Source organism: Amphiura filiformis, chromosome 3 (genome assembly GCF_039555335.1).
Source record: "Amphiura filiformis chromosome 3, Afil_fr2py, whole genome shotgun sequence".
NCBI classification, from domain to species: domain Eukaryota; kingdom Metazoa; phylum Echinodermata; class Ophiuroidea; order Amphilepidida; family Amphiuridae; genus Amphiura; species Amphiura filiformis.
Window position 1 is genome coordinate 35,878,699 of NC_092630.1, and position 124,057 is coordinate 36,002,755.

General features: G+C 35.1%; 1 protein-coding gene across 1 annotated transcript; it reads right to left on the bottom strand.

The window, feature by feature from the left end:
- Nucleotides 1-4,195: 4,195 nt before the first annotated feature.
- On the bottom strand, nucleotides 4,196-111,460 carry LOC140148431 (calcium-dependent secretion activator 1-like). The gene is given in 28 exon segments (XM_072170368.1): nucleotides 4,196-4,882; nucleotides 12,450-12,554; nucleotides 13,199-13,306; nucleotides 15,995-16,171; nucleotides 22,523-22,576; nucleotides 23,155-23,305; nucleotides 23,919-24,074; nucleotides 24,880-25,018; nucleotides 26,190-26,346; nucleotides 32,817-32,861; nucleotides 38,373-38,482; nucleotides 40,372-40,398; nucleotides 41,874-41,997; nucleotides 45,857-45,920; nucleotides 47,127-47,228; nucleotides 47,984-48,171; nucleotides 54,764-54,900; nucleotides 56,254-56,457; nucleotides 57,482-57,590; nucleotides 59,063-59,129; nucleotides 60,198-60,334; nucleotides 62,024-62,050; nucleotides 62,053-62,137; nucleotides 68,057-68,178; nucleotides 69,363-69,456; nucleotides 72,076-72,230; nucleotides 75,109-75,189; nucleotides 110,478-111,460. Coding segments are annotated over 28 exon segments (3,930 nt in total). The 5' UTR covers nucleotides 111,312-111,460; the 3' UTR covers nucleotides 4,196-4,711.
- Nucleotides 111,461-124,057: the final 12,597 nt, after the last annotated feature.

Consider the following 124,057-nt stretch of genomic DNA (forward strand, 5'->3'; position numbering starts at 1 on the left):
ATCAAATCCACTCAGACCAAAGTTGAAATCTGTAAGTCCATATCATACTTGGTTGCAAAGCTATGACCATTTTACATAACCATTTAGTCTTGTACTTATTGTTGTTTTTTCTCCCTGTTTTTCCTCTCAATTTCATTATTGCTGACTTTGATCTGATTGAATCGGAACATGTCACATATCATACTTTTCCGATGGCATTAAATTATACAAGTCCTTTATACTTAAAAACAATGTTTTAAGTATGTTTATAACAAGTTCTTTTAAAAGAAAACAAAACTGACAATCATTATCTACAATTTGTCTTTAAAACAACAGCAACAAATCCCATTTACATTGACAATTGATACATTGCTTGGAATGACTTCTCCATGTCGGACCCAACATGAATATTCATTAATACTGGTATGATACCCAAAAGTGCCAAAAGTGTATACCATACAGCTCATAAGCATGGGATGCATATGAAGCTAGGAATTGCACATGAGAACAGAAATTGTAATAATATATTACATTAAGTTTATCTTTATTGTTTTGTTTTATGATATGTCAAACACACAGCATGCAGGTATAAAAACATGCACAGTACCACCGTCCTCTAAATTTGGCATGCACTGAATTGAAGCAATAAGTCAACACATATGTCATATACAAGAGGTCATTAGTCTAAGTCAAGTACTATATAAATCACACAGCCACTGATACGTACTGCCAAATATTAGTAACATAATGATGAGTAGAACAGGTTACCAGCACTGAATTAAATGATTCAAATGTTCTAATTAATAAACACTACATAAATGAGAATTTTGGCACAGAATCCTAGCATTTACCCTTAACATGATATCACAACAATATATGAACTCTGTTTTTGGTATGCCCCTGCTTAAACAGTACCATTAGCATTACATTACAAATGGTAGTTCTTTGCTGTCCTACTATTGACAAAATGGGCTATTCCTGTTGAAATCCATACACTCTTATGGAAAACATGACCTTAATCTCTCACATAGGGGTTGTAGAATTCAAATGAAGTCAATGATTAAAGTAACCCCATTTGAAATTCACACTCCCTGTGTAGTAGATTATGGCCATGTCTACAATAGGGGGTGTGTGAATTGGAATAGTACTGTGCTTGGTGGGGCTGGCTTCACCCTGGACTTGCATGAATTAACATGATTTCATGCTATAAAAGGTCCATTCCAAGGTTTTCTGGACCAAGATAAGTAACACAAGTAACCAACACCTATGTCCACTCTTGTATATGAAGTAAGATACATTATTTAATATCAAGGTCTATACTTTGGGTCTTGTCCTTGATGTATTAAGAATTGTGATGACTTGCTTCTTGTACGAGAGAGAGAGAGGAACAAGTGTTGATTACTTAAAAGTGGTATAGCCATAAGGAGATACCAAAACTGGTTACCAGATGACTATACCACCTCCTTAGAGAAGAATTTCTTTTTATACAACTGGTAATATTATCACAATGAAGTAATCATTGTATTAACCTATTTACTAACAGGGGTTAAATGCTGTTCATTGCCTACTGCAATATATCACCTCACTGTTGCCCCTGAGCTTTCTTCTAGATCTAGCATCATCCACAGTACAGCCAAGCTGTAACCCTGCAGCTAGATATTGATAAGAGCAGACCCAAGTATAGCCAGCCCCACTATAGTACAACAAATTGTGTGCATTTTATAAGACCTCATATGCAGAGAGAATTTCAGTAACATTTTGTACTGATTCTCCGCTGACATAATGAGACCATGCATTTTCTCAAAATATCAGTCAATCATCATCTTCTGAGCCCCTTGAAGTCGATAGTTTAAACACCTTGAACTGGTTTTTTAAATATTTGTATTGCAACACTTGGCTACTTGAACTGTTTTCTTATTTGTATTGCAACACTTGGCTACATGGATTGTATTTCGCTTATACAAGGAAATATACAAAGTTGTTTTCACAAAACAAATTAAACTAAAAATAAGTTAAATGGCAGCTATTGGCAAACTAAAAATGGTGTAAAACACATTGAGTTGTTCGAAATCAAGACACAAAAAGATGCTATTGGGTGTGCATGAAACTGCACAATTTTGCTAGAATTGCATCTCTTTGCAAAGTTGAAGTAATACCTACAACCTTGGAATTATCCAAACCTTTGCAAAATTGCCATTGTAAATTAGACATGATCATCCTGGCCAATGCCACTGTAAATTCGACATGATCATCCTGGCCAATAACAATACTTTCTTAGAATATAACAACATTTTATACTACCTTCCATTCAATTCTTCCATTTAACTTTTGTTTTTTGAATGCCATTTATATCATATAATTATTTTCTTTACCCTGTAAACTCAACATACACTTTTAAGAAATCTACTTTTCAGTGCAGGATTTGTGTGTCCAAGTATGCAGCTGCAATGAACATAATTTTGTATGCATGTACTATAGGTGCCAACGCTAGGTTATATGGCACTATTATACTACTTACTAATACATGTACACTGAGCATAGCTTTTTCTCTAGTTGAAAATCCTGATCCAAATTCACCTATTTCATATCTCTGTAGATAATGATATGGTCAAAATATACACACCTATCATAATTCTTATGACACACGCAATAGCCTGGTAACACAAAGACCAAGCAATAAATGATTATTCAAACCCATAAATACACATGGCAATGGGCAATCTTTGTGATTTGGGTATGGAATTCACATCAATCACAGATCATAATATACTTAATATCTTAATAATGTAACAAACCATCAAAGATTGGTCATGGTTGGATATTATATTTGTCTGTAAACTGCAATTCAATCTCAACAGACCTATTATAGGTCAGTAGTTGTTAAAACTGCCTATAACTATCAACCTGTGTATACTGTATATTGGAACTAGGTGCCACATGTATTTTCTGAAAAATAAACTACTTTTAACTTTACAAAATGAAAGAACTGTTCTATTTGCTAGCCAATCAGCTATTCATTGCCATACAGAGAATTCATGTTAATTCCGAGTTGTTTTTGATTTACTTGTTCTAGAATTCTAGCATACACCATACAAATAAATTACCTCAATTGCTAATACTATTCTTGAGTTGTTTTAAAATTATGAGCAATGGCCTACATATTCTAATAGATAATTCAGTAGCCTACCAATGTAGCATTTCTAAGCTGAGTTCATTTCACATATCTTGGGTGCTAACATTTTCTTTTATTTATTGACAGAAACGTTACTGCATTACATATATTGTAGCAGTTCAACAACTGAGGTTTAAAGATAGTATTAACACAAGTGTAGCTCTGATAACTTATATTGTTTTTTGTGATTTCTAAATTCACAAGTCACATACATCTTGATTATCAAAAAGCGCCCTCAAACCACGAAAGAACAATTTTAATATAAGATGGCAATATAACATAGGTGGATTGCCCAGCATGACGCCATGAATCGGCCGACCCAACACGGATCAATTGTCTGACCAACTACTGCACCCCAAACAGCTTTCCAGAGGGGTGGGCCTGTGGCAAGGGCCTCGCTCAAGAGCTCAAGACACTGCAAACAAATTGCAATATGTTAGTACATGACTTATGAATTCTTATATCACCTACTAGATAAACTGTTTCACTTCACTTTATTCCCTGCATCCCATGACTGTACAAATAAGACCACTTGAGAGGGCCCACCCCAATGGAAAGCCAAAAAAGAACCTGATCAGATACTTGATTGAGGTTGGGTAGGCCGATTCGTGAAGCGGCGTACGTGCTGGGCGATCCACCTCCTATAGTGATCGTCCTGTGTGGAACTCTTTGGTCTTTATATCATAGTCATGGGAAGTAAGGAAATGTGTGAAGTGAACAAAGAAATCTTTCTAAGTCTTTGCTAGTCATAATCATTCATTTGTATCAAAATGTAGATTTCAATGTATGAAGTAAAAACCTCTAAAGGTTTACCCATTCAGGGGTCTATATTTCACTAAACTTTTAACTCTTTGTAACTTAAATAACTGTTCGTAAGTTTATGAATACCCTTTTACTAGATATAACTTTACGAAGGATCACTGTAGTAAATCCCTATTACTTACGAAGGGTTCCGATCTTTTTCTTTGTAACTCAAATAAGCGTTCATAAGTTACGAATACCCTTTTACTAGATATAACTTTACGAAGTATCCCTGATTCCCTGTAGTAAATCCCTATTACTTACGAAGGGTACCGATCGTAAGTCATTTTAGTGAAATGGACCCCTGATATCTTATCATACTATGAATATATGCATGTACATGTGGTCAGGTATTATTGTACGGGGGAACACTAGAGCAACTATTATAACACATTTCCATTCTCTACAAAAATATTTTGAAATGTTAATATGACTCACTTTATATTGATTAAGTATGTTAATTATATAATAACCATGCTACAATGATATTCATCTACAACTGTTATAAAATAAAGTTGAAAATTCTGACGACTAGTACCATAGAACAGCCTGGAATGTTTATCTGATTATTTACGAAGATTGAATGAAGATGGAGCTAGAATAGGTCATACTGGCAGGTAGGCAGGTACATATATATATCGTAAGTAGAATAGGAATCCAATTTTTTGGTTGTGATGCATGCATGCATGCATTAGTCCGTCTTGTCTTCTGTCCGTTTTCGTCCAGATTACTTTGAGACAGCTTGGGATACCGATAACTTCAATCTTCATCAGAATCATCCAGACTGTTGCTATGGACGACCGCCTCGGAGCCGTGGGTAATGGAGGCTGATGCTTCCTCTACTTGAAGTCGCTGCTTGACTGTGTCGTAGGTCTTGCTGTTCAAGCTGCTGGGAGGGACTCCATGAAGCTCAAAGTAACGGTAGATTTTCTGAAGTAGAATGACAACAAGGACAGTGATGTTAATAATGATTCTGGCTCTTTTCACTTGTTTTGATCCATACCTAATATTAATATAAAATACTGGTATCTAAACCTTACAGAATCCTTGTTTTTCCCTGGCTAAACATTATATATAGTACAGGAGCAGCAACCTCAAAAAAATGACTTCGTTCATCCCCCACTACATACAAGGTTTGACACCATAGGTAGTTAGTATGGACCCTCTAGATCACTGCTAGGTAGGTAGTGGAATCAAATTGTGGTATCACTTTTTTTTTTACAGGTCATTTTATGTGTGGACGATAATCGCATAAAATCACCAAAAATAGGACAAAATTAAGGGGTAGGGGAGATATAAATTCTCATAACTCAACTTTTACTCATAATAATGAATTTATTTTGGTATGAATATGTAGCTAATTGATTGTTCTAACTGCCTAGTATTATTTGAAAGCAAACCTAGGTTTCATTTGATCATGATTGGAAGTGGCCAGTCCATACACTAGTGAAAAATCAGATTTTTCACAACAATGCGCAGGGTGGGTGTTTTTGTGACATTGGCTTCAAATTTTACTATTGTGCCAATTTCTATTTTCAAAATTAATTAAATTTCCTTTTTTAATTTTGTTTTTAATATCAAGCATATCTAGGCAAACTTTGATGTTCTGGTTCAAATATTTATGTATGTGCATGTTTGCTTGCATGTTGGTTTGTGTTGTGTGGGTTTGGGGTAGGTGTGTGTGGGTATGTGGGGGTGGGTGCGGGGTGTGTATAGGGTTCAGGGTTGGGGTGTTTTACATGTTTTAATATGTCACTCGGCTGAACTATATAAGTTCTATTAACAAAATTTGTTTGTTAAGTTGCCATTCACGTAATATTTTGAATATTTATATGTATGGGGTGAGATCAACCGCTGTTTGTCAGGAAAATAGACTGAAAATGTAAAAAAAATAGTTACTTTTCCACATGTAGCAGCGTGTGTAACAATATTAAGGGGTAGGGGAAATATAAACCAACATAACTCAACTTCAACTCATGATAATGAATTCATTTTGGAATTAATATGTAGCTAATTGATTGTTCAAACGTGTTAGTATTATTTTAAAGCAAAGCAAACATTAATTGTCAGGTAGATAGCCGTAAAAAGTGAGAAAAGGTTACTTTTCTTTGTATAACCATGTCAAATATGGCATTATTAAGGGGTAGGGGAAATAAAAACCACCATAACTCAACCTTTACTCATAATAATGAATTCATTTTGGTATCAACATGTAGCTAATTGATTGTTCTAACTTTCCAGTATTATTTTTAACAGAAAAACCATAAGATAGACATAAAATATGATAAAAATGTTAATTTTCCAATGTGTAACAGCGTAAAATTTGACAATATTAAAGGTTAGGGGACGTACAAACCAACGTAATTTCGACATTTATTCATTATAATTCATTCATTTTGGCATTAATATATAGCTATTTGGTTGTTGTAATCTTTTAAAGCAAAATAACCATTAATTGTTAGCTGGAAAGACATAAAATGTTTAAAAAATGTCAATTTTTCATGTGTAGTAGGCCTACCGTAAAATATGACAATATTAAGGTGTAGGGGACATTCAAATCACCAAAACTCAAGTTTTACTGATGAAAATGAATTCATTTTGGTAACAATATGTAGTTAATTGTTAGTTCTAACTTTCTAGTATTATTTAAAAGCAATTAAACCATTAGTTGTGAGGTAGATAGACATAAAATGTACGAACATGTTAATATTCAATGTCTAAACAGCGTAAAATATGACAATATTAAGGGGTAGGGGGACATACAAATCACCAAAACACAGGTTTCACTGACGAAAATGAATTCCATTTTGGTATCAATATGTAGCTATTTGATTGTTCTCATTTTCTGGCATTATTTTAAAAACAATTAAACCATTAGTTATCAGGTAGTTAAACATACAATATGAGAAAAATGTTAATATTCAATGTCTAACAGCATAAAATATGACAATATTAAGGGGTAGGGGACATACAAATCACCAAAACTCAAGTTTTACTGATGAAAATGAATTCATTTTGGTATCAATATGTAGCTATTTGATAGTTCTAACCTTCTAGTATTATTTTAAAAGCAATTAAGCCATTAGTTGTCCGGTAGATAGACATAAAATGTATGAAAATGTTAATATTCAATGTCTAACAGCGTAAAATATGACAATATTAAGGGTAAGGGGACATACAAATCACCCAAACTCAAGTTTTACTGATGAAAATAAATTCATTTTGGTATCAATATGTAGCTATTTGATAGTTCTAACCTTCTAGTATTATTTTAAAAGCAATTAAGCCATTAGTTGTCCGGTAGATAGACATAAAATGTATGAAAATGTTAATATTCAATGTCTAACAGCGTAAAATATGACAATATTAAGGGGTAAGGGGACATACAAATCACCCAAACTCAAGTTTTACTGATGCAAATGAATTCATTTTGGTATCAATATGTAGCTATTTGATAGTTCTAACCTTCTAGTATTATTTTAAAAGCAATTAAGCCATTAGTTGTCCGGTAGATAGACATAAAATGTATGAAAATGTTAATATTCAATGTCTAACAGCGTAAAATATGACAATATTAAGGGATAAGGGGACATACAAATCACCCAAACTCAAGTTTTACTGATGAAAATGAATTAATTTTGGTATCAATATGTAGCTATTTGATAGTTCTAACCTTCTAGTATTATTTTAAAAGCAATTAAGCCATTAGTTGTCCGGTAGATAGACATAAAATGTATGAAAATGTTAATATTCAATGTCTAACAGCGTAAAATATGACAATATTAAGGGATAAGGGGACATACAAATCACCCAAACTCAAGTTTTACTGATGAAAATTAATTAATTTTGGTATCAATATGTAGCTATTTGATAGTTCTAACCTTCTAGTATATTTTAAAAGCAATTAAGCCATTAGTTGTCCGGTAGATAGACATAAAATGTATGAAAATGTTAATATTCAATGTCTAACAGCATAAAATATGACAATATTAAGGGGTAAGGGGACATACAAATCACCCAAACTCAAGTTTTACTGATGGAAATGAATTCATTTTGGTATCAATATGTAGCTATTTGATAGTTCTAACCTTCTAGTATTATTTTAAAAGCAATTAAGCCATTAGTTGTCCGGTAGATAGACATAAAATGTATGAAAATGTTAATATTCAATGTCTAACAGCGTAAAATATGACAATATTAAGGGTAAGGGGACATACAAATCACCCAAACACAAGTTTCACTGACGAAAATGAATTCCATTTTGGCATCAATATGTAGCTATTTGATTGTTCTCATTTTCTGGCATTATTTTAAAAGCAATTAAGTTTCCCACGAGGGTTGAAGGTCATAATGGGGCCAATACTAAAAATTATCCTATCATGTTGTAATGTTGTAATCTCAAATTGTTCCTCTCATCGCTAAGAATTTTAAAAAAGACAATTGTCATAGTTCTCCGAAGCTTAGATGTGGGGTTATAACGTCGAATATATCCATAGCATAAATAAAGGTCAAATTTTTAAAATGGTCCAATTGCACCAATTAACGAAGAAACCTCAATCGATACTACATTCAAATTTTGGTGCAACGATTTGTATTCCTGTGTTCCCTTCACAGTTAATGCAGCCAAAGTTGAGTTATGGTAATATTTCCCCTACCCTTAATATTATCATATTTGACACTGTTACACATGGAAGTTTTTTCTCACATTTCCTTTGTATCTACATAACAACTAATGATACCAGAACGTTCGATGAATTCATTATCAAGAGTAAAAGTTGAGTTATTGGAGTTTGTATTTCCCCTACCTTGATATTGTCATATTTAGGGACCGTTCACAAACACTTGTAAGGGGGACCTGATGCAAAAAGGGGGTCTGACATTTTTTGACCCTCCTAAGGGGGGGGGGCCTGAAAAAAATGATCAAAAATTTTCCTGGAAAAATTGAGTTTATATGATTTTCTACGGGGTTGACCCATAATTTTCATGTCAAAAAGGGGGCCCTACAATTGTTGAGGTCTGTAAAGGGGGGGGGGGGGCTCGAAAGAATATTTTGCGATGACATTTTTTTGCATCAGGCCCCTCCCCCTTACAAGTGTTTGTGAACGGTCCATTACGCTGCTAGATATAGAAAATGACTTCTTCTGACAGTTTCTGTGTATCTACCTGACAACTAATGATCGCTTTGTTTATAGAAAGTTAGAACAGCCAATCAGATACATTTTGATACCAAGATGAATTCATTTTCACATATGAGTAAAAGTTGAGTTATGGCAGTTATATATTTCCCCTACCCCTTAATATTGTCATTTTACGCTGTTAGACATAGAAAAATTACCTTTTCCTCACAGTTTCTGTATATACTGCCTGACAAATAATGGTCGCTTTGCTTTAAAATAATACTAGAAAGCTAGACCAATCACTTGGATATATTTTGATACCAAGATGAATTCATTTTCATGAGTAAAAGTTGAGTTATGGCAGTTTACATTTCCCTACCCCATAATATTGTCATATTTACGCTGTTAGACATAGAATATTTACCCTTTCCTCACAGTTACTGTGTATCTACCTGACAACTAATGATCGCTTTGCTTTGAAATAATACTAGAAAGTTAGAACAATCACTTAATACATTTTGATACCAAGATGAATTCATTTTCATGAGTAAAAGTTGAGTTGTGGCAGTTTATATTTCCCTACCCCTTAATATTGTCATATTTATTTATGCTGTTAGACATAGAATAGTTACCTTTTCCTCACAAATACTGTGTATCTACCTGACAAATAATGGTCGCTTTGCTTTAAAATAATACTAGAAAGTTAGAACAATCACTTAGATACATTTTGATACCAAGATGAATTCATTTTCATGAGTAAAAGTTGAGTTATGGCAGTTATAAATTTCCCCTACCCCCTTAATATTGTCATTTTACGCTGTTAGACATAGAAAATTTACCTTTTCCTCACAGTTTCTGTATATCTGCCTGACAAATAATGGTCGCTTTGCTTTAAGATAATACTAGAAAGCTAGACCAATAACTTGGATATATTTTGATACCAAGATGAATTCATTTTCATGAGTAAAAGTTGAGTTATGACAGTTTACATTTCCCCTACCCCGTAATATTGTCATCTTCACGCTGTTAGACATAGAAAGGTTACCTTTTCCTCACAGTTTCTGTATATCTGTCTGGCAACTAATGGTTGCTTTGCTTTAAAATGATACTAGAAAGTTAGAACAATCACTTAGATACATTTTGATACCAAGATGAATTCATTTTCATGAGTAAAAGTTGAGTTATGGCAGTTAATATTTCCCCTCCCCTTAATATTGTCATATTTACGCTGTTAGACATAGAAAACGTACCCTTTTCTCACAGTTTCTGTGTATCTACCTGACAACTAATGGTCGCTTTGCTTTAAAATAATACAAAAAGTTAGAACAATCAATTAGATATACATATTAAATTGAATTGAATAGAATTAATACCAAGATGAAGTCAATATCATGAGTAAAATATTGAGTTCTGATGATTTATTTTCCCTACCCTTAATATTTTTCTATGTTATGCTGATATACGAGGGAAATCAACATCAGTTTTTGTTGGGTTTTTTGGTTTCTTTTAAATTTTTTGTCTTTTTCTTATTGGTTACTCACGTCCTACACCTAAATATTCACATCAATGGAAACTTAACGGATTTTGTAAATGGAAGTTGGTGCAGTGAAGTGACATATTAAGACATTTACACACACATGCATCCCCTCACCCCTACACATACCCTATGTACACCCCCCCCCCCCACACACACACACCTCGTCGCACAGACACCCCAACGAACTCATACATATTATAATGATTGGAACTGTTACAATAATGTTTCCCTTGATATGCTTAACATTAAAAACAAAATAAAACATTAAAATTTAAATTAAAAAATTAAAAATGGAAACTGAATCAATTTTGAAAATATAAAGTGGTATAGTTGTGCGATTTGAGGCCAATGTCAAACTTTACACATATGGTTTAAAAAATCAAATTACCACTCATTTATGGACTATATACTTCCAAATATGCTCAAATGAAACCTGTTTTTGTTTAAAAATAATACTAGAAAGTTAGGAAAATCATTTAGCTACATATTGATACCAAAATGAATTCAAAATCACGAGTAAAAGTTGAGTTCTTGGAATTTATATCTCCCCTACCCCTTAATTTTGTCCTATTTTTGGTGATTTTATGCGATTATACGTCCATACATAAAATGACCTGTAAAAAAAAAGTGATACCACAATTTGAGTCCACTACCTACCTAGCAGTGATCTAGAGGGTCCATACTAACTACCTATGGTGTCAAACCTTGTATGTAGTGGGGGATGAACCAAGTCCTTATTTAGGCCTCCTGTGAGATCTTGCTCCTGGACTAATAATTCAACATTGTACTTCCGGTGAATGTAAAATGCATAACACATTCTACTGGAATGAGGAATGTAGGATGCATTTGTGTCTTTTGCCTATCCAATTGTGTCATAATAGATGGGCTGGCCAATATTTTGATTATCCACTACAATAAAAATTGGACAACCTATCCATTATGACACAATATTGGATAGGCAAAAGAAATATTATTGAAAATGCGTAAATGATATTACTTTGAACTTACCACCTTCTTACATTTGACAGACAGAATCATAGGAAGAGGAAACCTCATACTACTTACATATTTTGTTTCTTATTCAGTTACGTATAATTTTTTAAAGTAAAACTGCCTTTTTTGTTCGCGCATGTATATTATGCCAACACATTATTGAGGATCAACAAACATGCGGCCATTGCGTGGCATCGAGCGCGCGCTGTCGTATATCAGTATCCACAATTATCTGATAATGGTAACCTAAATCCAATCAAATTGTGTAGATTCTTGATAAGACACATCAACTGAATAAGAATCTCTATTTGTAGTGGACACACACATCCATTTCTGCATGATTTCACACTGCCAAATAGTATTATATGATTGTGCATCCTTAATTTTAATTTTCAGAAAAAAATCATTGAATAAATTAAGCATTAAAATGAGCAGAAATTTGCATAATTTTGGCTAAATTTGAATCGGTCATGATTAGCAATGTTAAATCCTGCAAGTGTACCACAGATGGGAGAGATTGAGTAATTTTTAATGATTTTAAGCAGCCGTTTTCTTCTGTTTTTTGTACAGAAACACTGGCATGATTTTGCATGTAAATCACAAATTTTAATTAAGGGCCAGTCGTAAAAAATAATGATTTTTTCCCAACCAGAGGAATCAGACATGGGCTGATTTCAACCATCCTAGCTGTCACTAAGAACTCAGTCGTTCCTGTGAAGAAAAAGTGATGTTTTCTTAAGGCAAATTTAGTACATATCTCTATGGGATGTTATTTGGTGGCGTTAGAAGAGTCTCAACCTCTCCCTCTCCTACAGAGTGACACAGCTACTTTGGGACTATCAATACTTACTCCGACAACTCTGATGAGCGTGTTGAGCTGATGAAGATGAAGCTGTGCTTCCATTCTGTCTGATAACCAATCACATAATATATTCATGTTGGCTTGGAACCACATCTAAAACAAAATTAACAAAAGAGTAACCGATCAGGTCATCTGGTAATATGTTCTTTTTCCGTCATTTTTCACTTTCATGAAGATACAATATTTGCATTCATTTGTCTTTAATGTTATTAAAAAGCTGGGTGCAGCCCGTCACTCAAAAGACCCAGTAGTTACAAGACCCACTATTCAGAAACCCCATTATTCAGAAGGCCCACTAGTCAGAATTTTCTGAGTAGCGAGCCTTTTGAATAATGGACTTTCTGCATTTCTGCTTTTTGTTGAATTTGATGTAAAAACACAGAATTTTTTTCTGACTAGCGGGCTGTATCCAACCCTAACCCTAAACCCTAACTCTAACCCTGCAAAGCTAGGCCTGTTAATCAGAAGGCCCGCTACTCAGAAAATACCCACTACTCAGAAAATATTTTCTGAGTAGCGGGCCTTCCGATTAACAGGATTTCTGATTAGTGGCTCTTCTGGTTAGTGGGTCATTTTAAATGAAAACAAGCCCGCTTTTCAGAATTTGATGGATTTTCTGAATAGCGGGCCTTCTGAGTAACAGATCTTCTGAGTGACGGATGCCCCCCAAAAAGCCTACTTCCATCTGAGATTTTAGCATATTAGATATCATTGAATATACTTTATTTGTCACTTACATCATACAAGTTGAAAATGAATTCTTCATCATTCACCCTTTCTCGGATCTCTTCCAGATTGTCACTGATGAAGCAGTTGAAGTCGTCAGCAAGCTCCAAGCCAGGGTTCTGAAAAATATAAAAAGTTTCCACCACAAAGATGGAAATAGACCACAATAACATACAAAGCCAATTTGGTAAGTTCTTTGTTCATCATAATTGTGTTTGTTAAAAAAAATTAGTAAAAAGAAGGGTATATGTGGTTGTCGGGAATGACAGAAGGGTTGTCTACAAAGTTATGAAGTACTGTTAAAGATAAAAAAGAAATATCAAAAGTACCATATAATATTATCTACAAGCATAATGCCTCTAAATGTTTTTTTTTTTTTTTTTAAAGAGACGAAAGACAGACACTCTACACCAAAAACACTTGGGAGTTTGAGCAACTATATTACTGATACAGGTGTCTGTACAAACATGTATTATTGTCAGACCAATCTATTGTAATGCTTTTGTGGAGGGTGTTTGCCTTTGATTTCTTTCATCATTTAGAGGCATACATGCCTCTAAATGTATATGATTGACTAATCATATTTCATAATCAGTAATATATTGTGTATTCATGTCCAAAGAATGGTTAATAAAAGTGATTTAATCTTTAGAATAAAATCACTGACTCCATTAAAGTACAAGTAATCAGTGATATCAATACCGTGCACAATTGGCCTACTTGGTGATCACTTTACTTTACTTTACTTTTGACTTACTTGCCATTCATTAGACAAATTCTGTAGGTTTTACAACTCTGAAGCTCCAAATTGCAAAAACAATGTGTTTTGTGACCATTTATTGATCGGTCAGTAGCTTTCCACTAAGTACCGGAAGTTTTTAAGTCAAGTGCCACTACAAAATCCAACATGCCGTTACTCTGAACTTGAGATGAGACAGACTATAGAACAATAAAATTTTACTTTTGTGTATATGTGACCCCACGCCACAACTGAGCCCGGATGTCGCCCCTAGACCATTTTGAGGTTTTGGCATACTTGCAAAGGCCATACCATAAGCTTTAAAAAAACACTTCAACCAGCTTCATAGCATATCTAGAAGTAAAGTTATGGTCGTTCAAAGGTGTCACGGTTTCAAAACGCGAAACCGAGAAAACACAGTTTAAAGTCAGGGGTTTCAAAATTTGCCAATTTTTAAATGATTTACAACTTTTGACCATGGCAACCATTACCTTCCATACATGCTATTACCACCAAACTTTGCACAGACACTTATTATATCCTATCCTAATTATTAAAAGAGAAAGAAACCACACTTCATCTTACTTTTGCATATTTCAGGCATGAGACTGCACTTTCCTAAAAAACTGAAAAACTGAAAATGCGCGTGAAATTGGGCAAAAAGTACCAAAAACAGGCTGAAATTAAATAAAGTTGCGGAAATTTTGACTATAAAAATATAAACACTAATTAATACTAATTAACATGTTACACCATCACCATAGCAACAGAACAAATAACTAAACTTATGAATTTAGATGCCATTTCGAGTTTGTACCATTTTTGCATTGCGATTTTTAAGTGTTTGATTTTTTCTGTGAATTCTACAATCATCAAATACATGAAAGACAGGATTATAGTATCAATTGGAACACTTAATTATCACCACAAATAACTGTGTCATTAGCATGATGACCCTCGACAGCACTTATTGAACTGCCCGCTCTGAAAAGAGCGCTAGGCTGGGTATAATGCTTTTGTAATGTTAACAGCAAGTTACCATAATTTAAACATTTTTAGTATGTAACTTCTGTGCTAAAATATAAAGATAAACACTAATTAATACTAATTAACATCCGTACTGTGCAGAATCATCGGGTCAGCTGACGTAATTCGACCAATCAAACAGTCCATTCGCACGATCTTGGCAACAGATGAACCAGATGTTTATACTAAAATAGGCTAATAACAATGTTTACATGAAAATATCCGCTAGAAAATGAATCTGGAAATCCCCAGCTTTCCGGCAATACCAAACATGGCGGCACTCGAACGAGAGAATCTTTCGTAGCAGTGGACAAATTTCACGATTATTTCGACGCTCTAAAACACTTTTTACTCAATTTTAGGAACATTTTAGAACGACAAGCTTCAGAAAATGAGGTTTGTTACTTGTTTCTACTCTATATTTTGCAATGAAACTTGGACTAGTGTAAGACAACATATTAATCATTTCAAATCTTTAAAAATCTCATTTTTCATCGGAATGACCTTTCAAGCCAATTTTCACTGTAGCGCAAAATCAAGTTTAGCGACATCCGGGCTCAGTTGTGGCGAAGGGTCACATATTATGTTTGTCCTTATTGATATTACTGCTATAAAGCATGAATGTATTACAAACTCACAATCAGCCATCCATGTTGTGACAAAATGTGGTAAAAGCATCTTGCAATAATCTTGCATCTTGTTGTTATACAACAGTCCATTGCATTAAGATTGTCACAATATAAAAAGACAATTGTGAGTTGTAAAATGTATGCAAAATTTTATTGAACTGGTTTGATGAAAGTTTCAACAATAAGTAAGCCTCAATCTTCTTTCATTAATTACAGCCTTGTGCCTAATGAGCTACAGAAAGGTATGAATTAAAATATAATCACCTATCTAATACAAAAGCTTGGAAGTCATAGAAAACATACAAAAGTCAAGTAAGATTATACACTAATTACTACTACTACCTTGAAAATGCAGACGGGAGGATAGTACAGGCGAGGTCTTTAGAATAAGGGCCAGAAAATTCCTGATTTACCAATTTGATATTACTTGCCGTGAACGATAGAAACGAAGCGAAGAGTGTGCCTTCGTCGTATCGTGCAAGTTTGCCGCATAAGCCTTGGAGGACCGCCTCCATCTTTGTGATGAGCACCTGAGCCATCCGTCTGCTTTCTGCTGATATCATTTCTCCAATCTTTGTGTGATAAGAGTACTGTGAAATAGGATATGAAGATTTGAACAAAAAAGGTTAAGTGGTGCTTCACGACAAGAACAAACCTTAACAATTATACTTTGGTAAGCTGAAATTATTACAGAGTAAAGAGCCTAATCTTACATCTTACCAATCAAATTTTGGGGCTAGTTAATAATAACATTCAGCAGAATTATGATAAAACATGTAGAATCATTTAGTAATACAACCATATCACCTTAATGCCATACCTATAGTAATAGTTGAAAAACTCATTGTTGGAATCTACTTAGCACAGTAAGCAATGTAAGAAAGTAAATCCAAAATACTGTTCGTCGTCTGCATCACATACTGTCATATCTCAAAAGGCTGCACTGTGTGATTTTTATTATCATTGCTGCATTTATATTTCAGCACGCTTCTTTCTTTTATTAATGGACATGAGATTGTAATATTGTGATAATACCTCAAAATTAATATATAAAGTTAATTTTACAGTGTATTTCATCACATATTAGATGACACTAATAAAAAATCACACAAGACAGCCTTTTAAGATACAAAAAAAAATCACTTCTTATCTTGGAATTTTGATACACTTGGTATCCCCGGCCTTCTATTCTCCATTTGACTGTACTTGTCCTCCTAGCCAACATATATCCTCAATATTATTGAAAATCTTAAATGCAAAAAGGTTGCAAGTGCCTTGATATTACTTTGAACTTACCACCTTCTTACATTTGACTGACAGAATCATGGGAAGAGGAAACCTCATACTACTTACATATTTTGTTTCTTATCGCTCACATTTAAACAAAAATAAAATAAAATAACTATGCTACGTACGCTAACTTTCAAATAAAACTTATCATCTACTTTTTAAATACATACATCCTTATAAATAAATCTCAGCAGGACAAGTTGGATTTGCAGAAATATTGTTAAGAAAAAGTAATAAATCAATAGGGGAAAGGGCACAATACTAACTAGACACAGTCAAAACCCACTACATCTATGCTACAATATCATACATAAGGGTCTGTGTTACCTGCAACTTTCTGCTGAGTTGGTTAAAGAAAAGATTTTGGAAACTCAGTGTTCTTAATGCCTTTTTATGCCAATTCAAAGCAACTTAAATATGACTTGTCTTATATATGTATTAAGAGTTTTGAGAGCTACATTTGTTTGATAGTGCAGAAAATATTTTAGGAAAAAAAATGGGTATCACATTTGGACTCAGACAGGCATATTTTAGTCTCAGGATTGTTACTTGTGATGTAGTTTGTTGGGCTTAAGTATAAATCCTTTTTTTTAATATTTAAAGCAGAAAATATCATCCATATGCAAGTTGCAGGAAACACTCTTTTTTAGATAAACACCACCACAAGGAAAAGAAAAAAATTCAAATCATGATGCACCCAGTCGACTTAAAAAAAGAAGTACATTTGAAGAACATAAAGCTGGTCCAAAGGTTTCTTTTGACCAACATAAGTTGCTCTATTTGCTTGTGTTTCTAAAAAACCACATTTATGTTAACACATAAATATAGAACCACAGGTACTGAAAGGAGTGCAACTAAAATGAGTTAAATGGTTAGTAGAAATATCATGCAAACTTAATTTACTACGCATTTTGTGTTATTGTCCGTTTCTTAATACTCTGCGTGCTAGCCTTATGCTGGTTTCATACTACCCTGCCGCTTGCCGCTGAGCGGCGTGGCGCACACGTATTGCAGACAAACGGACACAATCAAGGCTTGTCATTGGTTGAAACGCCCTGCCGCTTGCCGCAGCGGCAGGAAAGTATGCTGGAGGCTTTAGGCTTCAAAAAAAAAGTTTTGAGATATTTTATCAATATATTAAGAGCTATCTTAAGAGCCATTGAACCAATACTAGGCTTGTTTGTACTTATTTTAATCCATTTTTCATGCTGATTCCAAATATGATCATGACAATTTACAATTCTGAAAGTTTTGAATGTTTTCATTTGTATACTGCTTGCACCTTCTGTTTTAGACCATACTTAATGGGCTTCAGTTGAAATCCACACACTCCTTATGGAAGACATGACCTTAATTTCCTATGCAGGGGGGTACCTATTCAGGTAATTCAATTTGTAATTCCCACTCCCTGTATAGGAGATTAAGCTGATGCCTTCTATAGGGGATGTGTGGATTTCAATTGTAATAGCCCAATGTGTTTATTCCTGCATTTTGTGCGCTAACATAACAATGTGTTTAAGTTAACTTAAGCTTTACTCACATTTCAAGTTAACCCCGCCCCTCCATTTAGTCATTGTAATTGTCATAGGTGTGACCTTTTAGTGCAGACTATTTGAATTCAAAAAAAGTTGAAATCATGCAACGCCCATTATATAACATAATTTCGCGGGAAAATTTCAGTTTAACTCCCTTTTCCACGGTCATAACCAAATATGGCAATAAGATTAATGTCAGATTAGTTTGAAAGCGCACACTTTTTCCGAAAAGTTTCAGAAATTGACAATAACACTAAAAACATAAGTGACTTCAAGAACCTGTAACCACAATACAAAAACCTGCCAAATAACACAGCATTGGTTATTGGCAAACTGTGATGAAATGAAAAGATGAACAAAAGTATTACCACCACAATTTCTCATTGACCAAACAGACAGGAGCTAAGTATGCTTCAGAGGACCATTAACCACCACAACAACCAAACAGGAATGACTGATGAACTGATTCCTGGTCAGATCATCTATGTTCATGAATAGAATCGGTTGCAGTCATATTTGGCCTAATTAAATTCGTGGTATACACCATCATTTGTTTTATAATACATGTAAGACTTAATAGTTGCGTTTGAACTTTGTCCACTCAAGTCGCAACAATGGTCTTGTAAAATCTTGTTTAAGAATTTCCAATCATAGTATCAGTGAAGCTTTACTTTTAGGAAGCTTGCATGCAATAAAAATACCTCAGGCTTTTAATTAACCCTTTATATACTTTATCCGAGTGGATCAGGTCACAATTATTACCAACATTGCAACAGTTTGTTTTACATCCTCTGAATTATACTAACCCTGTCTGTAAAGTCACAAATAAACTTGATACAATTATAAACACAATATAATTGCAATACTCTGCTTGGTTAAACGGTACAATTGTCTACATTGTCTATGTAATGGCTTGATTGATTAACTGATTGATTAACATGGTTGGTTAGTTGGTTGGCTGGTCCACATGTGAGGGTGCACTGATGACGAAAAACGTAGACAATCAAATACAAATTTTATCACAGGTTGGAAAGATTCAAGAAAGAGAGAGAATAAGAATAATCAGAAACTAACAGTATGCCAATCAAAGAATGAACCTACCATCAGCATAGTATTTAATCAAATCGTTGATCAGCAGTATTGGTGGTAAAATGAAGCAAGACACGGAATGTGAAAAATTAAGATTACATTAGCAAAAATATGGTGTCTATGATTAGGCAAAAAATGTGGTATAAGTGAATTAATTTTGGTTATCATGGTGTCGCATCTTTTATCCATACTGAAGCATGCATCTTTGTTTGTCCAGTCAATAGTTGTATCTTATATTGGTGTAAGGGTCAACCTTGGCTTGTTTTCTATGCAATTGGTTGATTGGGTAAGTCTAATTAGAAATCCTATCTCTCATATGAAAGATTACATTTCCAATCAAATTCAAATCTGTCAATTTGAACCATCCAAGATGCAAATGTTTTTTCATTTCAAAAATAGGGAGGAAAATGTGACAAATTGTGGAATGCCCCGCACAATTTTTGGTTTCAACTGGATTAAGATCTTTATTCACCTGAAATTCTGCATAAAATAGTCCAATTATTTCAGGCTGAATTGAACAACTGCAATTGAGACAACATTATGAATTTCAATGGAAAGACTCATTCCACAATAAATGTCACTGTTCCTTATGATAAATTTCCCATTATATTTGAATGTTTCTATGTTCAAGTGTATGGTGCGTGACGGTCTGTCGTTGCTTCATAAATAGAGACTAAGTTCATTGGCAAATTTCACTTCATTTGGCATGAAAACCAAAGCTTGAAAATATGTGGTGGCCTGACCCTGAGCTCTAAATATCAACCATTTCCAAATCTTAATCTGTAAATTGAAGAGCTCTATTCCAATATCAGGTCTGCTTTGCTTGAAGTTTTCGAAATGTTTGCACTAACTTGCATGAAAAAAATTGGTTTATTTTTCAATATCACCAAAAGATTTTTTTTCACAGTATGAAAGAATATATTTCACCTCAATTGAACAAACATTTACTCAAACTGAAAAGAACAATTTTTGAACGTAGGCAAAATATGCATAAAAATATGCATATTCTGTATAAATGTGACATATTTGACAGAAATGTCAAGTATCATAGTGACCCACATACCAATCATTATAATTCCAATATGATTTTCAGCGTGCCACAGTAAGAAATAGTAATATGACCGACACCAGTAAAGGAAAATCTGGTCAGTAGGGGGCAAACATTAAGATATCAATAATGCATCCATGTGAATCAAGGAGCACTTGTCCTCATTCATCAGCCTTATTTACATAAGTCACATATTTTAAGCTCAAAAGATCACCTTATAGAACCAGTTAGTCACACTCGGCAGTCCACGCTTTATAATGCGTGCGGTTCGAAATTCTGAAAATTGGTGAAAGCGTGGGGGTTTAAACTTTTTGGGTAAAAAGCGTGGACTGATATAAAGCGTGGGATTAAAATAAAAAGCGTGGGGCTTCTTCCAACTTACAGTATATTTTTATTGAATGATAAAATAATCATAGTTCCAAGAAAATCACCAAAACTTGCACACTATGTCGCAAGATAAAATTCCATTTGATGCAGGCTCGCGCTTGTTTACGTGAATCCAGTGCAATGTACACAATATCCTCCCCCCGGAAGCGCTGCCAAAACACCTACGTCATATGCAAATGTCCGATTTTCCATGACGTGTTATTTTTCTTTACATTGATCGTGATATGAGTGACGTCATTAACATGCATAATTGATTGAGCGAAGCAGCACGGAAGAAGTAGGATATAGTCGCTGAACACAGCGCACGTCAAGTTTCATGACAAGAACAACATTTGAACACCATAAAAGTACAGTTATTCATTAAAATGCTTATTTTACAGTGCAGTAGTAGTTTTTCACATATAATTTGCATTGTTCACGTAATGTATCAATTAACTTATTGGAGAGAAAAACATCGGACTCGCATATGTGAAATAGGTGCAGAATTCGGCGTACTTGATACTTGAACCAAATTGCATGCGACTTTGTCAGTTTACAAATAGCGGAAAAAGCAAAAAGTGGTGGGGGTCAAGAATTTTCAGTATAAAGGGTGCCTCAGTAAAAAGCGTGGGGGTCAAGAATTTTCAGTATAAAGGGTGCCTCAGTAAAAAGCGTGGGGGTCAGGAATTTTCAGTATAAAGGGTGCCTCAATAAAAAGGGTGGGGGTAAAATAAAAAGGGTGGGAGTCAAACCCCACTGCCGAGTATGTTAGTTGTCAACCTATTATAGCATCCTATATTAAGTGCCACATACCTTTAGAGAGGTGAAAATGCATCCTCAAAACAGAAATATGATTAAGTATTAAACCAGTAATCTGGAATTATGTATTATTATGTTCAACCGAATGGTCTGATTGCATGCATGTGTAAAGATGATATTTGCTGAAAATGTGTCATAAAAGAAAATGTGTCTCCTCGTAAAAGTACTTTAATATCACCCATAAATGAGAGAACCCAATTCCATGTCTTCCATCTTAAGAGTCATGCTTTCATTCTGTTTGTTTCCAAAAGTTAAGTTTTATAATGCTAAGAAGCTATTAGAAATGACCACTTGCTTTCAATATTACAGAATAATTTTCTCTTTTGTTTAACAATACCAAATGGCAGTTGCTTTCAACAAAATGACAATTTTGCTTTCAATAATAACGTTTTAAAAGCCGCTTGTTGTCAACGTTAAAATGGCCTCAAGCTTTCAGGGTGAAAATTGTTTCTTTCTTTACAAATTTTGCTAGTGTTACAGATATGAATTCTAACAATTGTAGTTGTGTATTAAATAGTTGATTCGTGATAATCTTCCCTCTAATCAACTAATAAGTTGAATAACATTGCTACTAAATCCAAAATGGCTGCCTTTTAAAATAGCGGGACTTTTTATTTATCCCTTGTGAATTGTTGATGAAGAAATTTTGTGATTAAAAGAATAATGTGAATTCATGTCAAGCATTGTGATTAAGAAAATGAAACCAAACCCATGCCAATTTGTAATAAATCATGACTCGGATTAAAAGATGTAGAATAATCACTCATGCTCATCCCAGACATGTCAAAACTTACGTCAAAGTCATCGTCAAATTCCTGTTCATGTTCAGAGTCTGATTTTTCTGATTTCTGTATCATCATGTATTATTTTGAAAATAAATAAATCAGGTTTATTGCAAGATGTGGTTTTTATAAAGAGAGAAAGCAAGGAAATGTTATGCTAAATATAGGTTTTTAGCAGGTGAGTTTCTCTGCTAAAAGATAGAGCATTTGAAACATTTTGTAACCATAGTCTGCAATGCAATAGGTAATGTTATATTCACCAATTATCAAAGTCGTTATGTGATTGCAAGAAAATCGTATGCGCAATGACTTTGAAATTGCGTTTGCAGAGGAATCCAAAAAGTTGACAAACTGTTACTCTCATGAGGCATTGGGTTTTGAGATTGTTCATCAGGTGATTAAACTTGCTCATGGAAGCATTTCAACTCCCACTAGCCTCAGACTTGACACCTTAACAAGTGCTGCAAATTTACAAATTTACAAAAGGCAGCTTTGCACACACGGCTTTCTTGCACTCGCACGCTGATGTCTGATCATTAAAAACTGTATGATAACAACAAGAAGAACAAAATAAAGAAATTATACAAATTCCAGTTTTTTGTATGCTTGTAACTTAAACCACATTTTCTTTTACACTTGCTTACGTTATCTGAATCTCTTGCTGGTGGGCAGAGTTTCATTGACTTGGAGCGTGCATCATTCAGGACATTTATCATGACGCAGATTTCGTTAGACACTCTGTAATCGCAGTTGATACGGCCCTTCTTGATCTGAACCTCAAAGGCTTGCATGGTCCTGAAATAAAGAATAAAGAATATTTACCATTGAAAAAAATAACAGGTGACAATAAGAGTCAAGTGCAAGTGGCCATCTTCGATGACAAGAAATGTAATTTTAACAAAATTATTTATGTTAAATGCTTGGGGTATTCCCACTTTGGAGGTGACACATATGTAGGGCTGTTAAGATCCCTCTTTCAGCATTGGTGTCACAGAAAGACACCATTTTTTCCCGAACACATGCTCCATCACCCAAAGACCCCCAATTTTTTCATTCAATCTGTCAGTCAAAGGTCCTTATTTTTCAATTGAACAGGAACTTTCCTAGGCTTCTTTTGGCTCTCACCCAAAGACCCCGTTTTAAGAAAAGGTCATATTCTCACCCAATGCTCCATAATTTAGGTAAAAACAGACAGCCTCTCATCCAAATTATGACCCCATATTTTTGTACATTTTGCTCTCACCAAATGCCAAAATTCATGCTCTTACCCAATGACCCCATATTTTATAGATTTACTTGAGTTACGAAGGGTTAAAAGATTAGTGAACTGGACCCCTGATAACACAAGACTCAATTTGCTGCCATCAGTTTAAGTCGGTGGTCTAAGTGGATGGCAAACTCAACTCACCTTACAACACAAGACTCAATCATATCTGCTGCCATCAGTTTAAGTCGGTGGTCTAAGTGGATGGCAAATTCTTCCTGTGGCCAATGCAGATCACGTATGAATGTCTGAAGAGCATCCAGCTTCCAGAATAAGTCCTCTGATGTCTCTGTTCCATTCCTGACATATCATAAAAGTTACATAGACTGAAATCATTAGGTTGTTTGGGAACTACATAATCCATATTTCATTAAAAGTACTATACATGCACATACACTAGTCTTGTAAATACATCTATCACAGAGGTTGTGATTTAGCATACTAGCCATGAAGGTGTGGTTATTTCTTTACACACATACAACATACCATGTAGATTTGGGAATCACACACACACATATATGCCTGGCTGACCGCACCACCACATGCAAAAGCATACACACGCTCTAACTACGCCTGCAACCACTGACATTGTGTATTGCTATCAAATGTCTGAAGCAACATTGAATCAACAAACCGAGGACTAATATGGCCGATTTTCAGTACACAGTACGAAATATGCATACCAAATGAGGTTGATATATTTACTGCATATCTGCAACCTGCATTTGGCATTCAATTGTGACCTATAGTCTGTATACCTTCATCGAGTCAGTAATTTTGATATTGTGTTTGTTGTATCTCTAAATGCAATGATGAGAAGTATATAAAAAGTTATATTTTTAGAAAGGAAATGTTGCAAGGAATCCAACCAGCATAACAGACTCCTGCAAACATGAGCAGTTTTTGACAAAATCTCAAAATTTGTTTTTACTTTACCGACTCCAGAAAGGTATACGGACTTTACTGCCGACCTATGCAAACCCAGGATGGTGCTCGTTTTCATTATTGAGTGTCCTTGGTTGCAGACAAACATTCACACACTTGAGCTCATACACTAAAACAAAAGAGACAGACAGATTGACAGTGACAAACAAAATCATCTTACCCTTTGGCTTCCCATTTCTCTTTTTCAAAGCCCTTGTGTATTGATTGGGCAATAGAAGATTCCATTAGATCCACATAGCGGATAACTTGGGGTGCAAAGATCTCCTGTATGTGCATGTGGAATCTACCTCCATTCAAGGCTGATGGAACAAAAACACAGGTTTAACAAGTGAGAAAGTGAGTAACAACTTGTGAAACTGCCCGGCCGTATGGCATTTTCAATATACTCTGTTAGTTTTGTGGGGTTCATTATCGAACCCCAACGGTTTTAGCTTATATTTATATTATTTATTAACATAGGCCTATTTGTTTGTGATATTTCAAGCGTTTTAAAATTTCAAAATAATCCCATTCAATTACACGGTTGACAATGAAAATTTACTGAATTTAGAGGATGCACGGCGACCACCACCTGACTTTATTCTTATCTTAATGGCTATGAAACCTGTAAATGAAAAGGATTTGTGAATTCACTAGTATTGCCTCTCTTAATCTTAATTTAAGAAAAACTAATTCCATTACAAAGTGCATGAAGATGAAAATTTTAACTTCAAATTGTGAGATGCCGGCCATCCAGTTACTAGATTAATACTAATGTACTACTGATTTAGGAATGAATTCGCTGCCGTAGTGCACGTTAGTAACCATTGGTTACTGGTTCAAACCTGGGCTCATAACCTGTTCCGAATTATGATATACCATACAGTCTGTCCACCTCGAAGTACAAACCAAATCTGTGGCATTGGGGGTCGATGCTTTGCATCACATGCACTGTGTGTTAAAAAAAAAAGTGACGCGTAAAGAGTGTGGTGCGCTCGGCAAGTACAAATCGCGCAGCAGTTGTCGCGCGAAAGAAGCATTTATACACGCATTGCACTCTCGTACCTCCAGTTTTCGAGGTCCATTTACTTTGTACTTCGAGGTGGACAGACTGTAGGCTTTGTGCTGTGATCATTTCGATCAGTGGTTCATAACAAAGAAAGTGTGAGCCAGTTGACCTAGCGACGGTCATATTCTTACATGCACTACGCCAGCGAAAACCTAAGCTTTGGTACAGAACACGTACGTTTATGTCATTCTACGTCAATCCACAATGTTAAGATGTCTCGCCTATCATATTAGTACGATTTTAGTTACAAATTTAGCCTCTGGTTTATCAGATCTGAACATAATTTGAACTTGATTTAGATCAACATTCACAGGATTCAATACTTACTTACTTTGTATAACAAGTTCCTACTTATATGAACGATTATCTTGCCATCCTGTTTATACTATTTATTCACATGTTTACTACTGAGTACAACTTACTATCACTGCGCATGTAGTCATTGAGAAGCTGGAAGAGTGGGAAGCTATCCCATGTGTCGGGTGGTTGGACCTCCAATGCAGCATCCATATCCACAGCAAACAACGACCAAAATATCTCGGCATGCTCTACCAGCAGGTCACTGAACCATGCAAATGCCTAATTGGAACACAATGCATCATGGGATATTGAACAGTGTTATATTTTCATTAAATTCATGTAAATTGAAAGTTTGAAATCGTAAATGCATATACCATGATGCACTGTGCTAACACATCACATCATGGTATAACAAGCAAGGATACATGAGTGGGCTCGGTCAAAAGTTTGTATGAAACATGGCCTGTTTTTAGTGCGAAAAAATCTGTATGTGATATTGACAATGAGTATGTGAACAAAGGTATAAAAGCTATGGTATTATAATGAGTTGATTCCTGAAGAAAGAGAATTAACACACAATGAACTATATACAATGTTGGGTGATACAACACAACTCTAAGTAGGGGTTCAATATCAAATTCTGTCTTTGGGGTACAAAAATGAATGCTATTTATTACAACCTAAAATATGTGAAAACGCTGAAGAAATTAGTTGAGAAGTGTCGTGGCAGATTAAAAACGGGTGTTATATAAAAGAGAGTGCTCAGAAATATTGATTAAGGATTGTGCACAAGCTCTATTAAAAATACATGTACTTATGTTTGTTATAGCAATTAAAGCCATATTGTAACATTTGCTGAGAAGGACACCCTCAATATTTTTCAAAATTCTGTTTTTACACGTTAATGTATTTCATTGAACTAACATAACGAGATCGTTTAATTATTACAATGGAAATATTAGATTACACAGTATGTACATGATGTACGGGACATACACACATCAAAGGACCGTGGCCGTAGTACAACTCACGGAGTGATACACATTGGCTATTAGTAAATTCCAATATTCTTTGCTCAATATTAAAAAGAGACATATCTGACAGTAAAAGCCAACATGTTATGGAAAAGAAATACTCATCTATTTTTATGGATATGTTACAATATGGCTTTAATTATAAGATTAGTCATAAACTTGTGTTAGGATTAATAATAAATAAGAACTAATATGATACACACTAATTCTTTAATGAGCAGTACATGTAGTTGTCTTTCCATTTGATTTGACCCTAGTTTTCAGTTAAAGCAGCAATTTGCCCTAATCAAAATCTTTGAAATATAATAAAATAATAATCTGCAACCCATGAAATGTGTGGTTAAAAAATCAGCGGTGAGGTCTGCTTGTTTTCTGTTGACAAGGGGCAGTTTGGGCAGTCTTCAATGAACGGCTCTTTTCAGAGCTACCAATCTGTTTACATTAGCAGATAGGCGAGGTCTGCATGTTCCCTGTTGACAAGGGGCATCTTCAGTTAACAGCTCTTTTCAGAGCCACCAGTAGGCAAGGGGTGGCCTACATGTCTCATTCTGAGGTACTTTGTCCTAAAGAAGTTGTCCGATGGCGAAACCTGCTAAAAACTTACTAATTTTTGAAAATGATGTAAACTCTTGGAGACAAAGTTGTACTGTTTTAGCTATAGATTTACTGTTTTGTGTGCATCAATTAAACACAGGATATTACATAACGTCATTGGAGAGGAAAAACCTCTAATGTACTTGTGGCCCTTGAACATGTTTAAAACAAAACTGCCGAGAGGTTACATGGGAGGTTTAGCTTTTAACATGTTCGGGAACAATGACACATAGGAGATTTTTCCTGCACATTGACGATAAGACAGTTTTCCTCTGATGATATATACAACACATTTACAGCTCTGTACATGTACACCATGGGGGTTAATCTTAGTATATATATACGTTAGATAATGCAATATTAGTACTAGTCGTCATATTATAAGCATACTTTCAAATGATACCTAATGGTATTTTATCCGTTCATACCCTACAATCCCCCAAAGGAATTTAGACTAGCATTTTATAGCCTCATGCTGGTCCAATGTCATAACTGTCAACTTATATCCCAAAATTGTGTATAATTGTATGTAAAACTGTAGAATGTAAACCATTAAAAACTGTAATACAGCATTTTACATATCGTCACTGGGCGGGAAAAACCTCATATGTACTTTTGGCCCTTGAACATGAATAAAGCTTTGTAGGTGTAGACTTTATATTGAAGAGTTTGCTTCATCCATGTTCAAGGGCCAAAGTATATGCTGGAAAAAAACTCATATTTACTTTTGACCCTTGAACATGGATAAGCCTTTGTAGGTGTAGACTTTATATTGAAGGGTTTGCTTCATCCATATTCAAGGGCCAAATGTACAGATGAGGTTTTTCTCGCCCAGTAACGATATGTGAGACGATCTAGTCCATGGAGGCCAAAGGAGTTAATATTGAGTTGATATAATTACCTTAAACAGCGCATTATGCTATCATATACTGAAAACATGAAAGGCCTAGCATACTTGGTTCTACAGTTATGAAGTTTTGTGATGTCTATTTCATTATGTAATTTTTTACTTCATATTTGTGCCTAATATCAATTCAAATTTGCATTCTTTGGCCTCCATGGACCAGATCACAGACCCTAGGGCTAGCCACATATGTCACATATTGTTGAATACCAAAAACACAATTATACAAAAAATTAATTCATTTTAATTGTTGTTCAAGAATCAAAAACAAACAAAAAAATCTCTCAACATAAAGTATATACATAAAAAAGTGGAATTAGTTTTAAGTTAAATTATGCAGCAAAAGTGTGTAAGGTAAAGTACATAGAAAGAGAGAGAGAGCTTCTTGAAAGCAAAGAAATATAAATAGCACAACGTCTGTCTGTTGAAAGCATATTAGTTAAATAACACTAAGTGTAGACTAAAACTTTGGGGTTATATCACCATGGTTTGCTCATACTGATGAAATTCCAGGTAATTATAAACCATACTGCTGTACTGGGCTATTCAGTTGAAATCCATATACCCCTGTGGAAGACACACCTTAATCTTCCACACAGGGAGTGTAGATTTCAAATGGAGTCACCCATTCAGGTAACCCCATTTGAAATTCACACTCCCTGTGTGGAAGATTAAGGTAATGTTTTCCATAGGGGGTGTATGGATTGTAATTGAAATTGCCCATTGTCCTGACTGTAGAGGGCGGTGTGATTGATGTAGCAGTATGTGCGTGCAAAGACACTTTCGTCTTTACCCACGCATTACCAAAAGTCGCGATTTACGATATAACGCACAAGGGGATGCTCTTGCCAGTCTAATTTTAGACCTCCAGGATTGACATTGCCATTCTAGCCATCATTGGATTTTCACACGAGTGTTATAATTATAATCTTGAAAAGAGTTCCACAAAGTATTCTGTGTTATATCGAAAATGGATCTACTATACTTTTAAATTGCTGCTTTAGTGTGTATTAGCATGTAAGATCATTTCATTGACATTTAAACACACCATGACATATATGTTCCTATGTTGTATTCATATTACGCAGGCTTTGGATGTTGACTTTTTCAAATGATGCAATGGGTATCTAGGCCTCTCGATCCGCAACTGCTGGAGGCGCATCATATTGAGAATCAACCAAATAATATTTGTACAATTTACAGTAACCTGGTATACATTAGTATGAAGAAATCATGACAATACAATACCTACTACACAAAAGAAACAATAGCATGATTAACCTACCTCATAGTAGTAATAATATCATATATTTATTTACATGGTCTAATTTACAGTGACAAGACATTGTTCAATGGTTAGCATACAGCATGGCATGCATTGGTCAAAGTGGAAAGTCGGCTCACTGTTATATTTTTTATAAATTCACAGGTTGATTTTAGGAGAAAACTAATTCTCTGTGGCTGTCGGCAGTGTCTCCACAAGAAATTAAGTTTTTAAATTAAAATTTTAGAACAGTAACTAGGCTTTGTGGGGATTCAGTGAGAGAAAATTTGTTGTACAATGATCCGATTTATAATTTGACATACGTTGGAGTTCACAGAACATTGTACAGGGGTGTGCGAAGTGAGCATGTGCACTCTGGGGATATGCAGCAAAAACATATGAATCAGACCGCACCGAAAATTGGTCAAATATGGTGTTAAAAATGTATAAAAGGCTGAACCCCTGTAGATGGGTCATGATCGTATCCAGTCTTCAGCACTCCAGGGGCCATTTCAAGACATCAGTTGTGTCCGTCCTTATTGACACAAATAGGTAATGGATGGACATGTCACTATCTAATACATTGGATACCAACATTGTAACCAAAGATGGATTCATTCGCACTATCAACATCTGGGGATGCAGAGTTCACAGGTCATCTTGGTATCAATGCATGCCATCACTGAAGTACATAATGTCACTGATGATAAGACAACTGATTGGATATCAAGGTATGTTACTTCTGAATCCAGTTGCTAGCAATAACCAATTGATAACTGCAGGTATCATGAACAGACTAACTATCTTCTTGGGTTACACGGGCTCATAAACGGCAAGTCATTAATTGTTTACTACTAGTAACTGCATTCACAGGATAGCGTTAAGTATATTACATGGAAAGTATACTTTGATCAGCTCATAATTGGCGGGCCTTATAACATCGCGGATTAATATCTTTATTTTCTACATTGCCTTGTGATATCTTGCCGAAGCATCACAAATTATTAATTCAAATCATATTCTTTATCTGCTTTCTTTAACACACAAAATATAGACCAGACAGGTCAACTAATAAGCACTCTTAACATGGGTCTACTTTTCAGCGTAGTGGTAAAAGCCTAACATTTCCCACCTATTACGAGCTAATCAAACTATATGGTGATGCTGATGTTTTTTTAAATATTAACAGAAGCAGCAAAGAAAATTTTGACTGAAATAAGTTCAAACTGATAACCTCTGGAATGAGTCCAGTACTCTACAGCTATCAACTCTTATGACTCCTACTTAAAAATTGTTCGCTTAGTTTTGTCAACATCATCACAGCAAAATTTACTCCTCACTCTATTTAGAAAAAAACCTATTCCCAGAAGTCCTCATATTAGTAATATCCGGTCCATGTAGGTAATGTAACTCCTAGCTGGCTATACACCCTGTCTTGCGATGGAGAACAGCTTACTTATGGGTAACATCTAACGCATACACATTACGGGTGGAACAACTTACTCTCAATCAATATTAACGAGGGAATTTATATAATTGTGTGTGTTTCAATCCAAGCTAACACTCATTCATCATCTCTTGCAATCAAATAATGCCCAAAATGCAGGTAGTAATACCAGAGCTAGAGCACCTACGTTACAGTTGTCCACCTTACAAACAGATACTTGTTAACACAACTTGTTATACATATATATATATCTATATATATACAGGATTTCATTTTGGTTTGGTTCATCATGTTAGGAGTAACACTAGGTCATATTATGTCCTTTGTTTTTTTGTATCAACTTATAAACAAAACAGATCGACGTAATCATAAATAACAGCAAGAATAAAGGAAAGAAAAAGACAAAGCACAGCAGCTAAGGCAGGTTAGGCAAAGCACAGCAATTTACCATGCAGTCTGCAATTCATAATAAGAGTATTAGTTGTTAAATGCATGAGTAAACGGTTTGTCAAAAGTAAGTTTTGGTGAGGTCAAAAGGCAAAGGCAATGAAGGTACATCTTAGGTTACAGTCTGAATAAGATCAATTCCAATGAGAAAATGTCTAATTGCCAAATACATCATATGATAGTATTTTACAATTCACTTTAACATTTCAGAGTAATTCTCATTTTCTTTCCTGTTCTAATCAGAAAGGGAAATTGACTTTCAAATAACATGCAAAATCTGTGTCGAAAGATGTACGCAGAATTCACCATGATTATACATTGGTTCATGTAACATTGGCAGTGACCATAAAATCATCGTATCAGCTTATCATATTTTGAATTTGATTGATTGATCTGACCTTACGAGCCGAGGCTGACCTTTGGTTCAGCAAACACCATCAATATGAGCTATACTGGACACAGCCTGGTATATGTATGATACAATAGCTCATGGAACTTAATAGGTTGCTGCATGCAATCACTTATTCCCAGGGAACGACATAACCTTCAAGCAGATCGTTAACATTATTTCGGGTACTGACAGTACTTAAAATTATGTTAACAATATGATATATATGAGCATTAAGCCAAATACACTTTGCTTTCAAGAATGGTGCATGGTTTTGTGAATTTACACCAGCATAACTTGGGATTTTATTTATGCTTTCATTTAGAATAATTTGCCCCAAAACAGTTACGGTCACAAGCTATTCTTCAACATGTACAATGCTTATCCAGAATTTAATTAAACATCCTTGTACTAACTGCACCACATGTTAGCACAATGTCAAAGGTCAGGTCAAAGGTAATCCCAAAAAATGTGACAATGCTGAAATAATGAAAATGAAAGACTGTGTAATTTGCATCACAACAGTTTGTCTTGTACTTCCAAATAATATGTACCAATAATATCAACAACCAATGCAATAATCACAAAAAGAGTTTTGGAGTAAAAAAGGGGGTTGGATATAATAGTAGTAGCAATGCAAAAATAACAACACCAAAATAACAAGAAAATACCTTTTTCTTAGACTCAGAATCATTTGGTTTGCCACTCCGCATAGGCTATAATGATGTGTGATGAAACCATAGGAAACATGGAGCAATGAAAAGAGATCTGATCGGTCCGGGATTCATATGTGACAATGAGAACACAGCCAAGGTATATGTAGGGGAAGGGGTGGACGGACATGGGAGGGGGACAATCTATTGGAAGGGTTAAGGGCAGGGCAGTGGGCCTTTAAATATGAAAGATGTGCTTAATTCTATGCTCAAAAAATTGGAAATTAGGAGGAACATGCTGGACGAATCAATCAATGAATGATTGATGTTATACTCCTAACTAACTGGTCATCACCTAATCGTTAAGACTACCAAATCATTTTTGATTGTGCATGTTTGGAAGGGGGTGTCTGTGGGTGTGTGTGTGTGTATTGATGAAGGGGTGGGGATGTATGTATTGATGTAGGGGTGGGGATGTATATGTCTGGAATGTATGTGTGGGATGGTAATATAGGGGGAATCTCCTTGATGTGGGTGTGTGTGTTTTTGCGTGAATGGTATTCAAATTTTAAACCAGTTCTGTTATTCAATTGCCATATATTTTTGCAAAATATTTGTTCTATCTATCAATGCATTATGATAGAAAAGTAACAATAAATTGATACATTAAGCACACCTGGTTTTGAGAGGGGTGGGGAGTGGAAGGGAGGGGAGTGGGGGAAAATGTGGATATTCCCAAGGAACTGGGTGGCAAAACAGACATGGTGAGTGTCATCCTCCTTTTGTTTGTAACTTGCATGCAAATACACCAGCATGCAAAGGTGCTTAATTTGCTGTGCAGCCTATTTATGGCAACAAAACAAAGTGCAAATCAAACTGAACATAAAACACTGTTTGTGCGCAAAACAACAAAAAACTGCCTAAAAACAAGAAATGAATTCTGTCCCTCATCATTTTAGTTCTCTTTTGGAAACTTTCGTCTTTACTTTATAACATTGTGTTTTGCTGCACGAAAAGGTTTGTAAATTTGTTCTAAAGGTTGTATGGAAAAGAAGGATGTATAGGAAATCAGTATGGATGTATGAACGAATGAATGGATGGATGAATGGATGAATGAATGAATGAATGGAGATGATGGGTACTACTGCTTGAGGAAGGCTTGGTTGGCAGAAGAATGAAGAACATTTCATCATAATATATGTTACTTCAATATTTGACTCTTGTTTTGGTATAAAATTCATTTATTTGAATAATTTTTATTTCAACTGAGTTAAATAACTTTCTAGCCCAATTTTCAAATTTAAAAACATTTTTTGTTTAAATATTGCATCAAGTGATATTCTCTGCTTCAAAAGATTGATTTCACCCCTGAATTTATTTTGTCATGAAGCGCTTCTAAGTTCTAATGCAGCAATTCAGTTCCCACAGCCAGAAAAACTGTTGTATAATTTGAAGCAGAAATTTATTTTGTGACAAAAGTAAAATATTATTGACTTGTAAGTATCCCCTCAAAGTTAATGAAAACATGTCAGGCTTTCAGCATCATTTTTTGAATCACTAAGTAAACAAGACTTTGTAAACACACCCCTATATTGAATATTCATATACTCTATATATAGCAGCCAATCAGAAAAGTGTTTAGAAATATACACAGAGTGTTATGATAGTGTCGCTTGCACTCTCGTTCACCACGCATAACACACTCGCACACTACGAGTGGCGCTTTCAAACATGTTTGCGTCAAATACGATAGATTCATGTTCCTTCAAGGTGGATGCATATATTCAGATTTTCTGACCTATTTGTGAAAACTTGTAAAAAAAAATAATCAAATAATGTGGAATTTTCTCTCTTGTATGAAAAAGGTTAAGCTGTGTATTACTTGTTACTCAAGGAATTTAGACAAAATAATGCACTTGCACTGAGATGTTGATGCGTCTAATGCACTCCCACTGCGAAGTTTGTGCATTAGACTCATTAATATATTAACACTAGTGCATGATTCTGTTTAACTTATTGAGCAACAAGTAATACACAGTTATTATAACAACTGGTTACTTTGATTCAAAAACCATGTTTTATGGGAAATATACCAACTCAATTGTATGATTTCATCATGTGGATGATTGGCAAACTAATTCAAAATGGCAAAATTAATGAAAAGAAATATGTAGCATGATGCTGTGTGTTAAAAAAATAATGAAGAAAACTTTCATTCCTGATAGAAAAGAAATGATTGCATCTCATGATAAGCCAACAAAATCATAAACTCAAAAGTCATGTTAAATGTGTGCTGAGGCCCTATGGGGTTGGTAGTGCTCAGTTAATCATTACCACTTCCTTGCATAATTAAGAGATTGATATTATATTGGTAGTAAACATCAGAAGAGAATGTTATGTAGCCCATGCACGTTCAATTTTATTGGGCAATATCAAAGACTTAGGATACAAAATCTACCCTTGTGCACTATTACTGATCAGGTGGTGGTCGCCGTGCATTCTCTAAATTCAGTAAATTTTCATCGTCAACCGTGTAATTGAATGGGATTATTTTGAAATTTTAAAACGCTTGAAATATCACAAACTTAATAGGCCTATGTTAATAAATAATATAAATACAAGCTAAAACCGTTGGGGTTTGATAATGAACCCCACAAAACTAACCGAGTATATGGAAAATGCCATACGGCCGGGCGGTTTCACAAGTTGCCGGCTCGATCATGCCGCTCACCGCCTGATTACGTGTACAGTACACAATGGTAGATTTTATATCTAGGGTATTTGATCACCCAATAAAACGTGTATGGGCTGCATTACAGTGGTTTACAACACTAGCATTTTTATCCAAATCATTTCAGAGAAACAATTCCCTTATTATCAGTAATGTAATGCTGTGAATTTAGATTAAGTGTTTCATATGAATCAGTGGCACAGCCTCAGGTCATAGGGGCAGAGGATTTGTCAGTAGTTTAGATCTGTCCAGCATCCTCCTTAAAGCTCCATCATCATGTGACAGATACAGAAGAAATCACACATTTTCGGGGACGCTGTAAAGATCCAGGTTATTGCAAGGACTCGTCCTACACCTCTTTTGCAGGGTTGCTAAAAAATTCAGCCTGTCAAATAATCAAAAAGTCACCCAATTTTTTTTCTTTTAACCATTAGTTTCTATGGGACAGGAAACAACAAGACATTGCCAGAGCCATGTTGAAAGGTCACACAATTTTTTTTAACCATTGATTTCTATGGGACAGGAAACTGTCAGATGTCACAGTGAAAATCTTCAAAAGTCGCCCAATTGGGCTACCAAATTGCAGGTTTGGCAACTTTTGATGATCCTCTACTTCCTCTTAACATTGACAATGTCTTTGCTCTCTGTGTAGTATTTCTAGTAGAAAATTACTTCATAAGTTCATGAAAAAAGAAGCCCCAGCAATGACAGTATTACAAGTTGATGACAGGAAGAAATTTCTCTGAAGTTTTCTGATCAAAATTTTTTTATTAGTGTTGATCAATTTCAAGTTTTCTGTTAATGAACATTGCATTTATTAGTTCACTGCAAAAATATGTATGTTGAATCAGCCTTGGAAGTTTAGATCTAATTTGCTAATAGCCCATTAGGTCAATTGTAATTCTTAATCAAATGCCAAATAAATTGTTAGATTCAAAGCATGTTCTGTACTCAACAAACACTGGTAAACAGTTGCATCTTGCACACACTAACATTTCAGCATCTTCAAAGTTCACATTTGATTTAGTTGATGAAAATGATTCAGTTTTGATGCTTCAACTGGAAAGCCTCTGCCTACTTATCCTACAGGGAGGATTTTGTTGGTCTATTTGTAAAAGATTCATTTCAAATATACCCAATATCAATCTCTAATATGATTAATTCACCCATTGCATTGTACCGCCATATGCGAGAAGAGCCTCAATCTGGCAGCATGCATGAATGAGTTTTGAACCAGTCATTGTGTACTTCCTTTCATGTCATGCCAGTTCGAGGCTCTCCTTGCATCATGGCGGAACCATACAACAGGTGAATAATATAAAAACCAGCTGACAGAGTTTCAGAATAAGCCTTGAAAGGTTTCTAATGTAACATGTTTTATGCACACTTTTCAACCGGAATTGAGCAATTTATTGGGGCCAGATCCCGTCAGAATCCAAGCATAACTAATTAGACAAACAATGATTTTGTTGGCTTCAACATGAGACAGCATTTTTGCTATGTATATCCATGCCTGCATACATGCATGCCCAGCAATATAACTTTTAGTATGGCTTTACATCAGGCCCAGTGGACAGTTTGATAAAACCAAAATATAACAAAATAAAATGAGTGTGAAAGTAAAATCATAGTAAAAAACCCAAATGTGTTATATGACCTGTTTGTTAAATGATGGTGATCTGAAAATTAAAGTATAGATAGTCTTACGCATTTCTGTGTGGTAAGAGAGTGCATATTAAGAAACAGAATTTTGATGGTTATTTTTTTTACTAAATGAGTGCTTGATTAAGAGTGCATAATGGTCATGTGTTATGGAATAGTTTGGGATATCTTGACTATTCACAGATATTTCAGGGCATGAGGATAATCTGTAACTCAGAGGGCCGGCTCATAGGTCTCACTATTAGGCAAATGTCTTCTTTGATTTTATATTTGGAATGCATACCTTACATATGAAATTTACACATGTGCTCTTTTGCTTATTCATAATATCTTGGAAGTAATAATGCACATTAATTATGTCAAAACATCACATTAATAGTTATTACATCCCATAGTATTCATCTCATTTGTTATAAAAAATATCATCACACCACCAATGAGATAACTAGTTCAGAATATATCCAATGTATGTCAAAGGAATGACATGTGCCTTTGGGATTGGTGCTGTCATCAGATATATAAGTAACCGTTCATATGCATGACTATAATGACACATATCGGATTGGACCTGACCTGGCACAGCTAAATTGGAAACCAGAACACACATGTGAGTTGGGACGAAAAACAGGCTTTGGTGCCAGAATTAAATTCCTAGTACATTGGCCTTCATGATATTGTGAATGGATAAGATGAGATCGTTTTAATTTAAATCACCAATCTAGTTATGTCACTGATCTCATTTTTGAGATGATCTGAAAATTATTTTCTCATCGTCAGGTACTTCCAATTGTTAATAAGATAGTTAAAATTTGCTACAAATAAAGTGATATAATTTTTTTAAGTGGTCATTCAAATTAATCTTTCTTTTTCCCTATCTTTGATTTCCACTTTCAAATTATTATAAAATACCACAAATTTATTCTGCATTATCCTAAAATCTAAAATTTGATTCTTAAGAACCAGATCACCATATGCGTAAATTAAAGCACAGCGTCAAAATTGCAGCACACTCTTCCACTGCCATGGCAAATTAAATCATCATAAATGTTGATGTAACTTGGTTAGTAATACTATAAATGATTTTGGGCATATAATGTATTATGCATATGCTTATATTCTTATTTTTGTCCTGAGCACAAAGGAGCCATGTGAGGCGATTCCTTCTCACATGAGATTCTCACCTCAGCATGATGTTCTTCATTCTGTTGTAACACATCAATACAAAGCTCAGCTAAGTGGATCACATCTTCCAACCTCTTCTCAGGGGGCAAGTCCTCGCTGTTCAATGATTCTATTTGATGGGAAATAAATCATTCATGCATCAGTTAATACCAATGATTAGGAATAGGTAAATATGAATATGTTAAAATGATAGAATAGAATTGTCACATATACTTTTATACTATAGTTTGTTTGGTTTACATCTGGCAAAAATTATCTGGTTTTGTTACTACTCGCATCAATAAAGTCCCAACTTAAAATCATGTAAATTCACATAAGCTTGCTTCAGTCACACATTATGCAATAAGCAACTAACGTAAGTACTGCACTCAACTCAATGCACACCATTCTATATTAATACACAATCATTTTTTTGCCAATTATAAACCAAACAAACTATAGGATAGGTTTCACAAGAACCTGCTAAACTTATGAAGTTCACCAAAATGATCATTTTATAAACATTATCAATCTGATAAACTATTATGCATCATTCACCTGACCAAAACACCTATAACTAATTTCCAAGCACCAAGTTGACTACTAATTTCCAAGCAGTAAGCAGTAACCTAGCACTTACAGTGGCCATACTGGCTCCAACCTAGTAACTGTTCTGTAAGTATTACATATTTAACATTGAGCAGTTTTAGAAAAGCAAGCTGGACAGAGATGCTTATCAATACATAACACAGAGCTGTTTATATCACACAAAGGCGGCAGAATTATTATGTTTCATCACTTTTCAATGTAAGGGCGATGTCAGTCATAAAAAGTTCAAACAATATTATATCAACAATATAGTGCAACTTTGACTCAAACTATTGTATTTGATACTACAAGTTCCTATTGCAGCAAAACATAAACTGACAACACCCTCGACTGAGAAGGAAGAACATGCATGTATTAAAGTCAAGAAGAAACGTTATTGCATAAAGAGTTACGGTAGCATTTTAGTCTTTGAGGTAACATTAAGCTTCACAAGACTGAAATATCACTGTTTACACATATATCTACAGGGTGTTCAAACCATTTGGAACACCCTTTATGTTTAAGCAGAGGACAAGGTAATAAGCAAGCACTGGTACATGTATATGACACATGGATAGCAATTTCACAACAGAAAGCACTATGCAAAGCATAGTAAAGCATGTACAGCAAAGCATGTACAGCCCAATTGACGCATAATAGACATTTAAGTTATTGCATGGGTCATTGAGGGTTGAGCATTACAATATGTCAAATAGAAACAATATATATCACAACAATAGGAAGATTTTGATATTTCTTTTAGTATACCACCATATACTGTGGTTGCAAACTGCAACCATCTAATTTGAGACTGTTGGATTAAGGCAAAGAGGTTCAATGCACTGCTCTAGGCATGTCGACAATATATTTTGGTCAAAATAATATTTTTCTGATTTTATTTAACAAGCCATGGATGGATTTAGATCAATCTGGATATAAGTAGACTCTGCTATACATGTTCTATCACTTAAACTGTGCCAATCAACAGAAGCAAAGACAATCTAGATAGCTAGACTATATTACGCACTATGAATAGCAGTAGTGCATGGCTGTTATTGTTTTTCCTTTATTTTTTGCATCACTCTTCAAATTTTAAATTGGATGCAACAATTTTAAAACAATGTTTCACATAATTTTTGGGCCAAAGAAAAAAAAATGTTGCGATGATTCTGTCAAGTACAGAAACCATAATTGTACACTCAGCTACTTGGATTCCACATTCATTGTGACCTACATTAGATTTGTTTTTGTAGCCTGAATCTTGCTAATTCTGATTAATCTAAATCTCATTTACAAATCATTATTGCATCAAGCAATAGTAATACAAATGCATTCATCATTCCAACCAACATTAAGAGGTAAGGTCGCAATAAGACATCAAGATATATAATACAAGCAAAGAAGTGCACAATGAGAATGCTGGGTCATCACCTGTCCGGATTTCGCCGCCTTCCCCTCCTGTTGGATCAGTGGGTTGAATAGTGCCGAGAAAAATCACAAGCAAATGTTTAACTATCACAAAGCATGCAAATTAGCTTATTAGCATACCAGTTACCAGTGTTTGATGTAAGCAAAAAATGTTCATTTGACACCCATGTCTTACATTTAGATTGTACAAATTCCAGAATAAATGCTCATACATCAGTATCCAGCTACCATACGTTTGTTAAGCTTCATCAAATGTGACTAATGCTCACAAAGTTAGGTTTAATACTTTTCTTTGACTGATTGTAATTAAACGTGATCCTAAATGTTTAATTTGTCAATTCAATTATTATTTATACCTCTACGACATATGTGATTATCCGTAGGACAATGGATAAAGTAATTGAAAAGGTTACAGGTTTTCAGAGGTTACATGATGTACCACCAGTTACCATGACAACAAATAGTCATTTTTATCTGTTTACCAGTGATTCATGTTACATGATGTCATTGGGCAGGAAAACCCTCCTATGTACTTGTGGCCCTTGAATATGTTTCAAAAACTGCCAAGAGGTTACATCAGGAAGTTTTGATTAAACATGTTCAGGGGCCAATGACATAGGAGGTTTTTTCCTGCCAACAACGATAAGTAACAATTTATAAAATCAATGTGCAAAATATTATGTTTATAACCAACAAGTGAGGAGAGAACAATAACTGTGCTTTTATATATGGATGTGTGTATGATCAAGAATATGATGGAAAAAATATGTAAAAATGTCATCAAATTTAAATAAAATAAATATAATAAAGTGAATCTTGTGCATAGTGGATATGATACCAATGATACCCAGGATGGGTGGCTAAAAGATGATTTCAGGAAAAACAGTCTTTCCGATATTAAAAATAACATAATTGGACTGTGATAAATATTTCACTCTGCCGGTATCTACATAACATTTACATCGTATATTCAAATTGGGACCAACCAATATATTTGAAGGCTAACACCTGTTGTTTAGCTCATGTACTTCATGCTCACATCAATCATATACTTGAAGCTTACATTTTTCATGATACACATGTACTTGAAGGTTACCATCCTTCATGTCGTTCATATACTTGAAGGCTAACACCCTTAATGTAGCTCAAACACTTGAAGTCTAACACCCTTCATGTAGCTCATACACTTCATATACTTGAAGGCTAACACTCTTCATATACACTTGAAGGCTAACATCCTTCATGTAGCTCATATACTTGAAGGCTAATACCCTTCATGTAGTTCATATACTTGAAGGCTAACACCCTTCATGTAGCTAATATACTTGAAGGCTAACACCCTTTATGTAGCTCATACACTTGAAGGCTAACACCCTTCATTTAGCTCATACACTTGTGAAGGCTAACACCTTCATGCAGCTCATACACTTGAAGGCTAACACCCTTCATATAGCTTGAATAGTTGAAGGCTAACACCCTTTATATAGACCGAGTCCTAAGTTTACCTTCTATCCTTGCATAAGCCGACACTCTCTCATAGTTGACCAATGCAGCCTTCTCTAAGCAATCTTTGATAGTGTTACGAACTTCCTCCTGGGGCACAGGTGTCACTATGTCTTTCATTAAAACCTGGCAATTGACAACAGAAAGATGTATAAGAATAAAACAAAGAGTTACAATTAATTAAATATCTGACCAATTTAAGGAGTATTATGAATTATGAATTCAAAATGCTAGGAAATAAAATGCTAGAGAGGAAAAATGGAGGCTTAAATAATGGGAATTAACAAATTTCATAAGACTTCAGCAGTTTATAGCTGCAGTAACATATTTTCAAAGGAGGGAACAGGCAATGATAAACCCAGGACCCCAGGTTTGTGATACCTGCATGACCAGTGGTCAAAGTGCAGGTTAGAAAAACCTCGGGTCCTGGGTCTGATTCCTTGGTGGGATCACTTTCCTTTTTCTTGTTTTAAAGACACTACCAATGATTTGCTAAATCAGACATCTGAAAAATCATCAAAAATCAGATTTTTATAAAGAAAATGTGTGTGCTACATACCCTGCTAGTGATAAGAATGAAAACCACCTAATAAGTGTTAAAAAATGGAATGTTCCATTCAACGAAGCAAAGCCGAGTTGAATGGAACATTTCATTTTTCAACAAATGAAGATATTCTTTCCATTGCAAGAATGAAAAAAACGTTCATTATTTGTTTTATATATTATTTAAGTAGATCTGTTATTTGATTGGTTGATTGTAATGGGTTTGTAATCGTAGACAAGTAGACTTTTTTTAGCAATACATTTTTGCCGCTATGTATTACTCAAAAATAAGCCACTCAAAAGTATTATTATACGGGCCTATTATAATTCAAACCAGGCTTTTGCTACGCGGTAAAATATAGTTTAAACTTACCTAGTCAACGGGCCTCACCAATGTGTATTGTAAGCTTACCTTTTCACTTTCTTGTTTTCTACTTTTTCTATCCCCAAAGAAAAAAAATCAGAATATTTGAAGATGATTGATTGATTATATTTCTTGAAAATGTTAACAGTCATCATCCAGAATTGCCGCAAATTAAGTTTGTTGTTTTAAATCTTCCGTAACCCGGTTGGGCCTATGTTATACTATTGGCCGATCGGACAGCAAACATATGCAATCTAGCTGTGCAATATAACGTACGGAATATAACAAAAATGCATGGTGCATATAACCAAATTCCACGGTAGTGACATAGGCCGTAAAATAGTTTATTTATTGAATGACATGTGACCAACAATCAACCAATCAAATGACAAGGATCTGTTTAGGTGTTATATAATACATTAATAATACATTATGCCTTTATATAAAAAAACACTAATCACTACAAAAATTTCCTTTTGAATAGAAATAATGTGGGCGGAAGAAAATAATTATGAACACATAAAATGAGTTGCCATGAGTAACAAATGATTCTTAATTTAACTTTGATGACATCATACATTGAACATGCAGTGGATAACGTACCAACATGTGTCAAGCACTATGCACTGAAGAGATGAATATTGAGAACAATCTGTCTCAACTTATTATTAAAATCAGACTAGACATTCTCACCAGTGTTGCCAACGCGATGCTTTAAGTGCACAATTGGGCTACTTGGTGATCACTAACCACTACTCAAAAAAACTCAAAAAAAATGTGCCTATAATTGGGCTACATTTGCAAGTGTCCGGCCACGGCAGTAATTTTTGTTTCAATTTAGCCGAATTATAAAGGTTTTGAGTGTCTCAAGTTCCAAATTGCAATAACAATGGGTTATGTGACCATTTATTGATGGGTCAGTAACTTCTCATTTTTGTAACAGAAGTTTTGGTTTTTTGCCCAATTGGGTGATCTACATTTTAAATTTGGGTAAAAGCACCCAAATATCCTGCACTGGGCGCTTTTTGGGGAATCCTATAAATTGGGCTACTTGGGAGTCATTCACTGCGGTCTAGCAAGGAAAATCACCGCACCTTGGCACTGAAATGTTTTGGCAACACTGATTATCACATGTGTTATGGACATCAACAGTGATATGTGATACAATGCCTACATTATGTCAATGAAATCATTTCCTATATATATGTATGAAACAACTAATTTGTTCTAAGATAGCTCTTGAATATAAACTATATGTTTTATGTTTTACCTATTTGTCTCTTTATTTGTCAGTTTGCCTGTTTATTTGTTTGTTTAATAGAATAATAAGTAATTTGGTACATCTTTTTTTTGGTCACATATGTGAATCTTCATTTATTTTTTTCATGTGCCTCTCTCTATTTTTTTACATGTATTATTGAACGTTGTTGATATCTGTGTTTTGTAGAAGTGTTGCTTAAATCATAAAATGGGAGGAAAAGTGCTGTGAAACCATGCAAACATGAGAAAGTATATAATTAGTGAGTTAGTGATCCTTTGCTTGTTAGAGGCCTTGTGTGCAGTAATATCCAACACCACTTGAGAACACTGGCCATAACTGCACTAACATTTGCGACACATAAGCTAATACTAATGTATTGATTAATGTAAATGGCTATAACATTTTCTGCTTTATCTACTTTTCTGTATGTGTGTGTGCGTTTACGTAGCCAGGCAAACGAGGACACACACACCCCTACACACATGACAAATGAGGACACCCGGTCACCGTGGACGTCCTCGGTCTTTTAAATATATCCAGGACATCGCAAATAATGTAAAAATGCATTTAAAACGGGTCCGCCTATGGGTGGTATAGGACAGGCCACGGTTGGATAGTAAGTGGTCTGGTGTGTGTGAGTGAGGTCCACGGTATGGCGATTAAGAACGGATGTGTGAGTCCTGGGTTAGTATGTTTTAAATCAAGTGAAAAATGAGGTCCTCGTTTTCCTGCCTACGCGAGGGGGGGGGGGTGTGTGTGTTTGTGCATCTGCATTTGCATTTGCATGTCTCCTTTACAGTGCAGAAACAATTTGATAAGATCACATGCATGAGATTTGGTTGTCAGACAGTTTTAATATTTCTCTATGTAATATAGTCTTGCTAGATATGTGGTTAATAACTATATTACAAGTGCTGCCTGCACAGGTGTAACATCGCCAAGGTACACAGTACCAATGCTGCTACTGCACAGGAACCATCAACAGTGGTACAGCACTGGTACTACACTGGTACTCCCCTGATACTGCATAGTACCAGCCAAGTACCTTGGCGATGGTGTACCTGCTCAGGTGACCCCAATAGGAATCTTGTAGTGTATATAATAACATACAGATGTTTCTCAAAACTATATGAAGACATTTGTATTGTCCACATTCAATTAAACAAATCCAAATGTGCTGATCACAAACAAATTCTCTGAAGAGATAAATCACAAGATCATGTATGGTATATAAAGAAGAACATAATATTATCTACAACTAAAAGAGAAAAACTGAGAGAAAACAATTTTGCCAAGATTTATAACACATTGTAAATATAAAATACTGAAACCTTAATTTGAAAGACATTCCATCTATGTATCAGATACATTTAGGATATTGTTGACAAATATGATATTGGATAAGATGTTGCTAATACTTCTTCAGAAACGGCTGAAAACAAGCAATATTTGGTATCTGATAAACATGCACTTTACGTAAGTTCAATATAGCTAAACAGCACAGAATATACTACCATTTTATGCAGTTTACACTAAGCATACACCAAATCTGGTGTGTGCAAGTACATATAGGTACAGTATTTCCTCATCCATAGGTTACATTCAAACAGTTATTCATTGTTATCGGCAGAGTTGCTATGAGTTCAGTCACTTACAATGTGTTACAAAAACTTTGTGCCTGGAATTATTATGACAGTACTTTGAAATTAAAGAAGAATAACAAAAATGATGAAAATCTATTAATCAAAAGACACAGAATAGACCCATGCATGCATTCACACCACCAATACAGTAACCATGGTAACATTTAGTTTTACCCTTTCCAGAAGAGAGAGAGTAGCCTTAAGAGCTCCTTCTGGTCTACCAAATGGGAAGCAATACCTGAATGAGGGGAGGAGGAAAACCAATGCAAGGCCAGCTCAGTTAAAGTCAATTGTTTGCTATGAATGTACTACATTGTTTCAACTTACCAATACTGCTTCAATAATGAAACAAAACAAGCCTCTGTTATTAATATATTAAAATTAAAATGGAGTGATGACTCTTAGTTGAATTAATTATGTGGGAGATGACAAAATAGTAAAGCTGAATTTATACTTGATCCCTTTCGCTTTCCAAAGGCAGTACATAGCAATCGCTCAGCGATTGAGTATACAATAAATTCAGCCTAATATTGACTAATGTAGCTTAAACAACAGGAGTTGGTTTTAGTTTTTACAGCTTTTCCCAAAAAATTTTTGGGAAATTTCCCAAATTTTGGCTAAAGCGAGGCAAAATTGGCTTATTTTCCCAAAAAATTGAGCACACTTTGAAAAAAGACCCATCTATATACCAAAATTTTCCTTGAAAAATGGGGTGATTGATATATATACTAAAAGGCTAAAAATGCTATCCATGTTTGGGCATGTCCCCATATGGTCATTTGTACTGAACACCTCTCCCCAGCCATATACTATCTTCTGCAAACTGGTGACTATACAAAATCAATTCAATTTCCAGTCAAAGATATTTTTCAGAATCAATTCTGACAAATTTCAATATGAGAAAGCTTTTGATGAGACAATATATCAATATTCTATTGAAGCAAAGCAAATGTTTCCATAATTCCTTATTAATAAATAGGTCCAATGCAAATGCAATATTCACACTTATTTGGTCAACTGGAACAAGAAATATCAGAACAGAACTGGAAATCAAATTTGAATTGATACTACATGTTCCAGAATAATAACCCAATTTGAAATATAGATTCATATATTAACTAGTAAATAATAAAACTGGGAGCAACAGGATGACATTTGTGCCTCAAAACAGGCTATTCCATAGATTCCAGAACTGGGCTCAGAGGAACAATAGCAATGATACCTGAGATCAAGTTGAGTTCTCATGATGAATACAATATAAAAGCAGTAGCATTTAGGTCACATTTGGTATCAGTTTTACTTCCAAACCATGCAGGGTTAATCTCAAAACAGTTATTCCCAACTTTTAATAATAAATCAGTAAGTGAAATTAATGTATGAAAAGTATATCAAAGTGCCCAGTTTGGTAACATCCTGCTTGTCAGTTGCTGAGTTATCATCTTACCTGAAGTGTGTTATTTGGTATTCTAGCAAGCATCTGAGTCTATCCTTGATATCAAGGAACTTGTCGTTCTCCTCCAATGTAACTGTACCTATTCCATCCGGTCTGAAAACAACAATGATAACCAAATCAAGGTTTAGTCATATCAATTCTTTTCAATTCTTGCTTTATGAATAAATTCTCTTTCAAACTAAATAGTCTGGTTTTCTCATGGCATTTTTACAATTTCTCACAAATTAATAAAAAGAAAAAGAACTAGTTTGACATGTCTATAGTCTGGTTTTCTCATGGCATTTATACAATTTCTCACAAATTAAAAAAAAACAAGAACTAGTTTGACAAGTCTATAGACTTGTCAAACTAGTTCTTGTTTTTTTATTAATTTGTGAGAAATTGTATAAATGCCATGAGAAAACCAGACTATTTAGTTTGTAAGAGAATACTGGTTAGCCTATATATAGACCTATTGTAGTTTTTGTTTTGTTTTGTTATGTTATGTAATCCAAGCAATGCATTAAAACAAAATGCTACGCTAAATGCCATAATTAGTGGCTTGCGAGTTCGGAGCCATCGTGTTGTGCTCTTGGGCGAGGCGCTTTACCTTACTTGCCTCTTTCTACCCAGGGGCGAAATGGGGAACTGTTATGAATATTGTCCATTGAGCGCTGCCCAAAGGTATGAGCATACCTTGGGCATTGTATGGCAGCTGACATACTCTAACGACAGCGGAATAAATGTAAAGCGCTTTGGTACATGTGCACATGTGAAAAGCGCTGTATAAATACCAACATTTATTTCATTTATCTTATTTGCGCTTCTTTTATTTTGAATTCAGAAGTAGTTTATCCCAGTCTCCTTACCTGTTTCCATGTACATGTGATGCACAAAAAGCAAAGCTGTAGTGTATCAGTGTTGGGTCTATCATAGTGCCCTTCTCTGCCCTGTCTAACAGGTTGCTCAAATAGCATAAATGGCGATGACAGCCACGGACGCCATACCTTGCGCAGTATTCATCCAAAACAAAAATCTGTCCCGGACTGAACCAGCCCTAGAATAAACAAAGAAAACAAATGGAAATTTTAAAACTCACAATGATATTGGTTACGTGTCTCTGGCAAAATGCAAAATATCTCCGCCAAACTTAACAGGCAATTCAGAATAAAATATACACCAGAAATACCAAGAGATTAAAATAATGAACAATGTGAAAGAAATGGATGCATAAAAGACAATAGGTGCCAGCATAGAATAGATGCACCATCAACCACCTGCAGCTGAAAATTAACAAATTAGTGCAAATATACATTATATTTTAATTATTACTTTGACATACAATAAATAATATACACAATTTTTGACAAAATAAGGGGTGAATATTCACTGCACATGTGTGTTCCCTCCCTGTTGTATGTCTGAAGCCTAGATTAGTATTAAAATATGCATAAATATATAAAACTATAACTTACAAGTGCTTGCATAAATCTTGGCCTAAATTGCTCAATCTTGTCAATTAAAATAAAACATGCAAAATCTAAAGAATGTCTTCTAAATCTTATAAGAAGATACTGTAAGTAAAAGAGCGATGATGGTCCCAAATAGGTCGTCCAAAGATACAGATAGTGAACAACGCACATTAGTGCAGTTGTGACCAAGTTTGGTTGAGACTGAATTTTAATATTGAATTTTAATATTCATGTGAGGCTTTTTTTTTCAATTTTCAGCCATTTTACAAGTTGACCTCAAATGACCTTTGACCTCAATGCATGACCTTGAACACCATAATAACATGTGTGTCTCCACAGTACTATAGGCCTGCTAAACCTAAGTTTGGCTGCAATTGGATTTAAACTGTTTATAAGATTAAGAGACCAAATTTTCTTAAAGTTTCACATATTATTGGTATTTTATACGTCGACATCAGTATGTGACCTTGAACATCACCAATACATTCATATACTGCAGGTATAACCCAAGTTTGATTGCAAATAAGATTTGAACTATAGAGGTCGTCAGCCTTTTCCGCAGGATCCGCCATCTTGTGGGTACTGCCGTTCTGCATGTCACACGTTTTATACATTACGCCCCCGATAACGCGGAAGTCGCAGCAGATGACGCACCTTTTCAGTCAAGCGTCACCGCGGTGATCTTAGCAACAAGTCACTCCGTACCCACAAGATGGCAGCATTGACGTCACAATGACTACCTCTATTCCTATGACTATGAAACTCCCACTCCCAACACACATCACTCACTCACGCTACCATAAGGTCTTTCCTTCGGACAACCTAAAAAGTATTTTTTTAATTTGAATGTCATTGTTAAAAGTGCTGCAGAACAACAAAGGAATGGTGCTTCAGTTAAAATAGTTATTAAAATAGAATATCTTAGTGATTACTTTCGTGGAAATCTTCATTTAAATGTCCAAAACAATTCAAGTGACAAATATTATTCCTATCTTCATGCTTAAAATATCCCTAATAAAGAAGCCTTTTACACAAGATAATTATATCTTAACCTAAAAATATCCCTATTAAAGATATCTATTGCTTTGGAGAAAACATCATCTACAAATTATGATATGATTTCCATAAGGAGTCAATTTTTCAAAGAAAGTGAAATATAATTTTAGCACGGATATCGTTATTATTGAAATACTTAAAGGGCAGGTCTATAGCAAAAACAACATCATATCATTGGCAAGCTAATATTATAAGGACAATGAAAATAACTCCTTTTTTGAGAAAATAAGACGTTTAAAATTGATATTCCACAAAAACCAACTTAAGCGGTGAGTTCCTTGAGCGAGACAGATTTAGCCTAGAAAAAGCGGTGGCGTCATGAAATGAGATGTGCCCGCTTTGAGAAAAGGGACTATAAACACTCTCAATGGACAGAACGTATACTTGTTGTTCACAGAAAAAAACCTCTAAACAGTATTACAAATTTAATGGTTTTTAAACATATGGATAAAATCAGCAGCTTCTTTTTTATATATTAGTAAATTGTGATATTACAATTCATATGTATATCAATATCATGAGAAATAATAGGCCTAATAAATAAATAAATAATTTGAGCTTAGAATTTCATCTGAGACTAGCATATAAACCGTGTTAAGTCCACAAACGTAGTTATTATAGTTTCAGTTGGATGAAATATTACAAAGCAAACGCATAGTAACAATAGTGTGCATATTGTTATGCAGCATTGTTATGGTAAATGATAGTACAACTCATTGTTGCTAATGTCAAACTTGTCAAAGTGATTGTGATTGTATGATGAGAGCGTGGTATAGTGTCCGCTTCATTTACCTACGTCGTCAGCCAAACGGGGGGAGAACATGTACGCTTCAACGGGGAAGAACACAATTTGTCCTTTTTCAGGAGAAATACGCATTAAAAAATTGCAACAAGTGTCAACTTGTAATGTAATAATTATTCTCTTCGAATAGAGATAAACTTATTTTTGCAATAGACCTGACCTTTAAGTAATTTATTATATTTTCATAAAATGTATATCTATTTCTGTCAACTTATCCAAGTATCAAATCATGCTAAATCAAGCAAACAAGATTACATACACTCTGAATGAAAATATCAAATAATTAAAATCATTAAAATCTGTGTTCAAAAGAGTGTATTTTCAGGAAAATTGTGAAATATCATTAGATTAAACTGATAATCAAATTTAGTGGGATGAAATGTCACCTGACTGCACCATATGATATCACGCTGAAAAGAATATGATGAAAATGGATAAATATATTATTATTATCATCATCAATAAGAGTAATACGTCGCCAGATCAAACATTTAATTTATATAATTTTTTTAGTAAAGATTTACAGATCTGCTATAGTTTTTATAGTTGAATAAGAAGCATTGACGTAAGAACATATCCAAACATTTACCCAAGACATACATAATAATAAAAAAGCAGAAACCGCAACCCAAAATAAAAGTGTTTGTTGCAAGGATTCTGACAACAAAAGGTTTGTTTGTTAACCTTGTTATATATGTGTTTGTTGCAAGGATTCTGAGACAATGAAAGGTTTGTTTGTTTGTTAACTTGTTATATACATGTTTCTTGCAAGGATTCTGACAACAAAATGCTTGTTTGTTAACTTGTTATGTGTATGTTTGTTGCATGGATTCCGAGATAACAAAAGGTTTGTTTGTTCCTTGTGTTTCTTGGGATGGTCATATCCGGCCTATGGTATGGTTATTAAACCAAGTTGAACAATCTGCGATGATAGCAACAAACTACGTCACATGCAGATGCAGCCTATATATGATGCAACCAAGCTGACTTAGTACCTTGATGGGTTTAGTCAATATCAATAATTTAAATCAATCAATATTTTATACAGACTACAATATTGTGAAAACATTAAAATTAAATTTGGACTTGTATACTAGAGACTCATTACACTTTTTAGCTGAAAATAATAGACCACTTTTTGGGGTCCCAATTAGAAACTTCTTTGTACTCTAATTCTGGTAAACAAGTGAAATGTAAATATTCCCATAGATAATAATATTGAATTATCATCAGGTCAAATCCTAGTCACTTATTTTGACCAAATGTCAAAATAATTTTGATTGATTTTAGTGACATATGGCTTATTCTCCTCATTCATCTAGTATTTTTAAATGTTATTAAATCACAGTGGTTCTATTCATTCAATTTTGATGACATCCAAAAAAATCAATTCGCTATTGAGTGCATTAGTTCAGATCAATCAAATAAGATGGAGATGACGAGTCAGATGGCTAGTCACTGGGGTCAGTGTACATTATCTCATGATATACAAAGTGGAACATTATACAACCAGTTTTTTCCCTGATCAGGACAGGTGATAAAATTTGTGTCATGTGCTGTATCCGTTTAGCGCAGGCATTCTCAAATAGCAGCGTGTGCCATTTATGGTGCATGGTGGAGTTCCAAGTGGCACACAGCCTCACATTAAAATAAAAAATTAATTAACAATTTTTTTAAAATTAACAACAACAAAAAATTTGCAAAAGTGGAAGCGAGTCAATAAAAGAACTTTCTTTTGAGTTTATTTATAATCATTTTGAAGTATAATTATGACTGTTTAATTTTGAAAAACATGCCAGGTGGAGCCCCTCCCAAAAAGCTAAAATCCAAGAGCGTCCAGGCCCTAAGGGCCGCCCCTAGACCTCGCCCGTTCTATGCTGCGCTCTCTCGCATTGGATAGTAGCACTTCAGGTTCATTTCATTTCAGACAGTGGTACTTCAAAATATCCACTTGAGAATGCCTGGTTTAACAGTTAGCCCCACCAGCAATTCAACAAGCAACCATTTTTATCTGTGTCAGACTAGAAAGTAGCTGACTAGAAACTAGTCTTCTATATTTTGCATTTTACTTAATTAATTGACCACTTTGTTATTACATGTATAAATTATTATTTTTTTTATTGATTTATATACTCTACATGTACATGTTAATTTTACAAAAGCTTTATCCAAACTTTTAATTTGAATTTTTCGCTGTGTTCTTGCATCATTAAATATGTACATTTTAAGATGGAAACATTTTTTTTTTTTTTAATAAATATCTTTGGCTCACAAACAGAAGGCCCCATCTCCACCAAAATGTGATTTTGGTTTCAAAATTTTCAGAAAGAAATTCTCTTTCACTCACAAAAAAGCCTCATCTCCAATACACTCCCTTTTCAAAGTTATAAGCAAGTATAGCAAGACATCGTCATACAGTTATATAGGATGACCAATCTTCAATTGCTTTTATCTCAAAATGGTCAAAATGGAGCTAAGGCCATGTGTTTCTGAGCCCTCAACATCGACATTATCATCAGTCTAAAATACCATACATAAACACAGAACAAACAAGCAGTCTAAAGAAATTTTTGAAGAAGTTTATATTTTAGAATAGTTCCATTTTTATGGTAGGTTTTGCAACAAGGTATGTCACCCATGACCTGTGTTTTATTTCATGAGTATGCACCATTCTCAAAATAATCATAGAATGTATGACAGGAGAGGCATACCAGATTGGAATTTTACCCAATTTTATTTAGAACAGGACCAAGAGCCAGTGCTTACATTGTGTATTATCCAGCCATTATATTTAAAAATTAGTCAATACACATATCATGTTAACATACACCATTAAACACACACACCTGTCTGTGTTTGCCTCCAAACGTGGACATTGTGTTTTGCTATCTAACCGAGGACGTGTGTATGATGTTTTCATTGCCTAACCGTGGACTAAAATGGCGGATTTTTTGCGTGTATAATACGAAACGGAATTTTAGCCATCACCCTGCGGACGGTAGTTTTTACACGTGTGGTCCTCGGTTTCAGGCAAATAGCGTTTAAAGCATCTAGCATGCATTTGAGGTCTTTTGCAGCAGTTTGAGACCGAGGACAGTCCTCGGTTGGAAGTAGGTCCACAGTTTAGGGTGAAAAATCTTGTGTGTGTCCTCCTTTGTCGGCAAACACGTACGCACTGGTGCACATGAAACACACACAATCACTACATTGTTATTGTTTCTGTCCACACTTCCATTTGTTTTCATTTTCAGTTAACTTATTGTAAGAGTAAAGCCATACAAATAATTAGATATGACATTGTTTTGGTTAAAGACCCATTCAGTGATTCTAGCACAAGTGTAAAAAAATAAAATTGTTTATAAATTGCTTAAAAGTGAAGGATAAGTCATTCAAATTGTCATTTGGTATTTTTAGAATGAAAACAATTGGCAAAAAACAAAGAAAACGGCAGTATTGACGCAGTTGAAGCCCCATTCAAATGCATGTAGCTAAAATTACAGATTCATGTAAAATGTCTTATTTTGTCTTAAATACACGGCTTTCGGCTGGACCACTAGCAGGCTATGTTATACAACAATGACAAATCTGAATTTTGATGATTTTTAAGATCGTCCGGATGAGCAAATCACTGAATGGGCCTTTAAATTAAAATAAAGTAACAAGACAAAGATGATTTACATGGAAATAGCAATAATCAATTTATAACTCATGGATCAATCCATGTTGTAGCAACTGTTTACAGACTTGTTAAGGTTTTCAAAATATGACAGATATAATGTCAAGTTAATTTGTAAAATTTGAAAAATTTCTAAAATTGAAAGTAAAAGGCAAAAGGTCATAGTATACGTACTGCTATTGATCTTGACTAATACTTTTTTTGTGTGTAATTTGTCAATTTGATGTTTGATTGTTTTATATTATTCTTATTTTTTTTTCTTTTGCTGGGCAGTCTCCTATTTCTAAACATATATGACTTTAAAAACTGTGACCATTAGGAAGTAATCTATTTTGAATATATTTTGATGCATTATTAAACTTCATTAAAAAAAACGTATAACACCCCACACACACATTATGTGTAAATACCGGCAACAACAGAGAGAGCAAATTTTCACTATGCAACTACGAACACACACATCTGACTTTTATTTGCCTTACCAGTCCCTTTTGAGCATGGACTCAAAACTGCAAAAACAACTCAAACTGCAATTGTTATTAATCCTCAGTTGCTGTGCGTCCACAGTTATACAAAGACTTTAATGTGTGTGTTCTTGTTTGCTGGTATTTACAATAGCACACTCCCACACCCATAAACTTACCAGACATGAGTAAGAGTCGTTAAGTCGGTGGTCAAGTGTGAGTGCTTGCAACAGTTCTAAGAGTTGTGCATGGTCAAAGTTGCATGGATTGCTGTGAATGAATTCATCCATGCCATGCTTACGAGCTCGATCAGCATCTATAGGATTCAAGTAGACAAAGGAAGATCATCATATACAAAGAAAAGGTGAATAAGGAAGGGCCGGGGGTCCTTAGTTGAAATGAGGGTACAGGGATGTGCAGCAGATTCTGGGTGCATTTTCAGCCATTTAGTTTAGACTCTGGTGCATTTTCAGCCATTTTGGTTTATTGATGGCTATCAATTTCATGAAAATTTGGTTTAATAAAAGGTTTTTTCTTCCAAAAATGCTAATTTTCCATTGTTTTTTTAGAAAAATTTGTGAAAATTATCCAAAAATGAATAAACTTTTGATTCTCAAATCAAATTGGGTTTAAAGTCAGGTAATTTTTCAGAGTCCCAGTCACATATCCCCACCCAAACCAAAGTTGAGGCCCTCCTGGAAAAGGGTTTTCTACAGCTCTGTGTATAATCATCTATACTGAATTGTGACTCATGGGAACCAAATAAGTGTACACAGGCATTACCAAAGAGAAACCACACCATATGTAAACAGTATAAATTACGACACATTAATCTTAATAAACACCTTTACAGAGTCATTATAAGATAAGGCTTTCTGGTTCTCAACCCTTGATATTATACATTCCACAAATGTTTGGAGTAACCTTTATTTTTGTGCAGGTATTATTATCAATTGACGGGCTCACTGAATCCACACTATGCAGTTAGGAAGAGATCAACAATACTTAATTCTGTTACCTATTTTGGACAATGGTCAAGATCCAATGACCTTTAACCTTTTCCAAACACTCCAATGTATTATGGAATCAATTATACGCTGGCGAAGTTACGTAATAATCGGATTAACTACCATAGCAATAGGTGAAAACAATTTTTGAATATACCGCGCTGCACTGATACTTTCACGCGGTACATCTGCATTGAACCATATCATGCTGATCACTTGCACCTGTAAGATTAGTATCTTTGAAAAGACCAGTATTGTGTTCAATCTATGATTGCAGACATACACAGGTGATTAGTTCAATCTGCTTGTAGTGCAGCGATATGTTCAAAATTGTTTTCACCTATTATATGGTATTTAATCGGATTTATTACGTAACTTCGCCAGCGTATAGTAACAAGTTGCACTCAGGGTTGCCAAACCCGCGATTTGGTAGCCCAATTGGGCGACTTTTGAAGATTTTTCCTGCGACTTTTGACAATTTCCTGTCCCATAGAAACCAATGGTTAAGAAAAAATTTGGGCGACTTTTCAACATTGGCTCCCGCGACTTCTGATAGTTTCCTGCCCCATAAAACCAATGGTAAAGAGAACAATTGGGCGACTTTTCGATTATTTGACTCTCGATTCGGGCTGAAATCTTTTGGCAACCCTGGTTGCACTTACCTCCTTGTAACCTGGAGATGATGGCATTTGCTCCTTTACCTCCTGCAATCATAGTAGGTGGCACAGGTTTATGAGTCTGACCTGTAGCTCGATATATGGCCTGAACCCACAGTTGTCTGTCTACTTCCTCATCGCATGCTAACACGATATCATCACCTTCTTTGAGTGCCTTGAAGAAGAACCTGCCACCTTCCCTCTCCAAATCTGTTGAAACAGATAAAATACAAAATCTGTTGCTATTGCAAGTACAATTTCACATTTATTACCAACAACTTACTAACAAATGATTAACAGATATTGAAATAACTAGAAAAGTGCAAAAGTGAGCATATGACTGCTGAAGATTGTTAAGTTTGAGCTAATTTTAAACTTACGCCAAGTTAATTGTCAATGGTAAAGCAGAAACTGGAAAGTCTATGTTGCTACTAATTATTTTTTCACAACAAATCGGCAAAAGTGAGTATATGACTGCTGAAGAGTGTTGAGTTTGAGCTAATAGTAAAGTTAGGTTGCCTGCTTTAAGTAACATAGTTATTGGTAGAAATTTGAAATGATAATTTCTAATATTGCTTTTAACTAATAATAATACTTGGTCCATATCAAAATTATCAAATAGTATTTCCCATAATGCAGTCATTACATTTATACACTCTATGAGCTCTAATACTGCCTACCAACTTGACATTTCAAAGTGACTGCTGAAGTCTTGTAACTCCAACCACTGAAAGTAGCTCTATATCACAATTTATAATATTTATATCAGATGTCATGTTTCGGCTTTCAATGAACAAAGCCCCCTCAATTCGCCAGCGAAGTGTTACATGTAATCCGATTATCACTATGTCAACTGGATCACGCTTTTGAGTTCTGCACCACGATCGAAATGATCGCAACACAAAGTCTATGGCATGTACTACCAATACCAAAAGGTGCGTGATCCAGTTACCAGGGAGTTATGTAAGCACTTTGCTGGCAAACAGTGGACAGACTCATGTAGGGCCAACCCTTAAAATCATTCTTCAGACTCTCTAAACTGAAATATTTATATGGCAAGACCTGCTTTTAGAAGTAGGATAAATGCCAGAGATAAATGCTGGAGAACCTGGAGAAAAACCTGGAGGATCAGCAACAAAGCTCACTCTCAGCAACAGGTGATGTTAGACACAGCATTAAGATGTGACTACATCACTCATTACCACATCATATCATGATTTGTTAGAATTCCTACCTGGTTCTGGGTCTGTGTATGTGACTGTATAACCATCTAATTGCATCATTTCTTTGGGGTCAGCTTTCTTCTCTATGTAGCTACACAAAGCAAATGTGTATTGGCTCACCTGTAATTGATAATAAAACAATACAAACTGGTTGTCAACATCACTGGTACTAAAAAATATAAAAAGAGCATAATTATGTGGTTTGTTTCAGCCAAATTTGGACTGATTCATGTTCTACCCTTTTGTCCTTGAGCAACTGTTTTGGAAATGTTTGAAATACTGAATAATGTTGTGATGGCTGGCTTCAAAGATGACTAATTAAGACTGCTCAATTGCAGTTGTAGACCTATGATCTAGCCTATGATATGAATCTTGTTTGGGATTCTTCATAACAAATGACAGTTGCACAAACGTCAGGGAAAAGTCCCATGGAAATCCACACTCCCTGTGTAGAAGATTTAGTGTAAGTCGTTCACAGAGGGAGTAAGGTTTTCAAATATAACAGACAATCGGGTAACTGCCATTTGAAATACTCAAGTTGGGGAAGATATATGTGAGACAAAATGTGATAAAAATGGAAGACTTTCCTTTAATCTTCCATTGGGATATGACAAGATTTTATACAATACAGTCAATCCAACTATTTTACTATCGTAAGTTTCTTTAATTATTACTTAGGCCTACTATTTATCTACAGTGAAAATGAATGAGAATCAACTTTGATTCTAATCTTGCCAGAACTAATTCATGGATCCTCACCGTAATAAATTCTAAACATTAGACATGACTAGAGTTTGTTCGGCTTACAATAGGCAAAAATTAATTGTTTTTTGTCATGTCAATGAAGTCCAAACTTACTCTTGCGTAAATTCATATAAGCGTGTGTTATTCACACATTAGGCCAAGGAAAGTCGATTTTGAGTTTCTCGTCACCCGCCCTCACTTCATTTTCTGACCCTCACTTGAATTCATTATTGTGATTTTCCAAAAAATACCGATAAAAACTGGTTATATTTGCAAAAAAAATTATGAATATCCCTTTATTTTTTGTGGAAAAATCAAAGCATACATATTGCTGTCAACCTTGTAGACTGTTTTTAATATACTTTTGAATCTCATTTGGGTTAAACATCCATCTTCAAGTAAGCGGCAAATAACAACACATTTTACATGCGTGTTGGTCATATAAATGAAAGGCAGAAAAATAATAAATAATGAATAATGAAAAAGTTATCTCACTTGTTTTCAGAAATTATGTGACGGGAAACTCAAAATTGACTGTTAGGGGCCTTATGCAACTTGTGCCAAGTCATACGCCCAACTGCGTGGACGCCATCCTATATATATCAATACACCTTGAGGTTGTTGTTTTTCCGCCTATTATAAGCTGAACAAACTTTACCTGTGTAAACACATTATAAAAAGTGCACCTCCATGTTCCATCAACATCATCTAGCTCAAAATTAATGTATCTGCTAAATTTGCTAATAGTGCTTGTCACCCAGTTCATATTTCACCATAAAGTGATTTTAGAAATGCAACATCCACAACCTTTTCAATCTATATAGAATGAACAACACATAGTGTCGTACCTGAACCAGCACAAAGAATCTTTTCTTCCATCTCTTCCACACTGTCTTGCCTCTACAATACATCCATCTGCAAAGAAAAATTAGAAACAGACCAATATCATATAATGTACTGCTCATTAGTAAGTACCAGACTAAAGACCTGTTCATCAGGAACAGTCTGTGTAGCTCAGTGGCTGGAGCATCAGACTCGCTATCCGAAGGTCTAGGGTTCAAGTACCCACACAGGCAGGTATGTCATGAGTTTATTCTCTGGCATATCTGCATATGCATATATGTTTCCATTGTAATTTTGATGTTAAATTGTGCTAATGTGCAATGCTAGTTCTTTCCCATGTACATGATATTACTGATCCCTAGAGAACCAAGTGATTCCTACAGAGTAAAAGATTACTATTGACATCAGGGTCATTTTATCTCCTTTAGTCCTTCAAATAAATCCATGCAGTAATGTCACTGGTTAAAAGTTGTCAATAGAATTTGAAATGTGTGACTGTATAATTTATGTTCAACTTTTCATAAATACATGGAGGATTTTTCACAGGAGCCAATATCTACATCAAGTAAAGCAATTCTGGCATTTTACATTACGATGCGTCGCCAGCGGTTGCTCACGTAACATACAGGGTCGACATCGCTGTTCTAGACACCATTATATTTTCACCTGAGTGTGATAATAATGTTTAAAACAGCGCCATGAAGGATTCTGTGTGATCAATAAAATGTATCTACTATTGTAAATTACCGTTTTGCTGCTCGATCCTGTGTAACATCGTTATATTGATATTTAAACACACAATGACATTATGTTCCTGTCTTGTATTCATTGTGTTGTATTACACGGGCTTTGAATGTCGACATTTTCCCATTATGCACTGCGTATTTTGACCTCTCCCCTAGCAAACGCTGGAGGCGCATCATATTGTGAATCGACCGAATTGTCTGCATGGGCACTGTGATCCCCATCTGGGAAGTGATCGCGTAGTGAGCACCTTAATTATAAGCATGTTACAGTGGGTTACTGTAGCACTTATGTCACAATGTCGTCCACATGTACAAGAGAACTCCAGATTGATCCGCATCTCAGACGTCGATCCACATCTGGCCTCCCATATGGAGTCACCCAATGTCTACTTACCCACAGTGCTTCATGTTTTGTGGTTTATCCATTTTGATGGCCAATTTGATTTTGATATTTTCATTGCCTTGCTTCGCTAACGTCATCTTATGCCACTCAGATGTCTTGGGGCTATTTGGGGTGGGATGCAGCACAATCTGTTAAAAGCAAGAAAAAATGCACAAAATGGTTGGACAAGATAGCTAGCCACAATATCTTGGTGATTAGCATTTACTCATAACTGAGACTATAATACTGTACATGATTCAGGTGTAACAACTAGGGATTGGATTTTGAAAATTGCAAATTGCACCCTGAGGATGTTGTGAGAGGAGAGGATGAGAACTGCTTCAGTCATAACATTTCCTTTAAAAGGGAATGGTCCCTGGCATGTAAAATTCCTTTGAAAGATAAAATTCACAAATACAATTCTTGTTAAACCATAGCTGAAATTCCCATCAAAAGTAAACAAGGTCTGATTGTGTTATATAACAAGAGACTTGTTAAATGAATTCAATTGACAAGACACATAATACTTGTGCTTAAAGCTCCATGATCCAATTGACAGCTTCATCCCCCATTCATCAAAACTGAGATTTTGGTATCAGAAGAAAGCTCATATTTTTCTCAATACTCCAGTGAAATTTAACGCCCTAGATGTGTTTTGTTTAAAAATGGTGTGAACAAAAACATAAGTGATTTGTGGTTACCACACCAGAAGTGTATGTTCAGTCCTATGGGGCATTGTTATACCTGTTTCTGCTTCTCAATCAAAACCATTGCAGCAATGCAACTCAAAATTTGGAAATGGTAGGTTCTAATGGTTGACCTCATACTAAGATAGAAAGCAAAAATCTGACCAAGCCTCTGTAAGTGCTAGAATAGGCTGTGATGCATGCTCAAACCACCCTTCCCTGGTTTGTTTTCAAGGAAGTACTGTATTTGTCCTGTTGGTCAGCCATTTCTCTGGGGACATTTATTATAATGATGAAATGAAAATCCAAATTAGATATTTTACACACATACATCCAACGCACACAAACATTAATAATATAGTGCGTCTGAAGTCATAATCATCATTAGCCTATGCCAGAAAATGGCAATTTTACTAGGACATATGACTGGTGCCTTGAAAGAGCACCCTGATAATACAGTTATTCCTTGAAACAATTGGAATGGGAGGTTATTAAGGAACGAGCCCTAATTATTTTGACCTCTCCCCTAGCAAACGCTGGAGGCGCATCATACTATTTTCTTCTCTCTGATGTCATAGGTATATAGACTTTGTACGATCAAAGCCCCTAAAGGTCATTGAGCAAACTGCGACAAGATTTTAATCAAAGACGCTAATTAGTAAAATTTTCTAAGGAGCATTTGACAGACTTCTTGAGATCACTTTTTTGTCCTGTAAAGAACATTCTCCCAGTGCCATTTTTAAATGTCGAGAACATGCAACCTTAGGACCTTTCGGCATAATTAATTAATTTTTACCAATTCACAAAAATATTTAGAACTCAGCGAAAACTTGATTTTGATCAATTAAAAAGATATACCAAGCTTCCGATGCAGTCAAGACATGATTTATGAGGACAATATTTGTGTATTTTTATGACAGTCCAGTTGGCAATTCGTTTTGGTTTAATGGAGTCAAAAAATATTGCCCTCAATTTTTATTTTTGCCAATTTTGAGGCACAAATCTTGCTTTTTCTGGCATTTTGCCATCTTGCATTTTAGGTCAAAAAATTGCATTATTTCTCTAAGCCTAACTATACATGTGACTGTTGAGTGCATATACCTACCCATTCTATATGTGCACCATTTCTTACCTAGACACTGAACACCTTACCTTTCCAAGTAATGTATCATCGATACTTGAAATACGCCTGTATTTTCAGTGTACAGCTTGATTTTGACTACAGGTAGAGGATGTGTGGTGGTGAAATCACCTTGTGTGTCCCACCTAAACAAAGCAACACAAAATGAAGAAAACATAACAGGGTGAAAGGGATGGGATTCGGAGCTACTCGCCATGGGGCGCTGGATAACAATCTCTTACACATACCTTCCCCAACATTGTGCCCTCCTCTAAGGTAAACACTCCCTTGTTCTCTGTGTAGAGCTTGACTTTAACAGTTGGTAAGGGCTGAGAGGTGGTGAACTCGCCCTGTGTGTGCCACCTGAACAACGCAAAACAAACAACATGTCAAAGGTCATCGATTCTGACCGAGAGGTCATACGTACGAGCCCATGCATGTTGTTGAGAAGCATTTTTTTTTTTTAAAACAAAAATAGCTACTTCTACTCTGCCGAACTAAAGCTGCCATGCAGAAAATTGGCAAAATATTTGCTGATTGACATCAAGAGAGGGCACACGCGGGGGACCAAATGTACCACTAAAACATGCCTTTAAAATCTGATCAAAATATTTACAAATTATAAATGAAAGGGCATCCTTCATTTGAAACTTGTGAATAGATTATCATCTTTCCTTTTAAAGATAAATGTATATATGACCATATCTGCTATGATGTTGGATATAATGAAATGAATGAGTAACCATCAGCATTATGTCCAAGGATAACAAAGCTTCCACATGCAAAAATCCTGTGACACAGTATGTCAGTGTTTCTGATGTTTTTCAGCTTGTCATTATGGCCAACATTCCATCAAGAGGTCACTTCAGGTCACATGTTCAGTTATTTCAAATTGAAGAAACCCATAGAAACTAAACAGCATAATGAAGTAAAATTAAAAAATGTGTAAAACTGAATATTAAACATAATTTTAAAATATAACAAACCAAAATATTAATATGTTACAGTATTTCTATGAGTATACTGCCGGTTATCACAGTAACTCTGCAGCCAGTCCATGTGTGAGTGGTTAGGACTGATGAAGTCAGAGATACATCTGACGAAAGCTTGTCCACTCATACAGGGACTGGCTGCACCGGTATCAATGTTGTACTCTTAGAAATACTTTAACTTATTATAATTCCTGTCAAGAAAATAAATTCTATTTCTCAAAATATTAAACTAAATGTTAACATAACTGCACTGTATTTCAATGACAAATTAGCATCAAATAAAATATTTGAGCAGCTCTCAAGAGTTTTCCATGGCCATTGACAGTTTTTTTCCCCTTGAGTATTATGGTGTATCATTTGTCTAGGATTCAGCAACCGATACTACTGTGTAAGCATTGACTTGCATTGATTGATTAACACCACACACTATTATATTTTATTCAATTTTATTTCTTTCAAATAAAAAAATTAAATAGACCCAGAAAAAAGAGTTAATCTGAATACAAGTACACTATCAATGAAGCCACAAAATGCATTCCTTGATAAACAAGTTGAAAGCACCGTCATTTGTCATTGAAACTAACAAAATATATAAAATAATGTTTTAATTCTTAAAATAAACTTAATTATAATAATGATCGTAACCATAATTTCAATGGCTGAGTTACTTCCCAGCCAATAATCCCCCAAGTATTAAAATAATAATGACTTGATAGCATGTCAAAAGATCCACCCCTGCAGTTTCTTAGAGTGAAGATGATTCAAATCAACTTGCAGGTGGGCAACCTCCCACTACAACTTGAAATCTGACAGTAGAATGAATAACAGGCAAAGTATACCGTGTGTCATAAAGTCTGTTCCTCCCACCACCATAGCAAAACCATTTTAACATGCTTTAAATTAAACTTACACAATCAATTTGATATTAATTTGTTACTGGTTATTGTTTTGGATTTATATAAAAGTCACTTAGCAATTTATTTGAAGTTGTTGTCTTTTTATGGTCGATAACCGCCGAAAGTCTGCAAACCTCGGTTATTGTTGTTTTTCCATTGAAAATCAGACCTTTAAATCTGCCATAACATACAAAATTAGCTCTAAAGTTCTAGAACAACGGCCGACATATTTTTTTCGCTGCAATGAGCCTAAAGGTTCATTGCAGCTAGTAGCCCAAAGGCAAATAAACAGAGGGGGTACTTCCATATTGAGGCTATGCTCCAGGGGAAGTCGAAATATAGGCGGAACAGACTTTCGACACACAGTATATATGTGAGTACCCACACAGCAAAGGCAATCAAGTTGTGAATTTTTGAGGGACTAAATATGGATTAATAATGCTGAATTTAAACATCAGTGCCCATAAAAGGCATATTCAGTGATTTGCTCATCAAGAGGATCATAAAATTATCAAAATTCAAGTGTTGGTACCTTTGTTAGTGTTATAGATGAGCTAACATAGCCTGCGAATGGTTAAGCCAAAAGCGATGTATTAAAGACAAAATAAGATATTTTACATGAATCTGTAAATTTCTCTACAAAAGTAGAGAAATTATATTTTCAGGTAAAATTATCAGACAGAAAATATTAAAATATCTGTAAAATAGCCTATTTTGACCTGTTTTTCCCCTCAAGTGACTCCCCCCCCCCCCCCCTTTGAATGCTAAGGTTGGATAAGTGCCTGATGAAGATTTATTCCTTGAGAATGAGATGACAAAAATCAACCTAAACTTTCAAAAAATATAAATTAAGACATTTGGAATTATAAAATATAAAATCTTTTTTGCTGTGGTTTCACACATACACACTTTGTACATGACATACAAATAGTGCAATACAATAATGGCTTGATCAAAATATTGACTGAAATGAATATTTAAAATAATTGGAACAATTTGCTTAAAAATAGCTCAAAAAGAAAAATCGAGATTAAATATTCAAAATATTCTTTAAATAGGAAATAATCAATAAGTAAATAGAAAAGAAAACTGTACTTTTGTATTGAACAATAAGTAAATTATATGGGGTTAATTTGAGCTATCAGAGACATCTAAAATTATATAAAGAAGAAACAACCTACCTCTGGATAGCTAATAATACTTATCACATACAAATACACAAAACACCTTGCACGTATTTGTGTACTGTAAATCCTGTTCATATTTGTTGTTGTTTATTAGAGAATGTATAACATGCTTCAATTCGAAATTCTTATCATATCATGCATGAACTGGGAATTGTGATGAACTCTACACAAAAGGGTTAAAAAATGATGAGCCAAAAATTGAACAATTCACAACCTAAATCAAAATAAAATAAATAATTTAAGATTTCATAAGAAAATGAGATGCTAAATATGTTCACAATTTCAAAAATATGCTCTGATGGGGTTACAGAAAGTAAGCTACATAAAAAATATTTTTTAAATAATGATACACAATAACTTTAGATAAATTTCAAATAAAACTTACACAACAATGAATGATAACTAAATTATTTTCTAGAAATACTTTATGAACAGCATGCACTTTTTAAAGTACTATTTCAAGTATGTACAACTTGCATGAGAATTGCAATGACAGGAATTTGTTCTGAATTAAAACTTAACTTTACATATTCTTTTGAAAATTTGGTTTCCCTACATTTTCACATTTTAACATATTTTTTTGAAAATTTGGTTTCCCTACATTTTCACATTTTAAATTTTTAACAATTTGTTGTCATGGTAACCTACTTTAATCAATCCAGGATTGCATGGATCATGGGATACAATATCCCTGGTTATCCTTGATCACATGATATCCATAACCAATCATATCACATTAAATACTGACAACACATCTACATGTATACCAAATTTGCATATATAAATTTGCTTAGAAATGATTCAAAATTATACTAAACTGTAATTTTATCCATGTCCAATACTGGTTTTAAAAGGATTTAATATGACCATTTCTGACATGTAGGGCGGCGCTTTGTAGATGAAATGCGAGCAAGATGAGCATAAGTACAGATTATGTTCAAATCCCAGCTGGTATTCTAATCTTATATTTTACTGTTCTAATTTCGACATAATCAAAAGCTCCCTATCTGTGGATGGAATCAATGATGGCCAAATCCTTTGTAACTGAGATATTTATTATTGTTGGCGTGTATAGTATACGACCCATATACAATGAAAATATTATCATTGATGATTGATGTGAATTTAGGCAGTTCAAATCAATTTGAGATATTGGTGAATATAAATAGTAAAATAAAGAAAATAATACAGTATGTGCTACTTTTGATCACCTTTTCACAAATTTATCTTGGAATGTTTTAAGTAAGGTGTCAATTTAGAGCCTTTATTATCATGCACACTTTGGTGGCATTTATCTTAAAAGGTTGGTTTGTAAATGGAGTATATATGTGATGCGATCAACCTCAATGAGCCGTTTGTCGCAAATATTGATTTTGGAATACAGCTAATAATATTAGTATTCAACTTCTTTTGTATTTTATTGCTCTGTGCAACACTAAAATGGTCATATCTTTACAACCTGAAGTCAAATTGTGTTGGAGTTTTCATCAAAATAAAGCTCTAAAAATGCCACATATAACGTAATCGGAAACTGAATTTTAATTTTCACTAAAAGTTACCAAATGAGCATTCCATTAAGACAAATGAATCATTGTTTGGGATATATTAAAGAAATCAAACTAGAGTTTCATTTTTACATAATTTTTTATAATTTATGTTTAGGTCACTTTTGGATACTTTTGGATTTACTCATGTGTAAAAAACAAGGTCATGTATAATGTCACAACAGAAATAAACATGATTTGAGGGCCGAAATCATTCCGTACAGGAGTATTAAAATAATGTATTCATGTTCATTTCATCAGTTTATTCATAAGTTATTTCTTAAGCTTTAACTCACACGTGTTTCTTAAAATCATTTATTTTGGGGGAAAATGGAATACTGATAAATCAAATTGGAATGACCTTGCAGAAAATTATTTAAAATTATTTTTTTTAAACCCTGCTTAAAAGTATAAAGTACTACAGTAGTTGCCATCATATGAAAACAGCTTTAAAGCCTGTTATTTAGCAAATTTCCGATATAAATTGTCAACTTATGACGTGACACTTTCATTTGAAAAAATATGTAATGGTTAGACAAGCTTCTTATCAGCATCAAAATATAATGAGATAAAAAAAGTCAGTCCTGTTTATCATCATGCTGACATTCCTGGTAAAATGGAATGTTCCAGTTCAAATCCTTACACCCCCTTTGGAAGACATATCTCCCACACAGGGAGTGTGAATTTCAAATGGAGTTACCTGAATAGTCGACTCCATTTGAAATGGGCTATTCAAACTGAAATCCATACACCACTATGGAAGACAACCTTAAATCTTCCACACAAGGGGGTGTAGATTTCAAACAGATTCACCAAGTCAGGTAGCCCCATTTGAAATTCACACTCCCTCCCTGTACGTGTGGGAGATTTAAGGTCATGTCTTCCAAAGGGGGAGGAATAGCCCAATCTACATTCTGTGTGGGAGATTAAGGTCACATATACATAGGGGTGTATGGATTTCAACTGGAATAGCCCAAATAGTCTTTCTAGTTTGGATACAAGTACAGGAGGTTTTATATCAATCTGCAACCAAACTGAAAATGCAATATCCACCATGTAAATAATATTGAACATTTCCAGTTGAAATCCATACACCCCCTGTGGAAGACACACCCTTAACCTCTCACACAGAGGTTGTAGGTTTCAAATAGAATCACCCACTCAGGTAATCCCATTTGAAATTCACACTCCCTGTGTGGAAGATTAAAGGATATGTCTCCCATAGATGGTGTAGATCTTTTAATATACGTCTGTCCCGAAAGTAAAACACAGCATCTACTTGCAATGGACTATTCCAGTTGAAATCCATACACCCCCTATGCAAGACATGACTTTAATCTCCCACACAGGGGATGTAGATGATAGGGTGTATGGATTTTATCTGGAATAACCCAATTAACAGAACTGATACTGTGTTCATCTTTGAGAGAGCAGGGTTTCACCTACGTTGGTTTACTGGCTTCTGCTTGGTCTGTCTGAAGCTTTTCACCACCGTCTACCTCCATGGTACAATATACAATGCGGTTAGGAGCCAAAAACTTCAGGCCCTGTACTTCCATTACGAGAACCTGAAACAGATCATGCAAGCATTGAGGGAATAAGTATAAATCTATAAGGATGATGATGACCATGTGACTATGGGGGTTTTAAGATGAAATAAACCGATGATGATACAAACATGGTGAACTTGGAAACAAAATGAATAGCAAGACGACAATGTGATATTTGTTGATCAACAATACCTATTTATAAAAAGTCCAAGTACAGCATATGATAGAAAAGCATAGAAATGGTGGAGGTGGTCTAGGAAGGAGCTGCATGGAATGTTGGAAACCATAGACTGAAGAATGTGTGGCATGGGCAGGGTTTTTATACCAGATCAGTAACAAAGGGCAGCATCTGCTAATACATAAGGGCAAGTCAGGAAATTGGAAAGGTCAACTCATATTACATAATCAGTTAGGCAGAAAATATGGGATAGGCACATGTTCTAACACATGATTGTGGTAAAATTGTGAACTTTGCCTGATAAATGATACATTGAGGAGGAAAAAAGCAATTTGATAAGGTAAACTTCTGAATGGGAAACTCATCAAGATGGAAATTACCATTACGTTTTGTTACCTGGAGAGATTTGATCATCTGGAGAGATTTGATTGATGATCGGCTATTCAAGTTGAAGTCGGTTCCAAATCTTTTTTAATCTGGTGTGCAAAATCGCCCGGAAACAACTCTTTTGTACCAAATAACTTGATAAATATGCCGTTTATTAGGTTATTTTAAAGAACTACCTTAAGCGAGGATTGTTCTTTTTTAAAAAAAACACCCCTTCTTCCAATAAAATGAGTGTTTTGAAACTCTAATCGGGGATCTGCGTGGATCCTCGTTTTGCTTTTCAATTAACCACCGTAAATCTGTGTTTTCTTTCACACGGATGCTTACAAGTATAATTATGAGTGGCCCCCTGGGGATGAAGTATACCTTAAAAGTAAATAAACTTTTAAAAGCTTCTTATTATATATAATAATACAATTTACCGTTCAATTTATATCAAAAATAAAGACTGCCGCACTTGTTAAGAACATGCGATACAATTAACCATATCTAAAACTCAACCAAGTCACAAATGTCTCACTTTGCTTCATTGTGTATCACATATATGAAAGCCAATTGATAAAAGTATACAAGTGTGAACCCTTTACAACCAACTGGTATTGACCATATAGCTTCCATTATCATTGCACATACAAACCTCCAGTGTAAACGAGAGGACCACATCTGACTTTGACAGGGTTGGTTCTGGATCTTCTGGAACTTCCATCATGGATACAGCAGTATTCTGTGCTCTGTAAAAAATACAAATCACATTGTTTATTGTTATCATATGAGTTTATTTCGTAATGCTCTTTCCCATACATACCTAAAAACATTTGCAAGAATTAATAAGTTATCCTACCAGTATAACAAGCAAACACATCAAACACAAAATACCTTTTAAAACCATTTTCCATACATTTATTAACATCAATAAGCTTAGGAAAACAATTCAAAACATTCTACACCCCAACCTCTTTTATCAGGCCATGGCGGGACCACGCATTGGCCAGATTAAGTGAAAAATCCCAATTAGTGAATTCTGTGTAATTCTGTAGTCAATGAACAAAATGGTAATATTAGGACAAAAACAGATTACTCAATATGGGTAATAACATTGAATAATTGTACATGTAGTAGACTGATGTATGCAATATAGATAAGGCCTTGTAAGTTAAGACCTTGTCAAATCATTAAATATGTTTTCACAAGAAGATCACACAGCCGGGGATAACAGAGCGTTGGTTGGTGACTTCTATGTGGGCTCAGGTTTCATCTGATTCTGACATTATCTTTGCCTTGTGTCAAACACAAATGATCCTATCATCTATGATATTTTTCAAATCAAAGGCATTTATAATCTTATCTAAAGGCTAAAACCCACTCACCTGTAATTTACAAACAAACATCAACAGGATGTCTGGACTCGAACATTAACCTAACATTTTCTAATATTTCAGAAACGGGCGATTAGTATGAGTGAAAGCTATTCCCTGTTTTTATAATTGCTAAAAAGTCAAAATAGCCTGTTTTTGTCAGTAACATTATGTAGGTGTAGTAGATTTACATTTGTCTTTTTTAATCAGTCTGGTTTCTTAGCGAAATCAAAATGTCATCGGAATACAATTGACCCTATTTTTAGCAATTTCTGATCAATTTTACATCATCTCAAATTTCTATTGTATCTCATCAGCTTGTTGATAAAAGATTTTGGTGCAGACATTTCACTGTTTGTGCAGTCTGCCGTTTTACTTTGCAGTCCAGAGTAGGATGGCTGTAACATGCCCACGTAACAGGTTGACCTTGAGGGAGTACTTCCTTCCTCCTCACACACACACCCCTATGATATCTCATCAATACAGATGATGGACATGTCACATGCCCACTCTCCATTTTGTAAAGTGCAATCAGGGGGCATGAACTGTTAATGACAAGTCTTGTATCTGTTTTTAATAGTAGCGTAAATATCACAACATTTGAAAAGGCCCATCTCCTTTGTATTACAACCCCTGGTCTAGCTCCCCACACAAAATTTAAGTAGGCATGCATAATTGTTCTAAAATTTAATTTAAAAATTTCATGTGTAACAAGTAATGTGGAGAACTTGGAACATTATGAATTGGATAAAACAGTAGCAAAAATGATACATAATCCCTCCCACACAGCCTATAATATGAACTGAACAATGAAAAGTTAAAGGAAACTAAATTAGACAACAAGTTGTTGTTCATTATCAAAACAACCCACATATTACATCAAAACGTACTTTGTATCTTGATACCTGTAAATACAACACTTGACCAGTGGGCCGCATTACCAACGAGTTACCATGGCAACTAAATATAGAGGACAAATTCAGATCACAAAAAAGTATCAATTAGGAGCAGATGAACAGGAAAGCTACCTACGCCAAGTGTTTCTATTTTGAATCAAAAGTGCAACACTTATCATCACTCGCTATATAAATGTACACCAACTCCGATGACACAGCAGGTTAAATTGGATTAAACATTCGTTTTCTGTACCGCTTTCTTACATAAGACCGCTTCTTACTTTTTAATTAATTCAGCTCATCAGAAGTACGTCAAATTGTGTTTTCAACAATTTTGATTTCAAAAGAAAATGACTAATTTTTAACCAGAAAGTTTAGTGAGTAAGCTATAGACAAGTTCAATAATCAGAATTACCAAAACCCTTTTATATTACTGGTACTTCCAAGTACATAATATTCAAATGCTACAAAAAATTATAAGCTCAAATGTCATACAAAAGCTCAGCTGATGGCATAACATATGTCTTCCCTTCTTATGTCTTCTGTGGTGTATTGAGGCCACTCCTAACCCAGGGGGCTACAGAAAATGTAAATTTTGTCGCCTGCAGCAACAGCCCGAAAAAGGTTGACCCAATTTTTTCCAGCCAGGATGGCGCCAAGAACCTAAAAGTGTGGGGGGTCAAATTTTTCTCAACAATTTTGTTTAATATTAAAAAATTAGGGGTGTTACATCCCCCAATAGCCCCCACTGCCTCGAGCAGTTGCCCTGCTGGCGATCAAAAAGGTATAGTTACATTAGTTTTCCATAATTTTCTGTCCTTTTTTCATTAATAATTCTTCTTGCCACCACTTCTGCCCAGCCCTTTTTTCTTTAATAATTCTTCTTGCTGCCCCTTCTTTTTTGCCACCCCCTGCTTTTATCCCTGGGGGCTCGCACCCCAAAAGCCCCCAAAAAATATGTGCATGGTCTTCTCTTCTCTGTCTCCGTCTTTATACATGTCCTTATAAACCTTTCTGTGACTCCAATAGACTCAACAGGATTTTATGGGGTCTTCTTTAATAAATTTTATCCACTAATTCCAACTTCTTCCATTCCTACCTTTTAAGTTTCTGCAGTGAGTACTTGGACTCTGTGTTGCCCTTGGAAACAGGAAGACTCTCCATGTTGGCCATGAGTAAGTTGACACCTGACCGCAACTCCTCCACATACATGCTCTCCATCTCTTTCACTATAAACTTAGGCCCTCTCTTATTCTGTAAATCACAATTAAAAAGAATGGTGTCACAGTTTGATTTCATGACTTCAAACTCAAATTAAAGCTTTCAAAACTGCTCATATTTGAGGACCTCGAAGTCAGTTAATTATTTAGTAATCTGTTCACATTTTCAAGATCATTTGTTGAAATGACATACTTGTCTTTAACTCTCCAAGCGGGTGTCGACAGCAAAGAAAAATGTCAGAATTGTACATTTTCATGCACATATTTGAAATCAGCATGAAACTGCATTAAAATGAGTACAAACAAGCTTGTGGTTCTTAAGATAGTTCTTGATCTTTTGAGAAAATATCTCAAAACTTGTTGAAGCCTAAGACAAGCATGCAGAGCATTAAAGGGATACTTTGTACAAAAGGTGTAAGCAGAAGATTCATCTTTAGGTTCAATTTTCACATGACCAGAAAGTACCTTTTTTCTTGATAATCAATGTTTTTCAGCCCCACACTTATAATGTGAAATTTACTTCCCCATTTGCCAAACACATTCCTTTCAGTCATTATTTCTGGTCATGCTCATGTACAGTATACTTCTAAAATGCCCCTCTCCCCAAAAATGCCCCCACCCCCCAAGAAAAAACCCAAAAGTCCCAGTTATGACACAAAAATGAAATTGAACAGAAAAGAACATCTCTTTAAAGAAATAAAAAATCCGCCAACAATAAGTAATCAATTACACCTATGTGTCAAGGTACATTACTGAGTAACAGTCATGTTTTCTGGTTTGTAAACAGATTTGTCAATTGCCTTTCTGTGATCATTACATCAAATTTACATGACATGGTGATATTCTCAGTCACCTTATGGTAATATATATAGAGCATGATCCCTCAGCTATTAAAGCTATAGCAATCATTTTGCCAGACACACAGAATTCATTATTCATCTAACATTCAAGCTCATGCTACATGTATCTTTCAAGTTAAATTGCCCTAAAAAATTGTCTATAGTCGCATTAAAAGTATACATCATGACCTTACTAACCTACAACAGTGGGTAAGATGTAAAAATTAAACTTATATGTGTACATCCATATCAAAACGATGCACTTGTCGGCTGCTACATGTGTCTCATTTCACATAATAGCTAGGAATAAATACCAGACTCATCTCTGAAGTGGAGGTCACTTGAAATTATCCCAAGTTTAGGAATACAGAGAACATTCCTTCATACAATTTGATTTGATATGAGTCTGGTATTTATTCCTAGCTATTATGTGAAATGAGACACATGTAGAAGCCGACAAGTGCATCATTTTGATATGGATATACACATATGTTTATGAAAATAATAGATTGATTCCCATAGGATATTTTAGTAATTTGATATGCCTGTAAACAAAATGTATGAGAAAAGAATCTTTTTTAAAGGTCTATTCCAGTTGAAATTCATAACCCCCCTCCATGGAAGACATGACCTTAATCTCCCACACAGGGGGTGTAGATTTCAATTGGAGCCACCCACACCCGTAATCCCTTTTAAAATTCATATTCCATGTGGAAGATTAAGATCATGTCTTCCATAGGGGGTGTATGAATTTCAACAGGAATAGCCCATTGCCATAATTTTTTGCTTGAAAATTTCTCTCTTTCTGGATTTCTTAAATAATTTTTAAAAAAGATTAAAAATGCAATAAAATTGTAAAAAAACCCTACAATAAGCAAATTTGTTTTGTTTTTAGCAATATCCAGTGTTGTTATGAATCCTGGCTGTCTTGAGTAGAAAGTGGGCAAATATTACTATTGTATGGGCAAATCTAACTAACTGAAGTGTGGTTACCTATACAATGATGAAATGCATAAAGAGCTATATATAAAGGCTTCAAAATGGTCACAATATTGAATAAATGGAAATAAATCACAACAGGGAATACAGTGAAACAATAGATTGGCAAGCGGTTTAAAATGTCTGCACACACATCTCTGTATAACGCTACATATAAACTAAAAGTTAAGTAGTAAAACCGCAATACTGTCTATAAATATTGCAGTGCCCCTGGGAAGTTTGAAGCCTGGATTAATATCATGATTTTGCAAGGTGGAATTTAGATGTCCATAATATTTTACATTGTCGGTTTTACTATAACTTTGAAACAATAGTTTTCCAAACAATTTCAGCTATAACTTACAAATTAGGCATGCATACATGAAATGATCAGCCTCTTTTTGTAAACTATTATTTTTTTCCTCTTAAAATATATGTTTTTCCTTTTACAAATTAGGACTAAGAATTAGCTTTAAAAGCACTTACGGATGTCTTTTCATAGCCAATGGAAAGCGGCTAAAGACTGCCTTCATGCAATATTTGATGTAATGATTTCAAACATAAAAGCGGTGTGAATTGATCGACAGCCTCATCCCCCATTTTTCTTCATCAAAACTGACATTTTTGGAATCAGAAGAAAGGTCATATTTTTCTCATTTCGTAGTAAAATTTAATGCTCACATAGTCTTGTTTAGATGGAGTGAACAAAAATGTTGTGAATTGTGGTTACCACAAATATTAAAGTATGTACTATCCTAATCCTATGGGACATTTGTTATCATTTTTTTTCGCAGGCCTAAAAAAATCTTGTATTGCTGTTAGAGCTCCAAAATCAGGGTCGGTTGGTTGGTTGGTTTACTTTCTTTCTTTTTTGCCACATACATTTGTACAATATCAATAAATACAAGTTCACCACAAAATACGATGGTAAACAATGATGAGGCTTGTTTTGCAATATATCGGAGTTGTGCAGTACAAACTACAAACAGGCAAAAAAATTTTGTGTATTTCTATTTTCCAGACCATGAAAAAATCAGACCACACACTTTAAAAGAACATTTTAGAATAAGGATGAAACCACAGTGTGAAACCTACCCTTGTTATTTCTTCTGCCATCTTTAGTCTTCCATCCAGTTCTCTTCTGATCTAGGCCGCCTGTTCATCAGCATTGTCCAGCTGTAAAACAATACAATGACAGAAATGTGACCCAGTTAGAAAATTGACATTAAAGATTTCATACTGACCTGCAGTGAAAAGTGAAAATGCTCAAACAAATGGAAAACAGTGTGTAATTGGTGTAAAATAGCTCAAATTTGGCTGAAAATAAAGGAAAACACATAATATTGAGCAACAAAACAAGCTGAAATCTGCTAAAAAAAAGTGTCAGGTCTGCATAGTGGTATTACAAACCTGTTAGTTAAAAAAATAATGCCACAAATTACTCCCACCATGTGAATTACATGACAGTATCAAATAGTACATTATAAAATTGACAAATCATTGATGATGCAGTTGGAAAAATATGCTACAATAATTAGTTTTATAGTTTGTAGCACATTTCAAACACAGCATGAATAACATTAACTGGGGACAAGTTCAGCAATTATGTGATATAATAAGGTTCTCCTTTACCAGTGGCGGTACATGTACATGTACTACATTTTTCCTGGGAGAGGCGCACAAAGTGCACACTGAGGGGAAATGCTTAAAAGCTGGCATTTTTTGCCCCAAATGGTGAAATTTGTTGGGATTTTGTGTTCTGACTGGAGGAGTGGAAAGCACAAGTTTGTTTGTTTTGTTTTAGTGGTTTTTTTTTGGGGGGGGGGGTAATGCCCCCTCCCATTATTGACACTACCACAGCCAATGCAATTACTCAGTAGAAATGACAATACTGGACATGTCACAAACATAGGTCACATTATTAGCCAGGTATATCAATATTACCTCTATCCCCCCCACACACACATTTTCTTGGTCAAGTTTAGTATATTGATCATTTTTATCCAAATATCCTCTTTTTAAATAGCTCAATTTTTCAGCATTGTAGGCCAAAAATGTCAGAAAATTGATAAAACATCAAAAAACCTGGCAAAAAAATGTGGCCTTTAGGTATACTGATGTATCAAATTTGGTATTCCCAAAGTAATCATGAGCCCCCTCCCATGCCTCTACCCCCAGAACATTATGTTACTTTGTACATTAAAATAAACCTATGCTCTTATAGAAATCTTGGAAAAATAGCTCATAAAATAAAAGTGAAAGATTTCTGATATGACTTCAGCATTGCAGGCATGACTGCATGGAGTACGCTGCTTTTTATCACTCAATTATGCTGAAACAACATGCTCTGGTTATGCCTTTTCTTGTTCAAGTACTGAATAAACAGACATAAGAACATCAAATATTCCACATTTATATGTAGAAATTGTGGGAATTGCATGGCTAGCAAACATGCGCTTTGTATTGTGATATAGGTCGGTACATTGCCACAGGTCTAGTATCAGACACGTATCTTATAATCTACATCACCCGAAAAATGTCAGAGATATTGCAACCGAGAATGAAAATTGGAAAGGATGCTCAAAATAGCAATACAAAACCACCTACATTTGGTGTTCTTTTTGTTTTTGTTTTAATCTTTCTTTTTGTGTGTGTGTCTTCATGTTTTATTCAACTTTTCATCTTTAAATTTTTCTTCGTTTCCCCTTTCTTATAGCTATATAGCATTAATAAGTGCCAAAGCATAATTCAGACGATGGTGGACATGTGTCACACGATGTACTAAGCTGGCAAAACTACTAGGCTGAAAGTCTGTTCAAAAATGTTGGTTATCAAAAGGCATTAACACTGAAAGCAAAATAATTACACTGGAATTTGTTTTCAAACTCCACCGGATTAAGAATGGAAAATATTTGTCACAACATATTAAACACATTCATACATTTTTGGGCTTTGAATTTTGAAATCATGTGTAAACAGAGGGCGAAAATTTGTACAGATAGTGTCCAATACCGTCTGAAAGCATTGTTAGGCCCTCATGGATGGCACAGAGGATGTAACCAAACCAATTTGGGGCCCTACTCTTTCCCAAACTGACTGTGATATGTACAGATGTATCTCTCGGTATTCTGTATAAATGTTGACTGACAGTTTGACATCATTTTTAAAGACCAGTGCATACATTGCTAGAGCATTTTCTCGTAGTAATTATTAATTTTTTGATGGACTGAGCAACTATATACATCAGTCATGACTAACATAGTGTGCTGATGTGACTAACATAAATTCTGCCAGTCATAAAAACAATTATCCATAGAGAGTAAACAACTACAACATATCCAGAAAAAAAGTCAAATTTAACAGACCATACAAGAAAATACTGCTTCCAAAAATGTTGCTGCAGATCTGATGTCCTCATTTACCTACTTACACAACTTCTTAAGTGTTGAATCAAGAGAAGGAAACTCTCAAATGATCCTATCCCAACTACCAGGCTAGAGGCTTTGATGCATATTTTTTCTGCGATGGACTATACGTGTCTGCTGTACAGAGTGGATGAGCATGCACATAGGTATATCATATTCAGTGAGCCTTTTTGACAGTGTGACTTTTAACCACCTGGTTTTGTTATTTTGCAGGATAGTGTTCCACCCAGACAACACTTACTCATATGTTCAACTAATGGGCTATTCCATTTAAAATCCACACTACCCCTGTGGAAGATTTAGCTAAAGTCTTCCATAGTGGGAGTATGAGTTTCAAATAGAATAGACATTTTGGTAACTTCCAATTTAAATACTCACACCAGTTGTTGAAGAAGATGGTAAAGCCATAATACAGGGGGAGTATGGGTTTCAAAATGATTAACCCTGACCAATTACATTTGAAAAACATACTCCCTCTATGGAGGATATTTCCAAAATATTCCACAGGGGTAGTGTGGATTTTAACTGGAATAGCCCAATGGCTGATGTGTGTATGTACGGCCAATATGGTTACATGGCCAGAGCCTCTTTCTGTCTGTTATATGTCTGTATGGTACTGACTGGTGTGACCAGAAAAGATGCTGATTGTCCTTATCATCTGGTTTCACAACATAATGTATTACAAAGCCCCAGCTAAAATATTTCATTAATTCAAGCAAAACACTTGTGGACTAACTTCACAAAGATGAATAATAATGGTACCCAATTTTTAATTCACACACCTCTGGCATTGATCTTTAAAATTTCATCTATGGGTCTTGATGGTTTTAAAAGGGTTAACAGGTATTGGACTGAGACCACTGTCTGAAATAGGGTACAGATTAACTGTAAGTATACTTCAAAGTATTATCCAACTCTTAATAACTGCATTTGTGGAACTACTGTACAAAATTGATCTAATAACATTTGTACAAAACACAGATTACTTAAAATTATTAGCAGTAATATGTAAAGTTCAGTTTTTACCCAACTGTGGTATATACAATGAAACAACACCCGTTTGTATCCTATATTTGCTCATCTTATGGTACATTCTATTTTTTGTAAATAAGAAATATGATCAAATTCACCCAACTGGAAAAATCATCTTCAAGATAAATCAGATCCTATTACATTGATAGGAAGTAATTTATTTTTAGGAAAATTGTCTCTCGCTACTGAGGCCAGGCAAATATCAGCGTGAATGCTTCAGCACTCATGTTTTGAAATGTTACTAACCTCTCCTACCATATGAACCATGGGATTATCGAACCCAAGAATTTAATTAAGCATAGAAATTGTCTCGGATAAAAGGTCACACCAACCCGAGTGTTAACAAAATATGTGTTATGTTGATAGCGTTGTTGGGGTCTAGGCTATTTTTATTATAATTTGCTGGTCTACTGCTTTGCTATTGTTATGTGCTGCTATGTGCTGGGGTTGATTGATTACGTAATGTGCAAACCAGACACCTTCGTAGAATTATGCTGTGATACCAGTTACGAAGAACGTATCTATAATCATATATCTTTTTAAAGAAAGAATTACCTAATCAATGAGTCGGTCACATTAATCCACAACAGTCATTCATTGTTGTTGATGTTGTTGTTTTTAAGTGTGGGGTCAGACTGCACCAAAAAAAAAATTGCGAGAGGATCATTGCTGCTGCAAAGAATGTTAAGAATTCACTTAATGACCTACTGAAAATAAAATTAACCGTGCCAACAAAACACATTGCTTTCTACTGTAGATATCAATACTCAATGATCTTGACCCTGTGTGTGCTATCTACTGAAGATAGTGATTCACAGTATATGCCTATATGGCATCTACTGCATATTGCTAAACCCATATCTACTACATGTATGCTATTTCCTGAATATAGAAAATTCAACAATATTGACTCCGTATTATGTTTTCTTCTAAAGAAAACAACAGCCATTCCTGTGGATAGTGCCTGTATGAATTTTGCTGATAGTAGCAAGACCCATCTACTCTGCAGATACCAAAACTCCATAATAGTACATCAACTGCTTAATGCCAGAAGTGGGCAAGTGCAATAGCTGCCATTTAGTGTAGTTATTGCACTTACCCACTAACTTCTGGCACTGAGCAGTTGACATGTGCAGTCGAGCAGTCGACATATCTACTGAAGATAGCAAAATTTATATTAACTTTATGTTTGCTATCTACTGAAGATAGCAACCATATAAATTTCATGTCTATCTACTGAAGATAGCAAATCTCATATCAACTAACTTCTGAAGATAGCAACTCTCTAAAACCTGTATGCTCTCTATATTTATAATTTAATGATTGTTGTTTGTACTTAAATTGTAGACAATATCCAAGATTGCAGATGCTATCTACCAAATATAGCACATGATTGCCATGGAAACAAGCACAATCAATTACATCCACAGCAACTAACATTTACAACTATCACCCATCTCTATAACATACACTTCATTTTGAATACTTCTGAAAACAACGATTCACCAAATACTAAAAAATGTACAATGCAAACAACAGCAATTAAATAATTTGCAATCTATAGAGAGTTTGATGAACAGTAGTCAACTAGCCATGCACTAGGGCCAAATCTAATAAGCTCTTTAAGAGATTCTGTAATAGGCACCAAGTGATTTTGGTCTGTTCTTTAATACCACTATACATAAACCAGCCCAGAGTAGAAGCTAGCTCTAAAGCTAGGGCATACATGCATCCATCCAGGCTTGCAGCTATCTATGCAGTCAAGCCAAGCACAGATTGCTCAACCATACTGGGCTATTCCAGTTGAAATCCATACGCCCTCTATGGAAGAAATGACCATAATCTCCCACAGAGGGAATGTAGATTTCAAATGGAGTTCCCCCATTCAGGTAACCCTAATTTAAACCCACACTCCCTGATTAAGGTTATGTCTTCCATATGGGGCATATGGATTTCAACTGGAATAGCCTCATGTGTGCCTAGAAAGAAAACCTAGGTCAATTGCATTAAAAGATATAGCCAACTACTTACTTACGGCTAAAATTAACACACATAATATATTGAGTAAACACCGTATATAATATTGCACGCTTTGCATCAGGCCCGTATTTTTTGGGTGTGCGGAATTTCCAAAATGTGGACTTTCCCCAGACCAAAATCAGTTGCATGCAAAAGGTGGAATTCACTCCCTAAAAATGAGTAGCTATTTTGAACAGTTAAGGTAGTATTATCGGCCACGGTGTCATGCACAGATTTGGTTGAAAATGGTACAGGATGTGTAGTTGGGTGAGAAAAACATGCCTGCCAAATTTTAATTTTTGCCAAAAAAGCGTTTTTGAGTTATGCCATTTTTTATCATTATGAAACCCCATTGACTTTGCACATAAAGTGGTTTTGACACTAAGCCTCGTTCACTAAAATTGGTAAATATTTGAAAAGGGATACTATGTTTAAATATTATTTTTTCTCCTTTATATCCTCTTTATAGAAAGTGCTTTTTGGATCTTTTTATTACAAAAATGTTACCAAATAATATTACTGACTTTTTTCCAATATATTGGCCAGTAATAAAGGTGATATTTGAAGGTAATGTTAGTACTTGCTCAAATTTTCTTGATTTGATCTAGAAACACTGAATGACCCAATTTCATAATTATTGTCTGAGCTAACCATAGGGCCAATTTTAACAAACAAGGTGTCATATGAAAGGTTATTAAATTTAGAAACTTTTCGCCAGCTTTTTTTAATAAAGTATTTCTATTTTAAGTTATGGGTATTTCTAGATTTCCCTAATTTAAAATGGAAAAATGATTTTCTCAAAAAATAAACACTTTATAAAAAAAATCTGGCGAGAGAATTTAGATATTAGGCTTATTAACCAAACCACCAACTATGGAAACCATATCACATCCCCTCTAGGCTAGCAATAATTATTTGTTGAAAAAATTAGGAATTTTCATAAAATAAAGAAAAACATAAGAAATGTTTCAATTTTCATGAAACATTAAAAATAAGTGGAGTAAAGACTTAACTTCAATTGGTTATATATTTGATGAGGATACATACTTCTGATTTGATATAGTGGCTATTTTCCTGCATGGGCCTATTATCCGATGATCCTACCTTAAAATGAATAATGGTCGCTTTGTTAATTTTTCTTTCTAATGTGGACTTTGTTGGACTTTTTTAATCCTGTTTTTACACTGAGAAGTGGACCTTTTTCAGAGGGACTTTTTGGAGGGGTGCAGCCGGGCACCACCGACTACAGGCCTGTTTTGCATGCTTTTTTTAATACAGGAGAGTAAATGTTTGGTAGTTACATGGTAGTGTAAACCCTAATTTGTTACTATATCTTAACCATCATTATGGAAACATTCATGCTACAACTAAGCCTTTTAGATGGATTATTTTGTAAAAGTGACAAGTGTCATTGTTTTCTTTTTGCTTTATTTACTTTCAACTAAAACAGACACATAACTGATCTACAATCCAAGTTCAGACATAGTTCAGAGTGAGAGAGATTTGCACATGCTTACTTTATAGATTTTGTTACTGACATTAAACATTGTTCTAATTCATATCAAATTATGACTAATTTTGAATACTAAAATAAAAATAACAGCTATCAGCGACCAAAAAAATGTTCTCCGGGCCTGACTGACCCAGATTTTGCATTTTCAGGATTTTAAATTTTTAAGTAGTAGTACAGTCTAAACTCTCTTATCCGGACCTCTTTTATCCAGATCTCCCCTGTTATCTGGATGTCTAGTCCGTGAACTTTTGTATAGGCCAGTTTGTTACTTTAAAACTGAACTTTCGTCTATTCAATTGCTTGTACCTTTACTTCTTGAGGTCACATTGGATTCAATATGGTGTCATAATGTGCAGGATTAGATCGTGCATCTATTACAACAACTATAATTTATTCCAATATGGTTCAGTTTTGAAATTGTGATTATTTTTCCAAGTGTAAGGATACTTTCTTGGCGCAGTATATCTCTAAAGTCATGCTCCTCTGAGTATTAACAATGTCCTTATAATATTACATTTAATGAATCTGCTGAAAAATAATACTCCCTGTAAGTTGTGCCAGTCTTTTTTTTTCAAATCTGGAAAAAAATCCTTCCCCTCAATATTATTTGTCCAACACCCACACAACCTTCCCAAGGTCTATTGCATAATGAATAATAAAATGGATTTATTTTCATTGAAAAAAAACAATACATGGTTTTATTAAATTACCTGTGCATTGGCTTTTTCGAGAATTGTGCATGAGTAGATGGACTTGTTTATGGCTTCTCTAATACACAATGTCATTAACAGTGATATCCTAATGACTCTTATTTTGCTAGCGTGGGTTGTGTCTTGGGCAAGAGAGCAATGTTTACGTTGCCGAGAGTCAATTTGTTCAAATCTAAATTGCCGAAAATGATACACATTTACACTTTCCTTTCCATTAGGCCTAAAAAAAATTGTTTGATTGGCGTATAAACCCAACCGACCCTAAAAATAGGCCCGACCCTAGACATTTTTTTCTTATACTTTTGCAAAAATGTAAAACAAATTTTAAAAAATTTAAATTAAAAAAAACATTTTTAAACAGTTCCAATTTACGGAATTTACAGCTTAAAATGTGTGTAAAAAAATTGCCGACCGACCTACCCAATTTTTTTTTATGCTACGCCAATCAAACAATTTTTTTAGGCCTTACTGTTGTATTATGAAATGCTAAATAAGTTGTGTATGATTGCCATCGAGCAATTATTAAAGGAGGAAACAGAAATAGTGATTCAACTCGAGAATTAAACCCAGGACCTCAGGGTTAGGAGACCTGCGCTTACCACAGGAGTTTCATGATTAGGCAAACTGGAAATTCAACCTATAATTATATAAGCAAGGGGTCATCACCCTATCTCCTTAGAAAACCAGAGTTCAATTTCCGGGGCAGACTCACTTTTCCTTTCTTATATTGCTCAACAGCGAAACTTATACAACATCATCATGCCCGTATATTGGGGAACTTTGCGGGAGCAGGTAAAGCAGGGAGCAGCAAAAAGGAAGGGGTGGCAGAAGAAGTGGTAGCAAAAAGAATTAATAAAGAAAAAAGGGTATTGTGAAACAAATGGAATTATACATACAAATTTTTGTTTTTAGGTTGATGGTGCCTATTATCATTTTTTTGCTCTTTACTTTTTCAAACCATCGAAAAAAAATTGGGCCAACCTTTACAGCTGTTGAAGGGGGAGTGGCAAAATCACCTTTTCTCCAGCCGTGCTCAGTCTTATATCATCCATGGTATGTTAGTACACCTAAAATTTTAAAAAAAATGCAAAATCTTGATTTTCAATTATTTTTTTTAGGTTTTCTGATTGAGCAAATCACTGATAGTTTTTGTAACTGTCTTCATGCATATGTTGTATTGCTAATTTATAAATTGAATGGATATTACAGTGAAACCATAGTAAAATTTATAATAACCACAAGTACCGTATTTCTCGAATAGTCGCCCCACCACTTTTTTCAACCAAGATGTTTAAAAAGGCTGATATTTCCATGCTATCTTGTGTAGTAAGCTTGAAAAAAATACATATGTTGTATTGCTAATTTATGATTTCAAAGGATATTAAATTGAAACCATAGTAAAATGTAATAACCACATGTACCATATTTCCTCGAATAGTCACCCCCACCACTTTTTTCAACCAAGATGTTTCGAAAATGCTGATTTTTCCATGCTATCATGACATTGCCCCAAATTAACTTGAATTCACCCGCAACCATTTGTTCAGTAAGAACACACAGTTTGTGTATTCAACTAAATTGCAGTAGAGCCTTTGGTAGCCCCAAATTTTCCAGGGAATCATAAACAGGCCCACACCCTCACAAAAAGATAATCACCATCTCCAAGTATAAAAAAATTCTATCTATGCCACTATCAAAATAGTCAATATACATACAGGTCTGTTATGATGTTTGCACCACTAACAATTGATAAATACACAATATTGGCCTATATATGACCAGTGCAGTGACCCAATGATATCACTCGATCCACAAGATTATTGCAGTGACCTGCTCCCACAAAATGAGTGTTAAGTCGCAAGTTAGTTTCGAGACCCCTGGATGCTGAGTTGATGTTCTTTTTTTTACCATGGTTTGATGTGCACATGTATATGCCAGAAGTATGCCTTTGTGAATGGGTCATTCTGTAGTAGTAGTATGTCTAAGTTGTGAATGGGGTACAACAAGGACATACTACTGGCAGTGGCGGCGCTACGGGGCGGGGCAAATGCCCCCAATATTTTTCTTGCCCTCCAGTTTGCCCCCAACTTTTGAGCCCAAACCCCAAATTTCAGTATATTTCCACTTTTGCAGCAATTTTGTGCAAAATGTGTTGCTTTTCCCCCTGAAATTCACTTTGCCCCCCCAATCAAAATTCCTGGTGCTGCAACAAGTATGCATCAAATAAAAAACATCAACTCAGCAACCATGTGGTCTTGACACTACCAATTTGCGACTTCACTCTCATTTTGCGGGAGCAGCTCACAATTTAATAAAAGACAAACATTTTCATTTCAAAAGCTACGCAGGCAGTAAAAAAAATAGATCTATCAGTCAGTGCTCATTTCATCAGGGTCAACTTGTTTATCATCGTGGTGTGCGCACTGTTATTATTCATTCATCATTCTGTGCACACAAATAGACGGAAACAAAATTAGGTTGAGAAAAGGTCATTTGGTAGGAAAGCATTAATCTAAAGCAATGCATTCATTCTCAGCTTCGTTTGTATTGATTTGTACTTGGAAGATAACCTTGTTCACATTTTGGTCAAGTTTCTATTTATAAACATCACTGGGTTATCTGTGACAGTTGCTCTCATCATATCAATGTGTAACTTTCGATATAAATTGTGAAATTATATAAATACTTGTGTGAACGAAACAATCAATTTACATCAATCTGTGTCTATAAGTAAATGTTCATCTTCAGTTTGCCAATTTATATTCAAAATTTAAAACATCATTTTTACACTTTCAAATTTTGGTGCATTTTTCTTACTCAAATTAAAGACCACTTAAATTAATTGTACATCATTACACCCAGTATGCAGCATTAAGTCACCCTAATAATTAAGGGTAGTTATTGATCCACAAGACTAATGAATGAACAGAAAATACACCATTGACACTAACTCAATTAGTGAGGATCTTATGAACTACTTAAAGCAATTCAAATCCTGGTGACATTTACATAATGTGTGTATATTTCATTCATTCTATGCCAACACCCACTCCAGGGTTGCCAAACCAGCGATTTGGTAGCCCAATTGGGCGACTTTTGAAGATTTTTCCCATGACTTTTGACAATTTCCTGTCCCATAGAAACCAATGGTTAAGAAAAATTTGGTCGACTTTTCAACATTGAATGGCTCCCGCGACTTCCGATATAGTTTCCTGCCCCATAGAAACCAATGGTAAAGAGAAAAATTGGGCGACTTTTCGATTATTTGACCCATGATTAGGGCTGAAATCTTTTGGCAACCCTGTGTGTTCATACAAAGCATGAAGATCCAGTTCTATTTTAGGGTTGCATAATCTGCACTAAGTACCGTATTCGACCTTAAAGTCAGGCATTTTTTGGGGAGCGTTTACTAAAACAAATATGAAAGTACAAACAGGGAATTTACACATAAAAATACATTGTATCTTCAAAATCAGTTTAGTCACAAGGTGTAAATGGTAAATTTATTAAGACAAATTTTTTGAATTTATTCAGAACATCAGAAAGCGTTTGTAGGTGGAATAACTTATGAACATGTAGGCCTTATGGGGGAGGATATGTGTTAGGGGATGAGTAATTAGGGATAAGGTTATATTGATGCCAGAGATGGTTAACAAGTCATTTTGTGCAACCCAAGTCCAAGTCACAAGCCATTTTGCCCAAGTCAAAAGTAAGTCAAGTCATTTTGAAAAAGTTGCAAGTCAAGTCACAAGTCATAAGTCAAGTCGCTTGTCAATTCAGCAGTTGATCATGGTATGATTTGTTTGTGGGTATTCAAGATGGAGGAAGTACTATAAATGAAGTCTGATACACTGTTTAAGGGTTTGCTTACAACGATTACCAAGAGACAGAAATGTAGAAACTTTTCAACATAAAAGTGATAGCTAAATGATTATAAATGGAGATTTGATCCATATATGGAGTAGGATAAATTGAAAATTATTAAAGATGCAAAGTGGTTCCAAATTAAATTAAACTACCTAATTCTGGAGGCAAACATTTTCAATCTTTTTGATTGAATATTCAATCAGACAATTTAAGAGAGCAAGATGTTAAAAGAACCAAGTGTCATAAAGTGAAATGAATACTGAGAGAAAAATCAATTGTTTCTAAAACATGATTATTCTTTTGTCTAAGCACTAAAGTGCAGGGTTGATGAAAAACCATTGCTTATCATTGTGTTTAAAAATGAATGGATCAAAATGTTTGAGAAGACTGAGAGAGTTATTACCATGATAACAGTCAGAAATAAAAATAAGCCAAACACATAAAAAATGGGAGCACTTGTAATTGGCAATTGATTCAGCGCTTTAATATTTTATTTCATCACAATTCAACATATAAATTGCGCCTAAAGTTGCAAATTATTATTAATATTTTCTTTTCTTTTTTTCATGTTTTTGTGAAATTTTGAAAATAATGTACATGTATGTACAATTTTTGTTTTGCAGCAATTATATTATACAGTTAGAAAACATGTTGTTAAGCTTCATGTACTTTATAAATTGTTAGAACTGATCTTGTACATGTATATTGGGGTTTTTTGTATGGGATTTGGCAGTTTGTTATTTTGCACATTTTATTTCCCCCACCAAACCCAAGTAGGCCTACAGGGAATAAAAATGAAAGAGAGAAAAAAAAAGCAATGTGCCAGGGTACTTTCAATAATAATAATGGACAGTATTTGTAAATCACAACAGATCATTAAAGACATGTTATTAAATAAACCTTCATTATGCCTGAACAATGCTTATAATTGAAGACCAAATTAAAAAGACTAGTTTGCGACTGACGTCCTGTCAACCAGACTAAAATGGCATACTGCGCAGGTCAGCAACCAATCATGCCGCGCCTTTGCCCTGACGTCAGACGCAAACTAGTCTTTTTAATTCGGTCTTCAATTATACAAGGACCCTGTGGAAAAAGATCGAGAATTTGATCCTAACCAACATACAAACTAAATTGTAGTATTGAAGCTATTTGTATTTTTGTTCTTATCAGCTATTATTAGTGCCTATATCAGGCTCATCTTGTCAGAAGATAACACAGCTCCATTACTAGTGCTAGGTTACCTGGAAACACCTGCTGTCTGCCATAAAGTGCTTATTGTTTATGATATCAAATTTGAACTCGTAAAAATACTTGGAAAAGGCATTTTTCCTCAAATTTCCAGCACTTTAAATTATTACTACAGACTGAATCAAAATTGGTTAAAATGTCACTATGTTATTTTATTCTTAAAGCATGGAGGTAGCTTAAAGTGTTAATATTCAAACTTGCTCTGTTGTCCTCAAAATACAGTCGATCCTTCATGTAATTATTTTGTGTAAGCTAATCCTAACCCTAACCCTAATCCTAAACTAACCCTAACCCTAATTTCGTGTAAAAATTACATGAAGGAATAACCCAAAATACAATGAATTTGGCAGAATCCATTTAAGTATAAGTTAGGACATGTGTAAACGTTACAAATAGGCCTATATGCCAAATACTCAGGTTTGAAAAAAATTGACCAAACTCATTTTAGAAGATCATTTACGGCTTCAAATGGAGATTACTTGAAAACATGAAATCTAGTTTTTGAAAAACACCTTGATCACTATTTAGTCAGCTTAAATCTAGGGTTTTACATTTTTGGTCAAACATCTTTGTCAACCTTCTTTCTTCTACACATTTCTGTATGTATCGACTGCTCAGTGCTAGAAGTGGGTAAGTGCAATAGCTGCTATGTGTAGCTGCCATGTGTAGATGAGTATAATATACTGTGTGTAATTTGCCAAATGTTCATAGGGCAGCTATTGCACTTATCCCACTTCTGGCACTGAGCAGTCAATAAGTAGGTCTGATTCTTAAAGCAAACCAAATCTCTGAATTAGTGCATGACAATCAAAATGAGCATGCAAACACACACAAATCAAGCTCATATCAACATCTGATCATGAAAATGTTCCCAATGACAAAAGGCATATTTGAAGAAGCAAGCCTTGAAATTGACCAGGGTCTAAGGGCCGCTACAGACTCTGAGTATTCGACGTAGAATATTTGATGTAACACATCTACTTTATTTAATCTAGTCCCATTCTATTTCCAGTAATGTTTCAGTTTTAACGAATGTTTGATGACGTAAAATCGATAATATGCTAGAATATCTAGTAGAAATATATTATCGATTTTACGTCATCAAACATTCGTTATAACTTAAACATTACTGGAAATAGAATGGGAATAGATTAAATAACATAGAAATGTTACATCGAATATTCTATATCAAATAAAAAGTCTGTATAGGACCTTATTTGAGAACATTGTGGTTGCCAAGTAACAACAAGTTCTATATGAGTACTAGTGTAATAATCATGGTACCCGAACATCTGCCCATTATCAAATCTGTCTTCTTGATTCAGTCTGTAGAGTCTCACAAATAACTGATTACAATCTTAATACTGAATGGAGTTTGTTATTTCCTTTTTGGTTATCTATTGCAATGGATTATACAGGGTGTCCCTGAAAGAACTGTATCACTGGAAATATAAATTTTATAGGCATTTTATTAATTGCCCAATCCAAACGATGTTGTTGAGATATATACTAGCTTATACACATTTTATTTATTTTGACAATTGACCGCTCCTTTCTTCAATTATAACAATTTGCAAATCACACCTCTTTTTAAATTTATTCCACGGAGTCATATTCCCCGTTTACACAGAGTCTGAAGTCGACTTTAGTTGACTTTGAACTCTACTTCATTTGTGTGTGAACAGGGTTGCCGCGTTTTAACTAGACTTCAGAAGTTAACTTCAAATGACGACCCAGAGCAACATTTGTCTAATTCAAAAGTTGACTTCAAAGTTGACTTTTGTAGTGTAAACGAACACATAACTAGACGTCGGCTTCATAATGGTTATTTGAAGCATGAGCAAGTGATGGCATAAAAGTCAAATTCACAATTGTTTTGAAGTCGACTCCCATGTAAACACCCCGTCAAGAAATAATTTATGCACATCCTTAGTCGCAATCTGAATTCAATGTCGTAATTGAAGTCGATTTCCATGGCTCGAAAAAGTGGGGATTTGGGAAGCTCATTTACAGGAAATGTTGGTGTTTGGAGGGAAATTCTGGTATTTGGATGGAAATTGTGTCTTTGTTGTAAATAAAAACATACTATAAATTTTGGGAAATTTAGCTTGCTTCCGGGGTCATACATTGAAAATCAAGACAATTTTTACTTGCTTCATGCAGTTCTTCGTACTAAGTTCAGGTACAGATCATTGACTGATATTTGAATCCATGGAACAGGTTGAAAATGAAGTCCTAATTATTACACTTGTGGTTTGCAAGATATTTTTTATGTGCTGGTGAAAACCAAATACAAACAAAATTGATTTCTTCTTTGACCATCTGCTCACTTCATTCATCTGGCACAGAGACTCACTCCAGATAAATTCATAATGATATAATAAATACATACATGTAGAACAACTATTGACCAAACATCCTATAATCAGGGACAAGCGATTTGCGCGGAACTTTTTTTCCACGCAATTGGCTTTTTTTTTCCCTATGGGCAGGGATACATGATTTGCACTGAAAAAAAGTTCCACGCAATCTCCGCGCAATTTGCTTTTTTTTTTCGCGCAAATCGCCTGTCGCTGCCTATAATACACCCACATCCCTACACATGTGACTTATACTCATACTTTTTTTCAAATCAATATTTTATGTCATTTTGGTTCACTTCTTTGGACAGCCATCAAGGTTTTACAAAATAAATTTATTAAGTGCAGAATAAGCACCGGAGGAAAATGTGATCTCTGCATTCATGGCCGCTGTTGCTTTTTTGGGTGCAATTGCATTTTTTTAAATAGCAGTATTTCTCTGGTTCCAACCTTGAATAACAAGTAATTTATGGTCTATAACTTTAAAAAAAAATTTAATTTAAATTTTTTTAAAATTTTTTTTGGCGTTTTTTGGGAAACCGTGGTGCGTTTTTTGGCTTCCCAAATCGCATTTTTCTCTGGGGCTTACTACAGAACAACATAATCAAGTACAAATATATATGAATATTTAGCTTTATTCCATAATCCATAATAATGTGTAGAAATTTGCATAAATTCTAATCTCTCTTACACTAATCTTAGTGGAAATGTTAAAAAAAGATAGTACACTACTTAGGCCAAAAAAAAAATTGTTTGTTTGTCCACGTCCGACCGACCGTGTACCCTGGTCCCGACCGTGCTTCTTTTTTCTTTTTTAATTTGCGTTGAATGTGCTAGTAAAACAGTGGTTAGTATAAATTTAAAGAAAGGAAATGTAAAGAAAATGAACATGTAGTATAACATGCAGAACCATCTCAAGAGTTAAACCAGTAAAGTGCTGTGTGTTTCACTTATTTACCAGTCTTCAAATTGTCAGTTTCAAGTGCAATATCTGTGAAAAAAAAAATCCGATCTACCGACCCAACTGTTTCATGAGCCTCTATGGACAAACAAACCTTTTCTTTTTTTTGGCCTTAATTAGATGTCCCTACATGAAGGTATCCATCATGATACAAACACCCCACACCACCCACAAATACATGTGATGTATGCACCATTTTTCAAATGAAGTATGTTTTAAATAAGAAAAGTAATATGTAGTGCATTCAAATAAACAAATATTCATAAAAAAGGCAAAAAGGCTTTTCTATAATCAGCGACCATACTGATGTCTGTGCCTATGAGCTCAATGATCAATAGCAGTGAATTGATTACCTATACTAGGTACACGTTAGGAAACTAATATTACAAGAAGTAATATCTGACGACTAGTAAAAGCAGTCTACATGCAGTAACGCAAGCAGCTGCATTAAAGCCATGTGTGTTTTATGCCACCATGTCCAAAAATAACAATAAAAATATAATAGGTGCGCTGTGACAGTATTGCCGCAATTATGGATACTGTCAGTGTTCTGTATGGATTAAAATCATTTGTAAATTAATTTTGAAATGTTGCAATCGTAATTAGATCTACTATGTGATGTATTAATGATGTAGACAACGTGTCATTTATGGCGGATTATCTGAACTGTTTGATATTGAATGAACACACTACCTGTCTTATCTAGTGAGAGTTTGTGCAGCATACCGTATTTCCTTGAATAGTCATCCCCAGGGGTGTTGCATTTTTCAAAGAGGAGGCGTTTACTATGAGGGTAATTTTTAGAACAATATTTCCAATTAAAATCATTAGGTAAGCTTAAAACTCACCCTGAAATGACGAACTATGAACTTAGGAGCACTGACTTCCAGGTTCACTTCCAGGTTTCCGACCAGATTTTCGCGAATTATTATCGACGCTATTATCGACCATGTGTGCAACTTGGTAAGCTTACAACACAAGATAGCATATTGGCATTTTAGAAACACCATGGTTGAAAAAATTGGTGGGGACGTTTATTTGAAGGGGGGCGACTATTCAAGAAAATACGGTACTCATCATCATCATCATAATTTTCAATTTCATTACAATCTTCATCATCATCATCATCATCGTGACATCATCATCAATTGTCTTTATAATTACCATCGCAATCATCACCATCTTCATCACAAGGCCTACCATTATCATCACCATCATTTTCATCATCATTGTCTTCATCATTATTATCATCTTCTTCCACATTATCATCACCCACATTTGCTCTTCTCAATGCCACCATCATATGTTTACCAACACCATAATTACCACCATTAAGATCAGAGTCATCCGTCATTATCATCCCTATTATTGTAACCTTTATCCCTGCCTTTATCATCCTCACCATGAACTTCATCACCACCATCATCATCATCATCATCCTCACAGTGAACATTACAAAATTCCTACCCACAATCTCTATTTTTTCTTTGTATAGAGCCTTGTCCATATACATCCGACCTGTTATTTTTCAAATATCATATGACATGCATAATCACATCTCTTATATGTGCCAATTGGGACATCACCACAGCATAAAAGTTATCTTGATCTTACCATCAACCCTCTCAATAGTTCTGTGCGGAATTTATAGAGTTAACTTTATCATACTGGCTACTTGATGCTCCACATCTAAAGTGTATGAAATAAATCTCTGCAGAGAAAAATACAAGAATATGCTGATGAATTTTATTGATATTTCAGCTAAAAAAATATATCCAGCTTATATGCCTTGGACTTAAAAAAAAAAGTTTTGTTTCCCGTAGCTAGCCACATGCATTACATTTCTGTTTGAGCAATTATACCACATTTATTTGAAAATTAATTTTGTTATTTTTATGCAACAACAAAAAAGAAAACCATTTTTTAACTAGAATTACGCGGTTCGTAATTAAGGTGGCCCCCACAAAACTATACACCACATGAGGTCCATATACTATCACCGTACCAAGTTTGATATAAAATTGGACGGATTGAGTGTGATACCTGAATTTATCGAATTGAGTTAGAGTTTTCAAATATCATGCTAAACGAAGTCGAGCGTGATATTTGAAAACTCTAGCGAGACAGATAATTCAGGTATCATGCGAAATTATCCGTCCAATTTTATCATTATTATGTCTTCAGAATCTTTTTTGGTCAAAAACATGATTTTTGGTCAAAAATGCGACTCTTGGTCAAAAATGATTTTTGACATGATTTTTGGTCAAAAATATATTTTTTGGTCAAAAATGTGATTTTTGGTCAAAAATGTGATTTTTGGTCAAAATGTGATTTTGATCAAAATATGATTTTTGGTCAAAATGTGATTTTGGACAAAATGTGATTTTTGGTCAAAAAAGTGATTTTGGTCAAAAAGTGATTTTGGTCAAAAAAGTGATTTTTGGTCAAAATTTATTTTTGGTCAAAATGTGATTTTGGTCAAAATGTGATTTTGGTCAAAAATGTATTTTTGGTCAAAATGTGATTTTTGGTCAAAATGTGATTTTTGGTCAAAATGTGATTTTTGGTCAAAAATGTGATTTTTTTGGTCAAAAATGTGATTTTTGGTAAAAAAAGTGATTTTTGGTCAAAAATGTGTTTTTCTGGTCAAAAATGTGATTTTTGGTCATGGCTTGTCACATTAACAACAAAAAAATCACACCAACAGAGACTTTTACACATAAAGTATATGAACTATGCACTCTATGAAGAGGCTACAGATATGAAAAAACCCTGTAGCTCCAGGTGACCGATACACAAATTTATCAGACAGCCAGGTTATGTACAAAGGTATAGGAGGCAAGATTCTGAAGACATAATAATGAAGTTGATCGGTGATAGCGTTTAAGCTGGAGAGTGGATTAATGAATTTGCTTCCGCCCGGACAAACAAACAAAGAAAACAAACAAACAAAGAAACAAACAAGGGAACAAACAACCATCTGGATGATAACATAAGCCCCACATATATGTGGGGGCCAAAAAATTATAAAAATATGCAAAATCAAAATCAACCCTCAGTGATGCATAAAGCTATACTTAACCATCAATATGATATGTGCAATTTGAGGAATACCATAATTACTCATCAGTTGCCCCCACCTAATAAACGCCCTCACCATTTTTTTAACCAAGCTGAAACTTCCATGCTATCTTGTGTAAGTAAGCTTACCACAATCCTCACACGATTGCTAATTGATGGAAATGACATCGTAAATCCAGAAGTGAAGCGGATGAAGTCATTGATCCCAAGTTTATAGTTCATCATTTTGGTGCGATTTTTAAGCTTGCCTAACTATTCAATTTTTTGGGAATTATAGTTGTAAAAAAAACCTCAAATAAATGCCCTCTTTCAAAAATTTCATGCCCCAGGGGCGTTTAATAGAGTAAAGAAGATATTTTAGGATAAATCCTGACATAAAAACCTCAATAATTTGATAAATACAAAAAAATGTTGGTCTTCCACCAACAGGAAACAAATTTAATTTAGTTTTAGGCTTACCCTAGATTTTCCATACTATCACAAAATATATAGTGAATGTGTATGTTTTGCAAACAGTGCTGAAAGTACCTGAAGAAATGTGTTTTCTTTACGTCTTGTCTGCCAATTTCACCTGTAGTAATTCAACTGTACAATGTATCATCATGATCAATCAATGCCAGGTATGGTGTATCTCACTGAATAGTATTTATATTTCTTTTGTAATTGAATTCAGAAACAATGAAAAGATCATGAACGGTATATAAATTCCTTTTAAAAGGGCACAGGCTCATCACTTACTCCAATAAGTAGATTTTTGGACTACAAAATGTTTGTAAGCCTAACCTTTCTTTCAGATTCAGTTGCGTCACAAAGAGATTGTCCATTTGTATTTTCTGTCTGTCGACTAGGGCTCTCAACTAATGGGTAATTATGTACTCGGGTACCCGATTGAATTTTCGGGCGGGAATCCGGGTACCCAAAAATACGAAGAAAAAAAATTAAAAAAAACAATTATTAAAAAAAAAAATTTCAAAGTTTTCGGCGACTTTGGAGAACCACTGGACCTACCCGGGTCCGAATTCACGGGTCAAAGTACCCGAAAAAGTTACGATCACTTACAGGTAATTTTTTATTACAAAAAAATTACAGTTTGTTAACCATGCTATGTAAACCACAAACTACCTCTTCATCTATCACATAAACCAATGCATTTATAATATGTGATAGATGAAGAGGTAAACATTAGTTTGTGGTTTACATATTAAGAATAACAAACTGTAATTTGTTCGTAATTTTTTTCAATTTTTTTTTCTCCAAGAACGGGCGGGAACTCGGTTACCCGGGAATTGGTGAGAGTCTTACTGTCGACACACAGAAATTACGACACACTGGCCTATGCATCATAACAATGCAATCGTATGCAACTTACAAATCCAATGGCCGCATCAACTGAAATTGTGGAAATAGGCTTTTTTTCATCTATTGACCCATAGCATAAAACAAGGATGCTAGAACCTTGAAATGTCCGTTAAAGGGCTTCCCAAATCAATTGCAGTCATGGTGTGATTGGCAGAGTAATTGTCCAAATAAATCGCTGACGTATGAACTGATCTATAGGATACCTATTAACACAATTTTAACAGTTTTTTAATTAAAACAAAAGACTTGCAAATGTTCTGGTTTCAACAATCAGGCCTTTTGACTTGATGAGAGCTAGAGCTGTCACTAGGCCACATCTCACATGATTTTGATTTGATTTGATTTGTTCGGGTTTTGACAACCCTGGATAACCCAAGAAAGCCTCTATTGAAGCTTATTTCCATTGGGGTTCTATTTGAAAACCGGGACGGGTTGGGAACAGTCAGTGGTTAACACCCTACTCTTTTCGAAACTGGCTGCGGAGGGGGTATCCAAAAGTTTTTGACATCAACCAGAAGTGAAAGAGCTATACCGATGAAATTTTGTCAGTGTAATCACTGGTCCTTATGTACATTATGGTCCAAAAATGGTCTCATAAATATGTTTACTTTCTTCACAGGTGGCGCTAGATGGGAAGTAGGCGCATAACCTTTTCATGATAAGATCCTCCACTTTCTTGAGTTCTTTCACTGTGACCGCATCATCCGTAAGTGATGGACGTCCACTTCTTGGCTCATCTGTGAGGGACATGTGGCCAGTTTGGAAATTCCTTTTTCAAAAAGCAATAGTGCCATATAATGGGCAATCATCACCATAGATTGCTTTCATTTCATCATAGATTTTCTGAGCATTGTAGGCCTAACCCTTCAAATGCAGGAACTTAATCATGCTGCGTGCCTCAATTTTCACCATCTTGCAGGTTATGCGCCTACTGCCCATCTAGCGCCACCTGTAAAAAAAGTAAACATACTTATGAGACTATTTTTGGACCATAATGTACATAAGGACCAGTGATTACACTGACAAAATTTCATCAGTATAGCTCTTTCACTTCTGGGTGATGTCAAAAACTTTTGGATACCCCCTCGTACATGTACAGGTATGGCTCTCTGCACACGGGACCGACAGCTTAACGTCCCCTCCGAAGGGCGGAGTACTTTCATGATTCATTTACCCAATTCTAAATGAACCATGGGAGAGCGGAAGTCTGAATTTAATCTACAGAAGTTGCCAATTAATTTCAGACTTTTTTTTTCTTTTTCAATATCCCAGCAAATTGCCACCGCCGGGAATGAACCCGGGACCTCATGCACTAAAGGCAAGTACCCTAACCATTGCGCCACGCTCTCCATGATGTGAGCTACAAATCATTCTTCTTAATCAGGGGAGCTGGTTTTTTTTACTTCACCTAATAGTTCCCAGAAGTTTATTTGCAAATTGTGCCTAAATAACATGCAAGGGGAGCTGTTGACAGCTCCAATGGAAAAATCTAAGACACAAGACCTGAACAATATATGTATTTATTTGTTTGATTGTTTTGTTTGGATTTTTATTCATCCTATTAGGAGACAGTAACATACCGTATTTCGTCACAAAAAAACCGGGGGCGTTACATTTTCCCAAGGGGGGGCATTTATTCAAGGTCAATTTTAGAACAACAATTCCCGTTAAAATCATTAGGTAAACTTAAAACTCACGCTAAAATGATGAACTATGAACTAGAAACACTGACTTCTGGTTCACTTCCGGGTTTCCATTCCAGATTTTCGCCAAAAAGTGACGCTATTATCGACCATGTGGGCAACTTGGTAAGCTTACTACAAGTGACAAGATAGCATGGAAATATCAGCACTTTTGAAACATCTTGGTTGAAAAAAGTGGTGGGGGGCATTTATTTGAGGGGGGCGCGACTATTTGACGAAATACGGTAGAGATTGTACAATTTGTACAAAAGACATGTAGTCTACAAATGTATGTGCATTCAGCGGACATACTATCTGTGTGATATGAGCAGCAGAACTGGTGTGGGTATATATATACAGTTTCTATTACAACATGTTCTAATTACTCCTAGATGCAACGGCATTACATATGGCAATAACGGAACAATGTTAAATATAACGCTACAATTTCAATTATAATTTGCAATTGGATTTAGAATAACTTTTCTAACAAACTATGCAGCTTGACTTCATAATCTACCATTTCCTAACAAAATATGTGCAAAATTTGGAAGAATAAGAACACAAAGTTCATTACAGTATAAAAGGTAAAGCACACATACATGTATTAAATATTTGACACCTCATATCACGCTTGATATCATTTAGAAAAAAATCATAATTTCATGATCCTGGCCCATGTGGAAGTATTGGAAATATGTCAATATTGCTACAATGTATGATGCGATCCACTTCTATGACCACACCATCAATTAAGTTGATTGCGCTGGCTCAAACACAGTACAAAGAACCTTTTCACTGGCACACATCCACCCTGTACAAACATGCAAGCAAGAAAGCAAACATTTTAACATGATCACTTGATGGCCAGTGTAAGATTGTTGAGAACCTGTGAATACTTGTGATCACATCAGCACTGAAATGGCTTGATTTTCAGATCCTTACCAGCAAACATTTTATGGGTAAATTTATATCATTTTCATCATAGCATGGGAATTTTCTAATATCTTCATTAGATAGCATTGTCTGATTGTGGAATTACTACTACAACCATGATTGCATTTGCATTTACTGTCATTATATTTAGATAATGCATTTAGTATTGTTATCTTCATTAGACAGCAGTTGAAGTTACTACTTTGTCATGATATTGCATTTACTGCTATCTTCATAGATTATGCATAAATTTGTTACTGCTATCTTCAGTAGATAGCATGTATAATTACTACTACGGTCATGATAATTATAGTATTTGTATTGAGTACTAATATCTTCATTAGATAGCATGTAGAATTACTACTTCGTCATGATATAGCATTTGTATTTAGTACTAATATCTTCATTAGATACATTTTTGTAGCATGTATAATTACTACTATGGTCATGATATATCATTTGTAAAATAGTACTAATATCTTCATTAGATAGCATGTAGAGTTACTACTTCGTCATGATATAGCATTTGCTTTTCCTGCAATCTTCATTAGATCAATGCATTTATTACTGCTATCTTCATTAGATAGCATATGGTGAGTGAAATTACATTTACTGCTTTCTTCATCAGATAATGTAATGTATCTTCAGTAGATAGCATGTTGAATTACTACTGCATGTGATTTATTATTACACTGCAGTGCAATAAATATACAGGCAAATATGGGTTTGTCTACCGTCTCCTTTGTACATGTACTCTCACACCAAAACAATGTCTACAAATCAAAATGGCAACTTTTTAACTCATCAAGCATATCTGATGAGTAGAATCATGTCTACAAGTATGATTGATGGCATAGTATTTACTTGCTGTCCAGGAGTTAGTCAAACCTGAAACTGATAGTTTTACCAGTATTAAATCTGTATCTGTAAGTAAGAAGTTAAAAATCAGTAGTCACAACAAGATTTTTATAAAGATAGGACGGGATCACTTGCAAATTGACAGCTGGGACCTTTACTTAGAGAGTCAAATGACATGCAAAACCATCTGTGGTTTGACGATGTTCAAATTCAACATAATTTATTAACAATCATACTGTAAAGACCAATTTTAATGTTAAATTTTACTACTTTTTTTCAAATAATATTTATCAATCTGTAATGGCTCACATGTCCAAAAATGGACCAAATAGTAAAATTTGACTTTCATAGCCAGTAGAACTAAATAAAGCTGACTTAGCTTTGTTGCATTTGGCAAAACAAGATAATATTTTTTTAATTCCAAAAAATTAGTGCTGTATTTTACTGGAATAGGGAGTAGTGGAGAAAACAACTGCATCATCATAATGCAATTATTGCTATCTTCATGTGTAATTATTGCTACCCTCCTTAGATAGCATCTTATTTATCTATTTAGTTATATCCTTATTTATTACATTTGATTAGCATTGTCTTATAGAATCAATGCAATTGCTGCTATATTTATCAGATAGTGGGTGGAATGATGGCTGTCTTCATCTTCATTAGATAGCATGTGTAATTATTACCTTCAAATTAGATAGCATTAGCATATAAGCACACTTATTGCAACCTTCATAAGACAATATGTGCAGTTGCTATCTTCACTAGATAGCATGTGTTATTATGGCTATCTTTAGTAGATAGCATTAGTACAACTACAAGTAGTAATTGTTCACACAAATGCAATACATTGGAATCTTCATAGAAAGTGTGTGGAATTACTAGATAGCATGTGCAATTAATGCATGTGTGATGTCAAATTTCTGGGAATTACACTTGATGACAACCTAACTTAGAGGTCACAACAACATTTGTAAGACTTGTTCTAGGAATATTGGTGTCCAAAATAAACTAAATCTATTTTTACCTAAAACAAGCCTGTATCAGTTGCATTGTACACTAATCTTACCATAATTACTTATGGTATAGTGTATAGTATTACGGGGTTCTGCTAATAACTATAATTTTTAAAAATAGAATTGTGAAGCTCCAAAAAAGAGCAGTTAGAATTATCACAAATAGTTCGTATTTGCCACACCAAACCACTGCTCGAAAAGTACAGTTTACTTAATATATGTAAATTATTTAATAAAGAACTGGGTATATTTATGTACAAATATCATATGAGTTTATTACCAAGATCGTTTGACAACTTGATCATAAACATGAAATCTATTCAAAATTATGATACCAGAAAGAAAGAGAATTATCGTACTGATATCCATAAAATCACTAATGTTCTAACACTTGGTCTTAAGCTATGGAATAGTTTGTCAAGTGAAATTAAAGAAGCTAAACAGGTAACCGAATTGAAAAATAGTATGATAAGGTATTTAAAATGTAATTACTGCCTCTCATAATCTCAAACTTATTTTTGCCGACTCTCTATACTATTCACCATACTGTAATCATGGTAATATCAAACAAACACTGCTTAATTATTTGTTTGCTTTAATTTGCATAAATTATAACTTAAGATGGGTTCTTTGTAAAAAAATGTTTTGGTGTATATTTGTTATAAGGTGGTACATCGTTTTCAGGCCTCTTGATCTTGTGATGTACCTACCATCATCAATACTTGTTAATGTGCAATAATTTGATTTACTGAACTGCTGTTACATACATTGTATGCTTATGCTTAATGAGATTGATGAAAAATAAAAGATTGATTGATTGACACCATTTTCATAGATAGCATACATGCCACCGCTACTGTCGTCACCAGATAGCATGTGGGTTATTGCTACATAGTACCTTCATTGGATAGCATTAGCAAAAAATGCAATTATCACTATCTACATTAGATAGCATGTGCACTGCTATCTTCACTAGATAGCATGTGTACTGCTATCTTCATTAGATAGCATGTGCACTGCTATATTCATTAGATAGCATGTGCACTGCTATATTCATTAGATAGCATGTGCACTGCTATCTTCATTAGATAGCATGTGCACTGCTATCTTCATTAGATAGCATGTGCACTGCTATCTTCATTAGATAGCATGTGCACTATTATATTCCAGGGGTGTGATTGGTGCTTTTTGAAAAAAACCCCAAGGCAATGAAATTGCGAAGCGGAGCGAGCGGAGCGCGCGGAGCTCTCGCCTGTTGCGGCCGGGGGTCCAGGGGCCCGCTTAAGGGCCCCTTGTGGGGTCCAGGGGCAACGCCCGGTGGGGGTCGAGGGGGCGAAGCCCCCTGAAGCCAGAGGGGTTTTACACACTTGAGCACCACTGGAGATGCAATTTCATGGGGTAAAATGCAAAAATGAGAAACTGTTAAAATACTTCACTTTAGTATAAAAACATTTATTATCTGTGAATACATACTTCCAGTATCATATCATTCACATACACATGAGAAGTTGCATCACCATTTTTGCACAGTACAGTGTGTCTATAAATCATCCAGTCAGGGTTCTAAAGAATTTTCATTTTAAAATTGGAGATTTTCTCATATCTGGAAACTGAAAATTCGGAAATGTGACATCTCTGTTAAGTATTTAGCTCTTAGTCCAAAGCCACTCCAAAAGCGAAAAAAAAAAAAAAAAATTTTTTTTTTGAAAATCGGAATTTGTTTTTAATCCCAAAATCCGAAATCCGGAAAATCCGGAGAAATCACACCCCTGATATTCATTAGATAGCATGTGCACTGCTATCTTCATTAGATAGCATGTGCACTGTTATCTTCATTAGATAGCATGTGCACTATTATATTCATTAGATAGCATGTGCACTGCTATCTTCATTAGATAGCATGTGCACTATTATATTCATTAGATAGCATGTGCACTGCTATCTTCATTAGATAGCATGTGCACTATTATATTCATTAGATAGCATGTGCACTGCTATCTTCATTAGATAGCATGTGCACTGCTATATTCATTAGATAGCATGTGCACTGCTATCTTCATTAGATAGCATGTGCACTGCTATCTTCATTAGATAGCATGTGCACTGCTATCTTCATTAGATAGCATGTGCACTGTTATCTTCATTAGATAGCATGTGCACTATTATATTCATTAGATAGCATGTGCACTGCCATCTTCATTAGATAGCATGTGCACTGTTATCTTCATTAGATAGCATGTGCAGTTGCAGCCATGTGTAATATATTGCTATCTTCATTAGATAGCATTAGAACAAATGCAATTATTGTTATTTTTATTAGGCAATTAACCACCCTGTTAGCATCCTGACCATGCCCCTAACGACCTCTTCTTCACAACCGTCTCAGCTAGACATTATAGTGTAGTTCTATCATACATGTATCATGGTGGTGATAGAAAAGTTAACCATGCAAGCAGAGCAATACCAACACATTCCTTTACCACCACAGCCAATAACTGCAACATTCGCAATATGTTATATAACGACAGAGTCGATGACCTTATACTTGGTAGTGTTCACAAAAATGCAACATTACCAATTGATACTAACACCAATGATACTGTCAAAATTTTCACATTTCTAATCTGGGTCTAATTGCTTCTATTATTGATGGGAGGGGTTGAAAACAATTCAATTTCTTTACAACAGCAGGCATCGTATTAAACCTATTACAAAACGGTGTCTTGCATTTTCTTGATTATAATTAAGGATTTGCTTTGGCGAATTCATTTGCATGAGCTTTAGGGAAAGGTTAAGAACACAGCAGTGGAGTAAAATCTGAGGCCAGGACACGGTTCAATAAGACTTGAAATGATAAACCACACGCTCCGCAATGACGACAACTAAGCGCTAGCTGTGTGCCAGGCCTCCAGGCTGTAGCGCATACATACAACATGCATTCTGCAGCCATGTGTAGTGCACTCCACGCCGTCAAGGATTTAACCACTTTATCCAAGTCACATGGGGAGTTAGTAATGAGGGGAGAGTCAACAAGGAAAACTATCCGCTTTTTGCTTAAGAGTCATTATACTTGACGAGACTCGTTTGTGTATGGGAGACATGTTTTCTTTATTGCAACAAACGGGGACCAACCAGACGCAAAAGATTTATGAAATCCTATGCACAAAAATAGATTGGTACAGGAAGTGGTTGAAAGTCTGATTACATTTACAAATGGGCTTACTCATAAGTCAGTGGTAACATGCTTGAATAGAAAAACTTACAATATAAAAAGAGGTCATTTATCTCCTAAAAAAGCAAAATTGATATGAAAGCCCCATACCCTTCCTGAGTGAGGTATTCATACATGTAAGGCAAAACAATGCCGCTGACAAGGGGGATTAAGGATATGCGTAACTCCTGGGCCCGGGGTCCTAGGGGGACCTATAAAAATAAAGAAACCATACATTAATGGGCCCATATTAAAAGCAAAGAAAAGACACTTCAGGGGCCCATGCATGCATTTTACCCTAGGGCCCGTAATGGCTCTCGGCGGCACCAGCCCTCGAATTATGGATCTGAAGGGGCACGGCAACTTTTTTAGGGCAAGTTGAGAATTGCCTTGGATTTTCACTGAAAAGGCAAGGCAGCATGGCAGTTTGTAATATTTCAAGAGGGCATCATGGCAACTGTTGAAAATTTGAGAAGGGCACCAAGGCAATTTCTCAAAAGTGAAGAAAACACACACAGACATAGATAGATGATTTTATAATGAAGGGGCAGGGCTGGGGCACCGATGGCAAATTCATTAGAGGGCACGGCAAGTGACTGCCATCGGTAAAGGACATATTTTGAGGGCATTACAGCAGTGGTGGTGGGCACCCACGGCAAAATGCCAAGGGTGCCACGGGTTAGTTCGAGGGCTGGGCGGCACTGAGGTAAAACAAGTTATCCTACATTCTGTTTTGAGGTCACGTGTAGGACTGTAGGTGGAAGAATTCAATTCTTTGATTCTCTTCATTAAAATGCACTGTTGTACAGTCATATGGATTCACAAAGTCCAGGTATTCAGAATGCACAAAGACATATTTGACATGTAGATCAATTTACCATTCATAAGTAGTACGTACTACTGAGCAAATATCTTCTGGTACAAGAAAACATAACTGTTTTATTAATTGTAAGTAATATGACTAATGTATCTAGAATATGGCAGCCATATAAGCAGATGCTTGAGTGTTCAGTGATGGTTCATTTACCTGCACATTACTTATTCCTGGTAAGAAAAGGGTCACAAAGAAGTGTGTGATGTTATGTATTATAATGTCTCTATTTATTTACAAAGAGAACAAAACATCTAATGAACTGGTTTTAGATGAGGCAGCCATTTTCTAATGCAGATGTATGTGTCTTCCGTGATGGATCGTTCAGTTACCAATGCACATTACTTATTCCTGGCAACACACAGGTCACAGTGAAGTGTGTCAAGTATAACAATGTCTCTATCAAGAAGCTTCTAGATATATCCAAACAAATTAACCAAAAATGTATTGAAAACTGTTCTGTCATTTATTTTTTACATATCAGAATGAAATTTGTAATTCATCTGGGCTTAGGAAGATTGTACCAACACCAGCACTTGTGTTATATGTACTCTCTCAAGGTATTCCTTCATAAATCTGGCCCATGTATATAAAATCCAACCACCAGTCAGCAAGAGGGTCTTATACTAGCTATGATATAGATTTAAATTTGGTTTTTTAATCCAAACAAATGAACCACAAATGTATTGAAAACTGTTCTGTGATTTATATTTTCACATATCAGAATGAAAATAGTAATATGGGCTAAGGAAGATTGTACCACTACCAGCACTTGTACTCTCTTGTGGCATTCCTTAATAAATCTGGCCCACGTTAAATATAGAAAATCTAACAACCAGTCAGCAAAAGGGTCTTATATTATAGCTATGATATAGATTTGAAAAAACTGGCTAATTACAAGATGAGGAAACATTGCCTGTTACATGTAGGTACTTACATGTATACCAGAACTGAAACTTGAGAAAAACATGATCATTTTTTTCTCCTGAACAAAATAGGCATCCAAGACCTGATTGAAAGTGACACTGCATGTATGTATAAAGATGTTCCGGGGTCAATGGTTATGAATGTATGATCAGACAATAACATTAAATTATGTGTATTAATACACATGTAACATGGCACCTGTTTTTTTTTTTCTTCAAATTGAGGTACATGTACGAAATTTGATTAAAAAACACATTATGTAAAAACACAAACTGTGAGATTCATGGCTTCACTGACTGACCCCTTCAAAGAGGTCACACATATAAAAAAATCATCCAGAGACTTAAACATGTACCACATCCCACCTGACCTGATAAAATACATTGCTAACATACGCCATACATAAGTGCCTGATGAGTTGGATCAATACATGGAAGGATCACAGGGTATATGATGCCGGTTGCATCGGCACTACCACCGATGATATTTACAGACATGAAAGCTCCCTGGGCTATATTATTGAACACACTGTGTGTTGGTTAATTAAAATCCATATACTTGCATGTACATGACTTCAAACATATTTAGGTAATGGCCCACCAAGTGGAAAATATAAACAATCAGTATGTTAAACCTTACAAAAGGTTTTTGACACCAAATTAATTACATGTATGGCGCATTTTGTATCAATCAAGGAATGTTTGTTTGTTTTTTGTTTGTTTGCTACTTTTCAGATGTGGCATTTAAACTTGATATTCTAAAATTGGCAATATTCAAGTTACTGCAGATATACACTTTATTTTTACACAAATGAACATATAGCCTAGCCATTTGGAGTGGGGTCAAAATTGTCTGTGAGAAAAAACCCCTTAATTTTGAGCATATTTGCACAGCTGAGTAAGTAACTTATGTGCATAATTTCTGACATTTAACATTTTAAGACTGATTTTTTTTAAATTGTGTCACATTGATTTAATACATTGCAAGTAGAATTTGCATGTACCGTAATTATTTGTTAATAAGCATATATGGGTCTATTTTAATGAGTTGCTCAAACAAGAACAAATTTTTAGGGTAGTTTGTTAAACTTTTTCATTTCTTAAAATTTACAAATATCTGCAACACATATATTTGTAAATTAAAAGAAAAACAATAAAAAAGTTTAACAAACTACCGTATAAATTGGTTCTTGTCCGAGCAACTCGTTAACAGGCACATATATATATGTATATATGCTTATTAACACATTTTTACAGTACGGGTATTATACAATGTACCTGATTTGGAATAACGAGATCCTCATCATAGAAACTTTTTGCACAAAAAAATATACACCCCAAATTCCAAGATTTTGAGATCCCCTCAAAAGAAAAAAACTAAGACGGTCTAGCTGGAACCTTTCTAAAAATTGGGTTATTTCAAGATGCTATTCCACAATGGAAAGATATCCACATGCTGGTAATTCTGAATAAAACAATGCGATTGATAGGATTTGTGCATCCAAGTAAACATAGTTTGAATGGAATACAAGCAGATAAATTTACCATATTATAACAAAAATAAAGCACTCTTTTTAAAACATATGAATATTGCCTGATGTGTTTGACATCTCTGTAGCAAACAATTTTCAAGCAGACAATATGTTATCAAAGAGTAAGTGGATAATAAAGTGTATTGCCAATTGAACTTGCTATCTTCAGTAGAAAGTAACCTTTAAAAGAAATGCTTTTATACATTGTATGCTATCCAGAAGCATAGAAAATGCTATCTTCAGTAGATAGTACGGTACTACATGTTAAGCACACACACATCTACATGTACGGTATGTACTCTCTTCAGCATGTTCAAAAGATGGACATTGAACAAATTTATTATTGAGCAGGCCAATGTGCTATGGTCTGGATAACACAGGATGATTGCTATCTTCAGTAGATAGTATCTTCAGTAGATACATGTACATTGTAGTATCATCATTCATCAGTAATGTATCTATAGTTTGTTTCTTCAAATTTCGTATGTATGATATTCAGTAGATAGTATAATAAATTGCACTAATCTGAATTCAAATTACCCAATGTTACCCTTTAATTTAAGGGCCCACTCAAAGATCCCAGCGAAATTGCACACAATTAAAACTGTGTATAAATTGCCAAAAAGTGAAGAATAAGTAAATATAATCTGACAGAATTAAAAACACTAGTTTGCATCACTGTCAATCAAACTCCCCATGATCTCTGATTGGTTAGTAGCGTGTAAAAGGAAGGTTGATTCATCTGGTGCTGATAAGCGAAATGGAATCACAGATAATGGCGAAAAATTACTTTTTTAGGCATTGTTGATATGGTGCCTTCAGAAAAGAAAGTTTCTTTACTAAGACCTAACTTTTGAGATGGTTTGTATAAATTTGCCGTGTGTAAAATTAACCATGAGGCACGCTATTTTTATACCACCGTGTTCATCACGACACTCGTAAATAAACCAGGTCCGAATTTGATTGACAGATACTAGCATCAGACACAAACTAGTCTGTTTAATTCTGTATTTGATTATAGGTATTTTTTAAATGAAAAATTTGGCAAAAACAGGAAAACAGCAATATTGACAATTGAAGCCAAATTCAAATACATGTAGCTAATTTCTCTACTTTAAAAGTAGAGAAATTTCAGATTCATGCCCGGGGGATTCATCTAAAAACGTCTTATTTTGTCTTTTCAAGTTTTCAATACACGGCTTTGGCTTTAAGCCACTAGCGGGCTATACGTTAGCATCTATAGACTATAACACTAAAAAAGCAAAAAGGTGCAAAAATCTGAATTTTGATGACTTTTACAATCCTCTAGATGAGCAAATCACATCACTGAATAGGTCTTTTTAGAGCCTCTATTATCTTTAGAGAGAGATACATCCCATACAGTTTCTCTTCATCAATGTTCATCAATTTGACTTTTTTTTGTGTGGAATGTTTTACCACAAACAATTTACTACAAACAATTTTACAGACATTTCCATACATGTATGCTATGTCCTAAATGAAGAAAAAATGGTACTATCTTCAGTAGATAGCATGTATCCATGTAATCATGGGCGATTACTGTGACCATCAAAATACGGACCTACATTCAATACCAAACTCAAGGTGAAATCTGTCAATCTCTATCCCAAAAAATGTTGACAGACTTGCAGTACTAGAAGGTGCATGCCACAAACTCACACTGAATTTCTTCCTTGGATTCAAAACAAAATATATTGAGGCAAGAGTTTGATTGTGATAGGAGCAAGGTGTTTTGAAAAATGGTCAACACCCATGTCTACTAATGTTTGATACCATGAGGTAAAGCCACGATTTCTCCGTGATACGGAAAAACTGAAAAATTCACAGAATTCGGGGTTTGCTCACGGAAATTTGAAAATGCCACAAAATAGTGAAAAACTGTGTAAAATGTTGAACTTTTGTGTTGATATTTGAAGAAAAAACAAAGAAAAATTATTATTTTAGCAGTAATCAACCATTCTAGCATTAATTCTAGGCCTACAATGGTGATGCTTGGGGAGGGGATACTACAGTAACACAAAATACCCTTTTCAAACATGTATGTTTTCACTTTTCAGTGTTTTTATTGGAAAACGGAAAATCGCAGAAAAAATCTAATTTGTAACACAGATTTTTAATTTTGTAACACAGAGAAATCGTGGCTTTACCATGAGGTGTTAGTACACCCATCGAATGTGTGTCATCGGCAGGGGGCGTCGCTAGAGGGGGATATGACACCCCTCAATGCAAAATGTTGTCGTCAAAACCATGTGATTGTCGGCAAATGTAGTGAAAGCTATGTGATTGTCAGCAAATTGCAATAGTCATATAAAAGATTATTGTGTTATGAAATTGTGCTGTTGTTACGTAATAGGCCTATTGTTAATGTTATATTATTATATACCGTATTTCGTCAAATAAACGCCCCCGGGGGCGTTACATTTTCCCAAGGGGGGAGGTTTATTAGAGGTCATTTTTAGCACGACAATTCCCGTTAAAATCATTAGGTAAGCTTAAAAGTCACGCTAAAATGACGAACTATGAACTTTTGACACTGACTTTTGGTTCACTTCCGGGTTGCCGATGTAGATTTTTGCCATTTATTGCTGCTATTATCAACCATGTGAGCAACTTGGTAAGCTTACTACACAAGATAGCATGGAAATATCGAATTTTGAAACATCTTGGTTGAAAAAAAGTGGTGGGGGGCGTTTAGGGGGGCGACTATTTGATGAAATACGGTACGGTAGTTACTAAATAGTAATTAAACAAATTTGTCGAAAAAAATAATTTGACTCCCTCCTACCCCCACTTTTTAGATTCTTGAGCGCCGTCCTGGCTAAAAAAATTTGGGTCTACAATTCACAAAATATTTCTGTCTGCAAAACATGCTGTACACCCCCCCCTCCCCCAAATCATATTGGTCTAGCGACGCCCCTGGTCATCGGCCCTCCTCTTTGACTGTAGGAAGTTACCCATGGATTTGATTCATATGTAAACAGGTAGATGATCACTGCTAGACTAGGGGTAGTGAACTTCTGAAAAAAAAACCAGTTTTGCCCACAATGTAGATCTACTGTGTCCATTTACTGAGATAGAGTGCAAATAAGGTCAAAGGCCATTAGCTGGCCACTGTTGATCTCCAACTTCCAATATACAACTTACAATTTAGAAGGTAAGTTCTATACCGTACATGATGTACTGCTAGGGGGTAAATCAGCAAGGCATTAGCCAGAGGGGTGTTCAGGTGTCATTTGGATGCCCTGTTTTCAATTTGGACACCCTAGAATTCTGATTTTTATAATGTAGTGAATAGGAAGTGGACACCCTGATTTTGTAGAATAAGGTATTTTGTACCATTTTGGACACCCTAAAGACCCTCTGGCTAATGCCTAGATCAGTGCAAAGGAGGTAGTGTGACTTCTTCTGAATAAGAATAGTTTTGTCTACATGTATATGTACGGTACTGTGTTCACATTTTGAGATAGAGTGCAAACAAGGTCAAAGGCTATTAGGTGGCCATTCCACTGTTGATCTCTCGACTTCCATTGTACATACGACTTACAAGTAAACAGTTTAGAAGGTAAGATCTCTGGTATAACGGTACTGTTTTATGGGATACGTCTCTTGACTCTTCATGCATCAAAATATATACATTGTTTCAATTTACTTGATGCAATATTTGCTTTTCACTTTACGGAGCGATTGCCGAATAGGGTGCAACTCTACTAGTCTTATCACCGTACAAGACTGCCCTACCCCAACCCTAATTAACTCCGTAAACGAGGACTGGACTTGAAGTCTAGCAAGTTGCACCCTATTCAGTAATTGTACCCACTTTCCTATATACCCACCTGGCAAGCATTATAGAGCAGTTGGTGTTCAAATTTCTTGATCCCCAGTATATTCTGAAACATCTCATACAATTGTTCCTTGCTGAGGATAAGCTCAGAGGCTGCTGCGGTGGACAACCTTTGAGGCTGTTTACGTGGGTCCTCTTCTCCTCTGTATATGGCATCAAACTTGGCCATCCATGAGGAGAGAACAGTTTCTTTACTGAGACCATCGATCTCTGGTAGACTGCGGACTCTTTTCTCTACATTGTTCTTAAAGACTTCACGGAAATCTTGCGAAGAACACCCACCACTGAGTACCATTTTCAATACTCTGTCGCTCTTTAAGAAAACTTCAAAATAGCTTTGGACTGCATTACAAAATGCCTCATCGGCAACTATTTGAGTTTCACCGTTTATAAAAGCTTGGAATCTGTCTTTTATGGTAGACAATTGCTGTTTGGTTACCTTCGTTTGACGTCTGGCCATATCTGTGGGTTGTTTGGCATTGAATGGATAAGCAATACATCTCATCACAAATACGTACAATTGTAGCCGTTTTTTATGCTCTTCTTCCTCGAGTTGCATACGTTCAGCCTCTTTCCTTTCATTTTCACTGACTGCTGACGGACTAGGACTGACTGGTCTCTGGCTAACAGACGGCCTTTTCTGATTCCCTGGACCACTGATCGGACCCACAACGCTTGACTGTTGTGATATGCTATCATTGCTAGATGCACTGGCTCGACCAGGAATACTGGGAATACCGGAGGGTGTGTGTATTGATGGTGTTCCGTCTGTCTCCGCATTTGAATCATAATCCGATTCTTCTTCACTTGACGATGGGTCGATCATTTTCCCCTCTTGTTGATGATAGTTATTTCCAACAAAAACATGGAATACGAACGCCAAGGGAGGCTAATTCTAGCAGGTAATCATCGTTCTACCGAGCATCTTCAATGGCCGTCATCTTGTGTAGAAAAATTATGACACTGTTTTCCTCCATGTGCGCACGCTCAGATCATTTATGGTTGCTAGAAATTGTTACCAACAATGCGCCCAAAGTGTTCACTAAAATGTACACACATGGACTGGATTTGTATTGTGTTTTTGAAAGCACATTTATTTTGTAATTATTGGTATTAATATAAGGGGACTGGCATCTTCTTCGGAAGGGGTTGGTCCCAAATATACTGGGGGTCATAATTTTTTGGAAAGAAAAATAGGGGGGTCATAAAATGTTGATGACCAAAATGTAGGGAGTCACCGGCGGGAGTCACAAGATGACCACTGTGTTTATTTCATTCAAAAAGACCGATTCCATGACATTTTAGCCTGTTTAGGGGTAAGGTGTATCGGGGGGGTCATAAAATTTTTGTTGCCGAAATAGGGGGGTCGCAATTCTATTGACGCTGACTTTAAATTTGGGAACGGCCCCTTCGAGCCAGCCCCTCGCCCCTAAACAAAAATATATCATAGTACAGATCACCCTCTTTTTTCTTGTGTATCAATATTACAATCATAAAATAACAACCTGAAACCTAGAAAGTTGGAAATACAGTTTATCAGTATGAGGGCTGTGCCATCCACCGGGGTCGTGAATTCTCTAAATCGCTTCTCCCTTCCAAAGAAAAAAATCACCTGTCTCCTTACATGCAAGATTTTGGGGAACCCTCAGGCCTACCACGATTTCGGTCATATTTTAAGTTCGCCATTCTTTACCAAATATAAAATATTAAAAGTAACAACTATCAGGAAACCTGGTAATTTTAAGCCAAAATAATGAGGTATGAATGAAAACTCACTTACTATATCTTTAATACAATAATAGCCACTTTATATAATGCGGGATCTATGGTAGACTACTAAGTATTTGCCATTAGGCCGTGTAAAATTAATATTTTGGTTCTCGCGTCCCTCCTCCTCAATTTCTGGGATTTGTCAGATTTTTTTTTTTTTTTTTTTTTTAGATTTTTCAATTTTTAAGACTTTGGAATGATTTATGAAATCTTCATACATATAAATAAGTTTATTAGAGAACAAGCATCACTTCCAAGTCTTTTTGTGGTAGGGACCTACTCTATGGGGTTTATCCCTCAGAATCTCACATTTGAAAAAAAAAAGGCCTCACTCGTTTCTTCGAGCACTGTTGGAGAAGACCGAAAACTACTGACAATGCTAATTTTACATTAAAAAACAAAAAAAACAAACAAAAAAAACACCTCCCTCCCTCATCAATTCATGAAAATCCTCTGGACGAGAACCAAAACATTAACTTTATACGGCCTTATCAACATTTTTTATTAGATAATGATATATATGTTATTAATCATCAGTGATGAACACATTCAGTTGAACTCGAAATTATACTGATATTTATTACATCAAATACTAGTTTATATAATATAAATAAAGTATAGGCTTATAATGCTCACTTCAATACTGAACAATTCTGATAGAATCTACGGTACCACTTACGAAGCCCGAGAAATCACTTGGGAAGCTAATGTACATGTAGGCCTACAGCCTTATTTTGCAACTTACATTGATAGTAATGGAGGGATGTTCTTTGTTTGTTCAGCATCATAATTAAGATGATGAAAGTCAGAAAGTAGCAAATTAATTAGAAATGGGCTAACAGAGAAAATGTCAAATAAAAAAAAATAATGATATTTTGAGCTATTTTGCAATGCGGCTAGTTGTGAAGGACCAACTGAATTCAACACCCCGTCATGATACGAGTGGCCGCATGCATTTTAAATTAGAGTGTTTTATTATTAACTTACTTGTTTGCTTTTCCTTCTTGAGGGCAAGTTGTTCAAGTTAGTATTAGTATTTTGCCGGTATTTTGACACATCGTGGCGATCGTGCACATCCCATGGACAGTGCCTTTAAAGTTCATCCCTGATAGCATGCTGCACGTTGCCGAAATAATTATTGGGTGAATATTGGGCGCAAAATCCTCAAATATCATATCTCCAAATAACAGGTGGGCGGGGCATGCATGGCGATCTATTTACGTTTTACGTCTACTGAAGATAGCAGGTTGTTTTACCTGGAAGACAGCAAGCAACCACAAAAATTCACTTTCGATGAAAGCCGTCATTTTATGTGATGTAAATCAAGGATTATATTGTTTGCTTGTTACTACAAAAAAATATTAAAAAAAAAAATAAATAAAAAAAAAATAAATAAATAAATAAATAAATAAATAAATAAATAAATAAATAAATAAATAAATAAATAAATAAATAAATAAATAAATAAATAAATAAATAAATAAATAAATAAATAAATAAATAAATAAATAAATAAATAAATAAATAAATAAATAAATAAACAAACAAACAAACAAACAAACAAACAAACAAACTAAATAACTAAACAAATAATCACAATGAATAAATAATGAATTTATGAACAATTTATTTATTTATTTATAACATTCGGCCGAAGCCAGGCTAAACCCAATAGTGCTCAGAGGCTACTAAATTCAAGGATGCCTCCAGATATGACGGGACAGGGATATGGGAAGAGGTCCGATTTTTAGAAGCAGGAGGAAAACCGGAGCACCGGAGAAAAACCTGCGAGGACGAGCATGGATCGGCAACCAAACTCACATGTGGCACCATGGGAATTGAACCCGGGCCACAGTGGTGAGAAGCAGTGAGAAGACCACTACACTAACCCGCCCTCCCACAAACATAATAAACAAGCAAATAAATAAATAAAATCAACCCTTTCCCTTCCAAACTGGGGGAGGAGGTTGTGAAAAATGAAGTTCCCCTCCCCTGGTGGTACCTTTACTCCTTTGTGAATTTTGTGCGTCTTAATTTAGACCAATGGAGTTTTTTCTCTGTGACAAAATGAAACAATGAACTTTGAACATGTTGTAGTCACACTATGAACATTGAAATGTATGGTCATTGTGTATGCATGCACATTCTAAACATATTTCTTACAACATCTACCGCTTTCATTTCATGATCCACAACATCACCACCATCCCCACCCCCCCCACACACACACACAAAATGAGTCAGAACTCTTGCCCCCCAGAAAAAACCCAAAATTATGCAAATTTCCACTTTTTGCGGTAATTTTGCGCAAAATTTGTTGATTTTGCCCCCCCTGAAATTCACTTTTCCCCTCGAAAAAAATTCCTGGCGCCGCCACGGGGGGGGGGGCAATTTTCTCTTTCATTTTTTGTCAGAGGCACTTTGCCTTAAACACTGCTAAAAAGTCATGCTTCCCTCTAACTTGCCTTAAAGCATTGACGCAAATAATTGTTTTAGTGCCACAGTAAAATGTTGCTTTATGACTTCATGACACTTGTATGGTATTATAAATGAGCTGAATAAATGTGACATACAAGGTCATGACGGCATTATACAGTTATTCAAAAAGTGTAAAAAATATTCTTATTAGTTTTGTTTTATGTCACTTCCTGGTTCTTTATCAATCCAATATTGAAAAGCCTGCTTTTATGCCCGGCTTTTATGCAACATTTATAAATAGCGATCCTCTTGATATGACCATAATGTATTGTTATACATATATGACTTGTTTATGACATTAATCAACAAAGTATGCGTATCCTATGTTGCATTTTGAGGTGGCAGTCATGTCCATAAATCACTGGAAACTGATCAATGGGTAACAATCATTCTGTATGTTTGCAACTATGCTAAGATGTTATTTTGGTGAGGGTATCACATTTGAAGGGCCACTTCTTCATCATTTACATGTGTTTTTGAATTTTCATTATCATGATGATTATAAAGAGGTATATTTACTGTTGTAATTACGACACTAATTAAAAATTGCTCTGTTGTCCAACAAGCACTTCTGAATTTGACTGCTTCAAATTAGGTGTAAGTTGGGACATGTGTAAATATGCCATAAATTCAGTTTGAAAAAAAAATCAGCAATTTCATTTTAAAAGATCAAACATTATGACTTAATAATTAGCCAAGTTTTTTACTACTTTGGTTTGACCAAGCCACAACTATTGGCTTCAACTTCTCTTGTAATCTACATATTACATCTAGGTAGATTTACACACAAAACTGGCTTGATCCCTCCTCTAATTAGCACCATGATATGGACTTAGCAACCCCTATGTAAGTAACCCCCTTTTCAGTGACTTTTACTTAGCATACACTTTGTGCATCTTGTATTTCTCTACCTGAAGTCAAAATCAAGAGGCATGACGACCAGGGTGGGGAGGGGTAGGGAAAATTCCCTAATTTGTTTTTTTTTTACTGTGGGGGGAGGGTTCTGATGGGGGATAATAGCACATTGCACAACAATAAATACAGCTCAAGGGTTAATGCATCCCCTTCGTTATTGCAATATGCATGAAGGAATATCAGTCACATCGACTTCCAGAGGACAAATTCAGGATCCATGTATCGGGTTTCAGCAAATTTTAACTTGTCAATTAATCCTTTTCACTCGAGCAGAATAATCATAACAGTGTTAAATATCGTAACAAAGTATTAAACAATTATTTATTTATTCACTTAAATAAACAAGTAGTAAATCGTACAGTACAAACATACTTGTAAAGAACATGACTTATAATATCTGATGAGGAAAATAAAATAGGTACCAAAATACAAGGGATTAAAGTTTGTTTGACTTATAATAGGCAAAAAAACACTGTGTATTGATATAAAATGGCGGGCATGCACGCAGTTGGGCAGTCTTACGCCAGTTGTGCATTGCACAATTTGTTACTGGCTCATGCTTAGGTGAATTTACGCGAGCATGGGTTGGGCCTTTAATGACGTACGCAGTAACAAAAACTGAATAATGTTCGCCTTGTATTATAAGCCGAACAAACTTTAGTAAGTGGATCAGTGGAAATATGGGGATGAGGCTGTCAATCGGACCACCTTAATTTGTTACAATGGTAATCAAGTAAAAAAAAGGTTCGTCTCAGAAGAATGCACACATAGCATTTGAAATACACATTTTGTTTTCTTTAGGTTTTCTTTCCTTTTTATTTGTCATCAAAAAAGAAGAAATTGGCAAAATAAGCCCAAAATAAAACAATTTGTGCATACATTTACAAAGTTTTCAACTAAAAAAAACAAATTCAATGGTACATCCCTAAGTTTTTTTTAGCTTAAGTTTCTTAAACTATTAACATATTTTCTGGGGGGTATATAACAATTTATTATAATGATGCATCCATTTGCTGTGCACAGACTTATTCTCATTTATGCCTAAGACATTTTAGATTAAAAAGTTTTCATTGTAAACTTCCAAGAAAAACACTTGTTTTCCATCCAATTTCGGCAATCCAATCCTGTTGCCTTTCTCAATGGTGAATGCCAGTTGACTTGGATGGAAGTATGACGTTATCAGAATATAATGATGCCCTCTGGAGTAAATGTGACTAAGTTGGAATGCCCCCTCATCACCATTCATTACACACTCCTTCATCTGGCATCTTAATCCAGAGGGCATCATTATCTTCCGATGATATCATACCATACAGCATCAATTGGCATTCATCACCATTGAGAAAGGCAGCAGATTGGATTGCCAAAACTGTCTGGAAAACAAGTGAGTATTTCTTAGAATTTTACAATGAAAACTTTTTAATCTGAATTCCAAATGAATCTCTTCCACAAGATATTCTTTTCCTAACTAAGCAAAAGTCAGAACTTACAAGTACAAATTATACAGTGTCCCAGAACCTACCCCTCCCCAATCTTTTTGGAAAAGCTCATTTGGAACCATACATTGCAAACACTTCTACACATCTCAAGACCTGGGACCTTCTATATGATCCACTGGACATCCCTTCATTTGTGTTGCAGTCCCAAAGCCACCTGTGACAAAAAAACAAAAATATGTTGGGACCTAATTACAAAATTCTTCAAGAAATTATTGACCACGTCCAACAGCACTGCGCATAGTATGCAGAGTGCGTGCACATGCAATTATTCACAATTCTATTACCCCACGACCCATTATTCAAAATCGCGCACTGTGATTTGTTGAAACGTGTCACGTGAAAGACCATTAATTAGCAATAAAGTGGCCAGGGCAACGAACTTTATGTTCTTCTCGCATCACAGCGCACAACAAAGCGTGATGCAGTATATTAGCGTCGTTACGCATTCTACGCAAAGGATTACGCTTGGTTACGCGTTCTGCAATACTCGTTATCACTTATGCTTTGGCTACGCGTAGGCGCTCCACCTTGAGGTAAACAACTTGAAATAATTATTTGGGCAAAAAATGTGAAATTTTCTCTTTAAATCACACTATTTTGTGGTAATAGAATAGAAATAAAGGGGGCAGCATTATCCTTTACACGCAAATAATGTGTCCTCGGCAGTAAAAACGTTTTTACTGCCTCGGACACATTATTTTTGTGTAAAGGATAATGCATTACCCTTTATTTCTTAATTAATGTATGGTTCACATTTTTCTCACATTTGCTCTGATTGGGAGAAAGAGTGTATGAAGGGGTTACAATATTAGCTAATTAACTTAGGGTTAGGATTTACTACAAACATACTACAAAGATCATAGCCCGGGATCATAGTCAAAACATGTACCAGTTTTTGTTCATTTTTATGGAGAGGATTTTAAGATATGACCTTGTGAAAAATTATAATTATTTACACACACTGCTACCTTCATCAGCCTTAGGAAACTTTACACACACTGCTACCTTCATCAGCCTTAGGAAACTTTACACACATTGCTACCTTCATCAGCCTTAGGAAACTTTACACACACTGCTACCTTCATCAGCCTTAGGAAACTTTACACACACCACTACCTTCATCAGCCTTAGGTAACCTTACACACACTGCTACCTTCATCAGCCTTAGGAAACTTTACACACACCCCTACCTTCATCAGCCTTAGGAAACTTTACACACACTGCTACCTTCATCAGCCTTAGGAAACTTTACACACATTGCTACCTTCATCAGCCTTAGGAAACTTTACACACACTGCTACCTTCATCAGCCTTAGGAAACTTTACACACACTGCTACCTTCATCAGCCTTAGGAAACTTTACACACACTGCTACCTTCATCAGCCTTAGGAAACTTTACACACACTGCTACCTTCATCAGGCTTAGGAAACTTTACACACACTGCTACCTTCATCAGCCTTAGGAAACTTTACACACATTGCTACCTTCATCAGCCTTAGGAAACTTTACACACACTGCTACCTTCATCAGCCTTAGGAAACTTTACACACACTGCTACCTTCATCAGCCTTAGGAAACTTTACACACACTGCTACCTTCATCAGCCTTAGAAAACTTTACACACACTGCTACCTTCATCAACCTTAGGAAACTTTACACGCACTGCTACCTTCATCAGCCTTAGGAAACTTTACACACACTGCTACCTTCATCAGCCGTAGGAAACTTTACATGCACTGCTACCTTCATCAGCCTTAGGAAACTTTACACGCACTGCTACCTTCATCAGCCTTAGGAAACTTTACACACACTGCTACCTTCATCAGCCTTAGGAAACTTTACACACACTGCTACCTTCATCAACCTTATTTTGTTTCTTGTCCCTTCACATGGGAGTCACACTTGCATGGCATTTCCATCATCCCTAGTTTGCGTTTGTCAAATGTAAATTCATCTGAATTGCAGTCTACTTGTTCTCTTTGGATATTTTTATAAATGTCATCTTCTACATGTACTGCCTCAGAAATAACTATTGTAGGACTGTCACTGTCAAAGTCACAGATACACCTGTGTATTTGATCTGGTTCTTGATCTCTGCTTTCGGTTATTAAATAACATACATTATTATGCACACTAAAAGATGAATCTGTATCCATATTTCCATTAACTGAAACATTGAACCATTCATTGTGTGCTTGCTTATAAAGTACAACTTTGAAAACCAACATTTTGGTATCTCCCACTTGATGATTGGGGCCTTCTACTTCTTCATCACCATTGATCAATATACATGATGTATCTCCATTGATGGGGCATGCAGATGTTGACTCAAGAGGCAGGTTATCTACAGCAAGTTCCCATGTTTTGCTGGGTATATGATACCTTTCAATCATGCTTTTGTCTGTAATAATACCACCAATTACATATATATAGTCATCCAAGTGAAACATGATCGGTTTGAACAATACTTTGGGCATTGGAGGAAGCAAAATCCATTCATTCTTCTCAGAATTGTACCTGAAGAAATTGTTTTCAGCAACCCACTTCCGATGGAATTCTTCTTTTACAGGATCATCATCATTGAAATACACATCACTCGCGCCACCAGCAGCATATAGATGACCTTGCTCACAAACCAATAAGTCTATACCACTTTCGGGTTCATCTGATTCCAAGTAAGGAATTCTATTAGGAATATCAGCAAATTTAGTAAGTTTGTAACATGCTGTTTCAGTACTGCATGCTACAGAGAGGCCTGCCTGATCGTCATCTACATATAAGTTGCCAGTAATAGTATTTCTAGTACCAAACAAATCTAGATGATCCTTGATTAATGATGCAGTTTCCTTGGCAACACTCAACTTGACAACCTCATCCACCATTTCCTTACACTCTGGTATGGTCATGAACTCATCACCAAGGATCTGCTGGAGTCTGTCAACTGGCACCAAACCAAGACGTATCTTCTTCAGAAGATCAACAGTGTGGGCCTTACGCTGCTCCCAATCATACTTCAGCCACATCACTGTTCCTTGCAGAATCTGTTCCTCTGTCAGGACATCTGTTTCTATTTCTTCATCACTTAAGATCTCCATCATGGCACTTGCAGAGGAATTCTCCAAAAAGTCCTTTGATTTAACACAATCCACAAAGTTCTGGATAATATGGCTTCTGTACATTTGTGCAACATCTGAAAGACCATTATAATTGCTAGCAATTGACCAGATCTCAAAACAGTCTTCAATTGCAAGCAAATCACTGATATTTTTCAGGTACTCAGCACATAACTCTATAGCTTTCGTCAAAACCACGTAACAAGCCATTTTGAAAATACCCAGGACTGTTCTTACTGAGAGAGTGAAGTGCCCTGTATAAGCAAATTCCAAGATTTGGACAAAGGTTTCTTTAGTTCCAGGAACATTTACTTCACTCATTGTACTCTCTTTAAACCCTGATGAGAACATTCCTTGAAAGTAGTCACTTGCACAGCTTAGAACTGCTTTGTGAGCAGGAAATTTTTGGTGTCCAACAATGATGGTGACATCACAGAAGGCAGGCTGATGCCTTAACTGGTTAAGTCCTGATGAGAGATAAGACAAGTGGGATGGGTCTCCCATTTGTTTTACACACTGATCTTCTACCATTCTTGCCATCTTATTATCAGCAAAGACACATGCAAGAAATTATCAAATAAAAATATGGCAAAGAATAAAGATCACAATGTGGAATGTATGTCATCTACATGTACATTAGCTTACATTTCTATATGCAACAATACATGAATGTACTTGAATAGGTATGTGTAGTTGTACTGATCACTTTTCTTTAGAGCATTTTGTTTCAACTACTTCACTGTTCTGCTCTGCTGGAATAACTTCAATCAAAGGTCTTTTCTTTTTGTTAGATGTAGTGGTTTTACATGGCAGTTTAATGTTATCTGTGTTTAGTTCATCTAATAAGCCTGCATCTGTGGCTTCTTCATCTGAGTTGTCCTCTTTTGAAGAGGAGAGTGAATCTTCTGTTAGCCTTCTGATGAGCTATCACTTTGTTCTTGGATGGCAATATTCTGTGTTTCACTGCTTCACTTTCTGATGAGCTATCACTTTGTTCTTGGATGGCAATATTCTGTGTTTCACTGCTTCACTTTCTGATGAGCTATCACTTTGTTCTTGGATGGCAATATTCTGTGTTTCACTGCTTCACTTTCTGATGAGCTATCACTTTGTTCTTGGATGGCAATATTCTGTGTTTCACTGCTTCACTTTCTGATGAGCTATCCCTTTGTTCTTGGATGGCAATATTCTGTGTTTCACTGTTTCACTTTCTGATGAGCTATCACTTTGTTCTTGGATGGCAATATTCTGTGTTTCACTGCTTCACTTTCTGATGAGCTATCCCTTTGTTCTTGGATGGCAATATTCTGTGTTTCACTGCTTCACTTTCTGATGAGCTATCCCTTTGTTCTTGGATGGCAATATTCTGTGTTTCACTTTCTGATGAGCTATCACTTTGTTCTTGGATGGCAATATTCTGTGTTTCACTGTTTCACTTTCTGATGAGCTATCACTTTGTTCTTGGATGGCAATACTCTGTGTTTCACTTTCTGATGAGCTATCACTTTGTTCTTGGATGGCAATATTCTGTTAATAAATGTGAGAAAAGTACAAAATTAGTTAAATGATAGTTTCCTGGTCAAAATACTGACACAACGAAATGTGTACACTATTTGAAGCATGGGTGACACCAGAGGAAAATCATAGGTATTTGTTTTTGATTATTATTTGAAGTTTAATGATCCATATATATTTAGTAGAGAGAAATTTACCCTCACCAATGACAAAGACCTCTTTAGTAGAGAGGTTTGCCCTCATCAATGATGAAGACCTCATTCAAGATACATGCACCTTTAGGTTGTTATATAATTAATTATAACTTCAGAATGTGTTTGCCTTGTAATAAGTCTGATGGAATGACCCTCCTTACATTTAAATGTAGCGGAGGTTCTTGTTTGCAAAGGGGTATCTTGTTCCCATAACAACCGTGTGGGCCATTGTTTTGCTGCACAGTTGCAAAATCTTATATACTTTAATCAGGGTCTGTGCTTTAATACTCGCAAACTTATAAACCTGTACATTGTGAAAATACATGAAAACAGACCTGTTGTTAATAGAAGTTGTCAGTGAGTTGTGTGACACTTATATCAAAGCAATTGAAAGTATAAAGGTTCTAAGCTTAACTTCAAAGTTATGCAATATACTGAAAATGATTTTTCTCATTGTTGATATGTTTTTGTATCATATTTCTCTCAATATCATCCTGAAATTTGACGCTATAAGTCCATGTATTTCCGATGAAACTGAGAAAACAATCCATTTGTGTTACCAAAATGGGAATTGCAGGTACATATACCCCAAGAACCAGAAGTTCAGAATGGATATTGTCAACTAATTGCTGAAGTCATTTTTTGTAATTTTAAAAACAAGGTATAAAATATGGTTTAAGCATATTTATTCACCAATCTTTGCACAAGAGCAAATAATAATGATACAAATGAACGGGAATAATCCGAAATAATTAGGGTGATTACTTAACTGATGCATGCTTGAACCACATTTTGTTCTTTGTTCTCAAAATTACAAAAATGACTTAAGCAATTAGCATAGCAGGCTGACTCTACTTCCTCACTACCATTCGTGGATTTGATAGCTCAGTCGGATAAAATACACCTTTTAACACATGTTGCTTTCGTCCCTTTTTTTATTAGCCAACAAAAATGTCGAAATAAAACCTTTAAATTGTGCATTTCACATAACGTTTTCAACTAAATAAGCCAAAAATAACTGCAGATTATAAAGTTTTCATTGTAAAATTCCAAGCAAAACTCACTTGTTTTCCATCCAATTGCGGCAATCTGTTGCCTTTCTCAATTGTGAATGGCAATTGATTCTTTCTTGGATGGTATGATGTCATCGGAAGATGACGATGCCCTCTGGATTAATTGCTCATAAAAGTTGGAATCACCGTTCGGTCATGAGACTCTCCTTCATATTTGGCATATTAATCCAGAGGACATTATTATCTTCCAATGATGTCATAACTATCCAAAAAAGGATCGACTGGCATTCACCATTGAGAAAGGCAACAGATTGGTTTTTTCTTGGAATTTTACTGTGAAAACTTTTTAATCTAATGTCAGAATTCCTGATGAATCTCTAGTAACTGAATACGTTCTTTTCCTAACTTCCTATCTAATGTCATCTTACAAGTTACATCTTATACAGTATTCCAGAACCCCCCTCCCACTTCCCCAAACCTTTTTTGCAGAGCTCCCAATCAAATTTGGAATCACACATTGCAAACACGTCTACACATCTAAATAATGGGGATCTTCTATATCGCAAGCCTGCTATGCTTTTTTTGTAATTTGGTTCAAGCATGCATTTAAACATATTTATTCACCAATCTTTTCACGAGGACAAATGATAATGATACAAATGAAAGGGAATAATCCAAAATAATTAGGGTGATTACGTAACTGATGCATGCTTGAACCACATTTTGTTCTTTGTTCTCAAAAGTACAAAAAAGGACTTAGGCAAGTAGCATAGCAGGCTGACGATATGATCCACTGGACATCCCTTCATTTGTGCTGAAGTCCCAAAGCCACCTGTGACAAAACAAAAATATGTTGGGACCCACCCCAATCGATCAAACAGATTAACACAACAAGGAGGGGCATGGGGGTTGGATTTAAAATTTTAAAAAAACTTGCTTTGCCCCACCCAGGTAAAACCAAAAGTCCTGAAAACACATTTAAGGAATTGGATATCAATGTTTGCACATTATTGTTGTGGGACCTCAGAGCACATCAGACACACCAAATTGCATTCTGCATAATATGATGAATC